The sequence below is a fragment of the Oncorhynchus keta genome, chromosome 10 (genome assembly GCF_023373465.1).
Source record: "Oncorhynchus keta strain PuntledgeMale-10-30-2019 chromosome 10, Oket_V2, whole genome shotgun sequence".
NCBI classification, from domain to species: domain Eukaryota; kingdom Metazoa; phylum Chordata; class Actinopteri; order Salmoniformes; family Salmonidae; genus Oncorhynchus; species Oncorhynchus keta.
In genome coordinates this window covers 66,282,392-66,401,453 of record NC_068430.1, presented here as the reverse complement: position 1 = coordinate 66,401,453, position 119,062 = coordinate 66,282,392, and the positions used below count along the sequence as shown (strand labels likewise).

At 42.5% G+C, this 119,062-nt stretch overlaps 5 protein-coding genes across 7 annotated transcripts; 1 reads left to right on the top strand and 4 right to left on the bottom strand.

Moving 5' to 3' along the window:
- Positions 1-18,371: 18,371 nt before the first annotated feature.
- LOC118389257 (keratin, type I cytoskeletal 13-like) lies at positions 18,372-23,380 on the bottom strand. Its single transcript, XM_035779141.2, has 8 exons — positions 22,860-23,380; positions 21,906-21,988; positions 21,404-21,560; positions 20,515-20,679; positions 20,101-20,226; positions 19,448-19,668; positions 18,978-19,024; positions 18,372-18,772 (listed from the first exon to the last, which is right to left on the bottom strand). Exons 1-8 carry the CDS (start codon positions 23,268-23,270, stop codon positions 18,666-18,668), a joined length of 1,317 nt encoding a protein of 438 aa, XP_035635034.1. The 5' UTR covers positions 23,271-23,380; the 3' UTR covers positions 18,372-18,665.
- Positions 23,381-44,444: 21,064 nt separating this feature from the next.
- Positions 44,445-80,747, top strand: LOC118389256 (keratin, type I cytoskeletal 18-A-like). Its single transcript, XM_035779139.2, has 10 exons — positions 44,445-44,606; positions 44,707-44,927; positions 47,588-47,670; positions 49,525-49,678; positions 56,620-56,901; positions 60,148-60,282; positions 61,185-61,405; positions 72,814-73,073; positions 74,404-74,506; positions 78,656-80,747. Exons 2-10 carry the CDS (start codon positions 44,730-44,732, stop codon positions 78,885-78,887), a joined length of 1,668 nt encoding a protein of 555 aa, XP_035635032.1. The 5' UTR covers positions 44,445-44,606; positions 44,707-44,729; the 3' UTR covers positions 78,888-80,747.
- Positions 80,748-80,958: 211 nt separating this feature from the next.
- LOC118389255 (tensin-4-like) lies at positions 80,959-93,323 on the bottom strand. The gene is made up of 13 exons (XM_035779136.1): positions 93,185-93,323; positions 89,370-89,639; positions 87,084-87,435; positions 86,533-86,867; positions 86,316-86,399; positions 85,932-86,063; positions 85,316-85,408; positions 84,665-84,742; positions 84,447-84,503; positions 82,422-82,593; positions 82,241-82,309; positions 82,054-82,080; positions 80,959-81,926 (listed from the first exon to the last, which is right to left on the bottom strand). The coding sequence occupies exons 2-13, from the start codon at positions 89,626-89,628 to the stop codon at positions 81,794-81,796; spliced, it is 1,791 nt and encodes a 596-aa protein (XP_035635029.1). The 5' UTR covers positions 89,629-89,639; positions 93,185-93,323; the 3' UTR covers positions 80,959-81,793.
- Positions 93,324-95,274: 1,951 nt separating this feature from the next.
- On the bottom strand, positions 95,275-101,546 carry LOC118389254 (C-C chemokine receptor type 7-like). The gene is made up of 4 exons (XM_035779133.2): positions 101,391-101,546; positions 97,584-97,630; positions 96,770-97,194; positions 95,275-96,265 (listed from the first exon to the last, which is right to left on the bottom strand). The coding sequence occupies exons 1-4, from the start codon at positions 101,404-101,406 to the stop codon at positions 95,611-95,613; spliced, it is 1,143 nt and encodes a 380-aa protein (XP_035635026.1). The 5' UTR covers positions 101,407-101,546; the 3' UTR covers positions 95,275-95,610.
- A 6,858-nt stretch (positions 101,547-108,404) lies between these two features.
- On the bottom strand, positions 108,405-116,959 carry LOC118389252 (SWI/SNF-related matrix-associated actin-dependent regulator of chromatin subfamily E member 1-like). Of its 3 annotated transcripts, none has more exons than XM_035779131.2 (11): positions 116,747-116,959; positions 115,622-115,675; positions 115,224-115,276; positions 114,599-114,703; positions 113,630-113,710; positions 113,165-113,296; positions 112,789-112,960; positions 111,150-111,322; positions 110,815-110,943; positions 109,910-110,150; positions 108,405-109,697 (listed from the first exon to the last, which is right to left on the bottom strand). In XM_035779131.2, the coding sequence occupies exons 2-11, from the start codon at positions 115,626-115,628 to the stop codon at positions 109,474-109,476; spliced, it is 1,317 nt and encodes a 438-aa protein (XP_035635024.1). In that variant the 5' UTR covers positions 115,629-115,675; positions 116,747-116,959; the 3' UTR covers positions 108,405-109,473. The 3 variants fall into 3 exon arrangements, with proteins under 3 accessions (XP_035635024.1, XP_035635023.2, XP_035635025.1); XM_035779130.2 differs by having other exon boundaries at positions 110,815-110,916; positions 116,747-116,956; XM_035779132.2 differs by lacking the exon at positions 116,747-116,959 and adding an exon at positions 116,431-116,722.
- Positions 116,960-119,062: the final 2,103 nt, after the last annotated feature.

Sequence of the window (119,062 nt, the reverse complement as noted above, 5' to 3'; positions counted from 1 at the left end):
ATTACAACTGTGGTCCAGGAGTTTCACCCCATTGTCATGATCGGTGGTTTCAAGTTTGTATCCTGATCATAGAGAGAGAGAAAAATACGTCTGCATTTTCCGCATTGTAAACACATTGCAAATAGGCTCGCGATAACTCTTGATAAAATTGGGTAGCAAATATTCAGAGCTTAAATAGACAAATTGATTAGTCACAGGAATCAGGACTATTAAAGCCAATGCAATGGCCTGTTTTACAAACGGTAGGCTTACCACATAGATGGGCATTCATAAAATCCAATTTCAGGCAACACTGTAGGCTACACCTCAGTAAGCATGGATCTACGCTGATGCCGGTCTGGACCAAATCTGAACCAGTCATAGACGTCTATGTTTGGTTCAGATTTGGTGCGGTCCAGACCAGCCTTGATTTGGCCCAAACATAGACATCTATAAATGACTTATTTTCAACTTTTATTCAGAACCCAAAATGCCTGATTTCAACATCCGGAAAATACATATTTTCAACATCGTGAAAATAGGTATTTTCACCTTTCATTCAGAACCTAAATTGAACCTAACTTCCCCGTCTGGAAAATACGTATTTTAGACATCTTTTCAATGTCATTTTGCTTACTGTGACTAATATAGGTTTACGGAGGTCAGCATTTTTTGGTCTTGCTTATGGTGGCAGAACCGCAAGGACCGGCCCTGGACACTGATATTAGGCATTTGATCATTTTCCATAGTTCATTGGCCCCTAAGACCCTCACAAACTTTTATAGAAGCACAATTGAGAGCATCCTGTCGGGCTGTATCACCGCCTGGTGCAGCAACTGCACCACCCTCAGGGCTCTCCAGAGGGTGGTGCGGTCTGCCCAACGCATAACCGGGGACACATTGCCTGCACTCCAGGGCACCTATAGCACCCGATGCCACAGGAAGGCCAAAAAGATCATCAAGGACATCAACCACCCAAGCCACAGCCTGTTCACCCAGCTACCATCCAGAAGGCGAGATCAGTACAGGTGCATCAATGCTGGGACCGAGAGACTGAAAAACAGCTTCTATCTCAAGGCCATCCGACTGTTAAACAGCCATCACCACCAGGTTACTCAACCCTGCAGCTTAGAGGCTGCTGCCCTATATACATAGACATCTGTCCAAAAATTATACAGAAAAATGAATCCATGCATTTGTCACTTCAAGGTTAGAAGTGCTCTACAATGCTCTGCTTTCCAGCTACTCGGATAAAGCACTAAATAAACTTCAGTTAGTGCTAAATACGGCTGCTAGAATCCTGACTTGAACCAAAAGATTTGATCATATTACTCTAATGCTAGCCTCCCTACACTGGCTTCTTGTTAAGGCAAGGGCTGATTTCAAGGTTTTACTGCTAACCTACAAAGCATTACATGGGCTTGCTCCTACCTATCTTTCCGATTTGGTCCTGCCGTACATACCTACACGTACGCTATGGTCCCAAGACGCAGACCTCCTAACTGTCCCTAGACTTTCTAAGCAAACAGCTGGAGGCAGGACTTTCTCCTATAGAGCTTCATTTTTATGGAATGGTCTGTCTACCCATGTGAGAGACGCAAACTCGGTCTCAACCTTTAAGTCTTTACTGAAGACTCATCTCTTCAGTTGGTCCTATGATTGAGTGTAGTCTGGCCCAGGAGTGTGAAGGTGAACGGAAAGGCACTGGAGCAACAAACCGCCCTTGCTGTCTCTGCCTGGCCGGTTCCCCCCTCTCCACTGGGATTCTCTGCCTCTAACCCTATTACAGGGGCTGAGTCACTGGCTTACTGGTGCACTTTCATGCCGTCCCTAGGAGGGGTGCGTCACTTGAGTGGGTTGAGTCGCTGACGTAATATTCCTGTCTGGGTTGGCGAGCATTCATTAAGAGAGCATTCATAAGCTGAAACTGCTTAAAAAATACTTGAGGCCCACTTTGTCCCAGAACAGGCTTTGCAGTCTTGCCCTGCTGTCCATTGAAAGTCAGTTAGCTAGAAAGCTGGACTTCAAAGACTTGATCAGGGACTTTGCTAGTAAGACGGCTCAGCGCTGAGCTCTTTAGTAAGGCTGAGCAAGGGCCTGAGCAAATGGATCACTACACACATGATGCCCACTGGCTGAGAACAAGACTGATAACAGACTGAGAACAAGATATATCTCAAAGTAATGGCTGGATTGTTGTAAAATTAGCTGTGCACAATCAAGACCCCAAGTGGAAGAAACCTATTGATTTGGTGACCACTTGACCTCTCCTCTAGCGCCACCATCAGGCCTTTTCATTTCCATTTTGCTTTCCCATTTCCCCTTACAGCTGCTTATTTTCTAGTTGGTATGTATACTTAGTTCAAAAATCTGCTGCTGATTTTATTATTGTGTTTGTTATATCATTCTACAGACGAACATGTTAATTTATTTTAATTGAAGATGTTCATGTATATTTAAATTATATTTATTTTAAGTTATTCATTAATGATAAGATAATTTTCCATTAAATAATTTTACCATTAAAATTACATTTAGACTGTAAAATATGGCCTTTAGCACATTTCCTATAGAGCGTATGAGTCTTGCATCAAATAGTGAATTCCACTGTATGCAGAATGTTGCATGCATGTCTGCACAGTGTTATATTTTCATAGCTCACTGTCAGTAAACATTGTACAGTACATATTGGACTACAATAGAGTTGCAAAGCTTGCAAAGGTATAGTTATTTAAAGCTTTGAATGGGTTGATTGGGTTCTGGAGGTGTGTGGTTACAGCAATTGCGCAGGGTTGGTGTGGTTTGTGGTGGTGGGGCCCAACGTGGTATCTTTTCATGGAGCCCAAAATCCCTGGCGGCACCCCTGCCTAGTAAACAGTATCTATGCACACCAAAGAAATTGAAATATAACCATTAAACTTCCACCTGAGGTAATGCTTTCATTTTCTATAGTACCCCTCATGTTCAGGGTGTTAAACAGTAGGTAGGTATTTGAGTACTCACAGGAGGGGCATCCATGATGGGCAGTGTCCTTTGTAAGGCCTTAATCCCTTAGCATACAATATATTGGTCCACAATAGACATCCAAAGACAGTCCACAATAGACATTCAACTGACTTTGGTCATAGGCCTGGATAATGAGACAGTACTGTTTGCTATAGTTCATGAAAGCCATGTCATAGTTAACGATATAGTTTATGTCATAGTTCATGTCATAATGATGTATCATCAGGGCCAACGGAAAACGTGTGGCGAGGCAACAGGGGAAATGTGACTTCATAATTTCTCTGTCCTTCACATGGGAGTGCTGTTGCATGTTGTGCGGGATGGGCACAACGCACAAAGCTCAAGGCCCGCTCTGTAACTTTCCTATGCTATTTATTTAGCAAGCTGACAACACATACAGTGGGGCAAAAAAGTATTTAGTCAGCCACCAGTTGTGCAAGTTCTCCCACTTAAAAAGACGAGAGGCCTGTAATTTTCATCATAGGTACACTTCAACTATGACAGACAAAATGAGAAGAAAAAAAATCCAGAAAATCACATTGTAGGAATTTTTATGAATTTATTTGCAAATTGTGGTGGAAAATAAGTATTTGGTCACCTACAAACAAGCAAGATTTCTGGCTCTCACAGATCTGTAACTTCTTCTCTAAGAGGCTCCTCTGTCCGCCACTCGTTACCTGTATTAATGGCACCTGTTTGAACTTGTTATCAGTATAAAAGACACCTGTTCCTGTGATTGTCTCCACCTCCTCCAGGTGTCGCTTATTTTCCCAGTGTATTTATCCCTGTGTTTCCTGTCTCTCTGTGCCAGTTCGTCTTGTATGTTTAGTCAAGTCAACCAGCGTGTTTTTCCCGTACTCCATTTGCTATTATCCTTTTTCTAGTCCTCCCGGTTTTGACCCTTGCCTGTTGCTGGACTCTGTACCAGCCTGCCATGACCATGAGCCTGTCTGCCACTCTGTACCTCCTAGACTCTGCCACTCTGTACCTCCTAGACTCTGCCACTCTGTACCTCCGGGTTTTGACATGTTTGCCTGTCCACGACCATTCTCTTGCCTACCCCTTTGGATTATTAAACATTGTAAGACTCCAAACATCTGCATCTGGGTCTCACATTGTGCCTTGATACAACCTGCATAAAGCAAGCTCAGCTTTGAGTTTTATTGTCCAATTATATTGCTTTCTCTGTGTATTTGAAACCTCTGTAGCCCTTCTTTAAAATATAATTCATATGAACAAGCACAAGGTTGCTGCAGTTTGACAGGGTTTTCATCCTCCCCAAGGCCAGGAGTTTTTCCATTAGTTTTTTATTTATTTAAACCAACTGACCTGATAAGAACAACTCTGGTCCAATCATAGCCCATATTCAATATGTTTCCAACCCAAGGTGCAAAATAAATCAGGGAGACGGATCTGGAGGAGCGAAGAGTGCGTGTGGAGCAGGAGGATAGAATAAGGTCAAACAGGTACTTGGGTCCAGAGTTGTGGATAGCTTGGTAGGTGTGAAGCAGAATATTGTAGTCGATGCGTGAGCATATGGAGAGCCAGTGGTTGAACAGCACTGGAATGATGTGCTCGCAGGGGAAGGTGTGGGTGAGGGCACGTTCAGCACAGTTCTGGACATTTTGTAGCCTTTTCAGGCACTTGGCAGATCTGGCAACAAAAAAGGTGTTACAATAGTCTAGACGGATGAAATAAAGGTGTGGATGAGTCACTCAGCTGCAGGTTGTGGCAGCATAAGTCGTAACTTGGAAATGTTCCGTAGATTAAGACATTTTACTTTGGTCATACTCTTGATGTGGGCTTCAAACGAGAGCCGACTGTCAAATATCTCACGCAGGTTGCGAACCTCAAAGGAGGGGAGGACCTTGGCACCATCAATATTGAGGCTGTAGCTGCTGGTGTGGTTTATGATAGTTTTAGAGCCAATCAGGATGACCTCTGTCTTTTTGCAGTTTACAGTGCATTCGGAAAGTTCTGACTTTTTCACTTTTTCCACATTTTGTTACGTTACAGCCTTATTCTAAAATGGATGAAAATGTTTTTTCCCTCAATCTACACACAATACCCCATAATGACAAAGCAAAAACAGGTTTTTAGACATTTTTGCAAATGTATTAAATATAAAAAATGGAAATATCACATTTACATAAGTATTCAGACCCTTTACGCAGTACTTTGTTGAAGCACCTTTGGCAGCGATTACAGCCTCGATTCTTCTTGGGTATGACGCTACAGTACAGTACAAGCTTGACACACCTGTATTTGGGGAGTTTCTCCCATTCTCCTCTGCAGATCCTCTCAAGCTCTGTCAGGTTGGATGGGGTGCGTCACTGCTTGAGATTTTTCTACAACTTTATTGGAGTCCAACTGTGGTAAATGTAATTGATTGGACATGATTTGGAAAGGCACACACATGACTATATAAGGTCCTACAGTTGACGGTGCGATGTCAGAGCAAAAACCAAGTCATGAGGTTAAAGAAATTGTCCATAGAGCTCCGAGGCAGAGTTGTGTCGAGCCACAGATGTGGGGAAGGGTACCAAAACATTTCTGAAGCATTGAAGGTCCCCAAGAACACAGTGGCCTCTATCACTATTAAATGGATGAAGTTTGGAACCAACAAGACTCTTCCTAGAGCTGGCCGCCTGGCCAAACTGAGCAATCGGGTGAGAAGGGCCTTGGTCAGGGAAGGGACCAAGAACCCGATGGTCACTCTGACACAGGTCAAGAGTTCTTCTGTGGAGATGGGAGAACATACCAGAAGGACAACCATCTCGGCAGGACTCCACCAATAAGGCCTTTATGGTAGATTGGCCAGACAAAAACCACTCCTTAGTAAAAGCCACATGACAGCCAGCTTGGAGTTTGCCAAAAGGCACCTAAAGGACTCTCAGACCATGAGAAACAAGATTCTCTGGTCTGATGAAAGCAAGATTGAACTCTTTGGCCTGAATGACAAGCGTCACGTCTGGAGGAAACCAGGCAGCGCTCATCACCTGACCAAAACCATTCCTACAGAGAAGCATGAAAGTGACAGCATCATGCTGGGGGATGTTTTTCAGTGGCAGGGACTGGGAGACTAGTCAGGATCAAGGGAAAGATGAATGAAGCAAAGTACAGAGAGATCCTTGATGAAAACATGAGTGCTCAGGACCTTAGACTGTGGGCAAAGGTTCACCTTCCAACAGGACAATGACCCTAAGCACACAGTCAAGACAACACAGGAGTGGCTTCAGAACAAGTCTCTCAATGTCCTTGAGTGGCCCAGCCAGAACCCCGACTTGAACCAGATCAAACATCTCTGGAGAGACCTGAAAATAGCTGTGAAGTGACGCTCCCCATTCAACCTGACAGAGCTTGAGAGGATATGCAGAGAAGAATGGGAGAAACTCCCCAAATATAGGTGTGCCAAGCTTGTAGCGTCATACCCAAGATGACTTGAGGCTGTAATTGCGGCCAAAGGTGCTTCAACAAAGTACTGAGTAAAGGGTCTGAATTCTTATGTAAATGTGATATTCCCGTTTTTTTTTCTAAAAACATGTATTTTGTTTTGTCATTGACCGGTATTGTGTTTAGATTGATGAGGGAAAAAAATATTTAAACCATTGTAGAATAAGGCTGTAACGTAACAAAATGTGGAAAAAGTTAAATGTCTGAATACTTTAAGAATGCACTGTATAGCCTATTAGCAATACAATTGTAATGTTATACCCCTGAAAGGGGGGAAATATGAGAAATGATTCATTCTGACACGTAGCATCAGCGAAAGTTCAATCAGATGTAATGATGAATTGCATAAAATAATCAACTGTCTACATAGGTATCTCTTTTTTTCAAACTACGTAGCGTTCACATTTTGTATTCCTAGGCATTACTAATAAAACTCTGCACAAACAGACATAAATGGAGCACACATGATTGGATTATCACATTCACATGAAATACTAGAACATTACTTACGATTTTGTATTAATATAATAAACTATAAAGTCCAGTGGACAAATCGATATATGATGAACAATCACGATATAAATGAAAACATATGACATTTTAGAACTGTATTGTTTGCATTCTGATTGCAATTTAATGGAGGCCGAAAATAAACATACGCCATGTGGAGATGTTCATATTGAAACATATCTTCATTTTTTTAGGTTCCAAACTTGTCTGAGAAGATTAGTACAGATTTTCTTAGTGGACCCTGCATGGAGATCAGACCCCAAGTTTGTGAACCACTGTACTAACCTCTCTCTGATTGCTTCCTCTGTCTCTCTCTCTCTCTCTCTGTCTCCTCTGTTTCCTTCTGCATGCATTGCAGGCTGCTTCAGCCTCACCACTGACCGCCAAATCACTGTCTGTCTCAGTAGCCTACTCTCTGTAAAACAAAGTTATTATGAGAACTTAGAAGCCTATTTTTTTGCTCCTGCTAAGGTAGGCTCGATTTAAAGTTAGCGTAGTACTTCATCCTTCTAGCTGGCTAAGTAGTAAGAGCCCTTCAACGTTACTGCAATAGATGTAAAAAAAAAAAATTAAAAAATTCAAAGCCATGCCTGTGCACGTGACTTTCCCCATAGTCCCTTTAGGATGATTTCTCTTCTTCTCAGCTGTCTATCACAGCCTCCTGGTTTCCACCAATCAGAGTGCCCGAATGCACATTTGGACTCTGACCCCTCCCACTCATGTCAGAGTTGTTATCGTTGTCTGCAGACAATGATGCAAATTTGGCTGCCGACCAAGTTATCAGTGTGTTTATTTTAGGAAGAAGTGAGTTGTCGGGTTTATTGTTAGGTGGGTTAATGCTACTTTATAATAATAATATAATAATATATGCCATTTAGAGGACGCTTTTATCCAAAGCGACTTACAGTCATGTGTGCATACATTCTACGTATGGGTGGTCCCGGGAATCGAACCCACTACCCTGGCGTTACAAGCGCCATGCTCTACCAACTGAGCTACAGGACTACTTTTATGGTAATTGACTGGAAGCAGGGCCTGATTATCTTGTTACATCTGTAGCTGAATAGTACTGATGCATATTATTTTGCGGTATATTGTTATTGTTTAGAGATGGTTAATTCCTATATAGCCTGTAGTAGACTGTCCTTGTGCTCCTGCATGGACAGTAAGATTTATGACTGTGGAACTAGACACCGATCAGATAAGATCTCCACCAGTCCTCAGAGAGAGGGCCATACATCTCACCTGTCTAAGTAATTAGTTCACTCTCTCTCTCTCCAGCAAGATGTTTATACATATACAGTACAGCTGTTATGTGAATATCCCTTCGTAGATGCCATGCCTCTATTTCCTGTGTAGATATTCCTTTTGCATAGCTTACAATATTGTATATTTAAGCAATAAGGCAATGAGGGGGTGTGGTACAGTGCCTTGAAAAGTATTCGGCCCCCTTGAACTTTGCGACCTTTTGCCACATTTCAGGCTTCAAACATAAAGATATAAAACTATTTTTTTGTGAAGAATCAACAACAAGTGGGACACAGTCATGAAGTGGAACAACATTTATTGGATATTTCAAACTTTTTTAACAAATCAAAAACTGAAAAATTGGGCGTGCAAACTTATTCAGCCCCCTTAAGTTAATACTTTGTAGCGTCACCTTTTGCTGCGATTACAGCTGTAAGTCGCTTGGAGTATGTCTCTATCAGTTTTGCACATCGAGAGACTGACATTTTTTCCCATTCCTTCTTGCAAAACAGCTCGAGCTGAGTGAGGTTGGATGGAGAGCATTTGTGAACAGCAGTTTTCTGTTCTTTCCACAGATTCTCAATTGGATTCAAGTCTGGACTTTGACTTGGCCATTCTAACACCTGGATATGTTTATTTTTTAACCATTCCATTATAGATTTTGCTTTATGTTTTGGATCATTGTCTTGTTGGAAGACAAATCTCTGTCCCAGTCTCAGGTCTTTTGCAGACTCCATCAGGTTTTCTTCCAGAATGGTCCTGTATTTGGCTTCATCCATCTTCCCATCAATTTTAACCATCTTCCCTGTCCCTGCTGAAGAAAAGCAGGCCCAAACCATGATGCTGCCACCACCACGTTTGACAGTGGGGATGGTAGGTTCAGGGTGATGAGCTGTGTTGCTTTTACGCCAAACATAACGTTTTGCATTGTTGCCAAAAAGTTCCATTTTGGTTTCATCTGACCAGAGCACCTTCTTCCACATGTTTGGTGTGTCTCCCAGGTGGCTTGTGGCAAACTTTAAACACCACTTTTTATGGATATCTTTAAGAAATGGCTTTCTTCTTGCCACTCTTCCATAAAGGCCAGATTTGTGCAATATACAACTGATTGTTGTCCTATGGACAGAGTGTCCCACCTCAGCTGTAGATCTCTGCAGTTCATCCAGAGTGATCATGGGCCTCTTGGCTGCATCTCTGATCAGTCTTCTCCTTGTATGAGCTGAAAGTTTAGAGGGACGGCCAGGTCTTGGTAGATTTGCAGTGGTCTGATACTCCTTCCATTTCCATATTATTGCTTGCACAGTGCTCCTTGGGATGTTTAAAGCTTGGGAAATCTTTTTGTATCCAAATCCGGCTTTAAACTTCTTCACAACAGTATCTCGGACCTGCCTGGTGTGTTCCTTGTTCTTCATGATGCTCTTTGCGCTTTTAACGGACCTCTGAGACTATCACAGTGCAGGTGCATTTATACGGAGACTTGATTACACACAGGTGGGTTGTATTTATCATCATTAGTCATTTAGGTCAACATTGGATCATTCAGAGATCCTCACTGAACTTCTGGAGAGTTTGCTGCACTGAAAGTAAAGGGGCTGGATAATTTTGCACGCCCAATTATTCAGTTTTGATTTGTTAAAAAAGTTTGAAATATCCAATAAATGTCGTTCCACTTCATGATTGTGTCCCACTTGTTTGATTCTTCACAAAAAAATACAGTTTTATATCTTTATGTTTGAAGCCTGAAATGTGGCAAATGGTCGCAAAGTTCAAGGGGGCCGAATACTTTCACAAGGCACTGTATGTCCACATTTTTTGACTGGTACTGTATATATTTTGTTATTTATTTTTAATTAGAATAAATGACCAAGGTCCGGACCTCGGTGTTCTCATATGTAGTTACGTCCCTGATGTTTGTCTAAGGTTAACGAGGTTGTGATTGTGTGAATCTCTATGTGATTGTAGAAAACACGGTTTCCCCTACAAAGATGACAACCACATTTTGTTAAAAGGAAAACACTTATTTTAGTGCAGGTCCCATAAATATGTGCCTTGGTGATGACAGAGTTCTCTAAAGCCCTCTCAGAATGATACCATTTGATATTTGATACTTGGCACCATTGAAAATCAAAGCCAAGACCAAGTTTAACTATCATACAGTAGGAAGTGCTTGCTGCCATCTGGTGGAACACAGCTGAATGAGAGGAGAAATTATTTGAGAGATCACGTTCAAAACAAATACACAATGATCAAATACAGTAGATACCGAAACATATTTTATTGTGTATTTTGGGACATTTCAAACAAACATCATACATGATCATTTGATCAACACTGAAATATGGTAAAGCATGTTTGTTTTGTCAACTTAAATATGGTAAATGTATCAATCACTACTTTCACATCCCTTTCTCATCCAATATACACTGCTCAAAAAAATAAAGGGAACACTAAAATAACACATCCTAGATCTGAATGAATGAAATATTCTTAAATACTTTTTTCTTTACATAGTTGAATGTGCTGACAACAAAATCACACAAAATTATCTATGGAAATCAAATGCATCTACCCATGGAGGTCTGGATTTGGAGTCACACTCAAAAGTTGAAAAGCACACTACAGGCTGATCCAACTTTGATGTAATGTCCTTAAAACAAGTCAAAATGAGGCTCAGTAGTGTGTGTGGCCTCCACGTGCCTACATGACCTGCCTACAATGCCTGGGCATATTCCTGATAAGGTGGCAGATGGTCTCCTGAGGGATCTCCTCCCAGACCTGGACTAAAGCATCCGCCAACTCCTCGACAGTTTGTGTTGCGACGTGGCGTTGGTGGATGGAGCGAGACATGATGTCCCAGATGTGCTCAATTGGATTCAGGTCTGGGGAACGGATGGGCCAGTCCATAGCATCAATGCCTTCCTCTTGCAGGAACTGCTGACACTCCAGCCACATGAGGTCTAGCATTGTCTTGCATTAGGAGGAACCCAGGGCCAACCGCACCAGCATATGGTCTCACAAGGGGTCTGAGGATCTCATCTCGGTACCTAATGGCAGTCAGGCTACCTCTGGCGAGCACATGGAGGGCTGTGCGGCCCCCCCAAAGAAATGCCACCCCACACCATGACTGACCCACCGCCAAACCGGTCATGCTGGAGGATGTTGCAGGCAGCAGAATGTTCTCCACGGCATCTCCAGACTGTCACGTGCTCAGTGTGAACCTGCTTTCATCTGTGAAGAGCACAGGGCGCCAGTGGCGCCAACCCCCACCTGTGGACATCAGGCCCTCATACCACCCTCATGGAGTATATATATATAGAGTATATATGCCATTTAGCAGACGCTTTTATATACGCTTTGGAGTCTGTTTCTGACCGTTTGAGTAGACACATGCACATTTGTAGCCTGCTGGAGGTCATTTTTCAGGGCTCTGGCAGTGCTCCTCCTTGCAAAAAGGCAGAGGTAGCGGTCTTGCTGCTGGGTTGTTGCCCTCCTACGGCCTCCTCCACGTCTCCTGATGTACTGGCCTGTCTCCTGGTGGCACCCACATGCTCTGGACACTACGCTGACAGACACAGCAAACCTTCTTGCCACTGCTCACATTGATGTGCCATCCTGGATGAGCTGCACTACCTGAGCCACTTGTGTGGGTTGTAGACTCCGTCTCAGGCTAGCACTTGAGTGAAAGCACCACAAGAATTCAAAAGTGACCAAAACATCAGCCAGAAAGCATAGGAACTGAGAAGTGATCACCTGCAGAACCACTCCTTTATTGGGGGTGTCTTGCTAATTGCCTATAATTTCCACCTGTTGTCTATTCCATTTGCACAACAGCATGTGAAATTTATTGTCAATCAGTGTTGCTTCCTAAGTGGACAGTTTGATTTCACAGAAGTGTGATTGACTTGGAGTTACATTGTGTTGTTTAAGTGTTCCCTTTATTTTTTTTAGCAGTGCATATATGTTTTAGGCATTTAGCAGACTCTTATTTAGAGCAACTTACAGGAGCAATTAGGGTTAAGTGCCTTGCTCAAGGGCACATTTTTCACGTAGTTGGCTCAGGGATTCAAAAGAGCGACCTTTCAGTTACTGGCCCAACGCTCTTAACCACTCGACTACCTGTCGCCCTGTTCTTCAGTGTCTCCAATCTCACTCCTAACTCAATAACAGGCCGGCTCAAGCATGAACCATTACATAGAGTACTGTTTATACTATAGCTCTGAGTCTTACTCAACTGTCCTCAGTCACACTGTTTATATTGGTCTTGTCCCAATAAGACTTCACCATTACAATGCTTTTATTACCTCAGTTCCTTCCCACCCTTGGAACTTGAAACCGTTCAATTGAGTTGTTCACCTCCCTGTTTATTGACTCCAGTATCTTTGTAATCATCTGTAATTAAATTGATTTGTTTGGGGAATTTAGACTGTGACCTCAAATCATATATTTTATTGGAGATGTCTGACTGCTTCAGTGTCATCAGCCGAGATCAAACTTTATAGATGCTACATGTACAGGGCTGGGATCCACACCCATTAGACTAACCGTCCTTTGACAATGTCCCTGTCACGGCCGTCGAAAGCTGTGGATCAAAGTGCAGCGTGGTGAGTGTACATTTTTCTTTTGTTTAAAATGTCGCCAATAAAACAACCGTGAAGCTTACAGGGCTAACGTGCCACTAACAAAAGTCAACTACCCACACTGAAGGAGGGGAAAAAGGGCTACCTAAGTATGATTCCCAATCAGAGACAACGATAGACAGCTGTCCTCGATTGTGAACCATACCGGCCAAGACATAGAAAGAAATAAAGAAATATAGAAAACAAAACATAGAATGCCCACCCAAATCACACCCTGACCAAACCAAAATAGAGACATAAAAAGGCTCTCTCGGTTCAGGGCGTGACAGTCCCAGGATTTTGTTTCTTTAAAGGAATCGCTGCCTATTTATTTGTCCGTGTTGATTTGTTAATGACATCATACTGAATCATACTATCATCTAATGTGCATTTGTTGAAAGAGCATGTTAAATGGTTGGGTGGAATTGAATGATATCAAATATATACTAAATATTATGAAGATAAAATTATTACACTACAGAATGTGTCAAACTCATTCCATGGAGGGCCGAGCATCTGTGGGATTTCGCTCCTCCCTTGTACCTAATTGATGAATTAAGGTCACTAATTAGTAAAGAACCCCCTTCACCTGGTTATCTAGGTCTTGATTGAAAGGAAAAACCAAAAACCCGCAGACACTAGGCCCTCCATGGAATGATTTTGACACCCCTGACCTATAGTAGAAAATAAACTGATATGTATATATTTATTTTTTATTTCACCTTTATTTAACCAGGTAGGCAAGTTGAGAACAAATTCTCACTTACAATTGTGACCTGGCCAAGATAAAGCGAAGCAGTTCGACACATACAACAACACAGAGTTACACATGGAGTAAAACAAACATACAGTCAATAATACAGTAGAAAAATAAGTCTATATATAATGTGAGCAAATGAGGTGAGATAAGGGAGGTAAAGGCAAAAAAAGGCCATGGTGGCAAAGTAAATACAATATAGCAAGTAAAAATTGTAGATTTGCAGTGGAAGAATGTGCAAAGTAGAGATAGAAATAATGGGGTGCAAAGGAGCAAAAAAAAAAACATTAGGGGGAGAGGTAGTTGTTTGGGCTAAAATATAGATGAGCTATGTACAGGTGCTGTAATTGGTGAGCTGCTCTGACAGCTGGTGCTTAAAGCTAGTGAGGGAGACGAGTGTTTCTGTTACGCCCCTGAAAAAAGGGGAGAAATAATCACGAGAGTGATACGGTGTAATTTCCTCAATAATAACTTTTAGTGCAATCATTTTACAAAAGTAACACATTTTACAGAACAACAGATCTACAGGAAATAGATAGTCTTTAGGGTACAAGGCTTTTTCAAGTCACAACAGTATACACTAATTCACTGAAACAGATACTAATTTCAATATAACTTAAGCACAAAGCTTTAACTCAGTAAACCATAACTCAATTTATCAACAGGCAATAAAGTATTTGAAAAACCATTATACAAATAACACCGCAAAATATCTTATTAACAACGCACATGTTCATTCACAATCGACATAAAATGGCAGCTACTCTCAGCACGAAGCTATTCTTCGCTACAACCGAGCAGGGCTCATATTACTCTCTGCAAACTTAATTCTAACTTCCTCAAGATGTTACTAAGACACACCTTAAACACTCTTGACATGTTAGCGAGTTATTGCATTTAAATTACTATTTTTTTTATCATCAATAACGTACCTGAAAAGGGGAGAAATAATCACGAGTGAAACGGTTTGTTTCCTCATGGGTGGAGACCAGAGCAATCGATTTTAGGATAATAGATTAAGAGCATTTAGTAGATTACAGATTAACACTTTTACCCTTCCATTAGGCACCACAAAATAAAGTAATCAATATATCGTTTACACATTCCTCTCACAATTCGTACCCTTTGTACGCTTGAAGGATTTTAACTTTAACACAATTATATGAATGTTATCAATCTCTGTCCACTAATACTGAATGCATGATCTTTTTAACCTTAGATGTTTTAAGATCCTCACATACTATGAACTTACTAATACTTTTTAATGTATAACAGGCTATGAATATTTCCTTTAACCTGTCACATTTCCAGCTTCAGAGATTTTTGTAGTTCGTTCCAGTCATTGGCAGCAGAGAACTGGAAGATGAAGTGGCCAAAGGAAGAATTGATTTTCAGGGTGACCAGAGAGATATACCTGCTGGAGCGTGTGCTATAGGTGGGTGCTGCTATGGTGACCAGCGAGCTGAGATAAGGGGGGACTTTACCTCGCAGGGTCTTGTAGATGACCTGGAGCCAGTGGGTTTGGCGAGGAATATGAAGCGAGGGCCAGCCAACGACAGCGTACAGGTCGCAGTGCTAGGTAGTATATGTGGCTTTGGTGACAAAACTGATGGCACTGTGATAGACTGCATCCAATTTATTGAGTAGGGTATTGGAGGCTATTTTGTAAATGACATCGCCGAAGTCGAGGATCGGAAGGATGGTCAGTTTTACAACGTTATGTTTGCATGAGCCGCAGGAGTGAGGGATGCGTTGTTGCGAAATAGGAAGGCAATTCTAGATTTAACTTTGGATTGGAGATGGTTGATGTGAGTTTGGAAGGAGGGTTTACAGTCTAACCAGACACCTAGGTATTTGTAGTTGTCCACATATTCTAAGTCAGAACCGTCCAGAGTAGTGATGTTGGACGGGCGGGCAGGTGCAGGCAGTGATCGGTTGAAGAGCATGCATTTAGTTTTACTTGTATTTAAGAGCAATTGGAGGCCACAGAAGGAGAGTTGTATGGCATTGACGCTCGTCTGGAGGGTTGTTAACACAGTATCCAAAGAAGGGCCAGAAGTGTACAGAATGGTGTCGTCTGCGTAGAAGTGGATCAGAGACTCACCAGCAGCAAGAGCGACATCATTGATGTATACAGAGAAGAGAGTCGGTCCAAGAATTTAACCCTGTGGCATCCCCATAGAGACTGCCAGAGGTCTGGACAACAGGCCCTCCGATTTGACACACTGAACTCTATCAGAGAAGTAGTTGGTGAACCAGGCGAGGCAATCATTTGACAAATCAAGGCTATCGAGTCTGCCGATGAGGATGTGGTGGTTGACAGAGTCGAAAGCCTTGGCCAGGTCAATGAATATGGCTGCACAGTATTGTTTCTTATCAATGGAGGTTAAGATATAGTTTAGGACCTTGATCGTGGCTGAGGTGCACCCATGACCAGCTCTGAAACCAGATTGCATAGCGGAGAAGGTATGGTGGGATTCGAAATGGTCGGTAATCTGTTTGTTGACTTGGCTTTCGAAGACCTTAGAAAGGCAGGGTAGGATAGATATAGGTCTGTAGCAATTTGAGTCAAGAGTGTCCCACCCCCCCTTTGAAGAGGGGGATAACCGCAGCTGCTTTCTAATCTTTGGAATCTCAGACGACACGAAAGAGAGGTTGAACAGGCTAGTAATAGGGGTTGCAACAATTTCGGCAGATCATTTTAGAAAGAAAGGGTCCAGATTGTAGCCCGGCTGATTTGTAGGGGTCCAGATTTTGCAGCTCTTTCAGAACATCAGCTGACTGGATTTGGGAGAAGGAGAAATGGGGAAGGCTTGGGCGAGTTGCTTTGGGGGGTGCAGTGCTGTTGACCGGGGTAGGGGTAGCCAGGTGGAAAGCATGGCCAGCCGTAGAAAAATGCTTATTGAAACAGAGTTTCCTATCCTCAGTGCAGTGGGCAGCAGAGGAGGTGTTCTTATTCTCCATGGACTTTACAGTGTGCCAGAAATGTTTTGAGTTCGTGTTGCAGGATGCAAATTTCTGCTTGAAAAAGCTAGCCTTGGCTTTTCTATTGCCTGTGTATATTGGTTTCTAGCTTCCCTGAAAAGTTGCATATCACGGGGGCTGTTCGATGCTAATGCAGAACGCCATAGGATGTTTTTGTGTTGGTTAAGGGCAGTCAGGTCTGGTGAGAACCAAGGGCTATATCTGTTCCTGGTTCTACATTTCTTGAATGGGGCTGGCTTTTTTAAGATGGTGAGGAAGGCATTTTTTTTTAAATAACCAGGCATCCTCTACTGAAGAGATGAGATCAATATCCTTCCAGGATACCCCAGCCAGGTCGATTAGAAAGGCCTGCTCGCTGAAGTGTTTCAGGGAGCATTTGACAGTGATGAGTGGAGGTCTTTTGACCGCTGACCCATTATGGATGCAAGCAATGAGGCAGTGATCGCTGAGATCTTGGTTGAAAACAGCAGAGGTGTATTTAGAGGGCAAGTTGGTTAGGATGATATCTATGAGGGTGCCCGTGTTTATGGCTTTGGGGTGGTACCTGGTAGGTTCATTGATCATTTGTGTGAGATTGAGGGTTACGGTTACAGAAGTCATCAAATGAGAGCGGCTGGGGAATAGGAGTGGAGCTAGGCACTGCAGGGCCTGGATTTACCTCTACATAGACACTAAACACTAACCAGAACAGCAATGGACAAGGCATATTGACATTAAGGAGAGGCATGCTTAGTAGAGTGATCATAAGGGTCCAGTAAGTAGTGAGGTTGGTTGGGGTAACGGCAATTCAGACAGCTAGCCGGGCCATCGGTAGCAAGCTAGCATAGGATGGTCTGTTTTTAGCCACCTCATGCGTTTCCGTCGGTAGATTAGTGGGGTTCCGTGTGGTAGAGGGGATCAATCCAATTGGCAAAATAGATATAGTTATAGTGACCCAAGAACAATTGTCCGATAGACCTATTCAGATAGCAGCCGATGAGACAGCTAACGATTAACGGGCCGCAGATGAGCATTCAGGTAACGTCGCAACGGAGGGGCCAGTTGGATAACTCCCTCGGGCAGATAACGTCGGTAGTCCAGTGAAGAAAGGCCCGGTGGGGCTCCGCATGGGCAGTAAAACGGGTCCGGATAGGTGATTGTAGCCCAGGAGTGGCTGATGGAACTCTTCAGCTGGCTAGCTCCGGAATAATTGATGTTTGTTCCGGGATCGACGTAAACCAATAGTCACACGGATAGCAGCTAGCTAGCTGCGAGATCCAGCTGTAAATGTCCAGAGCTTGCGGTTGAAATCCGGGGATATGCAGAGAAAAATAGGTCCGGTGTTCTGGTCTGAGTAGCGTTGTACAAAACTGGCGATACCTTTTTGAGCTAAAGGATAGCTGATGACTACAAACCGTGGTTAGCTGAATACTAACGTTAGCCAGTAAACTGGCTAGCTTCTGGTTAGCTTCTGGCTAGCTTCTATTCTGGATTTCAGATAAATTCTTATTTATTTTTTTAAATTGGTGAGGTGGGTTGCAGGAGAGTGTTTTGAAGTTGAGTTTTTGGAAAATAAAATCTATAATGATATGCGAAGAAAGATGTAAATATATATATATACACGGGACACGACAAGACGAGGACAAAGGACGTCTGACTGCTATGCCATCTTGGTAAGAAAAGATAAGAAAAAAGTTATAAGATAATCTCTTTAAATGTTCCTTGATATTTTATCATCCCCTTTTGAACAATGTTATTTTCCAATGATAAGACAGTGGACTGAGAGGAAAAATTATTTGAGAGATCATGCTCAAAACAAATAGACAATGACAATGATACAGTAGATATTGAAACATATTTTATTATGTATTTTGGGACAATTCAACCAAACATCATACATTATCATTTGATCAATAATGATATTCAAAAGCATGTTTGTTTTGTCAATTTAAATATCAAATATGGTCAATTTATCAAAGATTGCACAGTGCTGTACATTCACTGAGCATACAGGCAACACCAAAGCAATGCCATCCAGAGGAGATTCAAATATTTTAACATTCCTGGTATTCCTTTTAGCTGTAGGCGGAACCAGGCTTTTAATGACAGGTGGGTTTGGGTGGGCAAGGGATCTATTTTTTCGGGACCTCCATCTCCACATCCTCTGTACGGGAGACCACCTTTCCATCAACCATCTCCTCAATCACCGTCCTCACTCTCTTTGTCACCACTGGCTCAGCTACAAAGTAGGGACAAATAACCATTAGTACACTTAGTGTTGGGCATAGCTAAAGAGGAGAAGCACAGAGCTATGAGAACACATAGCACCTTAACACATTCAAATCAACCAAATCCTTTGTGTTCTAGAGTGCTTCACAATTACTACCGCTGGGTTCAATCAATATGGAATTTGATATGATAGAAAATGGTCTCGCTCTACTTACGTTTTTTGACCTCAACAATCTCAACCTTCTTGGTGATGACAGCTCTCCTGGAGGGAAGAAGATAGTTTAAGTGTTAAGTACCTTCATATTGAACAACTCTACATTAATCCCTCTACTCTGTAACACAGTCTCTATTGCCCAGTTCCAAATTGACCCCTGGCCCCTTCCCATGTGCACTTCTTGTAGATCTGTAATGATCAGATAGGCTGCTGTAGGTCATTAGCGTAATGATGATTGCTCCATCTTCCACTCTACTAATATTCCCACCATTGTTCTTGCATGTATCCAATCCTTTTAGATTCAAAGTGCCTACAGCAGGTGGTGTGTCAAAGGGATAGGGGAGGGGTTGATTTGTAATTGGGTATGTAAAATGCACATTTATAATTTACATTGGGGATGTGAAGCCCATGTAAATCCCATTGGGTATGTAACTTAGGGATCTGCAGCCTTCTCTTCTCTCCTCTCCTTACCCGACATCCTCTCCGTCCAGCAGCCTCCTGTACTCTGCGATCTCCATCTCCAGCCTGGTCTTGATGTCCAGGAGCATGCGGTATTCGCCAGCCTGCCTCTCGATGTCCGTCTTCATGCGACCCAACTCCTGCTCCAGGCTGTTGACCATGCCCTGGAGCTGGTTCAGCTGCATGCTGTAGCGGGACTCGGTCTCATTCAGCTGTCCCTCCAAGGCTGATTTCTATAGGGAGAGAGGGAGGAAGAGGAAGGGTTAAAGACTTCAGACGATTCAACAAGTGGTGTTGATTTAGGCTATAGTTAGTGATAATTACAAAGCTCTGAGTTAACTGATTGCTTCTCTCTTCTCTCTCTGTAACTAATCCATAATCTTCAGTTTCTAAAAGGTAAACCTGAGGACTCATATGTAACCCGTAGGGTAGGAATGTATTTATGAGGTCTAAATGATCATGTTTTTACTGTGAGGTGTCAGTTGTACTGTACTGTTCAACTGAAGGTGGAATCTTGTAAATGTCATGTATTTCCGAATTCCGAGTAATCTTCTACAGTAATTACACCTAGTCTAGCTCTAACTCAAACTCATGCGTCTAGCATCAACTAGGAGGCAGAGAGGGGTGTGACGTTAGGGTGGTTGAGGGGGCTTTTGTTTCCTCACCAGGCTGAGCTGGGACTGCAGCTCGATCTGCAGGGCCTGAAAGGTCCTCTTGAGCTCGTTGATCTCACTGCGGGACGTCTGGAGGGTCTCTGTGCTGTGGGTCACCACCTTGTTCAGCTCATCAAACTGGGACGTACAGAAGGAACACGGTAAGGGTTGTGTAACTCCACTTGTACTGGTAATATGCACAAAAGTCATTCTCTGTGGTCTGATATCTCTATATTGACATGATCAAACAAGTATAAGATAGCTTCAAGTATGTGATCACAGTAATTGGTTGTTTATAAGCACTTTAAATACTGCCCTCATAGGACATAGTGTTCCTTTTAATATGTGCATTTTCATATTATCTAAAACAGAACAGATGGATCAAGAGTTTCTCCCTAGACAAGGTTGGGCTCTTCTTCTCCTCACCTTGCCCTTGTACCAGGTTTCCATTTCGCGGCGATTCTTCTCGGTGATGCCCTCATACTGAGTTCGGATCTCCTCCATCATCAACGCCATGTCCTGCTGGGGTGCTGCATCCACCTCCACATTCACTGAGCTGACGTTCACGTGAGCCCGCATGGCAGCAATCTCCTATAAGGGGCACAGAGTGATGACAGAGGTCAACACCAGATGAGAGGCCAATGGAGGTTGCCCCTGGGTAGGCTGTCACTGGGTAAGATGAGATACAACTTGACTGTCCCAGACAGGGAAACTGTCTAGCACAATTACATAGGGGTGTGGGGTCAAATTGGGTCACAGACAGGTGGTGTCTCAGGTTCAACCCCATCTTTCATAACCTAGTTACAGTGTTCATGGTGTATTTCCATCAGCTTCTCTGACATTCTGTATAACATTTAATATAACCGTCCTAAAGTAATTATATGATAACTTACACTCAAGATAATCTAACATGAAATAATACTTGTGACCATGTGATCTCAAGTGTGGTTTTAACATCTATTCCATACTGCTGCAGGGCTTGTGACAAATTTGCTGACAGCTTTAAAGCTACCCAAACAGAGACAGCGCAGACACTCCAAACAAGGTCTGTTTGATCTCTTGTTTGCATTGTCATTGATACAGCCAAAGACAACACTGCTTGGCATGCGATGAGAATGAATTATGTCTCTGACAACTCCATTTGACTCTCACAACCACATTGTTTTCATCTAGGTAAAATGTATAAGAATTTTGAACTGTGGGGAGGTCTTGCTATTGACAGGGCTGTGCCATGACTCTTGGGGATATGGTATGATAAAAGAGGGGCTTTGGTAGGAGCTTACAAGGCCCCTACAGTGCCCTGGGGAACACCCACCTCCTCATGGTTCTTCCTGAGGTAGACCAGCTCCTCCTTCAGCCCCTCAATCTGCATTTCCAGGTCTGACCGGGACATGGTCAACTCGTCCAGAACCTTCCTCAGTCCAGAAATGTCTGCCTCCACTGACTGACGCATAACCATTTCATTCTCAAACCTTTCCAGAGGGAAATGGAGTTAATCAGCATTATTAACAGTTGCCGCCAACAGTAAACATACCAAATGGCACAAATCCAGTCAGACCAGTTTTATGTGCAGTTGACCGCTGATGATGTATCTAAGGTGTACAGTAATGTGACATTTAACATCACGTCATGGGCTCATTGACCTTGAGTAATGTTATAGTAGGTGTGGCTTCATACTGTAATAAGGGTATAAAAGTTGCATGACTCAAGTTTACATATGACGTATAGTTCCCATTCCAATCCTGATTTAAAGTATTATTCTGAGATTAATTCAACAGTTGTTTGCTGCTTCCATCTTATAGACTCTTTGTACTCACTTGACTTTGAAGTCCTCTGCTGCCAGTTTGGCATTGTCTATCTGCAGGAGGATACTGGCATTGCTCAGAGTGGCAGCACTGATCTGAGAACAGGACAACAAAAATGGTTGGTACATGGTACATAAAAAAAGGAAGACAACTACACACAGTCAGCCTTATCACAATGATTACATCATTTGTTTGCGTGATAAGGAGGAGCCTATCAGAGCTATAATAGTGTGTTAGTAACTTATTGATTAGCCTCCTACCCACGCATATATAATGTAGCCTATCTATGACAAAGGCCACACCGTTATGTATGGGAAATGAAAATAATCAGCATGACTTGGATCACATCAGATGAAATAATACAAGATGCTATTGAACAGTGGTATGATTCAATCCGTGTCGTCATCACGCTCACGGCTCTCCCGTTTGAAATAAGTAATGTAGGCGGCATGAGTGTGAGTGTGAGTGTAAATGTTGACAGGGAGATAAGTTGAACAGAAGTGGTTTCACATGCCAAGCCCTTTTTTTGGTAATTGCTTTCTTTCAATAGAGACAAATATACTAAACAACACTCATGACATGTAAATCCTATAATCCATCACTACTGTAAACGTGGTATGATTCCTCTATTAAAGTCAAGGGTTTACAAATGCACATCCTGAGGGCACACTTATATTGCAGCCTGACAGCTTCATAGATGCAGTCAGTCAATGAACGTATGACTTGTGTCTTGTAAGCTAGAACTGAATTGTATATGAGAATATATGTTGTTTCCTGCCTGAGTAGAAATGTTTAGACATTTTACTTTTGTAAATTATATATCCTAATTTTATTTTTTCTCATCATAGAAAACTTCATCCAAACTCAATAGTAAATAGGGGTGAGGTTGATGAAACAAAATGTAATAATATCAATCTCGCTCAATATAGCAATATACTGTATTTATGATGCCCTAAGAATACTCGCCTTTCTGCGCAGGTCGGCAAGAGTAGCTTCGTATTTACTGTAATCTCTAATGACCGGTGTCTTCTTCTCGTACCACTCGCGGATTTGACGCTCGAGCTGAGTATTCGCCGTCTCCAAGGAGCGCACCTTCTCCAGGTAGGTGGCCAAACGGTCGTTGAGGTTCTGCATGGTGGCCTTCTCGTTGACCGACACTGCATTACTACCATAGCTGCCATTGTCACCTCCAAGCGCACTGGACAGATCGAAACCGCTCCTGGTGCCGGAAGCATAAGATACGCGGACACTCTGTCCCCCTGCCCCTCCATAGACGCTTGGTGCCCGTGATGCGATGCGACTCTGGTACCCTCCTCCGAGAGACATGGAGGATGAGCCTCGGCTGCCTCCATAACTTCGAAGTGATAAAGTACTCATGGCGACGTTGTGATGATGGGTATGTAGAGCTGACAAAACCCGGAGTGGTACTTCGAAGAGTTGGTGGTGAACCAGTTCAAGCCTGATAGCAGAATATATACCCCCTTGAAGGTGGGAGCGGCTGGATGTCGCATTGAGATAATTATGTACGTGAATAGATATTCATTAGGCATCCAACAGGTGTGTCCTTAGTCAGCTCATTAAAAAGGGAACTAAGGTGTGGTGCGCGTGACAGTGAGCTGGCATTCTGCCTCCATAATTGTTTTCACTTTTCTGTACAGTCTGACATCTGTCACGGCATGATAAACTTCAGATAAGCAAGTTATGAATATGATAAGATAGTAGCTCACGTTTTAAGAGATGACAAACGACTGGAACCCGCAACAGAAAGTCTGCTTTCCCCTCTGTAGTCACCGAAAAATGTAGGATACAGAAAATAGGCTCCTCTACCTAAACTTTGTAGAACAATAGGCTAGCTCACATGACATGCTCATGTTGGTAGGCTATATTTTGGAGAGATGGAAGGATCATAAATCTTTTTTAAATACAAATTATACATTTCATCAATATTATGTTTCTTTTTCAAATGTTATTGGACAATTAATTATATTATGTTCAAGGGTAATGGTAACAGGTTTAGAAGTCTCCCAAATATAGGTTTTCCATTTAGAAAATGTAAATACATTGATCATCATACCATAAAAGTAGTCGGTGAGGTGACATGGGGTGTTGATAAAGAGGAATTTTTGAAATGGTTACCCTGATATTTATTTGATGGTTTACTATGTTAAAGATTCAAATAGGAAGTTACAAATTGTTATAGAGATGTCACTTGAATCAAGAGGGCATTCAGGACATGAGAGAGACTTCAGGAATACAATAACAATTACCTTCAAAAGGTTCTCTAAACTTCACATCAAAGTTATAGTTGGTTGCCCATTATTGCACAAATACAGGTATTTGTGGATTGGCCAAAACAATACACAGAAACACAATAATATACACTAAGTATACCAAACATTAGTAACACCTTCGTAATATTGAGTTAATTTAGCACAGATAGCATGCGGAAAGATTGACATGCCATTTATTAAAAATATTGATGTGCCATTTATTAGAAAGATTGATATGGCATTGATATTAACTGAATTACACAGAAAACTGGTTTCATGTTTGGCTTCTGCCGTAGGCCAGTGTTGGTATACGGGCCACTAGACATCTTCTCCCGTCAAACTCAAGTCTCTGTTATTTTGTCAACAGGTGCAAAGTGTGAATCACGAGCTAGGTGTTTCCCAGATGTTGAGCGTAAACACAACCTTTCCAGCACAGGTGGTGTCTTCGCCATCCGTTTTCACAGACATGTCCTCTAGTATAAGACATTTGCAATGATATGATTAGCATGTAAAATAGAAAGCAACCACAAACTGCCGTTGTTCTTATTACTTGCCCCTAGCGGTTACTGATACTGATGTACTTTTCACCTCTGAATTCAAACCATCAGTCTTTTGGGAAATCAAACTCTATTATATGTTCAATAGCATGTTGTATGATTATATCTGACGGAAGGCTGCAAGTCATGCTTAGGTATCATTTTCATTATCCATTACTATAAAGCCTTTGCCATACTGTGGTTATGGTATATCTGTGTGGGTAGGCTAATTAATCACTTACTAACACACCTTCATAGTTCTATGTACTGTATGTTCACATTATTATGCCTTCATAGCTGTTTAAGGAAAATTAAACATTCAAACACAATACACTGCATCCCTTATCTTTCAATCCCTGTTCTGATTTATATTATTTCGTCATAACCTCAGAATAACACACTTGTTTACACTTTGAGAAAGTGTTATTGTGTTTGTGACTGCATGTGACACATAACAATAGTAAAAAAAAAAAAAATACTGTCTCAAATAGCCGATCAATCAGCCTGTTATCAACGCCTTAGTAAACTTCTGGAAAGAAATAGTGTTTGACCAGATACAATGTCATTTCACAGTAAGCAAATTGACAACAGACTTTCAGCACTCATATAGGGAAGGACACTCAACAAGCACGACACTTATACAAATGACTGATGATTGGCTGAGAGAAATTGATGATGAAATGATTGCAGGGGCTGTCTTGTTAAACTTCAGTGCAGCTTTTGACATAATCGATCATAGTCTGCTGCTCAAAAAACGTATGTTCTATGGCTTTTACACCCCCTTCCATAATGTGGATGAAGCTATTTAGGCCCCTTGCTTTTTTCAATCTTAACTAACGACATGCCACTGGCCCGTGTGTCTATGTATGCAGATGACTCAACACTATACACGTTAGCTACTACAGCGTCTGAAATGACTGCAACACTTAACAAAGAGCTGCAGTTAGTTTTGGAATGGGTAGCAAAGAATAAGTTAGTCCTAAATATTTCCAAAACAAGAGCATTGTATTTGGGACAAAACATTCACTAAACCTCAACTACATCTCATAATGAATAATGTAGAAATTGAGCAAGTTGAAGTGACTAAACTGCTTGGAGTAACCCTGGATCGTAAAATGTTACGGTCACAACATGTTGATACAACATTAGCAAAGATGGGGAGAAGTCTGTCCATAATAAAGCACTGCTCTGCCTCTCCAAACAGGTCATGGACAAAGTTGTGGAGAAGTACAGATCAGGGTTGGGTTATAAAAAAATATCAGAAACTTTGAACATCCCACAGAGCACCATTAAATACATTATAAAAACAAATTGAAAGAATATGGCACAACAACAAACCTGCCAAGAGAGGGCCGCCCACCAAAACTCATGGATCAGGCAAGGAGGGGTATTAATCAGAGAGGCAACAAAGAGACCAAAGGAAACCCTGAAGGAGCTGCAAAGTTCCACAGCTGAGATTGGAGTATTTGTCCATAGGACCACTTGAAATCGTACACTTCACAGAGCTGGGCTTTACAGGAGAGTGGCCAGAAAAAAAGCCATTGCTTAAAGAAAAAAATAATCAAACACGTTTGCCAAAAGGCATGTGGGAGACACCCAAACATATGGAAGAAGGTACTCTGGTATGATGAGACTGAATACGCAATGTCTGGCGCAACCCAACACCTCTCATCACCCCGAGAACATCATCCTCCAGTGAAGCGTGGTGGTGGCACCATTATGCTGTGGGGATGTTTTTCATTGGCAGGGACTGGGAAACTGGTCAGAATTGAAGGAATGATGGATGGTGCTAAATACAGGGGAATTCTTGAGGGAAACCTGTTTCAGTCTTCCGGAGATTTAAGACTGGGACAGAGGTTCACCTTCCAGCAGGACAATGACCCTAAGCATACCGCTAAAGCAACACTCGAGTGGTTTAAGGGGAAACATTTACATTTCTTGTAATGGCCTAGTCAAAGTCCAGACCTCAATCCAATTGAAAATCTGTGGTATGACTGCTGTACACCAGCGGAACTATCCAACTTGAAGGAGCTGTAGCAGTTTTGCATTGAAGAAAAGGCAAAAATCCCAGTGGCTAGATGTGCCAAGCTTATAGAGACATACTCCAAGAGACTTGCAGCTGTAATTGCTGCAAAAGGTGGCTCTACAAAGTATTGACTTTGGGGGGTGAATAGTTATGCACGCTCAAGTTTTCTGTTTTTTTTATCTTATTTCTTGTTTGTCTCACAATAAAAATATTTTGCATCTTAAAAGTGGTAGGCATGTTGTGTAAATCAAATGATACAAACTCCCCCAAAAATCATTTTTAATTCCAGGTTGTAAGGCAACAAAATAGGAAACATTCCAACCACTAGAATCAGATTTAAAAAGCAAGTAAAAATACACCTTATGGAACAGCAGGGACTGTGAAGTGACACAAACATATGCACAGACACGTGCATACACACATGATAACGTATGCACTATACATACACTTACACATGGATTTTGCACTGTAGATATGTGGTAGTGGAGTATGGGCCTGAGGGCACACACTTAGTGTGTTGTGAATTCTGTAATGAATGTATTGTAATGTTTTATTTAAAAATCCGGACCCTAGGAAGAGTAGCTACTGCCAAGGCAGCATAAGACACCATAATGAATACAAATACAAATAACAAACAGCTTTCTCTTGTAATAGTTCAATGTTGGCAATCCTCAATGCAGAAATATTTTACTTAGGAGAATCAAATCGCTAATAGCCTCAAATTAGTACTTGTGGACCTCAATGAGAATGAACAAAAAACATAATGAAAGAATATGAGCTTTTCCAAAGGAGCCACCTGGTCCATTCAGAACAATATGTACTTTCTATTATTACTTTCTAATGAAAAGCACTGTATGATGTTCCATTCAAAAAGCATGAATAGATTTTCAGATGAACAAGACTGGAGAGGAGCACATTCCTCATCCCCACCCTCATAATCATAGCTTTGCCCCATTAAAAAATACTTGTTTATTTTGGACCTTTGGTTTTGATGCTTACAGGTTTTGCAGCATTGCTAAAAGTTACCCAAGCGTAGCTTAGAACAGGGTTATTCAACTCTTACCCTAGAAGATCTGGAGCCTGCTGGTTTTCTGTTCTACCTGATAATTAATTGCACACACCTGGTGTCCAAGGTCTAAATCAGTCCATGATTAGAGGGGAACAATGAAAAGATGCAATGGAGCTGGCTTTCAAAGCCAGTTGAATTTGAAGGGCTGAGAGTATCTTTAGGGCTTAGAGTATCTTTAGTATAATTGCTATCCCTCCCTCCCTGTCACTCTCTCTCTATAATTTTTAAGGTCAGAGTGGGTTGATGTTAGCTGTTTGTCAACACGCTTTAATTTAATTTTGGTGGCCTTCACACAGGTGTGATGGAGGTCCCTGTCAAGTCCCTACACTATCCGCTTGTTCATGAGTGACACAGCGTATTGACAGATGGCTACTGAACTACTACCCAATGGGCACACACTGGTTGAATCAACATTGTTTCCACGTCATTTCAATTAAATGATGTTGAACCAACGTGGAATAGATGTTGAATTGATATCTGTGCCCAGTGGCTAAGTACTTAGCAGTTATTTTCAAGCCCACACAGCTGATGGGGAAATGGAATAAGATGTTGTGTCCTCTAGGCGAAAACAGTAACAGACAGACATAATTCATGCACACTTTGTGCCACACAGACTGTTTACTCATTGCAACACTCATTACAACACACATTTAAAGTGTTCCCATGATCTTATGTGATTTCTTAACATACAGTAATTTATCGGTAAGACGGTCTTAATTAACCACGCATGGGCCGCATGAAATGGAATCTAAAATGATTACTTTTGGCCAATTGGGTTGGAATAGGAGATCCCTGCTATAGGATGTCCTCTCACATTCGCTCTGTCAATTGAACTGAACTGAAATGTGGATTTGAGACCTTATGAACGCACTCGGCTTCAACGGATTCAGACAGACAGTATAATTGCTCCATTTTACTCCCTGACCTCCGTAAACCACCTTCAGACCTTCAGGGTGTCTTGTCAGGTCTAAGCAGACAGCCCCAGGGACAAAAAACAGACATTTTAGGCTATATTTAGACAGGCAGCCCACTTTTATTTTCTCACTAATTGGTCTGTTTATCAATCAGATCAGCTCTAAAAAAGATCTGATGTGAAAATATCTAATGTGATTGGTCAATATACCAATTAGTTGAAAAAATATCAGAATTGGGCTGCCTGTCTAAACGCAGCCTTAGTCTTCTTTCCCCCTGCCTATCAAGTTGTCCACTTGCTCTGTGTGCAGTAGTTAAAATTAAATTACACGCATCTACCCCCATGAATAGGCCTATTGGTCAATTTCTACCTATACGTACACTACAGTATCAAGGTTATCAATCAATCAATCAAATGTATTTTTAAAGCCCTTTTTACATCAGCCTATGTCACAAAGTGCTGGTTATTGAGGGACCAATCATACAGCTCTAATATAACTGTCTGACACTCCTTGTTGTAGCAAATAAGTTGCTCTCTCCAGTGTTGTGGTTGTGTAAGCCATGCTTGTCTGACCACAATCCTTGTAATGCTTTTGGGCCAGCCTGCACATATTGTTCTTTTAAGCCCTTAAAGCTAGAATCCATAGTTGAAACAATAACAAAGCCCTCACCCCTCCTCTGTTTTTGTAAAAGCTGAGGAATGGGCCGAGAGAAATGTATCCACTCTCAAATTCATAGACAGATCTACGGATGCAGCAACCATCCATGATATCAACATTATAGTTTTAACCATGTTTTGAAGCTATACAGTGTTGGTTTACATTTACTTTGTTTACAAACATTGGGGTAAAAAAACATATATTCTGGGTTCTGATGGGGTACAACAGTTGAACTGACTCATGCAGCAGTTATAAGTCATATTCTTCAAGAATCAATGGGTACATATAAATAACTGTGAAGTACAAAAATGGAGGTATCAACTAAGGATTCTAGCTTTAACCAACTAACTAAGTTGAATTGATGAATTATAACTTAGGAAGGAACGGTTCATCCTAAATCAGTTGTGATGGCCAGAAGGTAGACTAAACCAGATAATGCCAGTGCACACAGACACCGCTCCCTACCTCTTGCTCTTCTGGCAACCCCTCCTGCTGTCTATGGATTGTCTTTGCCTTGACTTGTTTGGACATGTGTAAAGTATGTCCCCATCCTTGTTCAACAGAAAGGTGATTTCAGGAAAGTGTGCCACTCCTAGGTGTAATTGTTTTTCAGATCAACAAGGACTCATAAGCCCGGAGGCGCTTTCACAAAACCATGTCGAAGAAGATTATGCTATGGCCTAATCATTTTCGTTGTTCCTCTCTCCTCAGCTTTAACACTATAAGTGCACACTATAAGTGCACGGTCGTCAGATGTGGCAGGGATTGCAAACTATTACGGACTACAAAGGGAAACCCAGCCGCGAGCTGCCAAGTTACACGACCCTACCAGAAGAGCTAAGTGCTTTTTATGCTCACTTCAAGGCAAATAACACTGAAGCATGCATGAGAGCACCAGCTGTTCTGGACGACTGTGTGATCATGTTCTCCATAGCCGATGTGAGTAAGTATTCACAAGGCCGCGTGACCAGACGAATTACCAGGACGTGTACTCAGAGCATGCACAGACCAACTGGCAAGTGTCTTCACTGACATTTTCAACCTCTCCCTGAATGAGTCTGTAATACCTACATGTTTCAAGCAGACCACCATAGTCACTTGTGCCCAAGAACGCCAAGGTAACCTGCCTAAATGACTACTGCCCCGTAGCACTCACGTCTGTAGCCATGAAGTGCTTTGAAAGGCTGGTCATGGCTCACATCAACATCATCATTCGAGAAACCCTAGACCCACTCCAATTCACATAACGCCCCTACAGATCCACAGATGGCGCAATCTCAATTGCACTCCACACTGCCCTTTCCCACCTGGACAAAAGGAACACTTATTTGAGAATGCTGTTCATTGACTACAGCTCAGCATTCCACACCATATTGCCCACAAAGCTCATGACTAAGCTAAGGACCCTGGGACTAAACACCTCCCTCTGCAACTGGATCCTGGACTTTCTGACGGGCCACCCCCAGGAGGTAAGGGTAGGCAACAATACATATGCCACATTGATCCTCAACATTGGGCCCCTCAGTGGTGCGTGCTTAGTCCCCTCCTGTACTCCCTGTTCACCCACGACTGTGTGGCCAAGCATGACTCCAACGCCATCATTAAGTTTGCTGACGACACACCGATGGTAGGCCTGATCACCGACAATGATGAGACAGCCTATAGGGAGGAGGTCAGAGACCTGGCAGTGTGGTGCCAGAATAACAACCTTTCCCTCAATGTGAGCAAGACCGTAAGATGCTGACCAAACCAGACGGGCTGCGTCTACGTGCTCATGCACCATCGCTCGCACGTTGATTTTCTTCACCCAAACTAGAAGATATCAGGACACGCAGGTTGAAATATCAAACAAACTCTGAACCAATTATATTAATTTTGGGACAGGTCAAAAAGCATTAAACATAATCATCCATGTGGGTATATGCTCCTAAAAACCAATGAGGAGATTTTTATTTAAATGTATTTTGCAACGCTCGCACACACGACGCAAGTGGTGTGGTCAGCATGTAAGGCGCTACAGAGGGTACTGCGTACGGCCAAGTAAATCACTGGGGCCAAGCTTCCTGCCATCCAGGACCTCTATACCAGAGCGCCAAGTCTAGTTTCAAAAGGCTCCTTGAACTTCTTTGGGATCGGTGTCCCATCCACGGGACGATTGAGCTAATATAGGCTAATGCGATTAGCATGGGGTTGTAAGCAAAAATAACATTTCCCAGGACATAAACATATCTGATATTGGCAGAAAGCTTAAATTCTTGTTAATCTAACTGCACTGTCCAATACAGTAGCTATTACAGTGAAAGAATACCATGCTATTGTTTGAGGAGAGTGCACAATTTTGAAAACGAAAAGTTATTAATAAACAAATTAGGCACATTTGGGCAGTCTTGATACAACATTTTGAAATGCAATGGTTCATTGGATCAGAAATCCAAGATGGCGTAGCAGTCAGACGCCGTTTGTCCTCGTCTTCTCTTGTCCCATGTAAAATATATTTTTATATATTTTTCTTCGCATATCTTTTTATATATTTTTTTCTAAAACTCAACTTCAACTGCAAAACTTCACTCTCCTGCAACCCGCCTCACCCAATGTGGTGCGGATCTGTTTTTTTTCTAAAGTATTATTCACCTCGAATCCAGAATCCCCCCCAACAGAAGCTAACCAGCTCACTAGCTACTAGCTAGTAGTCCCCTAACCACTGCTGGCGGTCATCAGCTAACCTTTAGCCTGGAAAGCTCTCGCCAGTTTCTACAACGCGACTCAAACCAGAGCATACCGGACCTATTTTCTCTCCATATCCCAGGATTCATACCACAAGCTCTGAACATTTTCACCTGGATCCTCGCAGCTAGCTAGCTGCTATCTGAGTACTGGCTAATGTCGGTCCCGGAGCAAGCACTAATTAGCCTGAAGCTAGCCCATGCTAGGCCCTTTCTCCCGGCTAGCTAAAGACGCCCATCAGCCACTCCTGGGCTACAATACCCTTCTACTGCCAGTAATGGGCACGGAAACCCGCCGATCCTTTACAACTGGACTATGACGTAATCTGCTCGAGGGGGTACTCAACTGGCCTCTACATCGCAACCATCCCTGAATGACCATCTGCTAGTCGCGGCCTGCTAGCTGCTAGCTGTCTAGAGCATATTGGACTGTTATTCATCGGCCAGAGGCTGGGCCTCTGAGTGAGCAGAGTTTCTCTATGACAAACAGTTCTCTCATTTAAGAAGCTAAAATTACATTTAATATTTTCACAAATAGTTGCATATTTAAACATTTAAATTGCACAACAATTCCATGTGAATCTGATAACTAGAATGTGTCGACTTTCCAAGATACAGTTTATGTCATCCCGTCATTAGTAGTAATGTCTCAGACAATAACTGATCTGAGATTATATGCATTAACTAAGTACCAACGCATATTTCCAACTGGTTTGTTTACCGAAATATGGAATATTTCCCACCTTTCGATGTTACCAGGCTCTCTATGTTACAAAGGCTTTACAAGAGTCAGCTCTAAAGAATAGAGAGAGAGAGAAAAGGGGAAAGGTATTTATGGGGGTCATAAACCTCCCCCAACAGGCCAAAGTCATGACACCCCCATCTATCTTCAGAGCTTGTGCTGCTAGAAGACCTACACTGGGACATGCTTAACACCCCGGCCATCCTACAATCTAAACTTGATGCCCTCAATCTCACACAAATGATCAATGAACCCACCAGGTACAACCCCAAATCCGTCAACACGGGCACCCTCATACATATCATCCTAACCAACTTGCCCTCCAAATACACCTCTGCTGTTTTCAACCAAGATCTCAGCGATCACTGCATCATTGCCTGCATCCCTAATGAGGCTGCGTTCAAACGACCACCCCTCATCACTATCAAACACTCCCTAAAACACTTCAGCGAGCAGGCCTTTCTAATCGACCTAGCCCAGGTATCCTGGAAGGATATTGACCTCATCTCGTCAGTAGAGGATGTCTGGTTATTCTTTAAAAGTGCCCGTCCAGCATCACTACTCTGGACGGTTCTGACATGTGGACAACTACAAATACCTAGGTGTCTGGTTAGATTGTAAACTCAAATTCCAGACTCACATTAAACAACTCCAATCCAAAATTACATCTAGAATCGGCTTCCTATTTCGCAACAAAGCATCCTTCACTCATGCTGCCAAACATACCCTTGTAAAACTGACCATCCTACCGACCCTCGACTTCGGCAATGTAATTTACAAAATAGCTTTCAACACTCTAGTCAACAAATTGGATGTAGTCTATCACAGTGCCATCTGTTTTGTCACCAAAGCCCCATATACTACCCACCACTGCGACCTGTACGCTCTCGTTGGCTGGCCCTCGCTTCATACTCGTCGTCAAACCCACTGGCTCCAGGTCATCTACAAGTCTCTGCTAGGTAAAGCCCCACCTTATCTCAGCTCACTGTTCACCATAGCAGCACCCACCCATAGCACGTGCTCCAGCAGGTATACAGTGGGGCAAAAAAGTATTTAGTCAGCCACCAATTGTGCAAGTTCTCCCACTTAAAAAGATGAGAGAGTCCTAGGTACACTTCAACTATGACAGACAAAATGAGAAGAAAGAATCCAGAAAATCACATTGTAGGATTTTTAATGAATTTATTTGCAAATTATGGTGGAAAATAAGTATTTGGTCACCTACCAACAAGTAAGATTTCTGGCTCTCACAGACCTGTAACTTCTTCTTTAAGAGGCTCCTCTGTCCTCCACTCGTTACCTGTATTAATGGCACCTGTTTGAACTTGTTATCAGTATAAAAGACAATTGTCCACAACCTCAAACAGTCACACTCCAAACTCCACTATGGCCAAGACGAAAGAGCTGTCAAAGGACACCAGAAGCAAAATTGTAGACCTGCACCAGGCTGGGAAGACTGAATCTGCAATAGGTAAGCAGCTTGGTTTGAATAAATCAACTGTGGGAGCAATTATTAGGAAATGGAAGACATACAAGACCACTGATAATATCCCTCGATCTGGGGCTCCATGCAAGATCTCATCCCGTGGGGTCAAAATGATCACAAGAACCACACGGGGGGACCTAGTGAATGACCTGCAGAGAGCTGGGACCCAAGTAACACACTACGCTGCCAGGGACTCAAATCCTGCAGTGCCAGCTTAAGCCAATACATGTCCAGGCCCGTCTGAAGTTTGCTAGAAAGCATTTGAATGATCCAGAAGAAGATTGGGAGAATGTCATATGGTCAGATGAAACCAAAATATAACTTTTTGGTAAAAACTCAACTTGTTGTGTTTGGAGGACAAGGAATGCTGAGTTGCTTCCAAAGAACACCATACCTACTGTGAAGCATGGGGGTGGAAACATCATGCTTTGAGGCTGTTTTTCTGCAAAGGGACCAGGACGACTGATCCGTGTAAAGGAAAGAATGAATGGGGCCATGTATTGTGAGACTTTTGAGTGAAAACCTCCTTCCATCAGCAAGGGCATTGAATATGAAACATGGCTGGGTCTTTCAGCATGACAAGGATCCCAAACACACCGCCAGGAGTGGCTTCGTAAGAAGCATTTCAAGGTCCTGGAGTGGCCTAGCCAGTCTCCAGATCTCAACCCCATAGAAAATCTTTGGAGGGAGTTGAAAGTCCATGTTGCCCAGCAACAGCCCCAAAACATCACTGCTCTAGAGGAGATTTGCATGGAGGAATGGGCCAAAATACCAGCAACAGTGTGTGAAAACCTTATGAAGACTTATAGAAAACATTTGACCTCTGTCATTGCCAACAAAGGGTATACAAAAAAGTATTGAGATACACTTTTATTATTGACCAAATACTTATTTTCCACCATCATTTGCAAATAAATTCATAAAAAATCCTACAATGTGATTTTCTGGATTTTCTTTCTCTCATTTTGTCTGTCATAGTTGAAGTGTACCTATGATGAAAATGACAGGCTTCTCTCATCTTTTTAAGTGGGAGAACTTGCACAATTGGTGGCTGACTAAATACTTTTTTGCCCCACTGTATCTCACTGGTCACCCCCAAAGCCAATTATTCCTTCTCTGCTGCCAATGACTGGAACAAACTGCAAAAATCACTAAAGCTGGAGACTCTTACCTCCCGCACTAGCTTTAAGCACCAGCTGTCAGACCAGCTCACATATCACTGCAGTTGTACATAGCTCATCTGTAAATAGCCCATCCAATCTACCTCATCCCCATACTGTATTTATTTATTTATCTTGCTCCTTTGCACCCCAGTATCTCTACTTGCACATTCATCATCTGCACATTCTACCATTCCAGTGTTTAATTACTATATTGTAATTACTTTTTAAAACGGACTATTTATTGCCTTACCTCAATTATACTACCTCATTTGCACATGCTGTATATACATTTTTCCTACTGTATTATTGATTGTATGTTTGTTTATTCCATGTGTAACTCTGTGTTGTTGTATGTGTCAAACTGCTTTGCTTAATCTTGGCCAGGTCGCAGTTGCAAATGAGAACTTGTTCTCAATTAGCCTACCTGGTTAAATAAAGGTGAGATCAAATAAAAACTATTAAATCAGTGTAAAACTTTGCACATACACTGCTGCAATCTAATGGCCAAAATCTAAATTGCACCTGGGCTGGAATAATACATTATGGCCTTTCTCTTGCATTTCAAAGATGATGGTACAAATAAAATTAAAAAGAACAGTTGTTTTTTTCTTTGTATTATCTTTTACTAGATCGATTGTGTTATATTCTCCTACATTCCTTTCACATTTCCACAAACGTCAAAGTGTTTCCTTTCAAATGGTTCTAAGAATATGCATAGCCTTACTTCAGGGCCTGAGCTACAGGCAGTTAGATTTGGGTATGTCATTTTAGGTGAAAATGTAAAAAAAGGTGCGGATCCTTAAGAGATTTTAACAGCTTCTACTCCCAAGCCATAAGACTGCTGAACAATTAATCAAATGGCTACGCGGACTATTTGCATTGACCCCTCCCCACCCGTTTTTTTACCCTACTGCTACTCGCTGTTCTGCTATCTATGCATAGTCACTTTACCCCTTTCGACATGTACATATTACCTCGAATAACCTATAACCCCCCACATTGACTCGGTACCAGTCCCCCATGTATATAGCCTCGTTATTGATATTTTATTGTGTTACTTTTTTTAACTTTAATTTGTTTAGTAAACATTTCTTAACTCTTATTTTCTTAAAGTTGCATTGTTGGTTAAGGGCTTGTAAGAAAGCATTTCATGGTAAGGTCTACTACATCTGTTGTATTTGGCACATGTGACAATAACATTTGATTTGATGCCAATTGAGATGTTGTGGCTGGACGTGAAACGAGAAGTTCATGCTTGAAAACCCACAAATGTCGCTGAGTTAAAGCAGCTATGCATGCAAGAGTGGGCCAGAATTCCTCCACAGCGATGTGAGAGATTGATCAACAACTACAGGAAGCATTTGGTTGCAGTTATTGCGGATAAAGGTGGCACAACCAATTATTGAGTGTAAGGGGACAATTACTTTTCAAACAAGGGTATTGGGCTTTGCAAAACGTTGTTAATTAAATAAATAAAATAAGTATCAATTTATCTAATATTAGGTTTTGGTTGAAGATCTGATAACATTCAGTATAGAAAATGGGCTAAAATAAAAGGGGCAAATACTTTTTCACGGCACTGTGGAAAATGTTCTGCCCTGGACCTTAAGCTGCATCCCTGCGCCTTCTTCTCCCACTGCCTCAACGCAACAGAGAGGAACTACGATGTGGGGAATCGAGAGCTTCTCAAAGTGAAGATGACGTTGGAGGAATGGAGGCACTGGCTGGAAGGGGCGGAACATCCGTTCATTGTGCGAACCTGGAGTATCTCCGCACCGCCTAGCTCCTCAACTCCAGCCAAGCAAGATGGGCCCTGCTTTACCCGGTTCAACTTTTCCCTCTCTTACCGGCCAGTCCAAGAACGTCAAGCCGGACACCCTGTCTCGCCGCTATCGCCCCACAGTTACCACCCCAGAGCCTGAGACTATCCTTCCCACCTCGTGCCTGATGACGGCACTCAGCTGAGGTATAGGGAAACAGGTCAGGGAGGCGCAGCAGTCCCAGACGAAACCCTGTGGGGGGCCCAGATAACCGGATGTCTGTGCCTGATGCTGTCCGCTCTGCGGTCCTGGAGTGGGCCCATTCCTCTAGACTTGCCTTCCACCCGGGCTCCCGTCAGACCCTAGGCCTTCGTGCGACAATGCTTTTGGTGGCCTATCATGGTCCCGGATGTCGCCGTGCTTGGCGCCACCTGCACAGTCTGTGCTCAGAACAAGACTCCTCGGCAAGCTCCGGCTGGTCTTCTGCAACCACTGCCTGTCCCTCACCATTCCTGGTCCCACATATCCCTGGATTTCGTCATGGGTCTTCCCCCGTCTGAGGGCAACACTGCCATCCTCACAGTGGTCAACCTGTTTTCCAAGGCCGCCCACTTCATTCCTCCCCAAAACTACCCTCGGCCAAGGAGACAACCCAGCTCATGGTGCAGCACATCTTCCGGATCCATGGACTGCCCGTGGACATGGTCTCCGACCGGGGTCCTCAGTTCTGGAAGGCGTTCTGCATTGGGTCATCAGCCAGCCTGTCCTCTGGGTTCCACCCCCAGTCGTCCAATGGCCAGTCAGAGCGAGCCAACCAGGACCTCGAGACTGCGTTGCCTGCGTTGCCTGGTCTCCGCCAGCCCCACCATCTGGAGCCAGCAGCTTGTGTGGGTGAAACACACCCTTCCCTGCTCTTCCAAGGCCCTATTGCCATTTTATGGGGTATCAGGCCGCTCTTCCCCAGGCAGGGAAAAGAGGTCGGCATATCTTCTGCCCAGATGTTTGTCGGCCGCTGTCGTCGTATCTGGAGGAGAGCCCGGTCAGCCCTCCTCAAGACCACCTCTAGGTATCAAAGACAAGCGGATCGCCATTGGACCCAGGCTCCCCAGTATCATCTCGGGCAGAAGGTATGGCTATCCACCTGGGATCTGCCCCTCCAGGTGGAATCCCACAAACTCTTCCCCCGGTTTATCAGCCCGTTTCCCATCTCTAAAATGATTAGCCCCTCTGCTATTATTCTTCTGTTGCCCCGTACCCTTCGTATACACCCCACCCATGAAAGGACACATATCTCACAGCCCTTTGTCTCCTGTTACTGACCCCTGCCTGCCCTTGACCTGTATTTTGCCTGCCCCTGTTGGATTAATGAAATTTTGTTGATTCGACTTTGTCTGCATCTGGGTCTTACCTTGAAACGTGATAGTATCAGATGACCTGGCCTCCACAATCACCCAACCTCAACCAAATTGAGATGGTTTGGGATGAGTTGGACTGCAAAGTGAAGGAAAAGCAGCCAACAAGTGCTCAGCATATGTGGGAAATCCTTCAAGACTGTTGGAAAAGCATTCCAGGTGAAGCTAGTTGAGAGAATGCCAGGAGTGTGCAAAGCTGTCATCAAGGCAAAGTGTGGCTACTTTGAAGAATGTAACATCTCAAATATATTTTGATATGTTTCACACTTTTTTGGTTACTACATGATTCCATGTGTGTTTTTTCATAGTTTTGATGTCTTCACTTTTATTCTACAATGTAGAAAACAGTAAAAATACAGAAAAACCCTTGAATGAGTAGGTGTATCCAAACTTTTGACTGGTACTGTATATATAGATAGATAGATAGATAGATAGATAGATAGATAGATAGATAGATAGATAGATAGATAGATAGATAGATAGATAGATAGATAGATAGATAGATAGATAGATAGATATGTCTAAAACAGCATGTACAGCAGAAGGCACATTTATGTTCTAATGGTTTTCCGTCCTTCAACTCAACAACCTTGTAACACTTTTCCACATGTCAATTCAACATCACCTGACGCTTTGGGCGTTTCTGTCTGTATAGTGGACTGGAATATGATCTCTTTCCCTTGCCTTCGTCTCTAATATAAGTCTCTCTCATGCAACAAGAAATACCTCACACACACAACTTAGTTGTTCTGGCTCGGGCTGAAAATGTACGGAATGACTAGTATGTCTGCCACCTACAACCACAGAAATGGTTGGATCTCACCTGTCTGAATACCTGTCGTGGTTATCATTTATGTCTAAGGTGTGGCAGGGAGAGTAGATAAAAGCATGTACTATCTGTGATTCAGTAGAGTCATCTGATGAGTGTGTTCACCTGTAGTAGGATTATAAGGGGTTTAAGGTTCACGGCTGTCACTCTACAGTATATACAAACGATCTGATGTTCAGGGAAATAATCTGATAAAAGGGAGTTCACACAGGATTAGAATGGGTGTTGGAATTAAGGAGCGTCGCTCCATGCAGGTGGTCTAAAACGCACACTCCCTTAGTGACAGGAGAGATGGACCCAATGCATACAGTAGGCCTTACTCTAGCCTTTTGAACTCTCTGAACTCTCTGATTTATCGACTAAGTGACTGAAGCTCAACCGTTCATGATGAATTAAGATTGAAAGTTCACACAAATTAGTTTGCATAGGTTTGTGGCCCACCAAGTGAAGAAAACAGATGTTTTCTAACCAGGACCCAGTCAGCAGCCGTGAAATGCTGCTCCATATGGTTGTCCTGAAAATTCATTACCAGTTCGAAATGACATACATTTTCACAATGTGGTATAGCTTCGAAAGTAAGCTATAACAACAACATATTTTACAGCAGAGCCCTGTGGAGCATTGCAGGAGAACATAGATAGGTTTTAAATGAGCCATTTGGAAGCTGGGGATAATTCGGTGGCCATGGTAATATGGTAGGCCAGTTTAGGAATTTGGCCCAGACAGACATGATTTCCCCTACTCTTAAAAAGTGTGTTTATGAAGTATTGTAAATGTATGTATGTCCCAAACCGTCTTCAACAGTGTAATAATGGTTTACTGGTTTACCATGGCATGTCAGGTATATGGAAGCCAAAACGTGACCAGTTACTGAGATAATTCTAAAGAGTTTATTAACTGCAGTTAATCCTATGAACTGGTTTGGATTAATACCATAATAACCTACAAATCAGGGCTCTAGTCTCAGAGGTTGCATAATGATATCATGCTCAGACAAAACCCTCTCGGCTTTAACACAGTACTGTGTGCTACAGTGTGTTTCAAATGATACCTGCAGGTCCCACTGTTGGTTTAATAAAGCTTAAATGGCTAAAGGAATATGTAAAAAAAATAAAAAAATAAAAACATATGTCAGTTGTCAGAATTGCTTGTGCTCTTTTGCTGCAGAAAACATGTAGAGCAATGAATTTACTGTAAGAGGAGCAACGGGTTAAAGAGTATGAACCTTAAGGTCTTCAGTAGCACTGACAAGATCAAGATCAACACTCGATCAGGTTTTTACTTGTTTGTCCCTGCAAATGTCGTGCGACGAAACTGCTTCCTCGGCTTGTGGGAGCAACGCAACGCGGTGTCCTGACTGGAACAGGCTAGGCCGCATTCCCTGTGCGCATTCACTCATCGGTTGTCCAAGGGCACAGACACAGAAGAGCTTGCTGCCTGTATTGTTTTCATCCTGTTAACGACACCACTATCAATCGGCCATCATCATAGACAGAAAACCATCAACGCCCGCTATACCAGGGGGATAGGCTGCGGGCCAGCGCTGCGTGGGCGGGTGTGTGTGTGATGATAAGAGCCCTAACAGCCACCTGCTCTAATTTTCCCTTTGACATGCTTGTTAGGTCTCACCTGGTTTCACATTTTGGTCTGGTGGATGTGTGGGTCTAACGTTACTTACCTCTCTCTCGACCCTGTCCGGATGGACTGTCCTAGGACTCTCTCTACTAGTATGCACTTATTATGGACCAAAGCCAAAGCCACAGCACTGGCATGCTCTGAGGGAAACGCTTCAATTTTAACCAAAAATCACATTACTCCAGTGCTAGCCTCCCTACACTGGCCTCCTGTTAAGGCAAGGGCTGATTTGAAGGTTTTACTGCTACCCTACAAAGCATTGCATGGGCTTGCGCCTATTTATCTTTCCGATTTGGCCCTACATACATACACGTATGCTACGGTCGCAATACACAGGTCTCCTAACTGTCCATAGAATTTCTAAGCAAACAGCTGGAGGCAGGGCTTTCTCCTACAGAGCTCCATTTTTATGGAATGGTCTGCCTACCCATGTGAGAGACGCAGACTCAGTCTCAACCTTTAAGTCTTTACTGAAGACTCATCTCTTCAGTAGGTCATATGATTGAGTGTAGTCTGGCCCAGGAGTGTGAAGGTGAACGGAAAGGCTCCGGAGCAACGAACCACCCTTGCTGTCTCTGCCTGGCCGGTTCCCCTCTTTCCACTGGGATTCTCTGCCTCTAACCCTATTACATGGGCTGTGTCACTAGCTTATTGGTGCTCTTCCATGTCGTCCCTAAGAGGGGTGCGCCACTTGAGTGGGTTGAGTCGCTGACGTGGTCTTCCTGTCTGGGTTGGCGCCCCCCCTTGGGTTGTGTCGTGGCGGAGATCTTTGTGGGCTGTACTCGACCTTGTCTCAGGATGGTAAGTTGGTGGTTGAAGATATCCCTCTAGTGGTGTGGGGACTGTGCTTTGGCAAAGTGGGTGGGGTTATATCCTGCCTGTTTGGCCCTGTCTGGGGGTATCATCGGATGTGGCCACAGTGTCTCCCGACCCCTCCTGTCTCAGCCTCCAGTATTTATGCTGCAGGAGTTTATGTGTCGGGGGCTAGGGACAGTCAGTTATATCTGGAGTATTTCTCCTGTCTTATCCGGTGTCCTGTGTGAATTTAAGTATGCTCTCTCTAATTCTCTCTTTCTCTCTTCCTTTCTTTCTCTCTCTCGGAGGACCTGAGCCCTAGGACCATGCCTCAGGACTACCTGGCATGATAACTCCTTGCTGTCCCCAGTCCACCTGTCCGTGCTGCTGCTCCGGTTTCAACTGTTCTGCCTGCGGCTATGGAACCCTGACCTGTTCACCGGACGTTCTACCTGTCCCAGACCTGCTGTTTTCAACTCTCTAGAGACAGCAGGAGCGGTAGAGATACTCTCAATGATCGGCTATGAAAAGCCAACTGACATTGAGGTGCTGACTTGTTGCACCCTCGACAACTACTGTGATTATTATTATTTTACCATGCTGGTCATTTATGAACATTTGAACATCTTGGTCATGTTCTGTTATAATCTCCACCTGGCAAAGCCAGAAGAGAACTGGCCACCCCTCATAGCCTGGTTCCTCTCTAGGTTTCTTCCTAGGTTTTGGCCTTTCTAGGGAGTTTTTCCTAGCCACCATGCTTCTACACCTGCATTGCTTGCTGTTTCGGGTTTTAGGCTGGGTTTCCTCTACAGCACTTTGATACATCAGCTGATGTAAGAAGGGCTATGTAAATAAATTGGATTAGATTTTATTTGATTCAAGGAGAGAACATTATTTTTGCCCATGAAGAATTTCCATGGTGATATTGTACTATAGACTCTAGACAGACGCAGTGTTTGTAGCAGGTTTATGTGTGACCTCATATTAATGATCCCTAGATCCTGTCTGTGAATGGTAGAATGCAGGCGCGGCTGTTTACACAGAAAGGAAGAGAAATCCTTTATTGATCCAACAAGTAAATCCCACAGTCATCTGCTGCCTCACATAATGAGGTAGATTGGGAGTGCAAAGGACTGGAAAGGACTTGAAAGTGCCTACTCCAAGAGAGAGAGAGAGAGAGAGAGAGAGAGAGAGACGGATAGAGATGACTATGAGTTGTGTTACCTTGACTCACATTCCAAACACCATGTCTGAGTGGCTTAAACGGGATGTTTTATTGTGCTTTTTCCGTCAGACGTTCACTGGCTTCTTTAGATGCCGCACCCACACCTTAACTACCTTAACCATGCGTCTTATCTTATTACCTCACCTGACTTAAAGCTTGTATGACGTATGTGCTGGTGCCAAAATGTCTAAGATCTTGGTTAGATTAATTGATAATGGAAATAACACCCTCACATTACTTGAGGTAGGTCATTAAAAAAAAGTCAGCGAAAGACTGAAAGAAAGCGTGGTGGTTGCCATGACGACTCAACACACATTTGGTATCTCCTATACAAGTAGAACATTGTTGTCAACTTCAAGAGGATGAAAAAGTTGTGACCTGCGAGAATGTCTGGTAAATGATCTCACTTGCCCCCCCAGACTGACACACACACACACACACACACTCACTCACTCACTCACTCACTCACTCACTCACTCACTCACTCACTCACTCACTCACTCACAAAACAGGCCAATGAGAGGGTAGTGGTAGTCAAGGGAGGAATTGAGCAACCCATGTGACACAACACAAAGTTCAGTGTTTATTACAGGCTGTTGATCTGATGAGTCAGTGGATAGACATTCGTTTCTCACTATTAATTATTGGTAGATACTAGATATGTTGTTTACACACACAAGTGCAAACAAACACACACATACGCAAACAGACACAAACACAGACACACTCACACAAACAGAGAGTGGTGTCGCAGTGTGTGCCTGAACTTTCCCCCCACACAGGGCTCAGTAATCCTGGATCAGAGAACACAAAGGGCGCTGGTGATATAAGCAACAGTGTGTCCAGCAAGTGAGCGCTTTGCTTTACCCCAGCACTCACACCTACAGCACTGCTGCAGGCTGTGTTCGTGGGGGGAAAGAACAGGGACAGTACCACTGGCCCTGTCATGGCTGACCCCATGATAGCTGGCACATAGTTGATGCGAGAGCAATAGAGAGACTAGCCCTAACCCTACCATTCCTATCTGATCTGTCACAGACAGGGGAACGTCTCTGACCTGGGACCCAGTGGGAAAGTGAAAGTTGTTGAAGCAGTGGAGAAGAATGTGGTCCAGCTCTGTCTGGGAGGGGAGGATCAGGAGCAGCTCGCTGCAGTGACCAGGGGCTACTGAGACTGGTGCTTATCTTACCACTGCCAACACACGGTGCTGCCTAGCCTAGAGAGATGGAGAGAGAGAGAGAGAGAGGGGGGAAAGAGAGAGGGAGAGAGAAAGGGACGCCACATTGCCTCACGGGTGAGTATTGCTGGGTAAATATTTACCCAGTAACCACCTCATGGGTCCGTAATCTCACCAGTATCGGTGGCAGGCAGGGTACCGCCTGCCAGCGTTGCAAGTGGGTAGAAGTGACTGTGGTGTGGACATATGCTGCAATAGTAGTGAAAGAGTTTTTGGATAGCATAAGTAGTTACCGTACGTTTGGGTTAACCCTTTTTTATCAGACACTCTCCTGAGTTGGCGAGCCTGTAAGTGTTTGATAGCACCCCTGAGAGGATTCTGTGTTTTTCTTTAGGGTGTACACTGCATAGGAGCACCATGGATTTGCTGCAGGACTCTCGGTGGACAATGCAGGGCCTCAACAGCCGTCTGAAGGGCTTCCTGGAGCAGGTAAACAAGCTGCAAGAGGCAAACTGGCATCTGGATGGCCAGATTGCATACTGGGGCCTAAAGAATGCCCCGCACCTCCAGGAATGGACCCAGCAGGAAAGGACTGTGGACGATCTCCGTGCCCAGGTGAGACTGGCATCTATTACCTTTTTAACTGGCCCAAACATTGAGCCATGAGGGACCCCAACTCATTAAACAGTGTTTTTTCTTATGTCCACTGACAGTAACTTTGTTTGCCAGTGATTATGCTGAGGTACTGTAATGCCTAGATTTGTTTGAGCAGCTGTGTTCTAGCCCTACAGTAGCTATTGGGACTGACTTGGACTAACTTGTATTGTATATTCTCCATATAATTTTTTACCAGAGTAGAGCAAAGCAGATGATATGTGTTTTCTTGCGTGCAGGGTTTTGGCTTTGAGACAGATACAGCACTGACTGAGCAAACCAGTTATTAACGATTTTCAGTCCTAGCGATGATTACACTTAATAGCAGTCAAATTAAAACAGACATTTGACAAAGTGGTTCCTACCAAGACAATGTCAACTGTTCCAGAGGGTGAGAAGTAGTGTCATACTGTATGTCAGGACATTTGGAAACAAGCCATCACTCCATTGTCACACTCAAGAATGTGGATCCTTTTATTCCTTTAAAGGCCACTGCCCTAGTAGACCATTAACACGGGCTGCTGTAATTGTCAGCTTACTCGCATGAGCTGATTGGAGGTTTTGCAACCGCTCCTTGATTTATGGTCTCTGAATGTGAATGGAGACAAAGGCAAAGAACGCACCAAGATCTGACCTATTAGTATTGAAGCCAACGGGTGGGTTGACTTTTATGCCCAATTTCACTTTCAGCGAGAGTGTTGCGTAAAATATGAACGATTGCCAATCCATTGGATCAATATAAAGATCCATCATGCATAGCAGCACTGATACGATATCTGCAGACTTTCCCATGTGAGAACCTGTCATGTACAAATGTACGTATGTGGGACATTTCCTCACACTTTCGCCTGAACTAATACCTGGAATGTTGACTTCTATGGAACCCAGGACTCCCTGTAAAACAGTGGCAATTGTTACTGAGTAGACTATCCTGGCTAAATACATCAAATCAAATGAAAAATGTATGACTTGACATATACGCATAACTGATAACGTTCTTCAAATCTTCCTTTGACATGAATTTGTGATTTGTTGTAACAATTGTCTTTGTTATGTGCATCTTCCTCAAGGCCGGTTTCAGTCCTAGACTGCTGTTATTGTTGTGGGTTTAGGTTCTAAGACCTGGCGCCACCTTCGTTCTATTGAGAAGTGTTGAATAACAAGCGCTAATAAGGAATTTCTGGTACCCGTGTAAATAGCTAAGTTATCATTACTCATTGTGTATTTATTCCCTGTGTCATTATTTTTCTATTTCTCTGTGCGTTGTTGGGAAGGGCCTGAAAGTAAATATTTCACTGTTAGTGTACACCTGTTATTTACAAAACGTGACACATTTCCTTTGAAATCAATCAGTTAATGTTCAGTTGGAGAGTGCCCTGTTGGAAGACAAAGTGCTGATATCTGGTTTGTACTCTCTCATGGCTATGAATCAACACGGTCAGAGATGAATAACTGACAGAGCTAAGATAATGGAACGGGTAATTACAATGAAAATATGATCATAATCTTTGACGCATTTCTGTGAGCAAAAACACAATTGTCCAAGTTATTACAGGTTTTCCTCCTTCAAAACAGGTGTGTTTGTCTTAAGTAAGCATTGTGATGTTGTGATTGGCAAAGGAAGAGTCAGCATTGAAACTCAAAATGGCCCTAGGTTATACAGTAAACATTTCCATATCAAAGATGCAAGATTTTTGTTTAAGTTTCATGTACTTACATTGCAGTTAACGCCAAACATTTAGAAGTTGAGGTCAAGTACTAGAATTACTGTGAGAGGCTCTTTGGCTTTAATATCTGTGCCACAGCTGCTTCAGGCCTTGTCTTAATGAACCCAAATCGTGGGACATCATCATGTAATAAAACTGACTCACTGAGCTGGTGGCAATCTGACAAGTATGAACAGGCAGAATATTATTATGCAGTATTTTGAATGAATGTGAAGTGGATCTATGGGTATCTGCTAGCATGCTGGTAAATACCCATAGACTTCCAGTCATTGCTCTAACGCTAGTTAGCTTTGGCTCGCAAAACTACCTCTAACTTCCTTCATACTGGACACAGAGACATAACAATGTTATCCACGATTTCTTCTGACTCTGGGGAAGTAGATAAAGGGCCTCATTGCCAACAATCCCGAAGTATCCCGAACTTCCGTATTCTATCTTATCTCTGTTCCAACTTCCTTTCTTTGATGATATTTCAAAGGCTTCTATCTTCATGCTTGTGCTAGTGTATTAGTCTTGTCCCATGCTCTATGTGCTATAGCCAACTCTTCCATTGGTCAATGTCATGCCACACAGTATGAGACGAGGCTGGTGTAATTCAAGGAAGCGAAAACTTTATTACAGTTGTTCTATTGTGATAAGACTCACCCACATGTTTTCACATTTTGAGAAAGACCCCGTTTGATGCAGCACCTGGTAATGTGAACTTCCAGTGTACTGAGGTGTATTCATATGTGATTTCATGTTTCATCGTGTTTTTTTCTACCTATTGGGCCAATGACATTACATGGATCAACCAGATTGAACACATTCTGAAATCAATCATGTTTTTCACGCATCGTATTCACTTCCTTGTTATTTTGTCTTGTGTGTGTTGACTGTGTTTTGGTTCTGTAGGTTGGTAAACTGCTGATTGAGAATGCAGAGCTGGTGCTGCAGTCTGACCACATGATGTCCAGGGCTTCTACCATCCAGGCCAGGTCAGTAGTGTTTGGGACATTCTAGGTGAGGCCTAGAATACTACAGTATACTAATACAGTAACACATACCCTCATAGTATGTATTTTCATCATATCTAAAGAAAACACAGATATACCATAGCAGTTGTGAACACCTTCAGGAAACAGAAGCAAATATCCATCAAATCCTACACCTACTGTTAGTATAATACTAACAACCAATTTCAGTCTATAACACTTTAAATGCACCTCTTGAATAACAATCAGATATCTTATTTTCCCCTGAAGAGATACTTTATAATCTCTTCTCTACTGTAGCAGCAGTACAGCCCACACTTTGTTATAACTCGGCTAGTTCCCACTCCTGCTCAACAACCTGCATACAAATCACAGCCCGGCTGTGTTGTGCCTGGTCGGCACTTTCCCATCTGTATTGATGCGGAGTGACACACCGGCCCCTCTCTACTGCCAGAGATCTGTGTCCCAAATGGCACCCTAATTCTTATTTAGAGCACTACTTTTGACCAGGAACCATCAGGGTACCCATAGGGTGTGGTCAATATTAGTGCACTAAATAGGGAATAGGGTCCCATTTGGGGCCCAGATGGAGATCCATTAACCCCTGAAGGGCAAGGGAGGGCAACAACATGCAGGCAGCTATGAGCTATGAATACACACCTCCTCTATTTATATACGGTGTCCTACTGGCCTTACCTGGGTCACTGTCACGATGTTGTCTGCAACTCTGTGTCACAAGGTTTATATTGTATTTAAAAAATATGTAGATATTATTTGTGTACTTTTTGACATTTTACGGCATTGTTAGGAGCTAGTAACATAAGCATTTTGCTATAACATCTGCTAAACTGTGTACGCAACCAATACACTTTGATTTGATGTATGTGACTTTAGCATCTGTTGGGAAGTGAGGACTATTGCAACTACTGAATGACTGTTGCAAGATGTTTTTCCCACTGTATGGGAAAGGTCTTTTACATGATTAGGTTAGATCTGATGAAGGGTCACTGAAACACATGGGAGCATAGATTGTAGTGTGCAGTCTATTTACCTTGACCTGAAAACACTTGTATATCTTAACACCTTTTACTAGAGTGGGCTATATCAGGGTCACACAGAGTGATTATTGGTGGTCTTAAACAAATATACTTTGAAACAAAAGTATACACCTCACACACATGGTTATAGGTACCATGTCAGATATATGAAATGTATTCAATTCTGAGTTTGCATCCCAATATTACACATTATGTGCATCACAGAAGACTGAAATATAACAAAACAGTTTGACATACTGTAGAAACACTGGATTTGTCAGTTAAAAAAAAATGTATTTGATTAATTAAGACATTTTGAAAAATATTAATAACATTTCAGCCATGAGACCAACGAGGGTGCTTTGAGTCAGTGACTGAAGGAAAGGGCTAGGCACCTGCTTAGATACAATGGATGTGCGGCTGAAACATTTCCATATACTGTATCACAGTGTTTACCTACAGTACATGCACAGTACATGTAGCTCTTTCACCACCCATGTATAAAGTACCCTGACTAGTTGACCCAGAGTAGGGAACATTCAGTAGCTGTACATTGAAAAACACTTCCCTATGTTACCATCACCACCTCTTGGTAAAGTGTAGGCCTATAGCTGCTTTGCATAGACCACTGTGGTCAAGGCTAATTACTAGTCAATATCGCCGACTGAAACATGGTAACAGGAACGACCTGTCCAGTAAGAAACACACTTTTTTTTCTTCAGTTTTCCCATTTCAAAAAGTTTTAAAACATTTTCTATTGAGTGCTCTAATGAACGCAACCCAGTTAATAGGATGAGATGTGTTCTGTGTCCTGTCATAGATGTGAGTTGGAAGAGTGGCAGACCAAGTGTCTGGAGCAACAGGTGGCTCTGCTGAGGGAGAACAAGGCAAGGGTGGAGCATACCAATGTGCAGCTGGAGGCGGATCTACACAACTCCATGACAGAGCTGCAGGACATGCACCAGGACTATGTGGTACGGTCTTGTGCCAGTGTCCGTGCGGTTCCGTACACCTGCATTCGTTCAGTAAAGACATCCGTAAAAAGGTTGAATAAATGTGGCCATAGATGTGTTACTCATTTTAAGGTTGAACGTTACATTAGTTTGTAACATAGCCTTAACATTAGGCTATTTACTGTAAAAGTAATATTGAATTGTGTTTGGTTGACAATGCAACAAAATATCAACATGTAAAGGAGATGTATCTACTGCTTGGATAGTTCTATCTGAGCCACTGGCTTAATCCCATTCTTCAACTTGAGTTGGGGACATGAATCCAACATCATTTGTTAACATGTCACCTATTGTATTTAAAAAAATAATATTGAATTGTGTTTGGTTGACAGTGCAACATTTAAAGGAGATGTATCTACTGCTTGGACAGTTTAATCTGAGCCACTGGTTTAATCCCATTCTTCAACATGAATCCAACACATAATTTGTCAACATGTCGACAAGCTAATAGGCTATTTATTGTATTTCAAAAGTAATATTGAATTGTGTCTGGCTGTGAACGCAGGACATGCACCAGGACTATATGGTATGGTCTTGTGCGAGTGTCTGTGTGCATGTTGCAAGGGTCTGTACGGTTCCGTACACCTGCATTCGTTCAGTGAAGACATCAGTTAAAAGGTTGAATAAATTCTGTTACATTCATTTGTAAGATAGCCTTGACTTTTGGCTATTTACGGTATTACAAAAGTAATATTGAATTGTTTTTGGTTGACAACGCACCCAAATACCAACATTTAAATTAGATGTAATTAATTAGATGTAATTAGATGTAATTAATTAGATCTAATGCTTGGATAGTTTCATCTGAGCCACTGCTCACTGGCCACACCATGTCATTTAAACATGGATAATTGGATAATATTTGGTTGAGACGTTGATCAGTGAGATTACAACCTATACTCACCCACTCAAAAAGACAGACTAAAGTTAGTTGAATTTCCAATGTGTTATCATTATGCTTTTAACCATATACAGTGGGGCAAAAAAGTATTTAGTCAGCCACCAGTTGTGCAAGTTCTCCCACTTAAAAAGATGAGAGAGGCCTGTAATTATGACAGACTAATGACTATGACAGACAAAATGAGATAAAAATAAATCCAGAAAATCACATTGTAGGATTTTTTATGAATTTATTTGCAAATTATGGTGGAAAATAAGTATTTGGTCAATAATAAAAATGTACCTCAATACTTTGTTATATACCCTTTGTTGGCAATGACAGAGGTCAAACGCTTTCTGTAAGTCTTCAGAAGGTTTTCACACACTCTTGCAGGTATTTTGGCCCATTCCTCCATGCAGATCTCCTCTAGAGCAGTGATGCTTTGGGGCTGTTGCTGGGCAACACAGACTTTCAACTCCCTCCAAATATGTTCTATGGGGTTGAGATCTGGAGACTGGCTAGGCCACTCCAGGACGTTGAAATGCTTCTTACGAAGCCACTCCTTCGTTGCCCGGGCGGTGTGTTTGGGATCGTCATGCTGAAAGACCCGGCCACGTTTCATCTTCAATGCCCTTGCTGATGGAAGGAGGTTTTCACTCAAAATCTCACGATACATGGCCCCATTCATTCTTTCCTTTACACGGATAAGTCGTCCTGGTCCCTTTGCAGAAAAACAGCCCCAAAGCATGATGTTTCCACACCCATGCTTCACAGTAGGTATGGTGTTCTTTGGATGCAACTCAGCATTCTTTGTCCTCCAAACACGACGAGTTGAGTTTTTACCAAAAAGTTACATTTTGGTTTCATCTAACCATATGACATTCTCCCAAACTTCTTACATTTACATACATTTAAGTCATTTAGCAGACGCTCTTATCCAGAGCGACTTACAAATTGGTGCATTCACCTTATGACATCCAGTGGAACAGCCACTTTACAATAGTGCATCTAAATCTTTTAAGGGGGGTGAGAAGGATTACTTTATCCTATCCTAGGTATTCCTTAAAGAGGTGGGGTTTCAGGTGTCTCCGGAAGGTGGTGATTGACTCCGCTGTCCTGGCGTCGTGAGGGAGTTTGTTCCACCATTGGGGGGCCAGAGCAGCGAACAGTTTTGACTGGGCTGAGCGGGAACTGTACTTCCTCAGTGGTAGGGAGGCGAGCAGGCCAGCGGTGGATGAACGCAGTGCCCTTGTTTGGGTGTAGGGCCTGATCAGAGCCTGGAGGTACTGAGGTGCCATTCCCCTCACAGCTCCGTAGGCAAGCACCATGGTCTTGTAGCGGATGCGAGCTTCAACTGGAAGCCAGTGGAGAGAGCGGAGGAGCGGGGTGACGTGAGAGAACTTGGGAAGGTTGAACACCAGACGGGCTGCGGCGTTCTGGATGAGTTGTAGGGGTTTAATGGCACAGGCAGGGAGCCCAGCCAACAGCGAGTTGCAGTAATCCAGACGGGAGATGACAAGTGCCTGGATTAGGACCTGCGCCGCTTCCTGTGTCAGGCAGGGTCGTACTCTGCGGATGTTGTAGAGCATGAACCTACAGGAACGGGCCACCGCCTTGATGTTAGTTGAGAACGACAGGGTGTTGTCCAGGATCACGCCAAGGTTCTTAGCGCTCTGGGAGGAGGACACAATGGAGTTGTCAACCATGATGGCGAGATCATGGAATGGGCAGTCCTTCCCCGGGAGGAAGAGCAGCTCCGTCTTGCCGAGGTTCAGCTTGAGGTGGTGATCCGTCATCCACACTGATATGTCTGCCAGACATGCAGAGATGCGATTCACCACCTGGTCATCAGAAGGGGAAAGGAGAAGATTAATTGTGTGTCGTCTGCATAGCAATGATAGGAGAGACCATGTGAGGTTATGACAGAGCCAAGTGACTTGGTGTATAGCGAGAATAGGAGAGGGCCTAGAACAGAGCCCTGGGGGACACCAGTGGTGAGAGCGCGTGGTGAGGAGACAGATTCTCGCCACGCCACCTGGTAGGAGCAACCTGTCAGGTAGGACGCAATCTAAGCGTGGGGCGCGCCGGAGATGCCCAACTCGGAGAGGGTGGAGAGGAGGATCTGATGGTTCACAGTATCGAAGGCAGCCGATAGGTCTAGAAGGATGAGAGCAGAGGAGAGAGAGTTAGCTTTAGCAGTGCGGAGCGCCTCCGTGATACAGAGAAGAGCAGTCTCAGTTGAATGACTAGTCTTGAAACCTGACTGATTTGGATCAAGAAGGTCATTCTGAGAGAGATAGCGGGAGAGCTGGCCAAGGACGGCACATTCAAGAGTTTTGGAGAGAAAAGAAAGAAGGGATACTGGTCTGTAGTTGTTGACATTGGAGGAATCGAGTCTAGGTTTTTTCAGAAAGGGTGCAACTCTCGCTCTCTTGAAGACGGAAGGGACGTAGCCAGCGGTCAGGGATGAGTTGATGAGCGAGGTGAGGTAAGGGAGAAGGTCTCCGGAAATGGTCTGGAGAAGAGAGGAGGGGATAGGGTCAAGCGGGCAGGTTGTTGGGCGGCCGGCCGTCACAAGACGCAAGATTTCATCTGGAGAGAGAGGGGAGAAAGTGGTCAGAGCATAGGGTACGGCAGTGTGAGCAGAACCAGCGGTGTCGTTTGACTTAGCAAACGAGGATCGGATGTCGTCGACCTTCTTTTCAAAATGGTTGACGAAGTCATCTGCAGAGAGGGAGGAGGGGGGGGGATTCAGGAGGGAGGAGAAGGTGGCAAAGTGCTTCCTAGGGTTAGAGGCAGATGCTTGGAATTTAGAGTGGTAGAAAGTGGCTTTAGCAGCAGAGACAGAGGAGGAAAATGTAGAGAGGAGGGAGTGAAAGGATGCCAGGTCCGCAAGGAGGCGAGTTTTCCTCCATTTCCGCTCGGCTGCCCGGAGCCCTGTTCTTATGGATCATCCAAATGCTCTCTAGCAAACTTCAGACGGGCCTGGACATGTACTGGCTTAAGCAGGGGGACACGTCTGGCACTGCAGGATTTGAGTCCCTGGCGGCGTAGTGTGTTACTGATTGTAGGCTTTGTTACTTTGGTCCCAGCTCTCGGCAGGTCATTCACTAGGTCCCCCCGTGTGGTTCTGGGATTTTTGCTCACCATTCTTGTGATCATTTTGACCCCACGGGGTGAGATCTTGCGTGGAGCCCCAGATTGAGGGAGATTATCAGTGGTCTTGTATGTCTTCCATTTCCTAATAATTGCTCCCACAGTTGATTTCTTCAAACCAAGCTGCTTACCTATTGCAGATTCAGTCTTACCAGCCTGGTGCAGGTCTACAATTTTGTTTCTTTGACAGCTCTTTGGTCTTGGCCATAGTGGAGTTTGAAGTGTGACTGTTTGAGGTTGTGGACAGGTGTCTTTTATACTGATAACAAGTTCAAACAGGTGCCATTAATACAGGTAACGAGTGGAGGACAGAGGAGCCTCTTAAAGAAGAAGTTACAGGTCTGTGAGAGCCAGAAATATTGCTTGTTTGTAGGTGACCAAATACTTATTTTCCACCATCATTTGCAAATAAATTAATTTAAAGTCCTACAATGTGATTTTCTGGATTTTTTTTCTAATTTTGTCTGTCATAGTTGAAGTGTACCTATGATGAAAATTACAGACCTCTCTCATCTTTTTAAGTGGGAGAACTTGCACAATTGGTGGCTGACTAAATACCTTTTTTTGCCCCACTGTAAAAGCACAACCAAATTCCAATGAAAAAAAACATATCTGTTGGTGATTTAGTTGTCACCAAATATCTATCACTGCGCTTTCAGCCCTTTGAGGTTACATCAAAGTTAAAATGCACACTTTATATAATTACATAAGAAGAAATGTATAGTTACAGTAACCTCAAAATGTGGCCATGGATGTGTTATTTATTTTAAGGTTGAATGTTACATTAGTTTGTAAGTTAGCCTTAACTTTAGACTATTTACTGTAAAAGTAACATTGAATTGTGTTTGGTTGACAATGCAACAAAATATCAACATTTAAAGGAGATGTATCTACTGCTTGGATAGTTCCATCTGAGCCACTGGCTTAATCCCATTCTTCAACTTGAGTCGGGGACATGAATCCAGCATCATTTGTTAACAATCTCGCCTATTGTATTTCAAAGATAATATTGACTTGTGTTTGGTTGTTAACGCAACCAAATATTAACATTTGAAGGAGATGTATCTCTTGCTTGGATAGTTCCATCTGTGTCAATGACTTAGTCTGGCTTTAATTGCAGTTTGTCTCCAAATGAATTATTGATATGTTGGATGCATGTCTGCATCTCAACCAAAATTCTATGTAAAAAATAAGACTGAATCAAAACAAACTTTGATTAATGGGCATTTAAATGTTGGTTTGTTTTGGATTCAGGATTTTTGGTTGAGATGCAGACGTGAATCCAACTTATCAATGATTCATTTGTAGACAAAATGGAATAAAAGTAATTGACACAGATGGAACTATCCAAGCAGAAGATACATCTCCTTCAAATGTTGATATTTGGTTGTGTTGACAACCAAAAACACTCCAATATCACTAAATATCATTACATTTTAAATCAACCAGAGCTTGAAGCCATTGGCCTATTTTATTATCTATTTTTAGTTCTGGTTTGAATAAAAACAATAACTATTGATGAATATCATAGCTAAGCAGGGCTGGGCTTGGGAGACCAAACGGTAGCTGTAGATATATACAATCTCCAGGAGGAGGTGCTTCCCAGCCTATAGTATTTTTTTTCTGATACTGGATATAATGTTGAAGATCTGACATTGTTTTAAAGTTACAAATTCAACATGTTTTATGCAAGGTTTGTCTCCATTGAAATGTGGTTACCATGGTTACATAATAATTGAAGTTTCACCCTCAAAACAACATGTTACATTGATTTATTTTTTCAAATCCAATGTATTTCCCACGTAGATTCCACATCACAACATGTTGAAAAATGACATTGAAACAACATTGATTCAACCAGTTTGTGCCCAGTGGGAAGTGACTCTGACAGGGGTTGTCCAACTCTGAGTCTTGTTCCAATTAGGAGGAAATTTCTTAACTTTTTACTGATCAGCATCTACTGTGTTTGCACAGTATATTCCACCTTTGATAATTCCCATTTTCTCATTCTTTTTTTAATGTTTATGCAGAGGGGAGAGAAAGGTGTGACAAAAAAAGAGAGAGAGAAAGAGAGAAGAGAGAAGGAAGAGAGAGACAGAGAGAGAGAGAGAGAGAGAGAGAGAGAGAGAGAGAGAGAGAGAGAGAGAGAGAGAGAGAGAGAGAGAGAGAGAGAGAGAGAGAGAAGAGAGAGAGAGAGGAAGAAGAGAAAGAGAGAAGAGAGAGAGAAAGCAAGAGAAAGAAAAGAGAACGAGACAAGGTGAAACAAGAGAGAAAGACACAAGAAAGCTACTGTAAAGAAAGAACAACATCTCAGAACACCTTCTCCCTATTAGCCCATTAACCAGAAGAATGCCTGCTCCTGTTCTCACACCTCCCCTATTAATCTCAGTGGAAAGGCGTGTTAAGTTTCACACCATCCTTTCCCTTTCAATGCTTTCCTGTCATCCTCCCACCCTTCTCTCTCTCTCGCTCTTTCTCTTTTACTAACCCCTTTTTATTCCTGCTGACTAATACTCCCCTTCCCTTCCTCCACTCAGATCTTTACGTGATCCAGCTTCTCTCTCCCACACACACACACATGCACGCACACGCACGCACGCACACACACTGTCCCAGACTCACAGGCTCAGGCTCAATAACAGACACTACCCCTCCCCTGCATTGCGTGTGTCTGCTCTCACACTGTTCTCTCTCTCGCTCTCTTCCTCTGCCCTCGTTCTCTCTCTGTTCTCTTTTCTCCTTCTCTCTCAGATCCATCATCTCTCGCTGTCACACACACACTCTTGTATACTCTCTTACATTCATATATCTCCCTGTCTCTCTCTCCCTATTCTCTCTCCCTCTCTCTGGTTGGCTCATTGTGCAGGCAGCCCGTGCTCTGCAGCAGCAGCAGGCCGACTCCTGCGATGCTCTGCTAGTGACGGCCACAGCGTGGGAGGAGGATGGCACAGGGATGGAGCTCTCCCAGCTCCTCGACCGAATCGGGACGCAGTGCGACCGCCTCAGCCTCACCGGCCTAAATCAAATCCCAGATGACCGACACCCTGGCCTGGCCGCCGGCCCAAATCAAACTCCATGCTCCGCTGCCGGGCCGAGCCGTTTCGGAGCCAGACTCAGACCCCGAGCCCATGGAGGGTCTCTCCCACAGGTACGCAGTGTCTCACTGCTTTCGTCCCTCCCCCTGTCTTCATTTCCTTCCTTCCATCCATCCCTCTCTCTGTCTTTTCTTTCATCCTCCCTTGGCTTCCTGCCACCTAGTCACACCCTGATCATAGCTCTATCTCTGCTGTTTCCAGGCAACGCAGTGATATGTGGTAAGATAAGAAGAGTTGGTTGGTTTTGATTTGTTGTACTGAATTAGTGTCGGAGCTCTGAGGGGGTCTGAGGTCTGAGATGGGTTGTTTACCTCTCTCCCTCTTTCTCTCTCTCCTTCTCCTTCTCTCTCCTTCCCTCTTTATCCTCATCACACCCCTACCCACACAGAAAGGTGCCCCATAGACAATCCATTACCTCCAAAGAAGAGATCAACTTTTACTACGATATTGAAACGCTGCTCCTCTTTAGATATTGATACGTCGTAAACCTCAACTGCAGCATTGTAATACATCACTTGTAACGGGCCTCTCTGATCTGCTTACTGCTAAGTCCTTATAAGGCATCAGCTGAGGACAGTATTATTTTCAGTCTTTGAAATAGGGGCATTAGGATTTCAGTTGAAAAGGATAACTTGCAATTGGCATGTAGCATATAGCCACCTTCCATAGCTGTTGGTTTCGACAACATCACATCGGATGGGGACAGTATTTCAGGCTTTGAAATAGTAGCATTTTGATTTCAGGGAATATGATATATTTATCAAATAACGTATAGCTTTCTCTCATAGCTATGTTGTTTTCAACAATAATGCAGCCCATCTAGTCAGTTTCGCTTATTACCCATGAGATTATATTTCCGCTCATATTTCAGGTTTTGAAATAGGATAATTTCGGTTTCATTGGAATAGGGGGAGTAGAATGAGTCACTCATCATGGCTGTGTTGTTTCTGTCTGGTCAGTTTTACCATCTGTGGCACACTGGCTGCATCCAAATTGGCACCTTATTCCTTAGTTAGTGCATTACTTTTGACCAGAGCCCATAGGGCTCCCATAGGGCTCCCATAGGGCTCCCATAGGGCTCCCATAGGGCTCCCATAGGGCTCCCATAGGGCTCTGGTCTAAAGTAGTGGACTTTTTAGGGAATAGGGATCCATTTGGGATGCAGCCAGTGACTTTGAAGTGACAGGCGTGATTAAGCATCTTGGCCCATGGCTGCAAGCAGGCAGCGACTGGTACTTAACCAGCGTCTGCTCTACAGAATGACTTTGTTTGTTGCCTTTTATGTCAGACTGGACTGGAGTCTGGAGTGGAAAACAGCCCTGTTACAGCCTGGTTCCAAATCTTTCGGTGAAGCAGAGTTGGCTAAAGCACATACAATGCATTCAGAAAGTATTCAAACCCCTTGACTTTTTTCACATTTTGTTACGTTACAGCCTTATTCTAAAATAGATACCTTTTTTTGTTTAAATCCCCATCAATCTACCCACAATACCCCATAATGACAAAGCAAAAACAGGTTTTTAGAAAATGTTACAAATGTATTAAAAATAAAAACAGGAATACCTTTTTTAAATAAGTATTCAGACCCTTTGCTATGAGACTTGAAATTGAGCTCAGGTGCATTTTGCTTCAATTGATCATCCTTGAGATGTTTCTACAACTTGACTGGAGTCCAACTGTGGGACATTCAATTGATTGGACATGATTTGGAAAGGCACATATCTGTCTATATAAAGGTCCCTCAGTTGACAGTGCATGTCAGAGCAAAACCCAAGCCATGAGGTTGAAATAATTGTCCATAGAGCTCCGAGACAGGATTGTGTCGAGGCACAGATCTGGGGAAGACACTCCTCAGTAAAAGGCACATGAAAGCCCGCTTGGAGTTTTCCAAAAGGCACCTAAATACTCTCAGACCATGAGAAACAAGAGTATCTGGTCTGATGTAACCAAGATTGAACTCTTTGGCCTGAATGAAAAGCGTCACGTCTGGAGGAAACCTGGCACCAGCCCTACAGTGAAACATGGTGGTGGAAGCATCATGCTGTGGGGATGTTTTTCAGAGGCAGGGACTGGGAGACTAGTCATGACTGAGGGAAAGATGAACGGAGCAAATTACAGAGATATCCTTGATGAAAACCTACTCCAGAGTGCTCAGGACCTCAGAGTGGGGGCGAAGGTTCACCTTCCAACAGGACAATGACCCTAAGCACACAGCCAAGAAAACAGAGGAGTGGCTTCGGGAAAAGTCTCTGAATGTCCTTGAGTGGCCCAGCCAGAGCCCAAACTTGAACCCGATTTAACATTTCTGGAGAGACCAGAAAATAGCTGTGCAGTGACGCTCCCCATCCAACCTGACAGAGCTTGAGAGGATCTGTAGGGAAGAATGGGAGAAACTCCCCAAATACATGTGTGCCAAGCTTATAGCATCATACCCAAGAAAGCTCAAGGCAGTAACCAAAGGTGCATCAGCAAAGTACTGAGTAAATGTCTGAATACATAGGTAAACGTCATATTTCAGTTTCAAAATCTAAAATCTAAATAACAGTTTTTGCTTTGTCATTATGGGGTATTGTGTATAGATTGATGAGGACATTTTCTTTAATCCATTTTAGAATAGGGCCTGATTGGGGGTCTGAATACTTTCCGAATGCTCTGTACATACTGTATGAGACAAATGAAGTAGCTATTATGTTATGCTTCTCACTGTAAAATGACTGGTTAAGGTTAACACTTACAATAATTGCCCCTAATAGGTTCTTGTTTACATGGTAATTACAGAGTAATGCTATGATGTCGACAGGTTCGAGGAATCCACTGAGCACAATCGTCAGTTTCATGTTTAACTAACAAACTTGATTCCACATGTTTGTGCCCTGTGGGAATCTGTGGGGGAAATGATTACAGGTAGATTTAAAGGTGTGGAGCCTATTTACAATGTTTTATCAAGTTTAAGTCTTTTGGTTTAAAGTTGTTTTACTTTGTGTACCTGATAGTTCATGAGTTCGTGTTAACGCCTAGGGTGTCAGATTACCCTCCTCAACCTGTCCCACATGTGCCCGGAGTCCTCTGGCTCTGTGCCAATGTGTGTGGGTACCAGTTTTTATGAGTGTGTGTGCCCCTGAGTTCCATGTGAACTGTTCCTGTTTGTGTGTGTGTGTCAGCATCTATCTCCATCAAAACTTTAATTTTGTGTTCTTCCATGTGAATGATGTGTGTGTGTAGGTGCGTGCATGCGTACTTGCGTGCGCACGTGTAGGTGTGTGTGTGTGTGTTATATGACCTCCTTCTCTCTCCCCCAGCTCAATGCAGAAGAGGCAGCATGGGCCCAGGTGAACCTCGGAGGGACTGCCCTGAGGGAGGCGCGGGCAGAGCTAGCCGAGGCCAGGAAACAGTGGCACTGCCTGCAGGTGGAGATCGAGTCCCTACATGCTCTGGTGAGCACACACACACACACATGCACAGACACACCACTGTAGCCTCAGCATTGCGGCAGACACATACAGTACTTTCCTGTCTCTGCCACACACCCATAATGGATCAGTAGAGTTTGGAGAACATTCATCTTTATTGATTCTGAAACACTATTGGTGATTCTCTCAATCTTATTCTCTTCTCTTGCCTCTTCCCCCTCTACCCCGTCCCCTCTCACTCTCTCTTCTGTTCCACATTCTGTGTCATCCTCTCATGACCTTTTGTCCCTATCCACTCTCTCCTCTATCATATTCCCTCTTTCCCCTCTATGCTGTCCTCCCTCTCCATCGCTGTGCTCCACCTTCTTCATCTACTCTCTGCTCTCTCCCCCCTCTCCATTTTTACAATGATTTAATCTCTCTGATCCTGCTTTTTCCCCTCTCTCCTCCATCTCCTCTCCCCTCTCTTCTTTCCACTCTCTCCTCCATCTTCTTTCCCCTCTCTCCTTTCCCCTCTCTCCTCTCCATCTCCTCTCCCCTCTTTCCTCCATCTTCTCTCCACTCTCTACTCCATCTCCTCTCCCCTCTCTTCTTTCCACTCTCTCCTCCATCTCCTCTCCAATCTCTCCTCCATCCCCTCTCCCCTCTCTCGTCTATCTACTCTCCCCTCTCCACTCTCTCCTTCATCTGCTCTCCCCTCTCTCCTCCATCTCCTCTATCTCCTCTCCCCTACATCGCCACTCCCCTCTCTGCCCTCTCTTCTCCATCTCCTCTCCCCTCTCTCCTCCATCTCCTCTCCCCTCTCTCTCCTCCTCTCCCCTCTCCTCTGCCCTTTCTCTCCATTTTCACCTGCTCCCTATCTCCTCTCTCTGTCCCACATCATTTTCACCTGTCCACCCTCTCTCCCCCATCCTTCCCTTCCCCAGGAGAAAGGTCTAGAGAGTTCCCTCCACCACACCAAGTGTCAATACTCCAGCCAGCTGCAGGGCCTGTCAGAGGTCATCCAAGGCCTGGAGGGCGAGCTGGAGCAGGTGAGGGGCGGCCTGGCCACGCAGCAAGAGCGCCACGGTCAGCTGCTCAATACCAAGATGAGGCTGGAGAAAGAGATCGCCACCTACAGACGCCTGCTGGAGCGAGAGGAGGGCAGGTGAGGGGGCTAACGGTCACAGACAGGGGCTGTATGGGCCCTCAACAAAGATGTAGCACTAAAAATGAAATAGGATGCCATTTGGGACAGTTCCTGGGGCAGATGTAGCAGAGGAGGTTTGGTGAACTACATGGTGATGAGTAACCTTTCTTGAGATTTGAGATGTGTAAACCCCAGAGCAAAAGGCTTTACTCTAGAATGAAGCAGCTGAGCTAGATTCGATTTCTGGTCAATTACACAGACATAGATGCTCACAGATGAATACACACTTACTAAGGGTGAGGTAACTGATATAAAGGTAAAATGTTATATTGTGATACTAAACTGTTTCAAGCTACAGGACATATTCACAGCAATGAGCGGGCAGGTCTTCGTCTTAAACCTGAACTATAGATAAGAACTATAAACGATGAGAAGTATAAAATTGACCCGAAATGAACTTCTGCATTAAGATTGAAGATGGCTGAAATGAACAGGCAGGATAGCTTTCGTACAACATTAAAATGTCCAAACAGAAATTGTATCACAGTGAAGTTCTTAACGAGACAGTGAAGGTATTTTGCTATAAAAACTTTGAGGGCACTATACATCTGAAAGAAAAGGGATTGAAAGTGGAGGTCGTGAATCATTAGTCAGTATGAGAAAGATGATCTCAGGATCTGTGAGGACATGAGGAAGGGTGGAGACCCTTTTAAGTCGCATGAACTCTCCTTCAGTTTGCAAATTAAACTAAATGAAGATGCCCCAGTTGTTTTTAACAGAACATGAAAACATGCTATAAAAACTCTCCCATGATCGTCCCACGCCTATAATGATCCATCTTTTGTTTCCCATGCACATTCAGACAGTCATAACCTCATCGAAAAAGCAACACCTTGTTCCCAAACATGAATGAAATTAAACATCCAAATCCATCCAAAAAGAGCTTAAAGGATGAAGTTCATTTAAAAAAAGATTCCTCTTATTTTATCCCTTTTGTTTCTCTGTCAAAACAGCTATATTTATGTGTTGTCTTTCTCTTTTGTTGAGGAGTGTGACAAATGAATTTCTTTACTGTAGCAGCTTAAGAAAGCCTTATTTACATAGAGAATCCAAAATAATTGCAGGTTGAGACAGAGATGTTTTGGCAGTGACTCAATATAATAGCGAAACTGTTGGTTACTGGAAATTCCCCAGACTTGTGCTAATGTACACTGAGTATACAAGACATGAAGGACACCTGCTCTTTCCATGACATAGCCTGACCTGGTGAATCCAGGTGAAAGCTATGATCTCTAATTGATGTCACGTGTTAAATCCACTTCCAACAGTGTAGATGAAGGAGAGGAGACAGGTTAAAGAAGGATTTTTAAACCTTGAGTGGGGTATGGTAGTAGGTGCCAGGTTTGTGTCAAGAACTGCAATGCTGCTGGGTTTTTCACACTGAACAGTTTCAAGAATCAAGAATAGTCCACCACCCAAAGGACATCCAGCCAACTTGACACAACTGTGAGGGGGTGCCCTTAAAGTTTTGTACACTCAGTGTATTTACCTACATACAGTACAGGCAGACAGACAGCCATGCAGGAAGGCAGACAGGCAGACATACAGGCAAACAGACAGACACATTTCTCTGCATTGTGTGTACAGATATACAGTGCCTTGCGAAAGTATTCGGCCCCCTTGAACTTTGCGACCTATTGCCACATTTCAAGCTTCAAACACAAAGATATAAAACTGTATTTTTTTGTGAAGAATCAACAACAAGTGGGACAGAATCATGAAGTGGAACGACATTTATTGGATATTTCAAACTTTTTTAACAAATCAAAAACTGAAAAATTGGCGTGTAAAATTATTCAGCCCCTTTACTTTCAGTGCAGCAAACTCTCTCCAGAAGTTCAGTGAGGATCTCTGAATGATCCAATGTTGACCTAAATGACTAATGACGATAAATACAATCCACCTGTGTGTAATCAAGTCTCCGTATAAATGCACCTGCACTGTGATAGTCTCAGAGGTCCGTTAAAAGCGCAGAGAGCATCATGAAGAACAAGGAACACACCAGGCAGGTCCGAGATACTGTTGTGAAGAAGTTTAAAGCCGGATTTGGATACAAAAGGATTTCCCAAGCTTTAAACATCCCAAGGAGCACTGTGCAAGCGATAATACTGAAATGGAAGGAGTATCAGACCACTGCAAATCTACCAAGACTTGGCCGTCCCTCTAAACTTTCAGCTCATACAAGGAGAAGACTGATCAGAGATGCAGCCAAGAGGCTCATGATCACTCTGGATGAACTGCAGAGATCTACAGCTGAGGTGGGAGACTCTGTCCATAGGACAACAATCAGTCGTATATTGCACAAATCTGGCCTTTATGGAAGAGTGGCAAGAAGAAAGCCATTTCTTAAAGATATCCATAGAAAGTGTTGTTTAAAGTTTGCCACAAGCCACCTGGGAGACACACCAAACATGTGGAAGAAGGTGCTCTGGTCAGATGAAACCAAAATTGAACTTTTTGGCAACAATGCAAAACGTTATGTTTGGCATAAAAGCAACACAGCTCATCACCCTGAACACACCATCCCCACTGTCAAACATGGTGGTGGCAGCATCATGGTTTGGGCCTGCTTTTCTTCAGCAGGGACAGGGAAGATGGTTCAAATTGATGGGAAGATGGATGGAGCCAAATACAGGACCATTCTGGAAGAAAACCTGATGGAGTCTGCAAAAGACCTGAGACTGGGACGGAGATTTGTCTTCCAACAAGACAATGATCCAAAACATAAAGCAAAATCTACAATGGAATGGTTCAAAAATAAACATATCCAGGTGTTAGAATGGCCAAGTCAAAGTCCAGACCTGAATCCAATCGAGAATCTGTGGAAAGAACTGAAAACTGCTGTTCACAAATGCTCTCCATCCAACCTCACTGAGCTCGAGCTGTTTTGCATTGAGGAATGTGAAAAAATTTCAGTCTCTCGATGTGCAAAAGAGACATACCCCAAGCGACTTACAGCTGTAATCGCAGCAAAAGGTGGCGCTACAAAGTATTAACTTGAGGGGGCTGAATAATTTTGCACGCCCAATTTTCCAGTTTTTGATTTGTTAAAAAAGTTTGAAATATCCAATAAATGTTTATTTTTATTTTTATTTTTTTTATTTTTTTTTATGCCATTTAGCAGACGCTTTTATCCAAAGCGACTTACAGTCATGTGTGCATACATTCTACGTATGGGTGGTCCCGGGAATCGAACCCACTACCCTGGCGTTACAAGCGCCATGCTCTACCAACTGAGCTACAGAAGGACCACAAATGTTGTTCCACTTCATGATTGTGTCCCACTTGTTGTTGATTCTTCACAAAAAAATACAGTGTTATATCTTTATGTTTGAAGCCTGAAATGTGGCAAAAGGTCGCAAAGTTCAAGGGGGCCGAATACTTTCGCAAGGCACTGTAAGACCGTTTTAAACTGCCAGCTGTTCTGTACCAGACATCCCCACATTCACCTCATGGCTTTTATTCACTTAGATCTTTAATGTTGTTTCCTCTTAACATTTATTAGGGAAGATTACGGTCAATTTACAGGCCTAAAGATAATACTCAATTATCATCACTGAGGCATTCACAGGCTGGTCACACGAATGCATTCAAGCACAGACAGTTCACGGCCATTATGTTTGTACATGGCAGATCTGTCCCTCTATTGAGCTCACTCAGCCCAGCAAGCCTCATAATTATGTTTTTATTACCACCTTCTATTTATCTGGGAGGTGCCCAGCATGATCTAGTTTTATGACCATCCAGGTTGTGAAAGATGACGCTCGATGATGCATCTTTGATCTTCTCCCAGTCTGTTGGATTTATATCTATATTCTCGGATGATCACAATGCACTTGCTCAACTCAAGATGCCAGGCTCTGTATTGATGCCTTGCGAAAGTATTCGGCCCCCTTGAACTTTGCGACCTTTTGCCACATTTCAGGCTTCAAACATAAAGATATAAAACTGTATTTTTTTGTGAAGAATCAACAACAAGTGGGACACAATCATGAAGTGGAACGACATTTATTGTATATTTCAAACTTTTTTAACAAATCAAAAACTGGAAAATTGGGCGTGCAAAATTATTCAGCCCCCTTAAGTTAATACTTTGTAGCGCCACCTTTTGCTGCGATTACAGCTGTAAGTCGCTTGGGGTATGTCTCTATCAGTTTTGCACATCGAGAGACTGACATTTTTTCACATTCCTCCATGCAAAACAGCTCGAGCTCAGTGAGGTTGGATGGAGAGCATTTGTGAACAGCAGTTTTCAGTTCTTTCCACAGATTCTCGATTTGATTCAGGTCTGGACTTTGACTTGGCTATTCTAACACCTGGATATGTTTATTTTTGAACCATTCCATTGTAGATTTTGCTTTATGTTTTGGATCATTGTCTTGTTGGAAGACAAATCTCCGTCCCAGTCTCAGGTCTTTTGCAGACTCCATCAGGTTTTCTTCCAGAATGGTCCTGTATTTGGCTCCATCCATCTTCCCATCAATTTGAACCATCTTCCCTGTCCCTGCTGAAGAAAAGCAGGCCCAAACCATGATGCTGCCACCACCATGTTTGACAGTGGGGATGGTGTGTTCAGGGTGATGAGCTGTGTTGCTTTTATGCCAAACATAACATTTTGCATTGTTGCCAAAAAGTTCAATTTTGGTTTCATCTGACCAGAGCACCTTCTTCCACATGTTTGGTGTGTCTCCCAGGTGGCTTGTGGCAAACTTTAAACAACACTTTTTATGGATATCTTTAAGAAATGGCTTTCTGAAGGGATCACGTGACCCTTGAACGAGATGGCCGCGTGAACTAAGAGCTCCGCACAAGTAGTTTCCAATTCCTAATCTTACCTCCACTCCAAGTTCACACTCATTTAGCTTTAGTAAGAAAAAGTCATGGCGGCTACAAAAGGCGACACTACAGGTGACATTTTTACCCGGACTCGAGTATTAGCGACGGAAAAAGCCTCCAAGAAGAAGCTAGCTTCAGAAAAAAACTAGTGCCATTAGCCAGGAGCAAGAGAACCCGCTCCCCCACGAGGCACAACGAATGCCAACCTCGCACTCTGTCGAAGACATCCTTTCTGAGTTGAGATCCCAACGTACAGAACTAAACACCAAATTAGATGCCATTAACTCTCAGCTCAGTGCGATAGGGGGCAAGGTGACAATCCTGGAAAACGCATTGCCTGACATCAACAACAAGAACCATAAACGCGGGCGCCTGGACGAGGCAGAGGGGCGAATCCTATCCATGGAAAACTTATTGACAGATGCCATGGAAACAATAGCATATGCTAAAAAAAAATCGAGCATCTGGAAGAGAAAACAGAGGACCTGGAAAACAGGGGGCGAAGGAATAATTGTGTTCTATTCAATCTGGGCGAAAAAGAAGAGGGAAACATGCCACTGATCCGCTACCTGCAAGACAAACTTCCCGAGTGGCTCCACCTGCCCACCGACAGGCCCATAGAACTCGAGAGAGCTCACCGAGCACTGAGGCCCCCACCAGCAGCCAGACAACCACCGCGCCCAATCACCATACGTTTCCTGAGATTCACCGACAAGGAACGAGTCCTACAGGCGGCGAAAAACAACACCATCACAGTGGGAAACGCCAAACTCGCTTTACACCAGGACCTGTCAGCTGGAATACGCCGAGAATTTGACGAAGTGAAGAAATACTCCATTGACCGAGGCATCTTCAGGGGATTCAAATACCCAAACAAGCTCAGGATTCTTCACCAAGGAGCCTTGCGACACTTCAAAACTCCCGAAGAGGCAAAACGTTTTTTGAAAGACAATCCTGGCCAATGAGAAACAGACCAATGACTAAATGCGATTAATGCCATTACTAAAGGAGGTAAGACGACATATAGCCGATATCCAGAGACCCACCCCCTAAATGTCATTATAGCCGTCCAATTTATATTTATTTTCCTTTAACTGAGAGGGATGGGCTGTATAGCCTAACCTAGGCCTACTAATGTTTCAGCCTACTTTTATTTCCCTGTTTTTTTGTTGTTGCTATTATTACCTGGGGTTCCCTATGTCCCTTGGGGGAGGTATATGTAGGCTGGGCTAGTGATTAAATTTTTCTCCCCTCTTTTACTGAGGTCTGGACGAGGGCAACTGTGTTATTTACTCAATGCGGGGTGGAGAGGATGAGGCATTTCTTAGGTGGGGAGAGGGAGACGTTGTGCGTTGCTAACTGTTCCCGGTTTTTGTTTTATTCGGAACACAGAATTGAGACTGAGCGGGGGGGTAATAGATCCAACGGGATGTGTCGAGTTGTTTGGGAACTCGGCTGGGGTGTTCAGAGATTATTATTTTATGTACACCATTTATTTTCCTTTTATGTGAATGCAGCTGTAACTAATATCCACTTTTACCCAGCGATGACTTGCACTAAAGTTCGATTACTGCTCGATGACGATGACTAGTACCTTAAATCTATTGACATGGAACTGCCATGGTCTAGGGCATGCAATAAAACGAAAAAAGATACTGTGTGCTCTAAAAAAGGAAAAAAGCAGACATTGCACTATTACAAGAGACACACCTCTGTGATGCTGAACATGCCAAACTCCGCAGAGCTTGGGTGGGACAGGTGTATTTCTCATCTTTCAAATCAAACAGTAGAGGCACAGCCATACTTATCCATAAAAATGTTCCATTCATAATAGACAAAAACATATCTGATCCGGAGGGAGATTTATTTTGATAACGGGGTCACTATATGGTCAACCAATTACTATATTAAACATATACGCCCCTAACACAGATACTCCTGCCTTCATGTCAAAAATTATAACCCTGTTCAATGAGCATTGTGTCTCCTTTGGCGTGGTGGCCGGAGATTTTAATTGTACCCTTAACCCAACCCTAGACAAATCATCTCAAGTCCCCACCACAAATCCTAGATCTGCAAAGATGTTGAACTCTCTTACTAAAGAGATGGGGCTGATAGATATCTGGAGAGAGAATAATAGCTCATCTATGGACTATACATACTACTCTAATGTCCATAACACCTACTCCCGTAGAGATTACATTTTTATCCCAAAGAGTTTCATAAATTCAGCCACTTGTACAATCGGACCCATAGCACTTTCAGATCACGCCTTTGTCCACCTCCGCTTTGACCTCTGCAAAAACATCCCGAGGTCAAAGAGCTGGAAATTCAACACCTCCATGCTATCAAATGACGAGTTCCATACATTGGTAACTACATGGATAGACAACTACACAAAAGACAATAAAGATTCCCCTGTCTCTCCGGCCACAATGTGGGACGCTGCTAAAGCCACACTAAGAGGTCATCTAATTGCATATGCTTCCTCTAAGAAAAAAGCAATGGAAGCACACAGGCTAGATCTTGAGAGGGAGCTGGAATGCTGTGAAAAAATACATAAACAATCCCTAGACAGCACCTCCTGGAGTCATCTTAAAGCAGCCAAAGCCAAACTGAATTTGGACTACACTCGGGAGATAAAAAAAAAAAGTTTTCTTTACTAAACAGAAATACCACGAGTATAGCAATAGGCCCAGTAGATTGCTTGCTTACCAATTAAAAAAGGAGCAGTCAGAGCGTACAATCATGGCTATCCGAACAGCAGAGGACGAGGTCACATATGACCCAAAAAATATCAATCTAACTTTTCATGATTTTTACTGCAAACTATATACCTCTGAGAGAAAACACACAGAGGCAGAACTCCACTCTTTCCTAGAGGGAATCTCGCTACCTAAACTATCAGAGACCGACCAGGAAGATCTCAACTCCCCCTTCACTCCCGAGGAGATCCTGGAGGCAATTACCTCCATGCCACCTAATAAGTCCCCAGGCCAGATGGATTCCCCAGAGAGTTCTACAAAGCTTTTTGGCCCCAGCTCAGCCCTATCTTCATGCCAATGCTGGAGGATTTTTGCAAAAACTGAGTTCTCCCAGACTCAATGCACACAGCTCGCATTACAGTGTTGCTAAAAAAGGACAAGGACCCCCTATCCTGCTCGCCCTTCCGGCCCATAAGCTTGTTGGATTTCGACTATAAAATAATTACCAAATTGCTCGCCAAAAGACTAAACACTCTTCTTCCCAAAATAATAAAAGCGGACCAAACTGGATTTATTAGAGACAGATACTCTTCTGATAACATTCGCCGTCTTTTTGATATTATTGATCAAGTAAACGCACAAAGACCCCTGTCCTGCTGGCTTCACTGGATGCTGAGAAGGCGTTTGACAGGATGGAGTGGAGCTTTCTGTTTTCAGTCTTAGAAAAGTTCAATATGGGCCCAAGTTTTATTAAATGGATCAAATCACTATACTCTCATCCAAATGCCATGGTGACTACTAATGGACTGAACTCTGACAGATTCCCTCTGGAACGGGGCACAAGACAAGGGTGCTCGCTGTCCCCGCTGCTCTACTTGTTGGGGGCGGAGCCTCTGGCAGAGCTGATAAGGAGCAATCCAAGTATTATGGGTGTTTCTGCAGGTGGCCTGCAGCACAAGATTTCGCTTTACGCGGATGATGTCTTGCTCTACATATCCAACCCTGAGAAATCCCTCCCTCTCATTTTAGACACAATTGCTCAGTATGGCAAGTTTTCAGGTTATAAGATCAATTTGAACAAATCCACTGTCTGCCCTCTCAATATTACACTCACCAGCTCTATGAAGACACTTTGTCCTTTCCAATGGAAAACACAGGGGTTTCAATACCTCGGGATCTTCATAACACCAGATCTGAATAGCCTTTTTAAGGAAAATTATCTCCCTCCCAATTAGCTTAGTAGGAAGAATTAATGTAATCCGTATGAACGTCCTCCCTAGACTGAACTACTTATTTCAGATGCTCCCATGCTATCTCCCAGTTTCCTTCTTCAAAACAACTAACCAAAGCATCACCAAATGTATATGGGGCAATAAAAAACCTAGGATCAAGTTTTCCACTTTATCAAAACCTGAATCTGAAGGTGGCCTTGCCCTTCCCTCCCTTCAATTGTACTACTGGTCTGCCCAAATCCGCAACATGCTAACATGGATCACAAACAGACAAGAGTCAACGTGGATTCAGATAGAAGCCCAATCCTGTGGTTCATTGCCCTTAAGCTCAATTATATTCATTAATAACTTTAGTGAAGTGGGCAACATAGCCAAAACCTTTGCGATTTACAGCACCCTACTAGCGTGGAGGGACTGTAAGAAATACCTGGGCATTTTCTCCCAAATATGTTCTCACTCGCCTATAGTAGGCAACCCAGACTTGCCAAAAGCCCTGAGGGATGCCAACTTTAATCTTTGGCATACTCTAGGAATCAGGACCTTTTCAGACCTATTTCATCAGAAAACCACTACCCTGAAATCCTTTCAAGAGCTCTGCAGTGAATTCGATGTGCCAAGATCCCATTTTTTTAAATATCTTCAAATTAGACATGTAATTTCCTCATTTACCTCCAAGAGGAGGTTTAGAACTCAGTTGAACGAAGTTGAAACCCTTCTTGTCACAGCACAATCCATTAAAGGCAAAATATCTTACATCTATAGACTCCTTTCTGAGAAAGGAAGCTCCTCCTTTACTCCTTTGAAAATAATCTGGGAAAAAGATCTTGGTCTGACTATTAGTGATGAGTTATGGGCGGAGGTTTGCGACAGGGTATACTGCTCCTCTACCAGTGTAAAAATGAAAGAATCTAATTACAAATTTTTGTACAAATTTTATTATACTCCTTTGAGACTCCATAGAATGAAAACAGATATGTCTCCTAACTGTAAAATATGTACCTCTGAATGTGGAACCTATATGCATGTATTTTGGAGCTGTAGGGAGATTGCCAGATTCTGATCCTGACAGAGAAAATTTGCTTATGACTATTACATACTTTGCTAAGAAATGTATTCTTCTATTGTGGGCCTCTAATACCCCCCCTACATTTAAAATGTGGATTGACCAGATTGTTGACTTTCTTCCTCTTGAAAAGCTCACTTATGACCTCCACAAGAGACAGCCCAAGTTTGATAGACTCTGGTCCCCACTATTCAACTATATTTCAAACTGGACAGAGTGAACGGGGTGACTAGGGAAATGCGCAGATACATTTTGTGTAAGGTACTGTAAAACCTAAAAACGAATTATTGGCCCGTCGTCTCAGCGAATGCTTGAAATAGCTGATAAGAACCTTGATAGTGCTGCTGCAAGTGTTATATGTTGTTGTTTTTTGTGTGTTTTTATTTTAATTTAGTTTTTGAGTACGTGTGCGTATGTGTGTGTGTGTGTGTGTGTGTGTGTGTGTATGTATATGTGCGTATGCATGTATGTAGGTATATATATGTACCAAGGAAAATATATAGATTAAGAAAAATAAATGCTTTTATTTGACTTTATCATTCATTTTTATTTTTTCAAATGTATTATTATTTTTTGACTTTTTATTTTTTTAAAGCCTGTCACATCTGTGAATGTGGAATGTGTTTTGTTGGTTGATTGAAAAACAAAAACTTAATAAAACATTAAATTGAAAAAAAAAATAAGAAATGGCTTTCTTCTTGCCACTCTTCCATAAAGGCCAGATTAGTGCAATATACGACTGATTGTTGTCCTATGGACAGAGTCTCCCACCTCAGCTGTAGATCTCTGCAGTTCATCCAGAGTGATCATGGGCCTCTTGGCTGCATCTCTGATCAGTCTTCTCCTTGTATGAGCTGAAAGTTTAGAGGACGGCCAGGTCTTGGTAGATTTGCAGTGGTCTGATACTCCTTCCATTTCAATATTATCGCTTGCACAGTGCTCCTTGGGATGTTTAAAGCTTGGGAAATCTTTTTGTATCCAAATCCGTCTTTAAACTTCTTCACAACAGTATCTCGGACCTGCCTGGTGTGTTCCTTGTTCTTCATGATGCTCTCTGCGCTTTTAACGGACCTCTGAGACTATCACAGTGCAGGTGCATTTATACGGAGACTTGATTACACACAGGTGGATTGTATTTATCATCATTAGTCATTTAGGTCAACATTGGATCATTCAGAGATCCTCACTGAACTTCTGGAGAGAGTTTGCTGCACTGAAAGTAAAGGGGCTGAATAATTTTGCACGCCCAATTTTTCAGTTTTTGATTTGTTAAAAAAGTTTGAAATATCCAATAAATGTCATTCCACTTCATGATTGTGTCCCACTTGTTGTTGATTCTTACAAAAAAATACAGTTTTATATCTTTATGTTTGAAGCCTGAAATGTGGCAAAAGGTCGCAAAGTTCAAGGTGGCCGAATACTTTCGCAAGGCACTGTATGTAGACAGCAGCTGAGACAGCTGCCGAAGGAGTGTCCCCCCCACACAGATTCCATTGAGTCATTCTCACCATGTTTCTCATCTATTCACAGGTACCCAGGTGGGCGTAACGGACAGGTCATGGGGCTGCGGCGCTGGAGGGGCCCCAAAAGAGAGCCAGACCCAATAGGGGAGGGGCCTAAAGAGAATGACGTGGAGGAGAACGGCCTCAGTGACCCCGCGGTGACCCCTGAGGAGCCACTGTCCGAGCCCCTGCCTGAGAGACCTCAGCGGTGGTCTGTGACAGAGAACGGCCTGAGGAAGAGCCCTGCACTAACTCTGCATAGGCAACAGAGCCTGGTCATCCTTACAGGTGGGGGACATGATCAGACACATACACAAACAGAATGGTATACACATATTCATGTTAATGGTCATACACACTCGTATACACACAATCAGGCAGGAGTACCATACACACACATTATACACTATATATACAAACATTTGTGGATTTGGATAATTCAGCCACACCCATTGCTGACAGGTGTATAAAAATCAAGTACACCGCCATGCAATCCTCATAGACAAACATTGGCAGTAGAATGGCCTTACTGAAGAGCTCAGTGACATTCAAAGTGGCACCCTCATAGAATGCCCCCTTTCCAACAAGTCAGTTAATTACATTTCTGCCCTGCTAGGGCTGCCCCGGTCAATTGTAAGTGCTGTTATTGTGAAGTGGAAACGTCTACAGAACGGGACCTCCGAGTGCTAAAGCGCATAGCGCATAAAGATCGTCTGACCTCGGTTGCAACACTCACTACCAAGTTCCAAACTGCCTCTGGATGCAACGTCAGCACAATAACTGTTCGTAGAGAGCTTAATGAAAATGGTTTTCATGGCCGAGCAGCCGCACACAAGCCTAAGATCGCCATGCACAATGCCAAGCGTCGGCTAGAGTGGTGTAAAGCTCGCCGCCATTGGAGTCTGTAGCAGCGGAAACGCGTACTCTGGAGTGAGGAATCCTGCTTCACCGTCTAGCAGTCCTGCAGACGAATCCGGGTTTAGCGGATGCCAGAAGAACGCTACCAGCCCAATGCGTAGTGCAAACTGTAAAGTTTGGTGGAGTAGGAATAATGGTCTGGGACTGTTTTCATGGCCCGGGCTAGGACCCTTAGTTCCAGTGAAGGGAAATCTTAACGCCACATTATTCAATGACATTCCAGACGATTCTGTGCTTCCAACTTTGGGGCAACAGTTTGGGGAAGGCCTTTTTCTGTTCCAGTATGACAAAGCCCCCATGCAAAAAGCGAGGGTCAAACAGAAATGGTTTGTCGAAATCGGTGTGGAAGAACTTGACTGGACTGCACAGAGCCCTGACCTCAACCCCATCGAACACCTTTAGAATGAATTGGAACACCGACTGTGAGCCAGGCCTAATCGCCCAACATCGATACCCGACCTCACTAATGCTCTTGTGGCTGAATGGAAGCAAGTTCCCGCAGCAATGTTACAACATCTAATGGAAAGCTTTCCCAGAAGTGTGTAGGCTGTTATAGCAGCGAAGGGGGGATCAACTCCATATTAATGCCCATGATTTTGGAATGAGATGTTCGACAAACAGGTGTCCACATACTTTTGGTCATGTAGTGTATGTGTGTGCAACCAATTCAATTTGATTTGAGTATGTGTTTTATGTGCAGAGCCAGAGAGAGACAATGATCTGAGGATTTCCACAGTGAAGACCCAGGAGATCCTCCAAGGCAACGTGGTGAGGGAGAGTGCAGAGGGCACTGGCACCGTGGAGTAAGTATTTATCAGACATAGGGCTGTTGAGGTGAACGTATTACCGCCACACTGGCGGTCACAAGTCACGAGGGAAGTCAAATTCCACATGACCGTTTAGTCACGGTAATTAGGCTTCTCTAAGCTCTGATGCTGCTGGTGGTCATTAGTTGCCGACCAAACTTGCTAACTCCGCACTCCATTGTCCCTCTAATCACTCTGACATCAATAAAAAATGCAATAGACTGTAATCAAACACTTCATGAGAGCCCATGAGCTCATGTTGCGCAACATTTCTATAGGCTATGCAATTGTGTGAGAAAACAGAGTGATGGCTTCTATTAAAAAGAGGATCCCATAAGCTTTCTATAGGCTTGGCCTACTATACAATGGTCCATTCTGAAAAAAAAATAATAGAATTCAAAAGTTTGGGGTCACTTAGAAATATCCATGTTTTTGAAAGAAAAGCACATTTTGTTGCCCATTAAAATATCATCAAATTGATCAGAAATACAGTGTAGACATTGTCAATGTTGTAAATGACTATTGTAGCTGGAAACGGCAGTTTTGTTTTGGAATATCTACATCGGTGTACAGAGGCCCATTATCAGCAGCCATCACTCCTTTGTTCAAATGGCACGTTGTGTTACCTAATCCAAGTTTAGCATTCTAAAAAGGCTAACTGATCATTAGAAAACCCTTTTGCAATTATGTTAGCACAGCTGAAAACTGTTGTCTGATTAAAGAAGCAATAAAACTGGCCTTTAGACTAGTTGAGTATCTTGAGCATCAGCATTTGTGGGTTCGATTACAGGCTCAAAATGTCCAGAAACAAATAACTTTCTTCTGAAACTCGTCAGTCTATTCTTGTTTTGAGAAATGAAGGCTATTCCATGCGAGAAATTGCCAAGAAACTGAAGATCTCGTACAACGCTGTGTACTACTCCCTTCACAGAACAGAGCAAACTGGCCCTAACCAGAATAGAAAGAGGAGTGGGATGCCCAGGTGCACAAATGAGCAAGAGGAACAGTATATTAGAGTGTATATTCTAAGAAACAGACGTCTCACAAGTCCTCAACTGACAGCTTCATTAAATAGTTCCCGCAAAACACCAGTCTCAACGTCAATAGTGAAGAGGCAGAGTTCCTCTGACCAGTGTCTGTATTCTTTTTCCCATCTTAATCTTTACTTTCTATTGGCCAGTCTGAGATATGGCTTTTTCTTTGTAACTCTGCCTTTAGCCTTTTAAAACTATAAACTTGGATTAGCTAACACAACGAGGCATTGAAACATAGGAGTGAAGCTTGCTGATAATGGGCCTCTGTATGGCCTATGTAGATATTCCATTAAAAATCAGCCGTTTCCAGCTACAATAGTCATTTACAACATTAACAATGTCTACACTGTATTTCTGATCAATTTGATGTTATTTTAATGGACGAAAATGTGTTTTTCTTTACAAAACAAGGACTTTTCTACGTGACCCCAAACTTTTGAACGGTATTGTATATTATTTAGTATATGGAAAGACAAGATTAAATCAAGAATAGTCTGATCGGTGACAATATTAGCATATCACTTGTGAATTATATATCATCACTTGTGAATGATGCCTAGCGTAAGGCAAGAAACAACGTCTTTTTTTCATCATGTAGCCATGCCCATAGGCCTATATTTTGATACGATTTGTATCAAAACTAAAGTGGCGAAATGATTTCTTAAAATGAAGCACATTAATCCACTTTACAAGGGGTGTAGAGCCTAACTGGCATACATAAGCAGTGAGTGAGTTTCAAGTTTTGGGAAGATCCTTTTCATCATAAAAATGCACATTAATAATAAAAGCATTACATGCATAATCTCATTTGCGGTCACTTTTGATAATGGTGTTTTCCCGCTAATGGAACATTCGTGCTTATAGCCTACTGCCATGTGTGCATTGCTGTGCTTATAATGTGAATAAACAGCCTAATTTTAAGCTAAACCTTATGATCTGTTGCGTCAGCCTCATTATGTAAAAACGTTTTTTTGATGCTAGTGGTTGCATTAATTTTGGAATCACATCCCACAACTGTCCCAGACTATGTTTGGAATATTTATTTCTTGCACAGAATAGAATAGGTCAACTTTTGTACAATGGGGGATAGTAGATTGACATAGGCTAGTGCTTTTGCTTGTTGTTAGTTCTACTCATCTTGTTGACTGACAAAAAGTAAATGTGGACAATTCATCCAATATCTTCAATATACTCCTTGGAATTGGATAAGGACGTGTGCAGTTGCGTGCCCGATGTGTCTGTCTTCACTTGTAGCCTGTGAAAAAAACCTGATTATGTGAATGAGAGCCATGTGAGTGAGAAGTGCTTCGGAGCACGCAGCACTTAGGGAGAAGGGAATTGTAATTCTTATATTTAGCCCAAGGGCACAACAGTCACAAAAAGCATGGATTTCTTAAGAGTGCATTACAGTCACACAAAGGGGATGCCACCGGGACATTTTAGGCATTATGAAGTGCTTCGAATTGAATGAGAGACTGATGAAGTGTGTACAGCCTGTGCAAAAAAAACAGAGTTCATGCCTTTCAAGCAACTTTTTTCAAATCATCATTAGAGTGACGTCATGCCACAATGCATTACAAATCCAAACAAATAGCCCAACGTTTGTAGAACAACTCAATTTACATTAATAACTCTAAATCAAGCATATAAGAGTACATATTTCTTTGTTAACCGCTCAACACAGAATAGCTGCATGTGCACACTCCCTCAAATTGTTTGGAGAAAATATCATTTACATTTTATTTAGCTTTGTTCCATTGTATTCTTCAGACTATAAAATACTATAAAATAATGCCACGGAATTCTAAACAAGTCTTGTCTGCTAAATGAACTAGTGTAGCCCATATATGGCAAAGCCAGATCAGGACCTAACATAAGGTCAACTCAGAGTTTGCTATTCTGTTCTTGTGAAATAGACCAAATAAATCTTCATATCATGTTTCTTTATACCTGTCTAAAATAAAGAATGGATTTATTGCTAAGTTGTAGGCTATATTACATGGACTTATTAGACATTTTAAAATGTAGACGTTCCAAAGGTCTGCATCAGTGTGGAAGCCAGCAGATGCAAAATGTGTTTGTGTTAATTAATGGTCAATTACCGTGAGACCCGCAGTTATTTGGTTGACAATCAGCGGCGGGCAAAATTTCGTCATCACCACATCCCTAATCAGACCTATTAATCGTGATCTTTGAACCAATGTCACCACCACGCCTGCTTCAGTCAGTGTGAAAAGTAATCGTGCCTTAGTGCCAGAAAGTGTCAATTACAATGAAGGGAGCAGGGATGCTTTACTTATGATGTTATTCAAGAGACAATTATGGGATATGTTTACAAACTGTCAAATGAGGTATTCTAAATATACTTCAGGACAAAGTGTTACCACTTTAGGTAGCAGCTGAATGCATCTTTCACATGAACCACCTTTCCCTGTGTATTGTCTTTGTTAGACTAATGATGACACCAATAGTCACACCCACCCACAGGGAAGTACCTCTGCATGCCTAAACCAGGAGTGATTAACAGCAGTTTATTCAGTTGCGAAATGTGGCATAAATTTGGCATGAGCTCTCGGTCTGGGGGTTGTTGGGAATCTTTCTCATTGAGAGACATTCCTTAATGAGCTCCATTAGATGTGGAGACACCGGCGTCTCCCATGTGGGAGCGGCGTCTGTCATTCCTAAATTATTTGTGCACACATCAGGAGTTAAAAGCACACACCGTACCAACCGGGATGGGAATGGCCACGTAAATATTTAGTCATCGTCGCCCAGTTGTTTTACTAAAGGTGTCATCTCGTAAACTTTCCTTGACTCTGAATTAGATAATTATCACAATTAATTGTTAACGAGGCATGTACAATCCTTGTGTGTGTTTGGGAAGGGTTCTCTGACTTATACCTATAAAAGACCCACCCATACAATCATATAGGACTAGTCATCAGTTAGAGATACCATATTACAATTTACCCCAGGTTTACTATGGCCAGGGTACAATTCACAACACCAGTATTGTCTGTTTGATTGTTTCTATACATGTAGTTTACATTTCTAGTTGTAGTCTAGCATCTATTGCATTTTAAAACCTAGCCCATTGTTTCCACCCCTCCAGGACAGACAGGATCGACAAGGTGATTAAGCAGTGGGAGGGCTCCTTTTTCAAGGGGAACCCCAAGCTGCGGAAGAAGTCGGTGTCGCTACGATTCGACCTGCACATGGCGGCGGCGGATGAGGGCTGCGCCCAGACCAAGCAGGACAGCCTGCCTGACGTGGAGGTCCGCCTGGTGATGAAGAGGTCCCGCAGTATCCCCACCATCGCGGCAAATGTCGAGGCAACAGTATAGTCGAGGCAACAGTATACCTATCATTGATAGGTGATATCATCATTGAATTGACTCCCTCATAAATGTTGTGATCTGGCAACAGCATCCCTAACCTTGACTGTGATATCACCATGAGATCAGCATTGCTTCCCATTGAACTAGGTTGAAGATGGGAAGGTTAAGACAATGAAGTAATTCCATGCGGAAGCTTTCGAAAATATGTGACCGACCAGCTCCATTAATAACTATTAGCGCCATTGCTAACTAGCAATGCTGGTTTTATGAATGGCAAAGAGTTATGAAATATTATAAACTGGGTGGTTCAAGACCTGAATGCTGATTGGCTGACAGCTGTGGTATATCAGACCATACACCACGGCTATGACAAAACATTTGTTTTTACTGCTCTAATTATGTTGGCAACCAGTTTATAATATAAATAAGGCACCTCAGGATTTGTGGTATATTGGCCATACACCACACCTCCTCGGGCCTTATTGCTTCATTAGAATCCTCTTGTATTAACCTGTATATTTTGAACCTAGCCATTGACCCGAGTGGTATTGTCATGTCATCAAAGTTCCTGCAACTCCACTATCACCCACAATCATCATTGTGACATCAGCATTACCAGCAGCCATTTTGCAACCTCCATGACCAAACCATCCTGGTGACATCCACACAAAACCACATACATGAGGGGTTAATGTGTGATTCAGAAAAGTGAATGTCATTAATTTGATATATCAGCATTTCTCAATCATGTATAAAAGTAGAAAGTCATATTGCCTACTTGTGATTTTGCCATCAAGACAAATGTGAAAACATGCCATGCTCAAGAGATTTCCCCTGTGGTCAATAATACATCATACCAGTATATAATACTCACTGTTGTCACCACATTTAACAAATGTATAATCCAACCATCCCTCAGTAACAACTAACAATTTATACAGGTGGTGAAAAATATAAACATGGAAAAAGGCGGAACCATCAGAGTTGTATGTGGCATTCTACTGTGGGCTATTTAAGGGTGGTTATTTTCTTCTCAATCTGCTGTGTGTAAAATGCTAATGGTTTTGCTATGCTGTCATGGATCAACCCAGCACTGAGAGTTCGCCTACGGCTGAAAACAGCTTTTTCCTTATAATGCTGTAAGTTAACTGTAGTCTATATATTATCTATATATGGACAATATGGCCACAATCAAAACAAAGCAACAAAGATAGAAATGTACAGTAAAAAAAAGAAGAAGCTATTTATTTCCCCCACACTGCTCACTGTGACCCGAAATTGCAGTGAGGCTTCTTCCTGGAGAGCAACCCTCCTGTAGGTTTTCGTTTCAACCCCAGTTGTAACTAACCTGATTCAGTTTATCAACCAGATAATTATTAGAATCAGGTGCGCTAGAATAGGATAGGCGCTAAAACCTACAGGACGGTAGAGCCCTGTTCTAATCTAACCCTGCCACTTGTATCGCAGAGATATACCCTGGTTTAGCCAGCAGGGACCGGTATTTGTAAATAGTTGCTCTACAGTATCCTGAATGCTTTATTTTTGGTATTGTTGTGTCGTATGCATAATATCTATATGACTGATTACGCTCTATATGACAATATCTTTATTTTATTTTGATGCTATCTTTTTGAGTTGGCACCAAATATATTACGCGAAAATAATACCATTGTGCATTGCAGTTGGGTCCCTCCTGTGTACAAATGTTAAAAACAATGTTCTATGCAGTTCTTCATGCGCTTGATTTGCTCTGCTTCGTGGAGTACTTGGGACTAAATTTTCTTTTCGTTTTTGGAGCTCTTTAGAATGAATAATTATGCTTTTATCTAACAATGTATTCATTTAAATAAAACACCAAAAACGCTGTCTTCAGTTGTTTTTTTTAAATCAATATAGAATAGTATATTTCTCTAGTCATGGGTTTTGTACAAATGCTGCGAATTTTTCAGATGTATTTCCAGAGTCCGATTATTCAATGTATTTCCGGAATATTTAATGTATTTGGCAGGTATGTTTTTGGGGTATGGGTGCAGCCTGCAGGGATATTAAAGATCCATTACGGGACAAGACACAAACACTCTTCTCACTTTAAGTTTATTACTATCCTAAATATCAAATAAATATGACAAAATATGAAATAGATACGTTTTGTATTTAATACACAAGAATATACAACATCTGAGAAAATAGATATGATAAAGTTAGTGCAGGAAAAATATAATTCTGTCATGAAGCATAGCAATAGGCTATACATAATCAAATTACCCATATTAGGGCCGAATTCTAACTTGCATGCCCATAAATCGCATTTTCTCATGCATTGGTGTAAATGGGAGAGTTGTGCCAAAATGCAGTGACACATGGATATCAAGTTAGAATTTGAATCTCTACTTATCTAATGAACCTCTAGTGCTTTTCAACCCCGTTATGATAACTACTACAGATTTATAGCACAGTTTCCTGTAGAAATTAAGATAGCTCAACTGTCCCCTCCAACATAACCAGAGGGTGACTATTAAATAAGGTACTGATCTACAGTTCATCAGCAGTGTACTTTGTGGAACCCTTTCCATCCAAACTATACAATGTTATAACTTGCAACATCTATGACCTATCGATTTTGAAATCTACAGTATCTTCCTACCTTGTATGAAATTCATTGGGGTACCACATTTTTATGAACGGACACCACAGTATTAGCTTCGGTGGAAATAAAGCTTTTTGGCCTCAGTGGGTCATCAGATCTGCAACATGCTACAGGAATCCCTGTTGCGTGTCTTTATGACACATCAGAGTATCTGTATCAGGTCTGGCTCTGGGCGCCCTCGGTGACGGAAGTGACTTCAAGGGTTTCCGGCATTCAGTCTGGTGATATTGTCTTATCTCACCTTCCCAAACTGGACAGAGTGATGTTATGGTTTGAAAATGATGCCCTGTGTCAACTCAATGGTCGGATTACAGGGCTGAAGAGGGTCGTATTCTGCGAAGACGTGGCACACATTCTCCATACCCGCTTCAGTGCCTTTTGCCACGATACCAAATATCCTGGAGGGGGGTAATCAAAATTGGATATTTGCCGACATTGTTGTTAGCTTTCCTTCACAAAATCATACCTATTATAATATGGGCATATGCATGCTGAAGCGATCTAATAATGAAGAACATTAATTACCTTGCTGGTTTGGAACTCTTGTGCCACCTGTGAAAATAAAAGGGGTAAATTAGAGATTAAAACTATGTTTAAAAATGGATAGGGATACAGTCCATTCAAGTGGACTTCATTTCTGATTTGTAGGCCAAGACCTTACCAGGAAAAACCCAGGGCCCTTAAAAACAAGCTTTTGAAAGAATCAACTCACAGTCTCTTGTCTGGATCTTCACCACTGTAGCTGAGCAGGTGTGCAGGGTAATGACGTCTGAAGAAGAGTCTAATGGGAACACACACATTCATCAGGTTTCACTTAATCAAGAAAGGTCTTAGAAGTCATTACCATAATTCGATCAAAAGAAAATGTCATTCAGAAAATATATGTTTCTTACTTTCTCTGGATGTCTGTCAAAGTGACACCTTTGGGTGACACCTTCAGGTTGACTATGGTGGGTGTGATGGTGCCCTGGTCCATCGTGAAGGTGGAGGACACAGCCTTTTGTACAGCGCATGGCCCTGTCAACATCTCAGTGGGGATTGCACTCAGGTAGAGGAAATTGCAAGCTAGGGAGAAGACAAGAAAGATAATTCGTTAATTTGAGAGAAGAGAAACCAGTGTGATGCGTTTTATCACAGCTGTCTACTGCGGCATGTAGGACAGGAGGACAACCACTACAGTGCACTGCAGATTTCGACACTTACCAGTAATTTCCTAAATATTATAAGGAGTACAAATGCGGTGTGCAATGTAGCCTACTGTGACTGTTTATAATGTAGCATAAATTATTTAATGCAAAATGTTGCAACATTGTATAAAATCTGTCCACGTTAAGCAGATTCTTAATTAATAAGCAGGTGGTGAGTTTTTGTATGAGAGGCAATGAGAGTGTTGAATTTAGTCAAGATAAACATGAATTGCTATTTTGATACTTGAGGCTTATTTGATCAAATATAATGTAACGAAATAGAATGTAACGACCCTGGGTTTATACGCGTGGAAATCGACTCTGCCGCACGAGAATGCTTTTGCGGCACAGTTGATAGCGCGCTGGACCTTGGGCTCAAAGGTCGAGGGTTCGAGACCTGCTCCCTGCCTGTTTCATTACACTGGTGTCAGAAGTGGGATCGGACCTTGCATCTACGACAGTGCGTGTGCTTGGCCGGTGAGCGCGTAAGACGTAGAGTCGCAAACTAGCGCGAGGACGCGCTCTTTGAAAGGAGGTGTAACGAGCATCCTTTTGCTGCACAGTCGATAGCGCGCCGGACATCGGGCTCAAAGGTCGAGGGTTCGAGACCTGTTTAGGTTGTTACGAGTGTACTGATTTAAGTGTGATTCACGTGACATCCTGGCAACTTTGAGAACACTTTATAGAGTTGTCCCTGTTGAAATTCGAGACGGTCTATGCATATTGAGGCGAGCATAGAATCTCACTCTCCATTAAACACAGGCGGTTGACGTCAATAACCCTCATCGAGTATTCAAAATAGTTTTTAAATAACTAAGTGTATCCACCAATCCAAATAGAGGATTAGGTGGGAACTTGACAGCACGCCATTCCGCTCTGTGGACAACGAATCCATTGTTGAGCAGTAGACATAGGTATTTCGTCAATATCGTGCTTCTACACCTGCTTTGCTTGCTGTTTGGGGTTTTAGGCTGGGTTTCTGTACAGCACTTTGAGATATCAGGTGATGTAAGAAGGGCTTTATAAATAAATGTGATGATATCCACATTTCTGGCTGTATCAAGCATACTGCGATGATCCAGAGTCGCGAGAGGTCAGATGGTCATCTCACCTGTGAGCTTAATTGGCATGCACGGCTTGGGAATCCCTAAAAACATGCTCCTTCGATTCAAGTGACTTTTTAGAAATCATTTTCGCGAACCCTTAACCTTCTGCTTAAATTATCCTAACCTACTACACCAAAGTCGGGGCTGTATTTTAGGGAATCTGCACGGTTTACCTGAAGATGCCGTTCGCTAACATTGTAAACATTTAAATATGTTCCTAAAGTATATTACGGGGGAAATAACTTAGTTGAACTGTAACAAGTTGCAACCAATGCAGAAATGTTTACCCTATATGGAAAAAGATTGCAGTATGCTGCAATTATTTCTTCCAAAACACCACAGTCAACTGTATTTATTGTTCTTTTACTGCAGTTTCAAAACTGCAATATTTTTTTGTAAGGGCCATTTTGCCCAGGTAAGCCATTAATAACAGATAATTAGCTAATATTACAATAAAACGCTGGCTACTATAGCTAGCTAGCTTGGACTATTTCTTTAGCCAGTCACCATTAAGGCCTATCATTCTGTCTTTAGAGACAGAATAATATAAAACTACCTAGCTGATTGGCAAATTGATACCACAACTAGATAACCTAATGATGAATGTTGGGGGCACAATTCTCACCAGTCTTTGTCTTGTCTTCTGGTGCTGACCTGTCAGTTGTTCCCTCCTTATTCAGATCTGTAGACCAAACAGATACTATTTAATTGCATGGTTTATAAATAAAAAGGTTGCCTTATATGTGTAATATGCAATTATTCAGATCATCATACAATTTATGTAAACATCTGTGGCTTATTGCCTAATAGATTTAGGCTATTTGTTAAATTATTATAGCATACCATGTGACTGGAGCAGAAGTTTGCAGGGTAGGGCATATGCAGTGATGGTGTGTTGGAAGACCAGGGCAGACAGACTACCTGCAAGGGGATAAAAAAAAACAGTCCAGTTGTTTTAACTAAAAGTGGTTGAATATACAAATCAAATGATAAAGTAGTTATGTTGTTTCAAGGAATGGCCACAAGAGGGCATGGGTGATCTTTCTGAGTCATGGTATTACATCCATGCATCAGAGTAGCCTTGAAGACCCAAGGCAACAACAAAGCAACCTCAACATCACAAATGTGTTTGAGAGCTACATAGATTATCACAATCAGACTCAACTTTGTTTTTTGTTTTTCTATAGTGTGATTGTCTGAGTTGTGATACAGCCAATATAAATCTGATCTACTTTCTTTCTTACAGGACATAGGATAGAAGCTCACATCTCTCAAAGCCCTGAAAAGCAAACAGCTCCATCCTTCTGCCTCCCAATTTTCAGGACACCGACCAGACATAGCTGACTCAAGTCTTGTGATTCATGCTTCTCCTAAACCAGGGTGTGGGCCTTTTGTCAAGATTGACAGATTGTTCATTCATGGTAAACAAAGAAGTATGGGATTGATAGATTGTTACACTATGAATAAACAAAGTTGACGTAGCCTACTTCTTACCAAAGTATGGTTCCTGTGAGGAGCCCTTGATACGGACGCCCTTGGCCGACGATTCAATGAGAAAGTGCCTCACGAGCTCTGAGCTGCCTTCCGCTACAATAAAGAAGCCAAGAGTCAGGAAAAGAGACAAGGCAGATATGCAGTATAGTATTTACTGTACATGAATCTGATATGAGATAGGACATAACATACGGACAGATGCCTTTGATTCTACTGTGACTGGTATTGTTGATGATGTGGTGTTGTGATAATAGTATAATATTGATAATAGTTACTGTTGATATAAGAAGCCAGGATTTAAACACTATAATAACATTCTGGTAATTAAATGCTATGGGGTGTTTGCACTGCCACAGAGGTAGATATTATGAGTAATGAGCAGCCTCCGGTTGCACCACAGATTTCAGGATAAACACAGACAGACATGCCCACTCAAGTCAGCAGCAGAGAGAGTTAGGTAAGTCCTATCAGGTCTTTTCAAGACACATTGGTATTGATCGTGTGGTTTAGTTGTGTATACTCTGTTTATAGGACTGTGTAATGTGGTGTGTGTGTGTGTGTGTGGTTATTCTGAGCAGCAGTGTTGAATGGGGAGAAAGACTTCAGGATTGTTTACCTGGTTGGCCAGTAGGGGATATATTGATGGGCACCTGGTCCACCTTCATAGCCAGCCCGAAGGAGCCTCTGAAGGATGTGCTGTCTCTCACCACGAAGGTCCCCGGCTCCTTATCTATCACTATGGCCTCAGCTACAATCACACAGGTACCACAGATACAGATCAGACAGTGCAGGGGTATCCCCATAGAGTCACCATTGTTTGTCACTGTTGTAGACCGAGTATTAATTAAATCATTCATTTTAGTCTAAGATAAGTTTTAGTTTTCTATTTAAACATACATTTGCTTTGCATCTTTAACTTAAAATAGGACATCAAATGCAACAACGTACATACAGTTGTGGCCAAATATATTGGCTCTCCATTTCTTCCCAAAATGCTTACCCTGAACTCTGTTGATGTGTGGGCGGAACCAGAACTGAGAAGTGTCCATGACAAACTTCATCGAGTGCTGATTGCCTTGGAAAGCTAAGTGACCATGAAAATAAAATGCACATTATTTTATTATTGAATACGCACAAACCTTTTCCCAGTAGAGGGCACTGGACAGAGATTTTAGATTTTAAACAGATTAACGAGGATCTTCATCATCAGGACTCACAGTGAGAGGGAGATGGCGAGGATGGCCTGGAGCTGGGCCTCTGCTTGATCTTTACGTCTGGGACCATTGCCTCTGGAGGTGACTGGGGGCTGAGCTCCCGCTCTGGAGCTCCGTTGACCAACACCACAGGGATGTCTGTCAGTGAACCGGCCAGGGAGGCAGGGCTGCTGTGGATCCCCTGGAAGTGGCCGAGTGGTGATGGGCCGGTCGGCAAAGGCTTGTTGGTGAACGGCCTGGTCGAGGACCTGGACACGTCGCTGAAGGAGCTGGATGTGCGGTAGAGGAGGAGAGACTCGGGGCTGTCACTTTCACTGTCACTGAGCAATGACTGATAGCTGTGGAAGAGAGATGAGTTGAAGAGAAGATGTTTACGGCACTGTTGAGTCCAGACATGGGATTGGTAGAACTTTCAAGTGTCAAGCTGTGACAACACCAGTTAGTGCTGCTCTATGGAGTCAAGACTGGTGTAACTTGCCATAATCTTTGCATAAAACTAAGATATTAAAGTAATTTCCAAAAGCATGTATTAACAGAGTGTGAAGGGGTCTGACCTGCCCATCATGTAACTGGTTTCTGAGCCGGGCGACGTGGAGAGCATCGAGACGGCACTGTTCCTGTGAGACTGTGACATGCGCAGGGTAACCGGGGATGAACACATGCCCACATCGCCTCCCTGCGTCGAGGGCAGCCGCCGGCGGACGACACTTCCACACGGCAGTGGGGGGCGAGAGGAGGCATCAGAGAACACCAGGGAGCCTTGGGGGCTGCACCTGGAGACAGAAGCAGAGGACGGTGGGATGGGAATGCTGCAGGAGGGGGAGACGGAGGTGGAGATGTGCCTTGGAGAACAGCCTCTGGGGACCAGCACACAGTTGGAGACGTCTTCATCTGGAGAGAAGTCATCTGGAGAGGAGGGAGAACGCCAGAGGAAGTTGGGGCAAATGGTGCTAAATATCGACTAGATAAAGGGAATGGAAAATCGAATAGGTCTATGCAATTTCTTATAACGTTAATGTTGTGTTATCTGAGAGGAGAGAGGAAGAACCTCCAAGAGAAGCGAGAGAAAGGAATGTTCAGTGGCTTAACCAGTTAATTAACTGAACTTCCCTTTTCGGAGAGCAGTAAGTCCCACAATTCGTGGGATTTGTTCTCCTTGTGTTTCTAACATACAGTCACTTACGAGAAGTGATCACACACATTTAAAATTGGAGGTCTTAAACGTTCCTTCCCCATAATATGAATGAGAAGTGTTGAAATAGTCTTCTTATGATCAAAAATCATATCCATTGCGTGTCGTTACAGATAAAAAAATGTATTGCCTTTTTAAGACCCACATACTCTACAGTCAGAGCAGATTGTGGAGACTCATTTAATCTCGTACGTGTACTCACTCATACATCCCATTCCTTTCCCTTCTATGGCTGTGTGTCTGTATTAGATGGGTGTGGCTTTATGTCAATGCTACACTGAGTATACCAACATTTAGAGCGCCTTCCTAATGTTGAGTTGCCCACAGAACAGTCTTAATTCGTCGGGGCATGGACTACAAGGCAATTAAAGCGTTCCACAGGGATGCTGGCCCATGTTGACTCCAATGCTTCCCACAATTGTGTCAAGTTGGCTGGATGTCCTTTGGATGGTGGACCATTCTTAACCAGTGACATCAATAAGGGATCATAGCTTTCATCTGGATTCACCTGGTCAGTCTATGTCACGGAAAGAGCAGGTGTTCATAATTTTTTGTATACTCAGTGTATACCACACAAGTGTTTTCCTGGGAGGCTAAAGACAGAAGGTTGAAATTCCTCCAAATCATGCAGGCTTTTACTTGTTCAAATGAGTCCCAACCCTCCCTTTTCAAATACATCAAGCAAACACTGCGTTCCTGCTGTGAGGGTGAGAATGCAGTACTTTGCCCTGGATAATTTCCCCGGATAAGTTTGAACTTGTCCCCCCAAAAATTCTGTCTGACTGTATGATCTACCCGCCTGTCAGTAACGGCGGGAACCTATTGAAATATATGAGTCTGTTGCCCCATGACACTGAGGTGAGGTGTCCTGTGGTCAGGGTGAGTGAGACAGGCGGGCCACTGTTATGTAGTGACGAGAGTTAACGTGAATCGGTGACAGGTACTAAGGGGGAGATCCATTGATGAGTAGGTAGTACCAGTAACTATATCCATCACAATTACTGTAACCTCATTCAGTACATCCCACGCCATTTGTTCTTTGGTTGTTTAAGAATGAATACTTCTATATATGGAATTGTGCTCACTTCTGTTTTTCAGTTGTTCAGACAGTGACTGTTAAAGGTTGACTGTATTTAAAGCACCACTGTGTGTCTGCCTCAGATGTTCTGGGTGTGGTGTGTTTTTTTTGTCTGGGCAGTAACCTCAGACAAATGTACTCTATTTTGTAACATTAAACTGATGTGAAATTATGGGTGGATTTTTGCATAGCCCCGGGCCATGGGCACATGAATGGGGCACAATGGAAGTTGTTATTCAAGGTTCTTAGGCTTGGTCTCCAGCCAACGTAACTGCAGATGTTTCGAGCCATGTTTTACGACGGAAAAGTACCCTAGGTCTAAACTCCTTCATTGACTAAGTTTGACATTTTACTATGTTCAAAACTGTTGAATTGAATGACCGGAAGTAATTCAGTAGGCGTAGGCCTCCTGACAGGTCTACATAGAAATATAAATAAATAAAAAAAATATGTAGATAAACTACAGTTGAAATAAAGCATGTGAGCAGGTACTGAAATAAAATAAATAGGCCTATATTACAGCTATGAATAAATATTGGGCTTTATATGCCCTCTCACTCATTGTCCTACCTGTGTGGAGGCTGCTGGACTGGGACCTCTTGTTGAAGTGGATGGGCTCAAACGTGGGGTCCAGTTCCAGAATGAGCTGGTTCAAGTTATTTAGTGAGATGTCCAGGTCATCCTGTTCACTGCAACTCCCGTTGGGGTCCATCATGGCGCTCGGACTGCACCCCAGAGCCGCCTCATGAGCAGAGTCCAGGCAGGTACTCTGACCCACCCTCAGAATGTGATTGGGTATTATGTGGGACATGGCTCCAGCTATAGGCATCACGTAAATATCTGAAACAGACACACCAGTAGGATTAACTCACTCTAATACATCTACTGCTGTAAATATCGCTCTTAGTATAGCTTGTGTAAATTAATCCGATGCATATACAGTACCAGTCAAAAGTTTGGACACACCTACTCATTCAAGGGTTTTTCTTTATTTTTTTTTACTATTTTCTACATTGTAGAGTAATAGTGAAGACATCAAAACTATGAAATAACACACATAGAATCATGTAGTAACCAATAACATGTCAAATGTATTTTATATTTTAGTTTCTTCAAAGTAGCCACCCTTTTCTTTGATGACAGCTTTGCACACTTGGCATTCTCTCAACCAGCTTCAGCTGGAATGCTTTTCCTACAGTCTTGAAGGAGTTCCTACATATGCTGAGCACTTCTTGGCTGCTTTTCCTTCACTCTGCGGTCCAACTCATCCCAAACCATCTCAATTGGCCCAAGCAAGTCTCTTCTTCTTATTGATGTTCTTTAGTAATGGGTTCTTTGCAGCAATTGAATCATGAAGGCATGATTCACGCAGTCTCCTCTGAACAGTTGATGTTGAGATGTGTCTGTTACTTTAACCCTTTGAAACATTTATTTGGGCTGCAATCTGAGGTGCAGTTATGTCTAATGAACTTATCCTCTGCAGCAGAGCAAAATATGGGTCTTCCTTTCCCGTGGCAGTCCTCATGAGAGCCAGTTTCATCATAGTGCTTGATGGGTTTTGCAGCTGCAATTGAAGAAACTTTCAAAGTTTTTGAAATGTTCCGCATTGACTGACCTTCATGTCTTAAAGTAATGATGGATTGTCGCTTCTCTTTGCTTATTTGAGCTGTTCTTGCAATAATATGGATTTGGTCAATTACCAAATAGGGCTATCTTCTGTATACACCCCTACCTTGTCACAACACAACTGATTGGTTCAAACGCATTAAGAAGGAAAGAAATTCCACAAATGAACTTTTAACAAGGCACACCTGTTAATTGAAATGCATTCCAGGTGACTACCTCATGAAGCTGGTTGATAGAATGCCAAGAGTGTGCAAGGCTGTCATCAAGGCAAACGGTGGCTACTAATAAAACATATATTTGGATTTGTTTAACACTGTTTTTGGTTATTTCATAGTTTTGATGTCTTCACTATTGTTCTACAATGTAGAAAATAGTACCAATAAAGCAACCCCTGGAATGAGTAGGTGTGTCCAAACGTTTGACTGGTACTGTACATATAGATTGAATTTGGATTACTGTAACAGCGCTTTTTGAGTTGTTATTTGGATTCGTTCCCACGTCCCATATTAAACTTTGATTTGATTATAGGTGATTATAGGTGAGATCACTAACATTGGTGTGTCAATGGGATGAATGGAAGTTATTACACTGTGTCCAAACTGACCTAAATACCCTACTCTTGACCGTTGCTACTGTACAAGTTATATTTACACTTTGCTCAAATGTACATGTATGTATACAAATCTCCATTACAGATAAAAATGTTTAGTTTCCCACCGGGGACAAGTTATTAAACCGGTCTTATTGTAAGGAATGTAATTTCAACCAGAGTTGCCTACTAAGAAAAAGCTGTCAGTTAAATGGCATTGCAATTCAACAGAACCCAAGTAGAAGGCTCAGTGCTAAAAGTTCAGATATTGTAGATGATTTACTCGTTCGTTTTATGATTCACACCATATTGCTTTTTCATTGGATTCACACACATTGTTATCGTGACACAATGTTATCTTGAGTGAATTAAGTTGAAATATCACTCTTCCACATTGTGTGAACTCCACCCAGCCTTTCCCAGTCTCAATAGACCTGCAGCTGTCCCGTGAACTATATGAACCTTCCACAAACTTTCATTGTATTGTTGATAGTATTGTCAACAAAGGTCAACTCTTTGTGAACCCAGTGAAAGGAGCGGCATCTAAATATGAGTAATATTTAATTATATGAGACCTGTTTACTGTTGGCTTAACAGCTACTGGCGATGAACAAATACTCATATCCTTCTCTTCAGGTTTTCTGTCTACCAGTTGCTTACCAATACTGTGGTTAACTTCACAGCACCACACATGCAAAAGTACAGGTAAGGGCCATAGTAATTTTGAAAGTGACATATTTGACCTAGAAGTATGACGCAATCTCTTGAGAAAGTGAACGGTTTGCGTACAGTGATAGTTGAGGGGATAAAGGAAGCAGTCAGAGGAAGGGTGTGGAGTGTGTAAGAGGGAGAAGGACTCTACCCCCTCGTCTCAGACAGGGCAAGGCTCCCAGTGAGTCACAGGGCCAGAGGGAGTCGCCATGACAACACAACCCTTGTTGTCCCCCCAACACTTCCATTGCTGATACAGCAATCAGAGACCATACATTTTCTATCCTGATTTACCACGGGTATTTACAGCAATCAGAGACCATACATTTTCTATCCTGATTTACCACAGGTATTTACAGCAATCAGAGACCATACATTTTCTATCCTGATTTACCACAGGTATTTACAGCAATCAGAGACCATACATTTTCTATCCTGATTTACCACAGGTATTTACAGCAATCAGAGACCATACATTTTCTATCCTGATTTACCACAGGTATTTACAGCAATCAGAGACCATACATTTTCTATCCTGATTTACCACAGGTATTTACAGCAATCAGAGACCATACATTTTCTATCCTGATTTACCACAGGTATTTACAGCAATCAGAGACCATACATTTTCTATCCTGATTTACCACAGGTATTTACAGCAATCAGAGACCATACATTTTCTATCCTGATTTACCACAGGTATTTACAGCAATCAGAGACCATACATTTTCTATCCTGATTTACCACAGGTATTTACAGCAATCAAAAGATGTGCAGATGTTACTTCTAAGAACTGCTTCCTATTTTATTTTTTATTTATCCTTTATTTAACTATGCAAATCAGTTAAGAACAAATTCTTATTTACAATGACGGGTTACCCCAGCCAAACCCTTCCCTAACCCGGACGATGCTGGTCCAATTGTGCGCTCGGGAGGCCCTATAAAGACCCCCTGTAGTGTTGCTGTAGTGTACAGTAGCCTACTATTTCCACATTCCAGACAGAGTGAGGAAAGTTGATGCCTGAGGCTCACTGTTATGTGACACACTTCAACATCGTTCTATCAGCCTTGGGGGCAAAACATACTGTAGTTGCAGTAGCATGAGGTTGTAGCATTAGATTGCGACCCTGCGAAGGACGTCCAATCTCTATGTGATGCAGGTATCGTGTGCATGAGGTCCTGACCCACCTTCACCACAATATACTTATGGGAATAATAGATATAAGTCTATTACTGAAAAATCACAACCCTAACATTTGGAAAGGCACAATTATCTATCCGTGATGAATACAGTACTAATGTTTTATGATATTTGTTTGCATAAATCTATTTTTTTCTCCAAAGTGTAACAGCAGAAGTATAAGTAAACATAGTATACATATTCTAATTAAATACATTCTTAATCTACCTCCGTCACGTATGAGATTTTGGATACTGAAATATAGTTGAGGTATCTTACCTTTTTGTTGTTGTCTTGTCCTCGATGTGTAAGGAAAGGGGTTGTCTATATCCCTGAGGTTTCAAAGTAAATTAATCCAAGAGTAGAATGCTTTTATTGATAGCTCCCAACTCCTCCTACTGTCATCCAGTCAGCCGACTGTTTCACACGCCCTTGCTTGCAGCTCTAATATTCTGGGTTAGGTCTGATGATGTCATCAGTTGTAGGATATTAATTTGAGGCAGAAACAGGAATTATTAATTATCACGAGGAATATAATTCGTGGAGATTTAGAATTTTCTAAGTGGATTTTACAGATCTGTAACTAGAATGAGTGAAATTTAAAGGATGGGTAGTGTTCTAGAGAACACATTCGTGAAGAGGGCACGAGTATAACCCATGTCTTTTACTGTATTTTTTTTACTGTAAATTGGACAACTTCCATAAGCTTTACATTTTATGTTGAAAGCCAATAAATGTTCTATAAAACTTACAATTGATCTCCATGTCTTTTAGCATCTGTAAAACAAAATGCTGTGGAATCAATAAAAGCTTATCTTATCACTATTACAGTTGTTAGAAAGGAGTATTAGGTAACTTTCAGAAAGGAAGGATAAACCCTTTCTTACAAACAATAGCCTATTGTCATTTGCATTTCTGGGGAACCGAGTCAATTGCTTTTCTGGGGAACTGAACTCCCAGGGTTTGTATGTCTGACTTGTGCTAACCTCCTCTGTAACCCCCTAGTTTGAATGCAAACCATTTATTAACCATTTATTAACCGTGTGATGTTCTTTTTGTCCTGTGGAAGCCTTCAAGGTCACTCTTTATTTGGATAGTCCATCTGTAGATGCTCTGCAGATGGTCATACTATCAATAAACTATCTTTTGATAAGCAACTGCTTGCTAAGATTACGGTTAAGGGTAGGTTTAAAAGAAAGGTTAGGTAAGGGATAATGTTAGGGTAAGGGTTAAGGTCAGTAGATAGTTAGCTGAAATGTTACTGACAGTCCATCTGTAGATGCTCCACAGACTATGCAAATAAAGTGTTATGGGCTTCAAAGACCCATATTGAAGCAAGGTACTGTAAATTGGTTGAAATCTAACATGTCAAATAGCCTAGACGTAGGGTTCCCACATGAAAAAATACTACAGTTTACTATGGAATACTACAGTACTTACTATATAATTCTATAGTAGACTGCAGTATACTGTTAATCAGTTCAGTGACTGCCTAAATTCAACACACCTGGTCTTCCAGGTCAGTTAAACCAAAAACATGAAGTGCCTGTGGCCCTCCAGGACCAGGGTTGTCTACCGCTGCTGTAGAATACTATACCACACTGTAGAATCCCTCGATCATGTGTAGTACTTAATATAGAATGTTGTAGTATATAGTAAATACTACAGTATTAACTGCAAAAGAAGCACTGTAGTAAATACTACAGCAATGTCAGTAAAAACACTACAGTCCACAAAAACAATCCTTTTTTTACTATAGTAAACACTGCAGTGTTTAATTTGCATATACCCTGCCCATTCCCCTCCCCTGTATCGCAATTTGTGCCACCCATAAGTGAGAAAAATACATGCCAAGTATAGACCGTATATTAATTTCCCTTCAGGTAATTGAAAAGAGCAGAAGCACCAAACTAGTGGTTCAGACCCCAGTCCTACCTACTTACAGGTTATGAAAAATGTGTTGTTTTAATATTTCTCCAGTAGGTTTCTTGAAGGAGAAAGACCCCACTTCTATTTCAAAGATAGTAAAACAAAAACACCATGTCTGTAAAAGTAATATTACTACAGTATAGTCTTCAAAAACACTACAGTAAATACGACAGTATACTAGTCTGCAGAAACACTACAGTAAAGTACAATACGCAGAAACACTGAATTAATTACTAGAGATTTTTTTACTTCAGTATTTATACTATAGTTAACTGTAACTGTTTATACTATAGTTAACTGTAAATACTACAGTATACAGTAAAGTATACAAAAACACTGCAGTGAATACCACAAAAACACTACAGTATTTATACCATAGTATACTTTAGTCTTTTTTCATGTGAGCTGTTGAACAAGTGGTCAAATGAGACCAGAGCACACCTTTTTTAAATTCTTATTTATTTACTAGACTTTGGGAAATAAGACTCAAAACAACACAGAAATAATACAAAGACATTGATTATTTACAGTGCTAGTCCTCCACTGGCAGCTCTATAACAGGAAAACATTGAATGGTACAGACTTGATCTAAATCAATACCTAGTGGCAACAAGTAAGCTGCCTGATAATTTAAGCATACATGTCCTTTAGACCTTTTCAGTGATCTATAGAACACTTACAAAAAACTATTTAAATATAGTCAGAAATAAACATAGGCTGTGTACAAGATCTTGTCCATGTCGAAAAGGCTGACAGATTAGGCAGCATTGGCAGCTTTAGGGGGAGAAAGTGGTTGTGGTCTCTGTTTCCATGGCGGCCGCTGAGCTCCTCTTGCCGCAGGTGTACTGGAAGAATCTCTCCTGGCTCATACAGCCCAGATCCTTCAGCAGCTTCAGGAGGTTGCGGCGGAACTTCACCCCGATGAACGCGTACACAAAGGGGTTGAGGCAGCACCTCAGGAAAGCCAGGCACTGGGTGATGTCAGCGGCGTAGAGGAGGCTGTTGTCATAGAGGCAGTCCTTGCTGCCCCCCTTAGCCGCGTCGAGAGTGGTCAGCAGCAGTACCAGATTATAGGGCACCTGGCAGAGCAGGAAAACCGCCACCAAAGTGAAGATCACCTTGATGGCCTTGTTCTTCTCAAAGCTCCGGGCCTGGCACAGGGTCTTCACAATGGCGCCGTAACAAAAGGCCATTATTAGGAGCGGCAGAACGAACCCCAAGACCATCTGGCTCACCTGGATGGCCACGCGCACCTGGTCTGAGCCGGCGGTGTAGGGGGTGCAGGTCTTGTTGCTGATGTTGGTGTAGGACATCTCGGGCACAGAGAAGACCAGCGCCATCACCCAGATGACCACAGAGGTCACCTTGCTAATGAACACGGCCATGGAGCGGTGGCGGTGGGCAGAGACGGCCTTGGAGATGGCGAAGTACCTGTCGGAAAAATGACATAAAGTAGGCTTTATATAGCAGGCTCATATAATACTTTAGTGAACCATATACAAATATTTACAGAGATAAAGCAGATCAGCCTATTCGGTCACAGCAGAGATAAGAGCAGATCAGCTTATTTGGTCACAGCAGAGATAAGAGCAGATCAGCTTATTTGGTCACAGCAGAGATAGGAGCAGATCAGCCTATTAGGTCACAGCAGAGATAGGAGCAGCCTATTAGGTCCCAGCAGAGATAAGAGCAGATCAGCTTATTTGGTCACAGCAGAGATAGGAGCAGATCAGCCTATTAGGTCACAGCAGAGATAGGAGCAGCCTATTAGGTCCCAGCAGAGATAGGAGCAGATCAGCCTATTAGGTCCCAGCAGAGATAGGAGCAGATCAGCCTATTAGGTCACAGCAGGACGCACACTGCAACACGTTTCGATCAGGCTTTTATTTAACCAGGTTAGTCTTTGAGAACGCTTTCTCATTTGCAGTAACGTACCTGTCCACGCTGATTGACGCGAGGAGGAACATGCCGCTGTAGAAGCTGACCTTATAGATGGTATGCATTGCCTTGCAGATGAACAGCCCCAGCACCCATTCCGTCATGGAGTTGGTAGCCCAGAGGGGCAGCGACACGGCAAACAGCAGGTCAGCGACGGACAGGCTGAGCAGGAACACATCGGTCCCGGTCTTCAGCCGATTGAAGTAGACGTAGGTACCGATCACCAGGATGTTACCGACCAGACCGAGGAAGCAGATGAGGGAGTAGAAGGTGGGCATGAACCAGGAGCGGAAGTGGCGGTTGGATTCCTTCTGGCATTGCTGGGTCCAATGATCATAATCCAAGTCAGTCTTGTCTGTGGGGTAATCAGTGTAATCAGTGATGAACTCTGTAGTCATTTTTTCACTCTGAGAGAAGCAAGTCTGAAAAAAAGACAATGGGACATACTGTAAATCAGGATAATTGATGATTGACTGGTGTAATCATATGTCTTGAATTCTAATAAAATGTCATTCAAATTGATTAGTGTTCAGGTTCGGGGAACTGGGTCCAAAATAAAGCAGACACAATGTACAGATAAGTATACCACTTCCTGAGAGGAAGATGTGCTATACAGTATGCTCTCAAATGAAAGACTGTGGTTAGTACCAGTGTAGTGTTTGTGCGTTTCTGTGGGTAGATTGTGTTAGAGTTATAAAGATATCAGTTAATTGATTGTCTAAAAAAAATGATATCAAAAGACTATTAATACTTCATACAAATTATATTGTATGATATGGTATACTGAAGACTGTTCATACATGGTTCTTACCTCAAAGTAGGTCCAGATCAGCAGAGCTGGTACTAAGATTTGTGTATCTGAAAATCAGATAAGGTGTGGTTAAAGCTCTAGAGTATCAGTTGATCGATAAATAGACTGATATGTTAGTTGACTACAGTGCTTTGCAAAAGTATTTATCCCCCTTGGAGTTTTTCCTATTTTGTTGCATTACAACCTGTACTTTAAATAGATTTTTTTAAATTTGTATTTCATGTAATGGACATACACAGAATAGTCAAAATTGGTGAAGTGAAATTTTAAAAAATTACTTGTTTCAAAAAATTCTTAAAAATGGAAAAGTGTTGCATGCAACTGTATTCACCCCCTTTGCTATGAAGCCCCTAAATAAGATCTGGTGCAACCAATTACCTTCAGAAGTCACATAGTTAGTTAAATAAAGTCCACTTGTGTGTAATCTGTGTCACATGATCTGTCACATGATCTCAGCATATATATATACACCTATTCTGAAAGGCCCCAGAGTCTGCAACACCACAAAGCAAGGAGCACTACCAAGCGGCACCACGGAGACCAAGGAGCTCGCCAAACAAGTCAGGGACAAAGTTGTGGAGAAGTACAGAGCATGGTTGAAGGAGCTGGAGGAGTTTTGCTTTGAATGATGGGCAAAAAGGAACTTGCAGCTGTAATTGTTGCAAAAGGTGGCTCTACAAACTATTGCCTTTGGGGGGATGAATAGTATTGCACGCTGAAGTTTTCAGTTTGTCTTATTTCTTGGTCGTTTCACACAAAAAAATATTTTGCATCTTCAAAGTGGTAGGCATGTTTAAATCAAATGATAGAAACACCCAAAACATCTATTTTTAATTCCAGGTTGTAATGTTACGAAATAGGAACAATGTGAAGGTGGTAAATACTATGGCAAGCCACTGTATAAGAACAACCTTTGGAAAGAGTTCAAGACACGTCACTTATGATGATACGTAGGAGTTGATGTCCCTTGTTATTAGCATAAATTGTTTTTCTAAGTGTCAATAATACATTTGAGTTGTCTCAACTGTTCGGTATTTAGCTTGTACTGCAGGGTTCCCCAATAGGTGGCCAATAGGCCAAATTCATCCCACAGGTGATTTTATTTGGCCCCCCAAGTTTTCTGAGCATAGTGTTTGTTGTTGGACATAAAACACTAGAAAATCACCAGAAAATCACCAGGAAATCAGCTCAAAGTGTTTGGGATTTCTGCAATTAATTTGCAGTGTGCAAATCTTTTATAACTATGTTCTGGACCTGTGACCATTCACCCAAAGAAAAATATTCACACGGATGAATGTAATTGAGGATCTCTGTTGTCCAGTGTGCAACAAAGACATAGCAAGGACATCTGGTGGTAACAGAAGGGGATGCACCAACCCAAATATGAAAAGCATTAAAAATATCATTTTTCTAAAGAGGCAAAAAGAAACAAACAAAAAACACAATCAAAAATACCCCTTTGGCACATCCCCCTGAGGCCCATCTGCTAGCCTGCTATCCCGGCCTGCTAGCTGAACATTGTTAATGTTAACATTAGAAGCCTCCTCCCTAAATTTGTTTTATTCACTGCTTCAGCACAGTCCGCCAACCTGGATGTCCTACCCGTGTCTGAATCCTTGCTTAGGAAAGCTACCTCATTAGGGAATGAGAGTCCCTAACTATTTTTTTTTCTTCTGATAAGATAGAACTGCCAAAGAGGCGGAGATGCAATCTACTGCAGAGAACGGCTGCAGAGTTCTGTCATGCTATCCAGGTCTGTGCCAAAACAATTCTAGCTTCTACTTTTAAAAATCCATCTTTCCAGACACAAGTCTCTCACCATTGCTGCTTGTTATAGGCCCCTATCTGTGCCCAAGACATTGATCGCCCCCCATCTATCTTCAGAGTTTGTACTGTTAGGTGACCTAAACTGGGACAAGTTTAACACCCCGGCCATCCTACAATCTAAGCTAGATGCCCTCAATCTCCCACAAATGATCAAGGAACCTACCAGTTACAACCCTAAATCTGTAACCCTGGGCACCCTCTTAGATATCATCCTGACAGACTTGCCCTCTAAATACACCTCTGCTGTCTTCAACCAGGATCTCAGCGATCACTGCCTCACTGCCTGCGTGCGTAATGGGTCCGCGGTCAAACGACCTCCACTCATCACTGTCAAACGCTCCCTAAAACACTTCAACGAACAGGCCTTTCTAATCAACCTGGCCCGGGTATCCTGGAAGGATATTGACCTCATCCCAGCAGTAGAGGATGCCTGGTTGCTCTTCAAAAGTGCTTTCCTCTCCATCTTAAATAAGCATGCTCCGTTCAAAAAATGTAGAATTAAGAACAGATATAGGACTTGGTTTACCCCAGACTTTGACTGCCCTTGACCAGCACTAAAACATCCTGTGATGTTCTGCATTAGCATCGAATAGCCCCTGCGATATGCAACTTTTCAGGGAAGTCAGGAACCAATATACTCAGTCAGTCAGGAAAGCTAAGGCTAGCTTTTTCGAACAGACATTTTCTTCCTGTAGCACTAATTCCAAATAGTTTTGGGACCCTGTAAAGTCCATGGAGAATAAGAGCACCTCCTCCCAGATGCCCACTGCACTGAGGATAGGAAACACTGTCACCACTGATAAATCTATGATAATCGATCATTTCAATAAGCATTTTTCCATGGCTGGCCATGCTTTCCACCTGGCTACCACTATCCCGACCATCATCTTAGCACCCCCTGCAGCAACTGGAAGTGACACAACTGAAAGCCAACACTTACTTTGGCCGCCTTTCCTTCCAGTTCTCTGCTGCCAATGACTGGAACGAATTGCTAAAATCTCTGAAGCTGGAGTCTTATATCGCCCTCTCTAACTTTATGCATCAGCTGTCAGAGCAGCTTACCGATCACTGTACCTGTACACAGCCTATCTGTAAATAGCACATCAAACTACCTCATCCCCATATTATTACTTACCCTCTTGCTCTTTTGCACCCCGGTATTTCTACTTGCACAACATCATCTGCACATCTATCACTCCAGTGTTAATGCTAAATTGTAATTATTTCGCCTCTATGGCCTATTTATTGCCTACCTCCATTTGCACACACACACACTACTGTGTTATTGACTGTACGTTTGTTTATATGTAACTCTGTGTTGTCGCACTGTTTTGCTTTATCTTGGCCAGGTCGCAGGTGTAAATGAGAACTTGTTCTCAACTGGCCATCCTGGTTAAATAAAGGTGAAATAAAAAATATATATATAAAATAATTCTCATGTTCAGAAAACTGGAAGTTCTCAATCCGTCAAAACAGAAGTGACTCGGTTACAAAACATTTCATGAGCGAACTGGGGCTGTACCTGCAACCATCTCAGTCTTACAAACCTGGTTCCAGTTTCAGTATTTCTATACTCAATTGATTTGAAACACTTCAAAAGTGAATTAACACTCTCCCTAAACATTAATTAAACAAGGGCAGCAGATGTCAGCGGTTCACAGAAATTGTGTTAATAAGAAGTAGAAGCTCAATTTAATGATCACAGCCTACTGTAGCTATACAGCTGTATGGCTTGTTATTAGCCTTTCCATCTTAGCACCCTACATCACGTACACTATGTTCATCTAACGGAAGCACATTTACTATTTTCTATTTTCGTATTTTATTGTCTACATGCATGCAGCAATTGACTGGACACACTGTTTTGCTAAACCTGCCCCACAGTAGAGCTAATATCATATGAATAATCAACTATTTAAGAGGTTCAAATCCCTTTTCCACAGTTATGAAATTGTATGAAACATTGAATGATGTTCTCACCTTTGACAGCGGTCATGTTGATTGAGAGTTACTACTGCGCTTTCGTTCAGTATACAGGTTGTGAAAGTAGAGAGACAGCCCGCAAGTCTAGATGAGGCTGTGTGAGGCGCTAGTTTCTCCTTTGAACTATGCAAAAAAAGGGCCCCTGGATCATAGTTACTCTCTCGGTGTCTTGTAAAAAAACAATGATTAATCAAATCAAATCAAATCAAATGTATTTATATAGCCCTTCGTACATCAGCTGATATCTCAAAGTGCTGTACAGAAACCCAGTCTAAAACCCCAAACAGCAAGCAATGCAGGTGTAGAAGCACGGTGGCTAGGAAAAACTCCCTAGAAAGGCCAAAACCTAGGAAGAAACCTAGAGAGGAACCAGGCTATGTGGGGTGGCCAGTCCTCTTCTGGCTGTGCCGGGTGGAGATTATAACAGAACATGGCCAAGATGTTCAAATGTTCATAAATGACCAGCATGGTCGTATAATAATAAGGCAGAACAGTTGAAACTGGAGCAGCAGCACGGTCAAATGGACTGGGGACAGCAAGGAGCCATCATGTCAGGTAGTCCTGGGGCATGGTCCTAGGGCTCAGGTCCTCCGAGAGAGAGAAAGGAAGAGAGAAGGAGAGAATTAGAGAACGCACACTTAGATTCACACAGGACACCGAATAGGACAGGAGAAGTACTCCAGATATAACAAACTGACCCTATCCCCCCGACACATACACTACTGCAGCATAAATACTGGAGGCTGAGACAGGAATGAGAGTGAATGCAAATGTTGTTGGTTTTATGCATTGTGCAGGAGTGTGCAGGATATTGACAAATGAACAATTTGAGGTATAATCTATGACAGTACAGAGAGATAGAACTGCATCCTGCTTGTAGTTGGTGATTTACTACCTATTGAACATTCCTGTTGAACTGTTGCATACAGCTGTTGCACGCTATGAGAGGAAATTAGTGTTCATGTTGTTCAGCACAGACACTCAGACACACAAAGATCTCAGTGACCACAGTGGTTGAGGGAAAATGTATAGTCTGTTCTATTTTCAACACACAGTCACTAGAAAGATAACACCATTACGCTTGTGCTGTTGAGGCTTATTTTTGTAGTCCACAGTGAAGAATGGGCAACATCGGTTCATTTAGAATACAATACATAGGTCCTAAATCGGTATAGACTTGGTTTCTCATCTCGCCATTACAACCCCATTACTTAACAATAGGCTTAGATGTTGATGAAATTGGCCATGCCATTTCCGACTGAGTTTACAGCTGATGTTGGATTAAAAGCCATTCGACATTGATTTTAATTGTGTTTTTAAAAACTTTTGTCTACTATTTTCTATTGTCTGCAGTTTATCCCCACACCTGCCTGTACTTTCAGGTGGAGCAGGGATGAAGGTAAGGAAAAGCTCAGTGTCTGGGTCAAACAGGGCATACTGCTTATCATTACAATACATGTACTGTATGTACTCTTAGAAAAGGGGTTCCAAAAGGGTTATTCGAGTGTCCCCATAGGAGAACCCCTTTTGGTTCCAGGTAGAACCCTTTTTGGCTCCAGGTAGAACTATTTTGGGTTCCATTTAGAACCCTCTGAGACCAAAGGGGTTCAACATGGAACCAAAAAGGGTTACTCAAAGGGTTCTCATATGGGAACAAATGAAGAACCCTTTTAGGTTCACCTTTTTTTTCTAAGAGTGCACTAATATGTTGGATGAAAAGGCTGTTTTACAAAGTCTGTATTAAAATGAAATCTTTAGCATAGCAAATATCCTACTTTGAGTTACATTTAGCTAGAATAAAAGTACAAATATAACTACAAAACAAATACTGCACAAGTAAGTAACAAACAAGAGCGATGCTCATTCTGTAAACCTCATGCATTGAAGGGACTATTTTTAAGTGTCTTATACCAATTCTGGATGTTTGCCAAACCAACAGCTACAAAACAGGCCTCCCAGAGCAAGTGGCTGATATGTACTTCTAAGGTGAGATAGACTCATTACAGTCAACGCTTCATGCGTGTCTAATCCAAAATAATATAGATATACTAATGTTTCTTCATGTCCCCTTTGACAACTTCGACAAATAAGTGATTTACACAAAAGTCTCAGTAATTTCTCCAAATGTCCCTTTCACCAATACTCATACAGTATACGTTTGTCATTGTGTTTACCACCACAACACTTTTGTTTAGGCAGTGGTGGCAGTTCCACTGCTGTCTTGGTTTATCTTGGTCAGTAAAAGGCACGTTCAGTCTTATTCTCCCCTACTTTCCATCAACTCTGCACAAGCTGCACACCTGTCTGCCTGTGCGGTTGCGTCTTTGAGTTTTCAAGGCGCTCAGGAATAGAACCCAGCCAAGAAACACTAACCACAATTCTATGCAACAGGTGACTGCTGCAGAGGGACGACTGTGCATCTCTGCACCTAAGGTAAAGCTGTGACAAATCTCATCACTATTGCAAAAGGCTGATCATAGAAATATAATTATTATAACGGACAATTATGAGCTGCAACAATTTGACTGGTACACTCATGGGTAAACTCAATAGGTCACCGGCCCACCCATCATGGATGTTGATTTGAATGAGAATGTATTTTCTACTAATTAAAATGATATGGGGCTGCTGGTATGGTTCCTACACATGGTATCTAGCTGCAAAAGTGACTGACATTTTGTGCTAGCAGGAAGACGACTGTAGCTGTATACCTTTATCAGTTTATATTCTACCGGTCTTTCTTATCTGTTTTTCTTCTACCTGTCTCTTATCTGTTTATCTTCTACCTGTCTCTTTTGCTCACATCAGGTCAATACAATAGAAATACTGTTGGTTAAAATGTTAACTACAAATGATAACACTACTAAGACAGCTGGAAAGAGTGGTGCAATATTGAAAACAGGAAACCCACTTCCTTGTACCTTGCAGATCAGAGGACACAGACCAGTGGACCACATCTTTAACAAATAGTATCAAATCTGTGATCAGTATTGGGTGCCGTAGATTGTGTATGATAAGCTGTTGGATAACACAGTGCCACCGACTCGGCCCGATACCAAGGACTGTGGGTTCTCTTCTGTGGCCGACGTAAGTAAGACATTTAAGCGTGTTAACCCTTGTAAGGCTGCCGACCCAGACGGCATCCCTAGCCGAGTCCTCAGAGCATGCGCAGACCAGCTGGCTGGAGTATTTACGGACATATTCAATCTCTCCCTATTCCAGTCTACATGTCCACATGCTTTAAGATGCCCACCATTGTTCCTGTACCCAAGAAAGCAAAGGTAACTGAACTAAATTACTATTGCCCTGTAGCACTCACTTCTGTCATCATTAAGTGTATTGCGAGACCAGTCAAGGATCATTTCACCTCTACCTTGCCTGACACCCTAGACCCACTTCAATTTTCTTACCGCCCCATTAGATCCAGAGAAAATGCAATCGCCATCAAACTGCACACTGCCCTATCCCATCTGGACAAGAGGAATACCTATGTACCCTCCAAGCTCATCATTAAGCTTGAGGCCTTGGGCCTGAACCCCGCCCTGTGCAACAGGGTCCTGGACTTCCTGATAGGCCGCTCCCAGGTGGTGAAGGTAGGAAAAAACACCTCCACCTTGCTGATACTCAACACTGGGGCCCCACAAGGATGCCTGCTCAGCCCCCTCCTGTACACCCTGTTCACCCATGACTTCATGGCCATGCACACCTCCAACTCAATCATCAAGTTTCTTGTTTACCCCCTTTTTCTCCACAATTTCGTGGTATCCAATTGGTAGTTACAGTCTTGTCTCATCGCTGCAACTTCCATACAGACCCCGGAGTGGGGAGGGTCAAGAGCCGTACATCCTCCGAAACGCAACCCAACCGCACTGCTTTTTGACACAATGCCCACTTAACCTGGAACCCAGCCACACCAATGTGTTGGAGGAAACACCATACACCTGGTGACCATGTCAAAATGCACTGCACCCTGCCCACTACAGGAGTCACTAGTGCACGATGGGACAAGGACATCCTTGCCAGCCAAACCCTCCCCTAACGACGCTGGGCCAATTGTGCGACGCCCCATGGGTCTCCTGGTCGCGGCCGGCTGCAACAGAGCCTGAACTCGAACCCAGAATCTCTAGTGACACAGACTGTAGTTGTACCTTTATCAGTTTATATTCTACTGGTCTCTCTGTTTATCTTCTACCTGTCTCTCTTATCTGTTTATCTTCTACCTGCTTTAGACCACTGCGCCACTCAGGAGGCCACAATCATCACGTTTGCAGACGACACAACAGTAGTAGACCTAATTATCAGCCTATAGGGAGGAGGTCAGGGCCCTGGGAATGTGGTGCCAGCAAAATAACCTCTCACCCAACGTCAACAAAACAAAGGAGCTGATTGTGGACTTCAGAAAACAGCAGAGGGAGCACCCCCCTATCCACATCGACAGGACCGCAGTGGAGAAGGTGGATAGCTTTAAGTTCCTCTGCGTACACATCACTGACAAACTGAAATGGTGAAGAAGGCGCAACAGCACCTCTTCAACCTCAGGTTGAGAAGGCTGGTTGAGAAGGCAGAAGAAACAGGAGGCTGAAGAAATTTGGCTTGGCACCTAAAACCCTCACAAACTTTTAAAGATGCACAATTGAGAGCATCCTGTTGGGCTGTATCACCGCCTGGTACGGCAACTGCACAGCCCACAACCGCAGGGCTCTCCAGAGGGTGGTGCAGTCTGCCCAACGCATCAACGGGGGAAAACTACCTGCCCTCCAGGACACCTACAGCACCGGATGTCACAGGAAGGCCAAAAAAATCATCAAGGACAACAACCACCCGAGCCACTGCCTGTTCACCCCGCTATCATCCAGAAGGTGAGGTCAGTACAGGTGAATCAACGCTGGGACCGAGAGACTGACAAACAACTTCCTTCAGACGGTTAAATACTGTTAAATAGGCGTCACTAGCACATTAGAGGCTGCTGCCCTATATACATAGACATGGAATCACTGGCCACTTTAATAATGTAACACTTGTCACTTTAATATCACTTTAATAATGTTTACATATTTTGCATTACTCATCTCATATGTACATTTGAAGTCGGAAGTTTACATACACTTAGGTTGGAGTCATTAAAACTAGTTTTTCAACCACTCCACAAATTTCTTGTTAACAAACTATAGTTTTGGCAAGTCGGTTAGGACATCTACATTGTGCATGACACAAATACTTTTTCCAACAAATCTTTACAGACAGATTATTTCACTTATAATTCACTGTATCACAATTCCAGTGGGTCAGAAGTTTACATACACAAAGTTGACTGCGCCTTTAAACAGCTTGGAAAATTCCAGAAAAGGATTTCATGGTTTTAGAAGCTTCTGAATTGATATAATTTGAGTCAATTGGAGGTGTTCCTGTGGATGTATTTCAAGGCCTACCTTCAAACTCAGTGCCTCTTTGCTTGACATCATGGGAAAATCAAAAGAAATCAGCCAAGACCTCAGAAAGAAAATCGGCTTCATCCTTGGGAGCAATTTACAAAAAATAGTACGCAAGTATAAACACCATGGGACCACGCAGCCGTTATACCGCTCAGGAAGGAGACGCGTAATGTACTTTGGTGTGAAAAGCACAAATCAATCCCAGAACACAAGGACCTTGTGAAGATGCTGGAGGAAACAGGTATATCCACAGTAAAAACGAGTCCTATATCAACATATCCTGAAAGGTCGCTCAACAAGAAAGACGTCACTGCTCCAAAACCGCCATAAAAAAGCCAGACTATGGTTTGCAACTGAACATGGGGACAAAGATAGTACTTTTTGGAGAAATGTCCTCTGGTCTGATGAACCAAAAATAAGAACTGTTTGGCCATAATGACCATTGTTATGTTTGGTGGAAAAACGGGAGTCTTGCTTGCAAGCCGAAGAACACCATCCCAAACGTGAAGCACAGGGGGTGGCAGCATCATGTTGTGGGGGTGCTTTGCTGCAGGAGGGACTGGTGCACTTCACAAAATAGATAGCATCACGAGGGAGGAAAATTATGTGGATATATTGAAGCAACATCTCAGGACATCAGTCAGGAAGTTAAAGCCTGGTCGCAGATGGGTCTTTTAGATGGACAATGACCCCAAGCATACTTCCAAAGTTGTGGCAAAATGGCTTAAGGACAACAAAGTCAAGGTATTGGAGTAGCCATCACAACGACCTGACCTCAATCCCATAGAAACATTTGTGGGCAGAACTGAAAAAGTGTGTGCGAGCAAGGAGGCCTACAAACCTGACTCAGTTACACCAGCTCTGTCAGGGGGAATGGGCCAAAATTCACCCAACTTATTGTGGGAAGCTTGTGGAAGGCGACCCAAAACGTTTGACCCAAGCTAAACAATTTAAAGGCAATGCAACCAAATACTAATTGAGTGTATGTAAACTTGTGACCCACTGGGAATGTGATGAAAGAAATAAAGGCTGAAATAAATTATTCTCTCTACTATTATTCTGACATTTTACATCCTTAAAATAAAGTGGTGATCCTAACTGACCTGAGACAGGGAATTCTTAGTAGGATTAAATGTCAGTAATTGTGAAAAACTGAGTTTAAATGTACTTGGCTAATCTGTATGTAAACTTCTGACTTCAACTGTAGATACTGTACTCTTATTCTACTGTATTGTAGTCTATGCCGCTCTGACATTGCTCGCCGAAATATTGATGTTTTCTTAATTCCATTCCTTTAGATTTGTGTGTATTGTTGTGAAATGGCTCGATATTACCGTTAGATTTCACTGCACTGTTGGAGCTATAAACACAAGCATTTCACTACACCCGCAATAACATCTGCTAAACACGTGTATGTGACAAATACATTTGATTTTAATTCCAACATAGAATTATCCTCGTCACCTCAGCCTGAGTGTGGGAATAATTGTTCATATGAACAAACACGCCACTGTAAATGATTACCATTCTATACACAATGCGTGAGACATTGAAAACAAACCTATCGTCAACAACTACATGTCAGGGTAGAAAAGTTTATTGGTATAAATATGTCAAACAAAATGGATTTTTAAGACAGTATGTTGATGACTCACTCTGCTCTTCAAGTTGCTTTAGGATGAGATGGAAAACCACTCACGTTCACACAAACCTTGCAACACTGCTTATTACATTGCATATTAACATTTAAGAGTTTGTTCTGGGTCGAACATTGTACTACTGGTCATAATAACATAACACTGAAAGGTTGTTCTAAGCATACCGCTTTTGATTTGATTGAGAGCTAGCAGACTTTGGAACACTGACTGGTAAAACTGTACAGCATGGATGAACTCGTGGCATTACAACAGGTTGGTGGACGGATGGACTGGGCCCAGGACTCGCAATACACAAGAATAATAATAAATCATGAAAACAACTACTTATTTCTATTAACTCCTGAGACAATACTGTCATTTAATACTGATACTTAGAGTAAACATGAAAGAATATTGGGCAGAGGAGTCGCCCCACTCCCTCCGCTACTAAAGCAAACTCTCCCATTAGAGGAGTTGCGACACCATGCAAAAATAACATTGAAAGCAACATTACACTCCAAAGAACAAGTAATTAAACATTGAACAACTCGTTTTTTGTGACAGTTTTTACAACCAGCCTCAATTGGTAAGATCTGTTGTCTGCCAGATATAGTACCATAGAATAAGACAGGAGATATGTTTTGATATAGTGACAGGTGATGGATGGTTGCTTTCGACTGGCACTGCGGTCTGTGAGGGAATTACGGGGAATTCACATGGGCTTTATTGTGACTCAATTTAGACATCATTCACTTTAGTTGGGATAATTGCTTTGCTTTGAGGACTTGAAGCGCTTTGCAAATTGACAGCAGGTCTATTTTGACCCTGCCAACATAGCTCTGAAGATTCAACCAATTGCATAAAACTTCCTAGCAGAAATAAAAACCCATCTAAACACAGCTTTTGTTCACATAGATACTAATGTGCAATGTGTTATCATCAGAGTGTGACTGTAGAGATGGAGTGATGCATCATGGACATTTCTCGACCCAAAGATCATAGGTCGAAACCTCAGTGGGCGGTAGGGCGTGCCCTGCTCGGCCCTTCTGAGGCTGCTGGCTCACTGGGCGGGGCGTCCTCCGTCACGGCAGAGGTGGTCTCCGACCCTGTGTTACTGTCACTGGTGCCCTCCTCCATCACCCCTTCTGGAACACTCTCCTTGTCCTCTGACGGCGCCCCCTCCTCAACCTCACTGGCAGGACGAGCCGTCGACTCCTCCGTGGCCTTTGACTTCTCTGTAACCAAGAAAGCAGGAAGTATTAGGAGACAGCAAACACGTTTGGACCAATGTAGTTTCAAGTGTGAAATTAACATTGTAAAATGCGCTCAGCAGACAATCTTCCAAAATAAGCATCTACCGAAGAGAGAATACCTAACTCAGGGGACCTGACCAGAACCATACATTAAAAGACCATACGGTTTAGTGATTAATACTGTTGGGCCTCACCACCAGTATCCATGGGGCTGGGTTCAGTCTCCTCTCTCTCCTTGTTGCTGCTGTCACTGAAAGACTCCTGCTGGCTCTTGCTGCCGTTTGACGGGCCAACTGGTTTCTCCTCCTCCTCCAGGCAAGAGGACGTGGACGCCTCCTTCTCCCGCTCCGACATACGCCTGCGGGATGCATCCTCTGCCGCAGCGACCTCTGCAGATATCTTCTCCATGTCCACCTCCACTTTCATACAACACAGCTGGGCGCAGAGTGGCAATATGTTGAGTCTCCCCACCGGGGGATTAATTCTGGGGATTAATGCTCTTAATCTCACAATCAATCTCACACCTGTGCAACTGTGATTAGTAACATGGACTGTGATTAGTGAGTACACCATGATTAATGTTGCCACCTTGATCAGATTTGGCACAGTTCCTATTTCCTCTACGATGATACTACATTGCAAGGCAGTTAACCCACTGTTCCCTGGGCGCCATGGATGTCGATGAAGGCAGCCCTCCACACCTCTCTAATTCAGAGGGGTTGGGTTAAATGCGGAAGACACATTTTAGTTGAACTCATTCAGTTGTACAACTTACTAAATATTCCCCTTTCAATCATTTTATTTCATTGAATTGCCCATTGTGAAGCATAGAGGAAGTAGATGGACTCTAAGTAAATGGCGCCACCTGGGGTATGGACTACACAGTGCATTCACTATACAGTGCAGTATCTGGATTCAGAACTGCAACGAGTCAGTCTACAAATTCTAAGTGATGACGCCGCATGTTAGCCAGGACACATGGATAAAGTTAGCAGCTGAAGATATCTACAATGCAGAACTGGTCTGAGGTCAACACTGTAATATTTACTATGTGCAACACAATGGATTGCGTACAAGTTCCTGGATGATGATTCCATACCCTTTTCAGCTCGCTGGTGAAAGACTCTGTGGCATCGATGAATTTCCTTTTCTTGTCCTGGTGGCGGTCTTCAATCTGAAGTAGCTCCGCCTCCAGCTTCCTCTGTGGACCAGACACACAGAGAGAGACCTGCCAATTTACCGGACTGATTACCTGTTTTTAATGATTACTCATTTATCAAATAAGAAGAAAGGATTTGATATCCAGGTTACCATGACAATAACACCATGACTGGGAACATCCAACTTAATAGTGCTAAGTAGAGTAATATCTGTATTTCTGTAGGAAGACTGATAGAAGACTGACTGAAGACTGACAGACCCAGCGTAGCGTACCTGGTGCACCATAAGAGACTGGACCTGCCGTTTTAAGACCTGCATGCGGGCGGTAGTGACGACGGAGCGCACGTCGGGGACCACGCTCTCGCTCAGGATCTCGCTGATCAGGCGGTGGTTGCGCTGGAAACGGGCGGCAGCCAAGTGCTTCATGGAGAATCCATCGTCGTAATCTGGGAAGGAGAATGGAAAAGGCATGTGGCGGGTGCTATGTGTCTATCAGAGCTCAATGAACACAACTGTCAATGGGGAAAGAGCGGAGAGATCCCACCCAATAAGTATAGATGTGGTCGGCCTCAGGAAAGAAATCTGATCTGGCATATCTTAATCGGACATAGCTTAACATTGACATACCTACGTTTGGTTAAATCATTTATAGCAGTAGGAAATGTCTGCATATTTGGCTGTTTGCATGTTTGGTGTATGAATATACTTGAATATACACATTTGCAAAGGAGGTTTCAACATTGTTGTGGTGAATGGTATTGATATTCATGTGTGGGTGGGTAGAGAGTGAAAGATACATCTTTCTCTCTCTCTCTAACTCTGAAAAACCTTCCTCATTTACTCCATAAACGTCTTAGTGGTTTTTACTGGCGCTCATGCTCTTATTATTTCCCAGAAAAAGTAGAGGATATTGCGAAAACTAAGGGAACATCCAAGCTCTAAGTACATGACACTTTTCTTTTAAATCCAGAGTCAAATGAAGCTGTCCTCTATAACACTAACATCAAAGTAAGTCATAAATGTAGGAGAAGAAATTGTCTCTTTAATAAGGTCAACTTCTTATTGAACACATGGAGAATTCATTCATTCCACGTTGGGCCAAAAGTCATTCAACTGACAAACAAAATCCCAAACTGCAGTGAGTAAATAAATAAAGTGATTTATTGTAGTAGTCAAACACCTCTTTCATTTGAAGTCTGTGAAGGATGCTACCCTTTCAAAATCGCAGTGGGGGTAAGATGGTGCATTTGATTGTCTGTGCATTTGGGAGCAAGAAATACAATTTTGGCTTCATAATAACATCGTACATTTTATGGTGGAGAAAGACGTCATTCGAAAAATGATCGTCTTCATCCAACGCCCTGTTCCATCGGTTGATCCTCACTTATGATTTTGTTTTGGTGCTTTTTCTCCAACGGAACAATTTGTTCAGACTCTCCCCATTCTCTGCATCTATGAAGCAACTGATGTGGCAAATCTATGTACAGCTTGTTGAGAAATGAATCCATAGGGATACTAACTATCACATTTTTATATCTTGGGTGTTTCCAATTACCACAAGATTTTTTATGCATTTTCTGTATACCATTATCCAGCTCGATACGAGACAAGCATCATTTCATAGGGTGTAATTCCGAAGTCCAGTTTTGATGTATGTTTCTATGTGATGTGCGTTGCCTTGCTTCTTACTGGAACTCAGTGAAGCCATTGATCTCAAATACAGGGCCCAGACTTATACTACAGAACTGAAATGGAGCGTGGCCTATAAGGTGAAGTAGCAAATGTGACAAACACGAAGAGGTAGTGCAGGGATAGAAATTGACACCAAGACGATGTTACAGTTGCTGAACCATGGTGTGGGAACCAGAGTGTGACTGACATGGTAATACTAGTAGTGCTGAGAGCGTCTTACCATCTGGGTCATCTGCTGGCTGGATACTCATGTACGGTTCACCCTTGTCGAGACGAGACTGGCGCTGTCGGCTTTCCTCCTCCAGAGCGGCTTCGGCGCGGCTCTTAGCGTTGACGTAAGCCAGGTAAGCTGGAGAGTTGTGGTAGGCCTTCATGCTCTCATTGTACTCAATCTGTAGAGGAGAGACAAAGATGTGACATGTGCCCCTTCAATGCAAAACAAACTATTCAACATTGAAGAAAAGTTACTCAGTATTTATTTTTTTACAAAGGAAGGAATGATGACTGGAGGGACCCTTCTGACAACTGCTGGAGACACTTGTTACTGGTCACCCGTAACAACCCCGTAAATAAACACCCCGGTAAAACAAACCAACCTTCTCTGCTTCGTAATCATTCAAGTAATCCTGTTTCTCCTCATCAGTGAGGTCCCTCCACATGCCACCGATTATCTTCCCAATTTCCCATAGCTTCAGATCAGGATTGGAGGCTTTTACTTGATCCCAAACCTGGTGATGAGAACCAGACAGGGGCTCATTATCTCTAAGCAGATAGGTCATAAACCTATGGATGCCGTGTTTAAACTCCATCTCCAGGGAGATATCCCATAGTCTGTCTGTAGTGCTCTTAATGGCTAGGCTGCTGTATGTCTAGTTTCACAGTTCACACCTACCTCCATGGACAGGCAGACGATGTGCAGTGTACATTAAGAGTGCTCGTCCCTAACCCTGGCTAAAGTGTTGCGTGTTATAAGGGTATAGTACAGTATATTAATATGTCTTGCAATGGTGTGCACGATGGAGCAGTTTGGGTTTAGGTAATGTTATGCGGAGACAACTTACCTTGCGACTATATCGCATGTATGGCATCAACGGCTTGTCTGGTGGCTTGGGTGGCTTTGGAATGTTTATTCCTGAAGAATTCTGGGAAATAAAAAGGCACTTATTAGATTAAAAGTCAAAGTTAGGACACCAACAGGTGCTAAAAATGTCTAGTCATACAATTTGACACTATGCAAAGTCTCGACTGAGAACCACCCTGCAGGAAAATATGCATCCGCATAGTTAATCATCCAACCTTCAACAAAGTATATGTAAAAATCAAACTACAACACCCTCAGTCCAATCACCTTCATTTAATTAAAGCCTGTTTGAGCCCAGACAGTGCACAGAAGTCACACGGAGACTATGATTGAGTAACACTGATTGAAGAAAATACAAAATCTCCCTAAAGCTGAGATTTGCACACTGCGTGACATGATGCCATTATTAGAATCCGAGTGCCAAGCACAGCTTACATGCAGCGACTGTATTATTCCCGTAGCAGCCCGAAACCCATGCCAAGCATTGGGTCTATAATGCCATGGCAACACTGATGGCATGGGTTACTTAGCATGGCTGTCAGCAATGCAGACTTTGAAGGGCAGGATCGAGCAATTTTGAATACACACAGATGGACACTTGGCCGGTCTGCACTAGTATGATGAAGGCAGCAAGAGGAGCGTTGGGATGGCATACATCTCAGAAAGCCTTGGTAATGGAATGGGTTAGACGAATCATCGTGTCTGTGTGTTCAAGAATGTCTGCCCTTATAAGCCCTGGAAAAAGTACTATTTCTAAACAAAGCGAAAGAGCAAAGTTGTCAAGAGCTGTTATAGCTTATATCTGCATATACGTTATTACTGAGTTTCACTAAGCAAGCTAGATTAGGCTGTTTCAATCCAACTAGATGGTTATTTTAAATATTGATGTTAGTTTCCTTCTGTGTCTGGCGTTTTCATCCCGGTGTTTTCTCTACGTCGTTATTCCTACCGTTGCCCGACTGTTGTTGCTTGTTGTCCCTCCCAGCCTGTAGTTGTTGTAAGCCAGATGGCTGTAGGGGTTGTACCCCACAAACCCAGGGGTGTTGGGCAATTGCTGATGGAAACAAATGAGACGGAAACACAGATGAGAAATGACATAAAATAATGGGGTAAAGCATGACAAAATCAATGAAAAAAATGGCGAAAACATGAATGTTGAAAAGCTGTAAAAAAAAATCTACTGAAAAAGACTTGCACTCATGCTAAACCAACAAGAAGGATAAATCAAGACGGCAATGTTATCTATACATTAGTGTTGTTTGTAAGGAAAATAATGTGTAGTCTACAGTATGTTGTATATGGTACCTCACATCTTAGGGAGTGGAGCTTATTATCTGAGACTGCAAAGCTTATTGCATTGACCAATTCTACTGCGGTAACAGGGACTATCTGCAGGGTATACCGTATTAATTGGCCAAATGGATTCCACTTTTAAAAACAAGTTAGCCCCCAAAAATGTGTGCCTCTCAAAATGGACAGTAGCAAGTTAAGATTGTAAGATAATAGATGGCATGAATGTTATTACTGGACATCCCTTTCCAAAAGGCTTCCCATGTGCCATCAGAAATACTTACTGTTGTAGGGGCTGGGGGAGGGGGAGGGGCATATGGCCTTTCTCTTTCTCTTTCTGTTATGAAAGAAAAGGTCAGATGTTAAAATCAAGGAAAAAGGGACCCTTTTACATCTCTCAATGTTGATTAAATCAGTCCTTTCAAGGTAGATCTGAATTTTTTGATTTTTCTATTTCTCTCTCAGCAAATACATGACAGAAAATTATTAACCTATAAATTATAATACAAGGAAATCAATCATATATCCTACCAGGAACTAATATTTCATGCAGAAACTACATTTATTTTATTGTGATCACTTTTGTAGCCATAGTTGCCCAGCTTTGTCAGAGACCTAACAGAAGTACTCATATTTTCATTATCTGATGGCTAAACTTGTATAATTGCAAACAATTTCTTACTTGACATCTTGGCAGAGAGGAAGAATTGTATCAGTTTATTCCAGTCATTTGGGTCTGTAATAAACACATTATAATGGGGGAAAAGCATTTAGGTGTTTCATTAACTTCATTTGTTATTACAGTACTTCTACAATTGAATAGAAAATAAAGTTAATAGCTTGAGAGGGAGAACAAAAGAGATGTTGGTGCCAAAATGATGTCAGGCGACGTATGTGCAACTTCACAACAGTGTCAGTGGACGGGCATGAACATGACAGAGGTTTGATGTGACGACTAGCAAGCTGTTCGCGTCCAAAAACATCGCGTCCAAAAACATCGCTTACACTATTTGGAATGGCATTTGCTTATAATTGCACATACGCAAATAAATCAGATAAATGGAAATGCATTTGCTGTAAAATAAAGCGCTGTCATCTTGCGTAGTTGGCTGACACCCAGCTGTGCTAGCTAGCGAGGCTAGTAACGTTGATTAACTACTTTATTAGTAGTATGCAGCTACTAGCTATAGCTAGCCAGCTGGCTAACTTGGACCATCTGATCAATAGATGATGAGTATGCAAACGTAGATAACACAATCAGTTATCTTGCTAACTTGTGGATAAGGCGAATAATCTGCAGTTTAAATTATTTAACCATAGCTAAAATACAGAATATTGTATTTGATACACCGCATACGTTGTCAGGTAGCTCGCATTAGCTAGCCACTAAGCATTCAGATTAAAACAATCTAACGTTAGCTATCTAGCTGTCACTGAAACAATTTGATATTGATTTGAGGCGGTAAAACAGCAGATTAACAGTGACTATACCCAAACCGTTTTGGATGTGGATTTAGCAGTGGAAAACCTTGGATCAAGTAATTTAGCAAGCACCATGCTAGCCACTACCTCATACGCTATATACGAATAAGCGCTATTTTCTAGCTAGAGCTGTCACAATATAGTCACATCATCACCTTGCATGCATCTGTAAATATGTTATTCAAACAAAAGTGGCATTTTACATACATTCTTGACATACAATTGAAAGACGATTCAACATAAATCAATTAATGAATATTATTGTGTTTCATATTTTGGTTAGTTCACATAGCAAGCAAGTGAAAGTAATGGCCAGCAAACTCACCCTAAAATCCTTTGTCCCCCACCAGTGTGTGTGTGTGTGGCTAGAATCAGGTTTAGTTAGCTAGCTAGCAGAAACAGTTCTCAAAATGAAAAAAATAAATAAATAAATGATATGGGGTTCACACAGATTTCAGTCGAATTTTCCAGAACTATTCCTTTCTCCTCTGTTAAGGGAATCATGTTTGCATTACACCCCAAGGCTAGCCTACTCTAAATTGAATCATCTAATGTAATTGCTAACATTTTTCAATCAATCTATTACTAAAATAATTGCTACGTAATGAATACACATTTGTGATGATTTTGCATTATAATACTGAATTTGAGACTATCAAATTCATAATTAACCCATTACTGATTTGGAATCAAATATTCTGAATACACACACACGGGTTCAACATAGTGAACTATGAATGAATCAGTGATGAACATGAACATACAATAAGGAGGCCATTGCAAGAATTCATTGACAATTTATAATTTATACATAACCCATATAAACTGCACTAATTGAACTATGCTGCTGCAGTTACATGATGACAGGTCTTGTCATCGGTGCACTGATCCAATGTTGAGCTGCTGCTGCTTATGGCAGAAGAATGCATCTTGCTAATTCATTCTGACCATACATTTTCATATTCCATTGCTTGCAAAGAGCTATTATCCTTAGCTTCAAATCCCATATGATAAAAATGCACCATTTGTTTTATTATGTCACCCAAGCATGAAATTTAGCTGCATTCATTCTGCATCACTGACAAAAAAAAGGGTTTTGAGAAAAGCCAAGGCTGGTCCATTTGTATCTACTATATTGTTAGCAGTGGTGACCTGTCATTCAGGGCAGGTGGGGCTTACCTTTTTTGCAAGTTATTTTGGCATTAATACGTGTCACATATCAGTTTGTAGACAATGTAAGACATAAAAATAATAATGATTCAGTCAATAAAGTCGCATACAAACACGGTCTCTTTTTTGCTTTCTTGAGTAAGGCAGCTCCAAAATACAGGTGTTTCATCCTAGCTAAATACTTTCTGTGGTGGTGTGAGTGCTAGAAAATACAGAGCGTAGGTGTTGGTAATGTTCTCTCGTTGCACCATGATTAGTTCAATGTTCTGTCACTCGTGAGGACAGTACGTCACCACCAAGTCTAAGGGTAGACCTCTAAAATTCAAGATCCTTGGGTGCTGCCATAGAGTTACATTAGAAGTGTCGATCCAAGAAGGCTCAAGGTCATCGGCCATTGAACATAAACATTACACAAGTTGGAAATCGCAAATTCAACAATGAGTGGTTGGGAAGGAATCAGTGACAGTGGCTAACTGAAAGCATTGCAAAGCAATCACTAGCTTGCTATTCAGCGAAGTGGCTGTGTGGTCCCAAATCTGGGATTAAGTGTCTCTTTTCCAAGTTTAAAATGGTAAACATTCAACATTGGCCATGCTGTCAATGAAGCATGATTGGTGCTACGCTCAAAACAACTATTAACTCAGAACAGCGAAACCTCGACTTCAGTGAGTTCAAGACAACTAGGAATTTCTGGAAAAAAACGAATGAGAAGTATGTTTTGAACGGTTATCCAACTCGGTATTATTGTAAGTCGGGAACTCTGGCATTTTTCTAGAGCTATGACCGGAGATCAATGATGTCATCATGATTCAACCTTGTTTTTTTCCCCAAGTTCCCAGTTGTCTTGAAAGCACCATAAATCCAAAGAATGCCAGACTTTGAAAGACAAAATTTTCCTACGAAGGACAGCCGTACCACCTTCCTGTTCAAGTGAGCACAGAGTCCAAAAATGTTTTGTATGCTGTTGCATACATTATGTTATATGCCAGGGAGATACAGTTGAAGTCGGAAGTTTACCTACACTTATGTTGGAGTCATTAAAACTCTTTTTTCAACCACTCCACAAATTTCATGTTAATAAACTATAGTTTTGGCAAGTCAGTTAGGACATCTACTTTGTGCATGACACAAGTAATTTTTCCAACAATTGTTTACTGACAGATTATTTCACGTATAATTCACTGTTTCACAATTCCAGTGGGTCAGAAGTTTACATACACAAAGTTGACTGTGCCTTTAAACAGCTTGGAAAATTCCAGAAAATTATGTTATGGCTTTAGAAGCTTCTGATGGGCCAATTGACATAATTTGAGTCAATTGGAGGTGTCCCTGTGGATGTATTTCAAGGCCTACCTTCAAACTCAGTGCCTCTTTGCTTGACATCATGGGCAAATCAAAATAAATCAGCCAAGATTGTAGACTTCCACAAGTCTTGTTCATCCTTGGGAACAATTTACATACACCTGAAGGT

What these genes read in the sequence shown, in the direction of transcription:
- LOC118389257 (XM_035779141.2), bottom strand. Translation starts at nt 23,270, where the DNA reads ATGAGTACTTTATCACTTCGAAGTTATGGAGGCAGCCGAGGCTCATCC. An exon ending in CTGGACGGAGAGGATGTCGG is followed by an intron (nt 19,025 to 19,447) that starts GTAAGGAGAGGA and finishes TCTTCCCTCCAG; the next exon opens with GAGAGCTGTCATCACCAAGA. An exon ending in GATTGTTGAGGTCAAAAAAC is followed by an intron (nt 18,773 to 18,977) that starts GTAAGTAGAGCG and finishes CCTACTTTGTAG; the next exon opens with CTGAGCCAGTGGTGACAAAG.
- LOC118389255 (XM_035779136.1), bottom strand. Translation starts at nt 89,628, where the DNA reads ATGCCTATAGCTGGAGCCATGTCCCACATAATACCCAATCACATTCTG. An exon ending in ATCCCCTACTGGCCAACCAG is followed by an intron (nt 85,409 to 85,931) that starts GTAAACAATCCT and finishes TCTTTATTGTAG; the next exon opens with CGGAAGGCAGCTCAGAGCTC. An exon ending in AAGAGTTCCAAACCAGCAAG is followed by an intron (nt 81,927 to 82,053) that starts GTAATTAATGTT and finishes ACCCCCCTCCAG; the next exon opens with GATATTTGGTATCGTGGCAA.
- LOC118389252 (XM_035779131.2), bottom strand. An exon ending in AGTCTCTTATGGTGCACCAG is followed by an intron (nt 110,944 to 111,149) that starts GTACGCTACGCT and finishes GTAAATTGGCAG; the next exon opens with GTCTCTCTCTGTGTGTCTGG. An exon ending in TCACCAGCGAGCTGAAAAGG is followed by an intron (nt 110,151 to 110,814) that starts GTATGGAATCAT and finishes CTCTGCGCCCAG; the next exon opens with CTGTGTTGTATGAAAGTGGA.
- LOC118389254 (XM_035779133.2), bottom strand. An exon ending in TGATCTGGACCTACTTTGAG is followed by an intron (nt 97,195 to 97,583) that starts GTAAGAACCATG and finishes TCTTTTTTTCAG; the next exon opens with ACTTGCTTCTCTCAGAGTGA. An exon ending in GCGTCAATCAGCGTGGACAG is followed by an intron (nt 96,266 to 96,769) that starts GTACGTTACTGC and finishes TTTTTCCGACAG; the next exon opens with GTACTTCGCCATCTCCAAGG.
- LOC118389256 (XM_035779139.2), top strand. Translation starts at nt 44,730, where the DNA reads ATGGATTTGCTGCAGGACTCTCGGTGGACAATGCAGGGCCTCAACAGC. An exon ending in ATGGAGGGTCTCTCCCACAG is followed by an intron (nt 56,902 to 60,147) that starts GTACGCAGTGTC and finishes TCTCTCCCCCAG; the next exon opens with CTCAATGCAGAAGAGGCAGC. An exon ending in GAGGGCACTGGCACCGTGGA is followed by an intron (nt 74,507 to 78,655) that starts GTAAGTATTTAT and finishes CCACCCCTCCAG; the next exon opens with GACAGACAGGATCGACAAGG.